This window comes from Aulonocara stuartgranti (assembly GCF_965226115.1).
Source record: "Aulonocara stuartgranti genome assembly, chromosome: 22".
NCBI classification, from domain to species: Eukaryota; Metazoa; Chordata; class Actinopteri; order Cichliformes; family Cichlidae; genus Aulonocara; species Aulonocara stuartgranti.
In genome coordinates, this window is record NC_138957.1 from 29,105,477 (window position 1) to 29,224,334 (window position 118,858).

The window sequence follows — 118,858 nt, forward strand, 5'->3', positions numbered from 1 at the left end:
GTGTGATAGATTGTCTGTGGGTTACGGTATCTAATAGTGACTTTAATAAGTACCTGATCATACGTCATCTGCCATCGGCCAGGACCACACAGGCCCAGCAGTTTGTAGCAGAAGAGTTCACCCAGATGGTTCGCAGATAAGTTGCTCACACATCAGGTCTGCTGGCTTTTGGTTGCTAATTTGCGCTGCAGTCAGCAAAATAATGGTTATTATTTAAATTAGTGCATGGATCACCTGCAGAACGCCCGTACGCACTTCTGGGTGATTGTGCCTAAGTTGCCCCATTTAATATGGCTCAAAGTTTGTTATTGTCCCCACTTTTAAACATAATTTATAGCGCACTGCTCATGCTCCAGAACATGTGAAAATCCCAAAGCTGTTATCAGACAGAAGATCAGCCAAACTAACTGAAATAAGATTCTGGGATTCAGACTAACTCAGACTAACTAGCACTGTTGACCTGTCCCATGTTGAACATCATACTTATCTGGCTCAATACATACATACATGTACTCGTTGGATCATAGCAAAAGCAGGAATATATAAACAGATTTTTCTCATTTCACTCACAAACATGCGAGTCATTACTGAGTCTGTTTCCAGTGTCTTCTTTGTGACTTCAGGAGCATTTTGTGTTGCACGGGTCTCCGGATGAAAAGTAGTCGTACACACTGACCAGAGGAAACATGGTCACAGCTCCCAGCAGAGAGCCCAGCTGCACTACAGCTCCACACCACACGAGGGCGCTGTGGCCTTCATCACGGAGGATCACCCCAATAATCACCTTCACATAGGACAGGGTGAGAATAAAGAGGACCCAGGCCAACACCTGTGGAACAGAAGTAGGTGAGTGCTGCTGTGTTTCTGCTTATCACAAGGTAAAGAAGTGCAACTTGTCTCCCAACAGGAAACACTGTGAATTGTTTGAGTAACAGACGTCTACCAGTGCACTCACAATGATAACACCACCTGAGGTATCATTAACCAGCACTGGGCATGGACTCAGCACTGCCATGATCATAATATAAACTCCAACTCCAGTGCCAATCACTGTGAGGGCTCCCATGAACAGCAGGGATCTGTGAAATGAAACAAATGACATCCCGACTGCAGTTACAGATGCTCTAAGGTTGATATAATGTGGCACAAACATGTGAAGCTGTGGGGGAGGGGCCAGATGAACTATAAAGGAATTTGACATTAGTTGTGCTTAAACAGAGAAAAAGCTAAATAGCATTAGAAAAATATAAAAGTGTCTCCTGTAAGAGGGTTTAAGCAAGTTTTATTCAAACATTTCCATTATTTTTGCATTAAAAACTATGGAGAATATGAAAGAGTCCTGAAGATTTATTATTGTTTTAGCATTTACCTTGTTAAAATTGCCAATGGCACACTTACCTGATTGGTAAGAACATGGCGATGAAGCATGCCAGAGGGTTGGACAACGCAGCTAAACTGGCCGACAGGTGGTAGGCGTTGTTCCCGTACGGCATGCACGAGTAGGACTGCACCGAGGGAAGAACCGTGTTGCTCAGAGCGTTCACCCAGGCCAGAATCCCAAAGATATAAAACACCTCCATCCAGCTGTAAGAGCCGGTGCCAAAGCTGCTTCTGGGCTTCTGGTTTTCTGGTCTGTAAGGATCCATCATTGGCTTCTGCTCGACCAACTCCCTGTTTTTTGTTTTTTGTTTCACTCCGTTGGTGTATATGCTGTTTGGCTGCTCCCTGGCCACAGATGGATGGTAGTTCAGGAGCAGGAAAGCCCCCAGGCACACCAGCATCATGGCACTGAGGAAGAAGAAAAACACCTCAGTCGAGAAGTTTGCAGGCTGATACTGGGCCTGGAGGTTAGAGGTCACAGAACCGTTGGGAATGTTGAGGGTGTAGTTCACAGACTGTGTGCTGTTTATGCAGTGGACGACCCCTGCACCTTGGATCAAAGCCACAAGAGACGGCAGCAGGCCACTCACACCCTCCCCGATGTAGTAGGTGGTCAGATACTGAGACTTGAGACGCATCATGAAGGGCAGGAAGGTGACGGAGGAAGTGCAGTCAACAGCAGCGAGGAAGAAAGTTAAAACAAGGAGAGGCACGCTGCGAGCCACACCTGCTACAACCACAGTCTCCTTCCAGAAGAATCCCAGCAGGAAAGTTGCTACAGTGCCCAGGCCGATGATCACATATATGACAGCTCTCTCGTTCAGGGTGCCTGGTCGGAAACGATGCATCAGAGTGACGAAGAGAGGCCCGATGTTGGCCATCTGGATGATGACTGAGAGGTAGGAGGGCAGGTACCAAGCCTCTGGGATCTGGGGGACAATCAGAGGCAGCTCCACCCACAGACCGTTGATGGAGACCCAGGAGCCCATACCGAACAAACATGCCAACAGGTGAGTGAGAAGGGACATGTTGCTAGGTGGGTTTCTAGAATGAGACAAACAAGATGTTTAAAGTAGACCTTACTTATTTTATTTATAATGAAATCTCATATTTAACAATAAAATTTGATGACTCAGAACATTAGCTGTTGTGTTTCATTCTAGCTTTTTTAACAAATAGACCTCAAATTGCTCTTAAATGTTTTCTGGGTTCAGCATCTAAAATTCTGAAATGTTGTAAGAATATCTGTGATCACTCATATTATAAATGATATAGATACCATATAATGTATATATTGATGATTTACTCTACACAAAGAACATTATTAATGAAAGAAACCCAATAAAATGAGGAAGGAACCTCTCAAAAACTGCAGTTACCGTAGTAAACACCTCAGCCTAGCTCAAAATTGTCCCCATATCCTCTAATGTTAAACTATAGCTCTTATACAGTGTCATGCAGTATTGTGCAAAGGTTTTGCTTGAAAGGATGCACTGATCATCTAATTGCTCTTTGGTACCATAATGCTATTTTGTCTCTGTTGTGTTGTTGATATTTCATAGATTCAAGTAAAGAAATGAGAACAAATGATGTGTTTGCAACAGGCTGCTAGTAACAAAGTGCCTAAAGATACAAGCTAAAATGGTTCTTTGCTAACTTGGCTGTTTTGCAAAGCCAAGTCACTGGTTCATCCTTTGATGTGTGTTTTTTCTTTAATGCATGAATGCATCAAAGGTCTAGGACTGTACTGAAAAACCAGCCAATGTCCAGAGAAACAAACTTTGAAAGACACAGTGATTTTGGCCTCTGTGCCTAATTTTCCTCATCACAACAACTATAACAGTGGCGATTTTTGAATAACCTATTTATTTGGATATTGATGAAGTCTGAAACTGGGACCTTTGCTTTCTTGAACTGGTGTATTGCACTTATTGAGCTGGACCTGTTGAATGTGTTTGTGTCTTTTAGAACATTTTTCATTAAGTTAATATAATATGGAGACAGGTCAGGCCAGGTAGCGAGGAAAAAAAACATTGAAATGTGCAACACAAAAGGATAATACAGGAATGCACAGGTATCAACACACCATAACACAATAAACACAGACAAGCAACATGGGAAAGAGTTCCAGTGTGTACATCTGATCTGGGACCGCTACAATCTTTCGACTGCGCCTCCAGCTGACCCGATGTCCACATCATGGGGGAGGTAAGCGTTGGAGGTGGCGTTGGATCCGGGGTAGAGAGGGTGATGCGTCAGTGAGTGCTTATCAGTATCAGTATATGTATGTGTGTGCGTGTCCATAGTTCAGCTGAGACAGTGTCCTTCGCCCTGCCAGGCTAAGTAAACGGTCTTCCAGCCAACCCATGGTGGCTTTGTAGGGAATGGGAAGGAACAGACTCAACACAGTCGTTATCAGGGAGTTGTTGTTCGGCTCCAGCCTTGAGCTGGCGCCGAAGGGGTAGCCGGGTTATGATGGTAATTGAGAATTTCAAGCTGTTTTTTAACACTCCGACACTGGTCTCTCAGTCTCCCGTTAATAGCTGCGAGCTTCTCCGTGATGTTATTAGCCGTCGATTCTGTGGTCTTGTCACTCTTTTTGCTCACATAGCAGATTCTGAGACCTCACGAGCGCAGCCAACTGATCCGAGGTGTAATCCAGCTCCGCCCAGAGATGTTGTTCTGAGTTGATTCTTTCCTGATGTAATCCAACATACATACGCTCAAAGGTGTTATTCTGAGCATTCACTGCTGTCATAAGCGCCTCCAAGCTCTTAACCATGCTGCCTTCAGTGAGCCCTTTCTGAGAAGTCATACCTGTCGTTCCAATCCCAGCGGGCAGCCTTGGGGGGGTTTGAACAGCCAGTTCCGCTTTCTTAATTCTCCGATAAGCCAGGGCCAAGCCAGCTCCGATCAGCAAGAACCCTGTTATCATGGTTCCGAATAGGTAGATATCTTCAGCGTCCTGGCCGATCCTCTGCCACCCGTCCATCGTGTATCCGGCAGGGAAAGTCCCTCCAGGGCACTCGGGCTCTCCCGAGCCCAGAGTTCTCGTTAAAGGGTGTCAATAGCATTCAGAGACCAGTTGATCAAATCCATAATTCTCTTTTAGGTTTTAGACACAGACTGTGAGAGAGTGTTCCAGGGAAAGTAATACAAAAAAGACACGAGACTAGACAAGGACATAAGAACTAGCAGGAAAGATAAGGAAGAGGAGAAAAGTGCGTCCGCCTCCTCCGAGAGCCAAAGGCTGAAAAATGGTGTATGGTGGGGACAAAAAGTTTAACCATAAAGTATTAAGACTTTATGGTTTGAGGTTCTGATTAGGATCAAACTTGGCAAGCAGTGCTTCCAGTTAAAGTAATGCGTGACCTTTTATGTTTATTTGACTGTTCCGATAGCTCTCATGGAGAAAATACTTTATTGGCTTAGCTGTGTCATTCCATCTGCAAAGAACTGGAAATAATTAAACTGAATAAAACCTTAAGATCCCAGATCTGATAATGTGTCACCATCATGAAGCATCCCAGTAAAGGTCCAGCACTTAACTACTGGGCTAATGTTTACTCCTATTTTAAGGAGCTTATCTTTTCATTGCTTTATTCAGACAGTCACTTCTGTGAGATGGAACAAGTTACATGCAAAATGCAGCGTATAAGAAGATGTTTAAATAGTCTGGCTTCAATCTGCATCAGATATGAAACATACAGCAAACAAAACACGACCACCTACCGCACTGTGATCTATTACATAACCTGAGAAAACATCTGATCAGTGCATTGTTTATTTAAATAGAAACTTCATGCAGTGGAGACACTGATCAAAGAAACTGTAAAATAATAGTTTGAAACCAGTGCTACAAAAGACAGTTCTCCAAGTCCCTGAATTTGTTCCTTTACCTTATGAACACATTATTATTATAAAAAAAAGTCAAATAGTCTCAAAATAAACTATTCTGAATAAATGGCTATGAGCATAATGAAAAAAACAAACTTTTTTTTACAATTTTTAAATACTTTCATCGTTAAACTCAGAATATGCATCGCTGCAGATACTCACATTCAGTTTGGTGGAGTTGTTTGAAAAAATCTGCAGACACAAAGGAAAGGAGAAGCCAAAGTCCTGCTCAATAAACTGTGTGTGTGCGTGTGTGTGTGCCAAAGGATTAAATCCTGCTTGGGGCGAGTGGGTGTGCGAGCATGTAACCAACCATGACACACGTTGGGTTAACTGATCATTGTCCTAACTTTACATATCTTCACTCTCAGGGCTTTTGCATCATCACATGTTAGGATTTCAAGTCACAGCAACTGTTTCTTTTGCCTTGAAGGAATCGTTGAGTCGGCACTCAAGAATCTACAGAATCCATTAATTCTGCTTAAGGGGATCATGGGAGCAGAGGGGGAAATGGGTGTTTACGTGGCTGAGTTACAGAAACTGCATGAAAAACAAGTGCTGTAACTTGCTAATTTTATTCATCAGCTGATTTTCTTACATTAATGTAAAGCCAGGGTTCTCAAAGTGGGGCGCACGAGAAAAAGTTGGCCCATGGCAACACTTTATGTGGTCTTTGGCAAAAGCAAGGGAAGAATGCACTCTACTGTACACTCATTTCATTTATCTACAAGTCATGCATTATAAAGCACTGGAGGATGAGAAGGGAACCTTTAAACCCTGCTTTAAAGGAACGGCTTTACATTTGCACACACCAACCTCTCATCCTTCAGCTGTAAAAACCACAATCTGGCTTTTTTTAGTAGCTTCAGGTTTATTTCACATTTTGAAATGAAATCATTTCAGTGGTTAGTATTGTTACCGTTCTAATTTTTCCCAAGCAGCTGGTGGTGGCGTCAACAGGAGTAGAATTAGATAAATTATTAAAGATGGTCAGACGATAGTTAGAAGCTGCGTGTGAATTAAGTGCGTGACAGGTTCGTGAATTGACACTGGATGGATGTTGTATGTCCAGACCTGGTGGGGAAAAGGGATAATCCCTCCACACCACTGCAGCAGTTTACTGACCAAAGGAGCAAAATGCAACATTGTATAACTGGACACCTGATTTACTGAATTTGACCAACGTACTTTCTTTATTTGGCAAAGTGAATGTGGATAAAAGCTCAAAGCCATCAGCTGTGTGCCTATAAAATATGGAAATAAATTTCAAGTCACTTTAGTATTCTTACATTGTTAAAATAAATCTTTCATTGCAGTTTTCCAGTGTTCTACTTTACAGTCTGTACTGTCTGTTTTCACTACTGTTCTGCAAGTATCTGCGGACAGGATGGCGGCTTCCACAGGCGAGCGCTGCAAATCTGTAGCAGCCAAAGAGGTTACACACCTTTTTCACACACATTTTTCCCTTGGCAACTGGTGATTGTCTCAAATCCTGTGTGACTGAAGCCTAATGTTAGCTACTGTCTCTACAACTATGCCAGATGTGCAAATTATTTTAGAAATGATGTTTATATATGGCACAAAGACATTTAACATTTTAAAAGTTGACTCATTCATGACATATGAGTGTAGATGACTTATGTTTAAAAAAAAAACTCTTTCCAGAACAAACTGCAAGCTCAAAAATACAAAACGCAAAAACCAAACTATCCTCAATACTGATATTTTAAAACAACAAAGAGCAGTTTTACCCATGAACAGTTTTATTCATAACATTGTTATACAAGACAACGTAAAAAGAAGAAAAAAACAAAATAAAACAAAATCCATTTGAAATGACCAAATAACATTTCATTGGTAATAAAACAAAAAGCCCAGTATTACATCGAAATCCTCAAGGCAGCTTAACAGATGTTCTTCCTGTGTAAACAGAAGAGTTTAATAAAGCTGATGCTGGGTAGCAGCATGGTTAGTAAAATTACATTAACTGCATATCAAAGACGCAAAATCATTACTTTAAGGACTTAGAAATAAAATTCCTTGTTCACTGATTAGTGACTGTCAGGCATGTATCGTTCCCTTAAGATAACATCCCAAATGTCAAGTAAACTTAAATCTAAAGAAAACTTTCCATCCATCCATTTCTTCCGCTTATCCAGGGCCAGGTTGCAGAGGCAGCAGCCTAAGCAGAGAAGCCCAGACCTCCCTCTCCCCAGCTGCCGCCTCCATCTTGCCCAGGAGAACACCAAGGTGTTCCCAGTTCAGCCGAGAGATCAAGAACTGAATGGATCTGACTGCAAAAAGTTACTTCGTTATAAATTCTACCATTTTCATGAGGAGCTTAACAGAAAATCATAATCTGTTTTAAAAAAAATCTATTCCTGGCATAAAAAGGAGGTAGCAACACATCTGAATATAAAATAAAACATTAATGCTGCCTTTCTACATTGAAAGAATGTAGTTAGTGAATCATTCGGTTCAGCATCAGTACATGAGGACGAACAAGTTAGCTGTTGTGTCTGAGTGCAAATAACCTTTCACGTGATAGCTGAGATGGGAAAAGTCCATCAGCAGCTCCTCTGCTGCGATAAACAACCTGACCTACAAAGGTTCATTATAAAAAGCACAAAGCACTTTAAAGGTTTTACAGCATCATATGCATTTTACATCCCCTATGGCCAATCCTGCAACACAATGCTCCCATTATTTGGGAATGTTTTTACTTCCACAGACTTGAGACCTCTGAATCAGGAGAGGCTGCCTCATGTGAGACATGATCCTCAAGAAGAAGTAGCTGCAAGAAATACACAATACATCTCTCAGGAACCACAAAAACAGAATTCATTTGGCCATTTCCCATGGGGCAGGAACGAGAGGCGTGTGTGCTTACAGAAAAACTGCACTCATCTCACTCCTGCTAACTGCATTCTTGGACACATTCTTGGCCTCTGGTAAACACGTTGTAGATGTTGACCAGAGGAAACATGACGAGAGCTCCGATAAGAGAGCCGGCTTGGATGGAGATGCCGCACCACAGCAGGGCGGCGTGACCCGCCTCGTGAAGCAACGTACCAATCACCACCTTCAGATAGGAAAAGGCACCAGTGAAAAAAATCCAGGAGATGACCTGTAGGGGGCACAAATGGGCAGGTGAAATCAGTGAAGGATATTATTTAAAAACAGAAGAAAATGTGATGAGACTGAAGGAGTGTGGGCCTCTAAAGATCTGTTGTAACTCATGTGGACTCCTGTCTACAATTCTCACTGCTTATGAAGGCATTTGGATTCATTTTCAGAGGTAAAGTTATACCAATGTACTGTTTTGCTTCATAAAGTACACTGACTGAGGAACTGGGTGCGCGTGAGTGTAATTTACACTCCTATAATCACCGATCGGCATATCGCAACCTGCTCCAGGTATCGTTACTGAGCAAGCAACAAGATTTCACTGATTGTGAGGTTTTATGACACTAACACAGCTAGCAGGCTATATTTAAAGCTCACTATAAAGATGGGCTATTATTCTCAGGAAGCTGTCATTAGTAGACTTCTTAATCATGATTATTAAAGGTCAGAAAAGTATTCAGTACAAGTTCAGGGGTAAAATTTAAAACAATTTTTATACAAGATGCATCACAGCAAAAAATGTGATGACTATATATGGGAAAAATGTTTAAATAAATAAAAACATGCAGAAATGTTAAATATGAAGTGAAAAAAAATCTCTTGGGATTTTTGATTCTTAAACACAAAGACAACTGATCATCCAGTACTAAATAATGCAGGTCTGCAACCAAAAAACTGCATAGGATATGTTGACTGTTTCTTATAGATTTTCACTGAAACCGTGAAAAATCTCTTTAAAATTCCATCACGTCAGTTTTTTAGTTTAATTACCGGTACGTGTACAATTTCCCTTTTCAAACTGAAATCTGGTGTCTTATACTTGAGTCAGAAAAACATATCCAATAATGATTTCTTACAGTAATTTAATATTTCTAAGCGTGAGACTCGAGAGAAATACAAATAGAAAATGTGAGGAATTGAGGGGGGTCAGAAGGAGGGGGAGGGTAGGGTGGGTTTGGCGGTGTGAGGAGCTCAGATGATCACATCCCAACAGGTTTATTTTGTTCATAGTGAAAGGTAAGAAATCTCAGAAAAAGTATGCATGGTTCATTTTAATAAAATATTGATTTTTTTTTTCATCGCTGTTGTGCTTTTTTTTAATGTAAACTCCTCATGTTTTGCAAAACTGTACATGATAGAGGGAAGTGGAAATCATTTTTGGATTCAGCAGCATAACAAACATAAAATTTAACAAAAATATCCCATGAAGCTGAATTTTTTTTTTGCAGACCTGCATAATCAAAGGCTCTATGAAGGCACTCTTTAACCTTAAAATTTCTAGTTCCTAGTTTGCTCTGATTTGGCGCATTGTACATTCACCTAAAAGCGAAAAGATCCTCAGGGAGGAGACACAAATCCCTTTGAGGGTCGAACCAGGAAGGGCTTAATGAGATTCCCTAAAATTACTAGTTTAAATTTGGGAATTCGTTTTCTTTCTTTATATAAAATCAGCTTTATTTTTATTTATCATGCCCATTTAGAAATGTATCCATTGTTGTTATACTATAGATGTTAACTAATTTTATTTAAACATTAAGCTTAAAAATAGTAATTTTGATTCATTTATTTGTTTAAATAAATAAATCAAATTGCTCATGTTTACAGCTCCTAACTGAGAACCACAGGCTACGTAAGGAGCTAAGATGGCCACCACTTCCAGAGGATCATTCCCTTCCCCATCACCCATCCAACATTTGTTGCCTCTATAAACAGCTTTGTTTGCTTGTTATTTCTGGCCTTGGCTTACAGACCAGATTATTTCTGCTGAAATAATAAACACAACATCTACTCTTTGTTCAAAGTTGTTTTTGTGGCTGCGTACGACATTTTCAGGATGTGTCTCAGCCTCCTTGACGGGATGTAACACCCCAGCCCAGAAATATATGAACCCACTCACCACTAAAGCCACACCAGCATGGCTTCCTAGGAGCGGCGGGCAGGGGCTGAGGGCCGCTAACGCCATGAGATAAGCAGCAAATACACCACCCACCAAAGCCAAAAATCCCAGAGGTGTAGAGGATCTGGAAAAGACAAGTTTTCATGAGAAGAAGTCCAAATATAACAATGAAATCTCACAAATAAGTCTTTATTTCTATGTTCTCACCTGAGGACAACGAACATGGCCAGAAAACACGCTACGGGATTCGCTATGTTTCCAAGGACCACAGAGAGGTGGAAGGTCATGGTGCCATAGGGCAGGCAGGAGAAGCTCTGCACAGATGGGAGGACTCCATTGGTGAGGGCGTTAGAGATGGCGAGCAGCACAAGCAGGAAGATGTTTCGTGGTGTCCAAAATGTCTGAGCCGGTGGCTGCTCCTCCACCCGCACCTGCACCTGCTCCTCAGACACTGGCGTCCCTCCGTTGTACAGCCGGTGCGTCTCTTCTTCATCCTTTGCTGCTGCACCACTGTCAGACTCCTGCGGTGGCAGTGGCTGTGAACCCTGCGTTGACTCTGACGGTCTTCGCGTCAAAGCCAGGAAACTCAGAGCAGAGATTGAGAGCATCACAAACAAGAACCAGAAGAAATTCTGGGCGGGAAAGTTCTCTTTCAAATACTCTGGTTGCACTGTGCCGTTCACAGTTTTACACTCCAGCTTGCCAACACCTTGTCCCAACGCCACAATACAAGGGAACAAGGCGCTGAAACCCTGACCAATGAAGAAAGTACGGATATACTGAGGTGGGTACCGGAACATGAAAGGCAGAAAGGTCACGTTGGACGTACAGCAAACAATCGATAACACGAAAGTCAAGACCAGGAACGGTACGGATCTCTGCTCTCCTGCCACCATGACAGTGTGGCACCAGAAGACGGCCAGAAAAGCGGACGCCACCACTGCCAGTATCTGGATGCAGTGGATGGCGAGGCGTTCGTTTAAGCGCCCAGGCGCACAGTGGTGTGTGATGGTCACTGCTATTGGTCCCAGGTTCCCAAATGCTATAAGCACTGAGAGGTAAGCAGGCAGGTTCCAGCCTAAAAGAGAAGCAAAACAAACAAGTTAAAGTAATAAGATCTCAATAAGAACACATTTTTACAATTTTGTTTAATAAATGTGTTTTGATTCTTTCGAATTCATATTTGTGTTCTTTTTAAAAAAAATAAGGATACCACATTATTCTGCTGATCTTAAGGTGCTTTTCCAAAACAATTTTGTGCATGTATGTTTCTATTAAACGATGCTAATCTGTTTTTATTGCATCAAGAGTTATTTTGTTATAGAGTGATGCTGCGACCTACTCCCTGAGTTCACAGTAAGTTCAATATTGTGAGTTTGCTGCCCTCATCAGGCAGTAAACTCTTATCCTTTGGATAACCACAAAGACATTAAATGGATATAAGCAAGAAACCTCTGACCAGTGAAAGTGTAAGTAAGCTGGATATGAGCCAGTCTGACAGAATATTAGCCATTTTCAAACATAAACTGCAACACAGGAAATTTTTAGTTTGTGTTTTTTTGTGTGTTTTCTCAGATTGGCCCTAATATGTGTCAAACAGAGGAATGCATTTAGTGAAAATTTTAGTTGTAGATTTGAGTTTTAGATCAAGATGACACTTAGCCTGTAATAAAGTTTAGTTATATCTAACATGCAGCTGTGTAACATTTATTGAAAACCACGGTTATGTTCATACCTCAGTTTTGACTTTGAGTGGATGAATAATTTAAAAAAATAGCTTAAAAACTAAAACAAACATACACCTGGTCTCTTGATCATGACTGGGTCATAACACCCCTACAAATATGTGATGAACCCACTGAAGTTTTCTCATAAATATCATCCCATGATGAAGCACTTAATTCTGACAGTATATCGTTGGGCTATTATACTGATATTATACATTCACCAATCACTTCAATTGGTACACCATGCAAGTACTGGGTTGGATCCCTTACTGCCCTTAGAATTCATGCATGCTGGAAACATTTCTCAGAGTTTTGGTCCATATTGACATGATGGGATCACACAGATAATGCAGATTTGTCAGCTGCACATCCACGATGAGAATCTCCACCACATCCCAGATGAACTCTATTGCACTGGGATCTGGTGACTGGAGGCCATTAGTGTACAGTGAACTCACTGTCATGTTCAAGTAACCAGTTTGAGATTATTTGAGCACTGTGACATGACACATGACTCATCAGAAGATGGGTAGACTGTGGTCCTAAAGTGATGGACATGGTGAGCAGCAGTACTCAGACTGTGGCATTTAAATGATTCTCAGTTGGTACTAAGAGACCCAAACTTTGCCAAGTAAATATCCCTAACCTTATTACACCAGCAGCCTCATTGATGCAAGGCAGAATGGATCCATGCTTTCATGTTTTTACGCCTAATTGAGACCCTGTCATCTAAATTTTGCAGCAGAAATTGAGACTCATCAGATGAAGAAACATTTTCCAATCTTCTGCTGTCCAGTTTTGGGGGGGGGGTTTAGCCTGTGTGAACTGTAGACTAAGTTTCCTGTTCTTAGACAACAGGACTGTGATCCAATGTTGTTTTGGCTGCTAAGGTTTCAAGTTTGTGCAGCTGCTGAGCTACACAGTGGACAGCTTTTCACTTTTAAATAATTTTCTGGAAACTCCAGAGATGTTCATGGGGAAACTTCCAGTAGATAAGCAGTTTCAATTCAGTGACACCAACAAAGGCACTTAAATCATCTTTTTTCCTTCCATTGTGATTCTCAGTTTGAACTTCAACATCATTTTTGCCATGTTTACATACCTGAATCCAATGAGTTGTTGCTACGTGACTGACAGCTGAACAGGTGTACCTAACAAAGTAACCACTGAGTGTACATAGGTAAATGAGTAAATCTATAGGAAGCATTTGGTTTGCACCAGGCAATGTGGAAAAATAGTAAAGTATGCAAAATTGAAGTAATAAGTAAACAAACATCTAAATATGTACAGCGTGGCTATAGAAAAACAATGGAATAATAAAGGTTACCTTTCAGTCTATCATTATTTTATCATTTACGACAAAGGTATAAAGAAGCAATTTGCTTAAAACATAGTTAAAATGTAAACTGGTATCATCTGTTATAGTTAATTTTCAATTTTGGTGGTGAAAAGTTCCAAAACAAATGAAATTATAGAGACCATGGAGTAAATGTTGGGCTTCAGAAATAATATTGTAAATATATAACACTGAAGCATTTCAGTGTTAATGCAGGAGTTATAACTACATAACATCGGATATAACAGCCTATAAACTATACTGCAGATAATGATGACAGGTTTAGCAGTTTAGTATGTAAAGTCTAAACCTGCACATTAACAACAGCTCAGGAACTAAGTAAGAGCGCCATCTCTTAAAAAACTCGAAAACACAACTACATTTGAACGCTACACCTAACCAATTTTGAATGCATAGACTGATAATGTAACAATAAGGTGGAGCTAGCTGTTATTGTCCACCACCGCCTCCAGAGCCTATATAATAAAACCAATGAACTCAAATAATGTGGAAACACTGTGATACACGCTATGGATTAGTAGGGGAAAGGTCAAAGCGGGGAAGCGTGGGGTTGTTGGAGCTTCCTACAACCTACCTTCGGGCAGCACGCCGACAATCACCGGGAGCTCGACCCACAGACTGTTGACAGAAATCCAGGAACCCATGGCGAACAGAGCCATGAGCCCGTGGCTCACCGCGGCACTGCTCCACCACCCACCGGACATGGTCGCGCTTAGTCCGGCTAATTCAACAGAGAAACGCTAATAAAACGCTTGCCTCAGCTTGTGTCCAGCGTGTTCCTCCATACCTCCCTATCAGTGACTCGAAACAGAGGACGCTTACGCAAAGTTCCGCCCCTTCGGCTGCCTTCGAAACTGTTCGGAACTTTAATAATCGGTTTCAATTTTTTTTATTTCGGCTTTTATGTGCTTCAATTTTGCATTTTTTCTACTTAAGCAAAGCACACATTCCACACTAGGTTCGCTGCAAAGTTGTATCGTGAATTGTAAAGGTGGTTTATGACCTCCAAGTCATTTTTAATTACCGCTCTCTGGTATGCTGCCATTTCCTACAGCACCGCGGGTTTTCCCTATTCTTACAGTGGTTCTCTGACACATACAAGCTCCAAATTTTTTAAAGCAGCGTATAATATAACACGTTTGGACATTAACTCTGTTGGAGCGTTTTCATACTCGATAAGGAATTCTAGACATTCCGACAACCGTGAAGGCACCATCTGCCTTGGAGTTCTCTCGTTTGCGATCCAGCGGGCAACTCACAGACGGCTCATTGTAAACAACTGTTACCTTTAAAATAATTAAAGGGGGGGGGGGGTTGCTTGTTTTTTTGTTTTTGTGGGAAGTTAACACTGATTGTTGCTTAAATTGCGACACTATCGCCCTCTACTTTAACAGCTAATTAGATTCATTTCAGCCAAACAATGGGCTTTGCTGCTCTTCTCTAGCATTTTAATAATTAAAAAAAAAAAGAGAGAAGATCCCAATACTATGACTTTCGATACAGCAATCCCACTGCCACCCTATTTTTGTTTTTTACCTTTGTGTGGTGTTTATTTAGCTTTAAATAATTTAGATTTATTTAACCCTTTATGTTGTTTTGTGTTCTGAGTTTAAGGTTAAAACAATAAACACAATGATTTTCTTTATAGTGAATTCAGAAAATGGATCCAGCAGACCCAAACAATACACAAGGGTTAAAGGACAAGGCGGCGCAAGAGTTTATGATCATGAACTCGTTGACATGATTAACTCAGCTCAACTTGACGCGACTAACTGTCGCTGATTAACTCACTCACACTGAGGCTTGTGATACAAACACAAATGCCCTTCAGATCTGACAAACACGAGGTCACCAACAACAACATCCAGACATTTTGTCGTTTGGTTGATAAATTAAGTAAAATAATTTGACAGTGGTCAATTTCACATCTTTTATGTAAGGATTAGTTACAAACTCATCGACATTATTGCAAAAAAAAAAAAAAAAACTTATAAAAATATCCAGTCTTTCCAACTAATGGCATGTACAAAATAATACATTATGTGATAAGTGTGTTTTTGCTTAGTCCGAAGCCATGCAGTCACATGAGGAAGTCACATGATAAGATTTCATCCTCTTGACCTCTTCTCTAGATATCATACAGTTAAAGCACTCATGTGCCGCTGCTGCTTTGACTCGGACCGGTCGCAGCTTCCGTCGTGTCCTGGAGCACCGGCTTCTTTTTGGTCCTTCTAGGCGCCAAAACGATAGAGTAGCCAGGCTTTACGCGCGGAAGTGCAAGCTTCAGCTTCAGTGCCATTTGTGTGCTGTTGTGGAAAACCATATCCAGGTGAGAGTTTGTGTTGTTCAGAATCATTTTCTGATACACGATCTCGCAGCGCAGCCCCTCCCGTTTCTCAGCTCGGGATTTTCCATCGAAACGCAGCATCATTTTATCGACATCCTGCTGAGTTTTGCATGGCCCTCCGTTTCTATTCACTTGAGCTATTATGTAATCCCTGTCCATGTTCTCCTCTATCTCCTCGTACACCTTTATTGCCTTTTCTATTTTGCTGGCATAACCTTTTCTCATCTGTGGACTGCGGGTTTCTTTTGAGGTCCTCCTTCTAACTTCCAAAATGGAAAAGTCAGAGTCGTCAGAGCTCTCATCAGATGAAGCAGATTGGTATTTGTCTTCTTGGGAGCTGCCTGATGACAAGTTCTCATCTACAGAGTACTTTGTTGACTTCTCAGGCCTTTTCCTCTTGTAGGGGTATGTGTGGCCAAAGGGGTACTCCGCCATCAAAACAGAGAATGTGCAACTGACCAACTGCAAGCTCAAATTGGTGGAAGGAATTTGGGAAAATTTTCCTCCTGGCAGAAAATCCTTGAGGTGTTCTTCAGTGACTGAAGCAATCACCTTTATCGTCCTCTTCAAGCAAGCTCTGATCAGATCTCGATTCGTGTGCCACTGCCCACAGTAGTGAAACACTCCGTCAAAGGTTTTCTCTTGCAGTGGGTACTGCAGAAAGACATCCGTAGCCTCCTCTGGTTCCAGCAGAGTTGAAGGATCTTTGGACCAATCGAGAAATTTTTGGTAGAGATAGAGTAAGTACTGGCTGTAGAGAGCGTACTCTCCTCCACTCTTCAGAAGCTGCCAGTAAGGACCGAGGATTTTGCAGTACACAATTGCCAGAACACATACGAGGCTCTGAATCACAGTGTCGTTCGCATCTGCGGCAACACTCTCCAGAATAATGTTCGGGCATTTATCATTGTTCAGCGACAGCAAATCTGAGAAGAAGAGAGCGATCTCTTTGTGGTGGTGGATAAGACCCGCAGCAGCTTCAAAGTAGGTGTTGAATCTGTTTGAGTGATTTACCGCCAGTCTGGAGGGATTATTCTTTTCCTCACAGAAAGCCACCCAGTACTTCCTGTAGTTTTTCTTCTCGGGGGTGCGAGGGCTCAGGATATCACAAGCCATGTGAATATACCGTGAGGTGGCGCTTTCTGGAAAATTGACAAAGTTCTTGAATTTAGGGAGCTTATCACGGCCTAGTTTCTCTCCCGCTGACTCAATGATCTCCTTTTCAAAGTCAAATATGTGCTGTTCCACTACATCGTGAACATCAACGAGGAAATTGGCATTGTAGTTTAGAAACATGACAGGAGAGACAAGGGAAATGTGTTCATGCATTGCCTCGAGCTTCTTCTCAAACACTGCCATAGCTGGATTGTCTTTGAATGTCAGAGCGTACTGATTTTTAAGGAGATCCAGGGAAACCTGCTTGCACACTTCTGTTTTCCCACTGTACACACTGGACAGTTTATGGACAGTCAGCATTGCGATGTCAAGAACAGTCATAGACTCTGCTGTGTTACCCGAGGTTTCGTCTCCACTGTTGGAAACATCCATATCCTCATAATTTCTATGTACAGCAGCATGATCGTTTTGTCCTCGTATTTCATCTCTGTCCATCTCAGGCTCCTCACTTTCCATGATTTCAAAAATCTCGTCTTCCTCTTTGATTATAACTTTTTCATAATATATGCTCTCATCTCTTCTCATGCGTTTCTTTACAATAAGCTTTGGCTCTTTTATCTGAACCAGTTCAAACGGACTTTGAAGCATATTTTCAACCAATGCATTCCTCCTGTTACTTCTTGTTTCTGAATTGCAGCAAAACGCCTTTAACTTTTTTATTTTGGCTTTGAGGACTTGATATGCCCTTTGAACATTGCCATTCTTACAGTACTGTGAGTTGAAGTTTCTAAGCCAACTTACTAGAACAATTGGGGAGATTTTCTCCCTGCTCACAAAGTTGCTTAGTTCAAGAATCAAGCCGTTTGTGACTTCGATCGACTTTGCCCGATCTGAAAAATCTCTCATTTCCAAAAGATCTTGCCGCTCGACTCCAATGCTATCACATATTGGTCCAACAAAATTAAAATTGACATCTGATTCCAGGAAGACCAGCCTTGCATCATATCCAAGACTCAGTGTTGTGGCAATGCCTCTTCCAATCAAACGGCGAAAATCTGCTGACTGATGTGCGGGGAAGATCCTCTTGAGCCAATCCACAATGGCGATCCACGGAAAATTATTGTCCTCTCTCAAAAGTCCTACTTGGATCATAAATCTGTTCTTGCAGGGGCCCTTTTCAAGCTCTAATTCTTCTCCTGATTGAGGACCAATGAAGTCCGCAACGAGCTTCCAGTAGTATTCATCTCCTGAAAAATAGAAATCAAAGTAATCAGAAATGTAAACCTTTACGAAGAGGTAAGGCTTTTTAAATGAACTGGTATTAGGTAGGGCTGCACGATTTTGCATAAAATGAGAATCACGATTTTTTGGCTTAGAATTGAGATCACGATTCTCTCACGATTTTCTTTTCCAGTATAAATATTTATTGCACTTATTAACTGCACATCAACTTCGTAACAGTTGAGACTGAACATAAAAACAATAAATAAACATAAAAACAACAAATGTCTCACGTTTTGTTGTTGCCGCAAAATGTTGTACTGCTTGAAATTCCGTCTCCACCGTTGCTCGACACTGCGTGTATAGAGCAGGTAGTGCAACAATAGAAAAATAGTTGCGGGACAGCACTGTGTAGCGTTTGTCTAGGGTGTTGATCATTTTCCTAAATCCCTCGTTTTGCACAGTGTTGATGGGAGCCATATCTTTGGTCAGGTGATAAGTGATAGCCTCCGTAATTTCTTTGTGCCTGCGGGAGTTCGACGGGTATAGGGAAGCGCTGTATAAGGTTCCCGTTATTGATGTTTGGGTGGTTGACCGGGACGGATTTTCTCCTGTCACTTTCTCGTCATCCCTGACGTGCTCGCCGTTGTTTTTTTTCCCTGCTAATTTTAGCATCACACGGCACAGCTTCTGTATCACGTGGTATAAGGCTCCGCCCTTGTCATTTGTTGAGCAGGAAGAGTGAGCACTTGTTTTCATACAGATTACGTCCCGGATCAAAATGCGGTACAATCGTCGTCGTCATCTTTTTTTTTTTTTTTAATCGTTGTCATTTGGAAATGAGATCGCACATAAGTATGAATCGAGATCGCGATTTTCTAACGATTAATCGTGCAGCCCTAGTATTAGGCACAGTCACTATGTGAAGGTTTATCAGCAAAAGTGACTTAAATACAAGCTTTACTAAGTAGCTGTTTACTTGCAATGCATTCAGACTTACTTAGATTGGCTTCAGTCACAGCTGCTTTCCCACAAAGAGAAAAATCTTGACCATCCTCCATTGTATGCTGTTTTAAAAGAGACAGAGATGAAATTCTTCAGTCCTCAGTCTACAGAAGACGACGCTTTCAAGACAAAAACTGGATGGATAATGCATGACAAATCAGCATGATTAAGATCTGACAGACCAAACAAAATAACAGTGGACGAGAACGTTTCCCTGCTTTTACAATGACAAATTTGTCCTAAATTTGTATGAAGATGAATGACTGAAACTAAACAGTTAAAACTGTAGCTGATATTTCAAAATGTTATGATCTTAATAATAATTATTTACGTTTTTCTTGCACATTTTTTATCTTCCCCTACTAAAACCCATAAAGAGTAATAGTTCTAATACATCACAGTGAGAAAAAGTGCATCATGGCACAAACAACAAGTAACAACCATTTCCTTATCGCATCATGTCGTTTTATTTTATGTTTTGTATTTTCATAAAATGTCTTGGATCCAGGCCATGTCAAATTTCTCTGAAAAAAAATCACATTAGTGTTAAAAATTTCAGGTCCCTACTGTCATTAGTTTTCATCTTTTCAGAGGGAATTTGAAATTTCACTATCTGGAAAACTACTTGAGCACGGCCCTTCGAATATTTAGGGTACTATGGCTCAACACCACTACCATCATCCATTAAAATGCTTTTTTCAGAAAACTATTATTTCAGAATGGACCTGAAATTTGACATAACTCTAATAAAGATGAAAATATTTGGCCTGAGTTTTTTCAGACAAATGTGAGACTTTGCTTTAAGCATCTGCAAAGAAACAACACTGACACTCTGTATTCCCTAAAAAATAAAACAAGTTGTTTATATTTTATTCTCATTATAATAAAATTTCATGTTACTAAATTGAATCTTTTCAGTTAATCAATCAGACTGATTACTAACAATCTGACTTTCAAAGAAAACACATTAAATTCTTTGTTTTTACAAAATTACATTTTCACACAGAGAAACAGTTTACTTTTCACTTGTAAGAACTGCATATATCAGCAACTACATTTCTAATATGTCTGTATTTTATCAAGCATATGCCCAGTTCATTTGTTCATCTGTGATTCAATCCCCCATCTCTTTGTATGTTGTCTCAACCAGACGTTCCTGTAATTTTTAAAGTGGTTTTCAACACTACCAGGCTTTCTGAAGCTCTTTCAAAGTGTTTCTTTGGACACTGGGAGCGTTTTCATCCATTTCTGTACCACTTTCAGAGTATTTTTGTTTTCAAGCCATTTAGCTTAATTATTGAATTATTTGAGTATAAAAACAAATCTAAGTGAAGCGATGACAGCATGTTTATACATATCAGACTACTTATTAGCAGCCTGTCACAAAACATATTATGTGTTGTCATTTAGTTTTAGTTTGTTTGAGCTTATGAAAAATGACAATGATAGCACAGTCTGACAGACATATAATAGTATTTTTGGATGAACAAGGTGATTCCAAAAGAGCTGTTGTCCAAACATATATGCTGAGATATAGTACATCTCAGCATGGTGTGCGTTGTGTCTTTAATAAATCTGAGGAAGCTGGATCTTGTCAAAACTGATAGAATGCACACAGATTTTTACCACAATGCGATACAATTTGGAAAGCATCTGATTGGCTACAACTTCATTTTTCAGCATGACAATGATCCCTGTCAATGTAGTAAAAGCACACCTGGATAGAAAAGCACACAACTGAACACTATCAGTCACAGGCTGACCTCAACATCACTGAAGCAGTGTGGGATGATATTGGCAGAGAACGGAACAAAGAGCAAGCAACTTCCAAAGAAAACCTTTGAATGCCCTTCAAGAAGCCTGGAGAAGATTTCTTAAAGAAATGACAATAAAGCATGTCTAAAACAATCAAGGCTGCATTGAAGAATATAGATGGTCCTATCAAACATTGACTTTCAAACTTGTTAGAATTGTAGAAACTCAGTTTTTACCTTGTATATTACATTTCCACATATGTTTACATATGTTACAGTGATTTGTTGTACCCATTACCCATTTTTCTAAATATAGCTGGTACTAGTAAAAAATGTAATGTTACAAAACTGTGTGACATATATTCTAACTAGTTAAAATTCCAAAACGACATATTCATAGTTTAATTTTTACTTCTCAAATAACATTTAATGATCTACAGTAAACACTGTTTTCAGGAGCAACTTAAGTGATCATCATAATTATTTTTAACTGATTAAAACTGAATTAAAGAGAACTACAACTAGTCTAAAGTAGGTAACAAACATGTAAATTATAAAATAAAAATATAAAATATAAATGCCTGCAATGGTGTTTGAATACATGTCAGTTATAAGTTTTTGACTAGCTATTAAAGTTATGCAAAGACAAAGTTATTAATAACATGTTGAAAAATAAAAAAGATCTCTGGGTATCTAATTATAGATGTTACTTATCAAAGTGAATTTCTAAAAAGTTGGTCTGTAATTATAACTAGTCAAAATATAGATGAATAAATAAAATTACCATATCTATGGCTGTTAAATACTACAGGGGTGCATGTCATAGCAGATCAAAAGTACAAAACAACAACTAAACATTCTGCAGAAATAATATATTTAAGTGCACTTGTATGACGAACATGTATATCACATACTAATTTATCTTGTGAGAGGGGCTAAGCTATGTAAAGAATCCTTATTGGATACTATGTGTGTTTTATTATCAGTAAACATGCATAATTAATCCCTAACATGTATAAATACATCGAAATATGTGACTATTCCTGTGATTTAATGGCGTTATAAGCAGGTTTTTCGGAAAAAAAGGATTGTAGCTACATCTCTAAGTGAATGCTAATGCTGGACTAAATCTACATGCTAATGCTAGCCTTCTGAGCAACATGCTACTATTAGCACCTACTTTACTAGCACAAAACTAAGCATGCAAAAGTGCAATAATCCGTGATTAATACCTGAGCAGAAAGATGTGCTGGGTTCTGTAGCGTTCCCAAATAATTTGAACTGTATGCGCTGTAAATCTATGATTTAGTAGTACAAGTTCTTACCCAGAAACAAAAATACCAGGTGCCTGGGACACGCTCCCTCTCAGAATACACCATGAAGGGGTGGAGACCGTGCGCTGCAACGATTGGCTGGTTTTACAGAAGGCGGGCATTTGTCGAGGTCTCAACGAATCATTGCTGCGAAACGGCCGTGAAGCCCCACAGAAGAAGAAACTGGGAACGACAGATTTTCAACTTTAACTGTGTTGTTGGTTAACGTGTTATCCTATAGGATGTTAGTTTTCATTGAAAAGACTGCACTTTTATATATTTATTGTTAAATTGCGTGTTTCTATGCAAATAATGATTTTAAATTTTTATTTATTTTTTCATAATGAGTAGGTGGATTTTTTTAAATGCTCTCAGTTTTGTGGGAAATGCAACTCTAAAAGTAAATAAATGATTTAAAGTTTTTTTTTTAAATATATATTTATATTTAGTCTGCGTGGAATTGCAGCTGAATGTGTTATAACGACGGTAATATTTTGTTACTTGAAGACATTTAATAAAGTTTTTTGTTTAAAAAAAAATACCAACAATGCGAAGTGCATTATGGGTCCACTTATTGCAGTTGTCTTCGTGATCTAACGGCAGGTAATGTAAAACAGCAATTTATGAATGTATTGTTTAAAAAGCATTTCTGTTAATAACATTTGTTTAATTATCGACAGGCTCTGATAATGCTTACTGCCGCCGTCGCAATGATTTCCATGCCGTATTTTGTCATATTGTGCTCCAGGGCGATTTGTGGGAACTAGCTCAGTTAACTGGTGTCAGGTAGCGTTAGCTAACTCTCTAAACGATGGCTAGGTAGGTAAGAGCTTAGTAATAATAAAATGTTAATATATTGTGTTTGATCGGCATTTCTCGTGCTTCACATAAAGTCGTCGGTAGAGCCGTTTTCTGTTTGCAAACAATGAACATGCGCGCGCAGTTTTGAAGTGGAAAACGGCTTGTTAGCAAACGTGAGCAACAAATTTCTGTTAATATGGCTCATATCGTTACATAAAACAACAACAAAACTACAAATGCATTCAGTAAAATCCACCTTAGCCTCTTTCAGGATGCAGTTACTGTACCCCACATTGAAACTCCAAACAATAGAAAACAGGGACAAATTAAATAAATTACAGTTCTGCAGCGCAATATTGGATCCTTGGCTTCATGTGGCTGTAACAACTCGGCATTGTTATAGATGTGGTCATCATTGTGATATTTGCAGAGGACAATGTGAGATGTAGTGAAGGTAGGTAGAAGGTGTAAGTGAGTTTGGAGAGGTGGAGCTATGCTCTTAAGAGAAATGAAAGTCAGCAGAAGCTAGACATATCCACGTTTGTGAATGAGATGGAGACTGGTGTGATAGAGAAGTTGCAAGGTATAGAGTTAGTGAAGTTAGTGTTAGTTTAAATACCTGGGGTCAATCATCCTAAGGACAGTGCACAAGAGAGATGAAGAAGATGGAGTGGGTGGAGATGGGGTGATTTGTGACAGAAGCATAGCAGCAAGACTTAAATGGAAGGTTTACAAGATGGTAGTGAGACCTGCTAGGATTTATGGTTTGAAGATGTTGGAGCTGAAGGTGTTAGAGTTGGAAGATTTTCTTTGGAAGGGACTAGGATGGATATCAGAGGGACAGTCATTTGGAGAACACGTTTGATAGGCAAAGCTAAAAATGGTTTGGGCATGTGCAGCGGAGGGATAGTGAATATATTTTACAAGGGATGCTGAATATGGAAATGCCAGACAGGAGGAAGACTGCAGAGGAGATCCATGGATGCATTGAAGGAGGACATACAGAAGGGTGGGTGTGACAGATGATGGTAGGGAGAGGGTGAGATGGAGGCAGATGGAAGCAGGTAAAGAAGGTGACTAACATAAATAGCAACTTTCTAGATGTTTGGTCATACCACAGTAGATTTTTGTATTTATATGTTATCCCAGCTTTAACTATCATATATTGGCTTTGAATATTTCAGCTTGTGTAGAATTAATTAAAAAATCAGAAAAAAAGCCTGTTAATGTTCACTATTCACAATACCACGTTTTGACTTACGGGCCTGTATAACAAACTTTCACTGGCCTCTACAATATTTTTAATGACCCAAAGAAGCCAATTTAATTGTTTTCAATACTGGAAGCTCTATCTTTAATAATGTAGTATAAAATAATAGTAGACTTATATTTTATAAAGTTACATCTCCCAAGTAAATGGTAGCTAAAGCTGTAAAATAATTGTCATGTATAACATTATCTACCCCTCTTTCCCTGCAGGAATCACAGCTGTTAGCCTTCGGCTATAAAATCTGCCTTTTTTTAACGATCATTTCAAACTGAATAAACAGACTGCATACAGACAGCTCTGCTTTATTTAGTCGCACTTTGCAAATACTACCTGCATGAAAAAAAAATACTAATTTGTCGGTTCATTTTTGGCCACTAGTTATTTTGAACCCTGCAGCTGTAATTTGCTTACCCTTTGTTATCAAAATACATCAAACGTCTTAGTTTAAAAACAGATGTCTGTAGTCTAAGTAAAGTTTACAGATGGAGCAGTATGTCACAAAAATGTATCCTCTGCAGAGGAAAACAACACATTTTCACACCAAATCTCTTCCCCCATCTATTGACACACCCAAGCTCGTCAAGAAAAACTTTTATCAACAAACCTGTTCAACTCTGAGCATGCCAACTGTGTAGTTATTCGAACTTTTACTTTAGTGAGATTACCTATTGTGAATAGTTACAAGTGTTCTGTGTATAAAAACTCCTCATTACGTATTTGCAGAAACAGACCTGGTGCAGGGTGTTTTGCATCTGTACAGCTGAGTGGGAATTTTGTGTCTAAATATTGGGAGTTCTGAACAATCAATTCTTAAGCAATCTGATATTTTATGTGCAGTCTACAATATGCAAATAGGGAGGTCAATTTAAAGTCATGTTGATACATCCTTGTTCACTTTATCTAACCATAATTTAGACGTGACTTTTACAGTTTTGTTTTTGTTGCCACTTTTCTCACTTCACTATGTGTGTTTTGTTTTACCCCCAGTGGAGATCAGATTACTCTCACAGACTTATCTTGATCTGCTTCTCATTCCAGACATTACCACCTATGAGACTATCATGCTGATAACTGGTTTTCCTGGATTTAATCTCACTGTAAACTCAAGATAGCAGCAACTATGGATGCATCTGAAGCAGAAGCCTCAACACAGAATCAGGGAAAAGAGGAAGGTGCATCATCAGCTCAAGGAGATGCTGGAGCAAGACCAAAAAAGGCATCTTTGAAAAGAGCTGCAGATGCCAAAGCAAAAAAGAAGCACAAAAAGGCTCGAGTGTCCAGACCTGCCCGGCCTGGTTATACTGTCCATCAAGGGGAAGATATGCTTCTCGTTATATCGAGTTCCACCTCCCAGTATGACGGGTCAGTGTGGACTCTTAAGAAAAAGAAGGGGAGCAAAAAGAAGAAGTTGGCAAAAGGAAAAGGAAAAGCCAGTCAGGTCAAGAAAAAGAAGCCAGTCAATGCCAAGCCCAAACTGGAAAGTAAACCAGTTATAGAAAAAGAAGAAAAAGTCGCAAATTTGTTTATAACTCAGGAAGAAGACGACCACAGATGGGGCCACAGCCTGCCTGAGGAGATGCTAATTAATATTTTTCAGATTGTGGTCATTCAAGAGGGAGCAGTGCCCTTTTTATGCAGGTATTGTGTCGCACATGTGATTTATTTGTAATTAAACCTATGAGATTAAGACTGAAATGGTGCATACACTATTTTAATCAAAATCATTTCATGCAAGTTAATTATCTTTCACTTACTTCAATACCTTGGATATCAATCTCATAACTTAAAGTCTGAATCTCTCTACATAACCTTTATTATTATTATTACTATTATTATTATTAAGACTAAGTTATTTAACTTTATGGATAAACATTAAGAAAACTGATAAAACGCCCTTCAAGGAAATTTCTTTACATGTTTGTTTTGTGCGATTGAACAGTTTAACGCATTCACATTACTATGATAGAACAAGGAGATACTCACATTTAAAAAGCTGTGTTGGATATGCATTTTTCAGCTCTACTTTGGGAAGTAAAAGTCAATGAATCCATCTTCTTCCATTTAATTCAATTCACAAATGATGACTTGTGATGAGGCTGGAGGCTATCCCAGCTGTCATTCATAGGGTCAGAGGCAGGGCACACTCTGGAAGTGTCGATAGTGTGTCACTGGGCTAACATATAGAGACACTCAGTGTGAGGAAGCCAGCATACCGACCCAGAGAACCTTCTTGAGGTCAAGTGACAGTCCTAAGCACCGCACCGTTTAATTCTTCCTGGTGTTTTCGGTGCAGGGTGGGGAGAGTTTGTCGTCTGTGGAACGCCGCTGCCTCCAGTCCGATCCTGTGGCACAGAGTGACTGTCGGTCACTGCTGGATTGCACCAGGGAGGAGCCAACTACCAAAAACTCAGAAGAAGATTAAGGACACTTTGGACTGGCTGGCACACAGCAGGTTTGTACTTTATTTAGCTTTTTGCTTAAGTCTTAATCATGTAAATGAATTCTAAACTGTGTTGTTTTCTAGATTCTCTCAGCTGCGAGACTTTTCTCTGTGTCACTGGACAAAGAACGTTGATTATGCATTAGAGGTAAGTCATCGAGAATTAAACATTATTTGAAAGATCTTCTCATCTGAAATGATTAGTACATTCATACACATACAAATCCACAAACAAGCTCTCCTCACACAAGTTCAAAGAAAAGAACATAAAAATCATTTCTTAATGTATTTTTAAAAATACAGTAATAGTCAAGACTTACGTTTTCTTGGCAACTGTTTTGATAATCATTGATTATTTTTCTTTCTTGGTAATAAGTTGGTTTCAGCTTCTCAAGCTTAGAGAGTGTAAAGTTAAAGAATATTTCTGGTGTTTGTTGGAGGCAATTTGAAGTAACTCCCTTTTATATTTTACAGTGAACATATTGATGAGAACCTGTAGTGAAAAATGAACTAAGATGTCCATCATTAAATATAATCTGATCCCATAAGCCCCATATCCCAATAGGATATTGTTTTTGTCCAGAGAGTATTTTTGATTTTCCAGCATATTGATTACATTACATTAAAAAAACCACACTGGTTGCAAATATTTTCTTCCTAGCCTGACAAGACCAGGCAAAATTTAACAAGCCTGAATACAAAATAAGTCTTAAACTGAGAAACTCCCCTTCACACACTGGTGTTTGTTCATTTTGGATCCTGTTCATACATAAATTACAGTTCACTTAAAAACAATATATAAAGGAATAAATGTTTTATTAAAATTGTGGTTTATCTGTATTATTTAATACTTAGTATGTGGCTTTTTTTGAAATCATCATCAGGTTGTGTCGCAGTACTGCCCTGATCTTTGCTCCCTCAAGCTTTCTTACTGCACAGGAGTGACAGCGGCGGCCTTTCGCTGCCTCGGTCTGCACAGCCGCTTCCTGCACAGCTTAAATCTCCAGTATTCAGAGGTACGTGGACCTGTGTAGAGATTTTCTAATAGAAGCCATGCAAAGATCTTTCACTGTGTAATGAAGTTACACAGTGCAATGAATGTGCAGTTTTACAGTACAGGGAAAGTTTCTCTATGCTTGCTCTAAATTTAAAGTGTAACTTTAAGGGTTTGTCAAGAATTTAATGTTAAGCACTTTAAACAAGATAAGCAGATATTTATGATGAAAAATATCTCAACTGTTTTTACTTGTCTTATATTAACTATATGAGCTTTAAGGGTATTTTCCCAATGCAGATTATCATTTTTTTTATTCATAAGAAACTTCATCCACTTAATATAGGTGATATATCATAAGGAGAGCTTTTTTCATCCAGGCATGATTGCATGTAGAGAATTTGCAGGATAACTTGCTTTTGCTGTAGTTCCAGGTTGAAGGACTCCTTGAGTATCTTGAAAACCATGGGAGCCAGATCAGGCAAATGTTGTTCAGTCATGGACTAAAGAATGACAGACTTCTGGCTGCAATCACTGTAAGACTTTTCTCTCTTTGTTTGTGAAACACGTGCTACACAAAGTCAGTGCTACTGGACAAATGAGCTTAATAAATGCATAGCATTGCTTTTTGTTTTTCCAGCGGGGATGCTGTCCCGATTTGGAGATGCTGGAGGTCAACACCAAGCTTGACAGTAAAGACTGCCAACTTCCTGTTTGCATCCAGGCACTACAGATGGCATGCCCTAAGCTCAAGGTAAAACAAAGGTCTTCTCTGTTTTAGTGTGACTACATTAGCTTTTTTACATTAAAGTTTAAACTCTTAATTAAGAAGATGAAGAAAAGCAGGCGTTTTATTAATTGTTGATTGATTGTTTATTGTTAATATTTAAATTCCAGCTTTTCAAAGACTTTTTGGATCTCTTGGTTCTTGACTGCTGGTTGAAAAAACAAGGTGCATTTGAAATTATCGTTATGAACCCTGGTTTTATATAATTTGATTTTTTTTTTTTTTTTTTTTTTGAAATGCTACAGAACAGTTATTTAAGTGAGCATGTTCTTCACAATTCCTGCTCCACCTTTTATTCTTGGACTCTAGTAGAATGACTTTATTTCATTGACAGTCTAAAGTAGTTCTTATTCCTCTTATACTTGGCTACTGTGCAGCATGTATGTGACAGAAAATAAGGAAACGCCCAAGTAGCACTAAAGCCAGTAGCTGTAATTTCTTATCTACTGGCAGAGTTTGCACTTTGCTAAAGGTTACTTGTTCTCCCGTGACGCTTACGTACTGCTTCCCATCAGACCTTCCGAATGATGAACGTCCAACCTCTTCATAAGGGAATGCGTTTTGGTATCGACCCAACATCAGGCTTCCCATTACTGGAGGAGCTTTGTATCGCAACCACATCGTTTTCCTATTTGACCGACAGAGATTTGAGGGACATTCTCTTCGATTCCCCCAAACTGCGAGTGCTGGACCTGCGAGGCTGTTCTCGAATCACAGCGTCTGGTCTTGCAGATTTACCCTGTCTAGGTATGTTTGTCAGGAAATTAATGCTTTTTGCTTTATGTCACCAATACCGAGCAGCTCAGTTTGGCTTTTTCAGAATGAATCTATGATGACCTGGAAGTCGGAGTCAGGACAGTTTAGTACAGTTTGTACACAAAATGTGTCTGAATTATTTGAAGGCTTCACATTTTAAAACCATTTCAAACATTTATCTGCTTTATTTTACTGTCTTGTATTTGGCAGAGCTTGAATGTTTGTTCTGGGGACAATATTTCAGCAGCCATGTTGGGCTGTCATCGCTTAAGAAAGGACTTCACACGTTGACCCAAAAATGGAGTCGAACTTTGCAACAGCTGGACATTGCACATCAGCTCTTCACTGAGGAAGACTTGGAGTTAGCAATGAGTTACCTTTGTCAAGCTGAGGCAGACACACTGCGCTCACTGAACTTGAGTGGGACCAGAATTACACCACGTGCACTCAGGTAGTTGTTTTGTACTTACCTCAGTAGCGCCGCAAATCCAAAATAACCTCTTTATTAGACAAAGTGCATCCAAAAAGAACTGAGAATTAATCAGTCGTTCCCATTCACGTCTGTGCTTTGTTTTGCAGGCCAGTCATTGGACAAATGACTGCTCTAGACTACCTCAACCTTTCATCCTGCCGCTATCTCCCAAGAGGTGTAAAGAGGATTTATCGTGGCCAAGAAGACATCCAGCAGCTGCTGGACAAATTGGAATAGCTCTCACATTCATGTGGTTCCAGAAATGAGAAACCAAGTTTACAAGGCAGACTTGAATATCTTAATGCAGGCCTCGCTGTGGGTTATATTGTCTAATCGATGTGAATATTTTGCCCTCAGGACTTTTTTGATAGACATTTTTTCTGTCTGTTGTTGGTACGAAATTGACATTTCTGTGTTTGAATGCAAGAAGCAGTAGTTTGCAAACCTGTTACTACCGCATTAATGTCAGGTGGGGGGTTTTGTTTTTTGTTTTGACAATAACCAACACACAATGCGTGACACCTAGTACTGTATATAGATCATTTTATTTGTAAAACTAAATATTCATTTGCGTGTATCTTTTTTTTTTTTAAATGTGATTTCTGATTTTTTTTTTTTGATCAAAAATAAATGTTTAACATGTCACAAGAGAATCAGGGTTGTATTGGTCTTTATTTCCACTAGAGAGTGCTGTCCTGTCAGTATAAATTTACATTTGTCATCTTAAGGGACTGGTCATACTGGATTCATACCTTGCTTGTAGCAACATGTTTAAGAATAGCAAATACATGTAAACACATGAATGGATCTAAGTGCCTATATGATTTTTCCAATAATGTAAACATGGTCAAAGGAGAGTGTTTGATAATAAAAGACACAATATAGTATTCACTTGTTTATTGGGCCAAATAACAGACTAAACAAAAACAAGGGCAAAAAATGTATTTTAAATGTACCCACATTCAATTTTTGCCCAAATTTGAAACAGCACTACCCATTTAGGTTAATTAAACTTGGGTCTGTCTTGACTCAACTACTTCCATGACTGTAAAAGAAACAGAGTCATATGTCCCACAACAACATGAAAAATGGTAAACCATAAAAACAGCATTAAAAATTCAACATTTTAAAAAGCAAAGACATAAAGAGACTTAAGACCTCTTTACTATGTATATTGATTTATATAAAGCCGGGATTTTCAGCTTTACTAGGTGCAAATTAAATGTAAATGCTGAATTTTGGTTACAATAGTGGTTGTAAGCACAGTCTTTGGTTTATGTCTCTCAATTAAAAATGTATTAATTCCATTGTGTATGTCAGTTCTGTGACCACTTTCTACAATAAAAACAATTGTTCCATTTTCTTTGGTAATTATAAATGGGTTTTTTTCTTTAAAAAAAAACATATATGCATTTATTACACTTCCAAAATTGTACAATAAAAGCAAATAGGCAAAGGTCTTTTGTAATCAATCTCCTGGTTCATATTTTAGTAATGATAATATTGCAGTATATTGTCTTCACACGTTAAGTACAACTTCTAAAGTATCTTTTTTTTAGTTCAGAAAGAAGCTTTTTTTTATGCTATATTCAGTTATTAAAGAAGCGAATTGCTGTTCACTTCTGTAGTGGGAATAAACTGAGGCCTGTAATGGGATCTGTAATACACTTCTCAACCAGATGGAGGTATGTGAGGTTCTCCTTAGTGTTGGGGTCAAAGAAGCCCTTGGTGTCATCATCAGGATCCGATAAAATCTGGTTCATTTCTTCATCAAAGTAACCTCTTTCATATGCCACTTGTACAGGCACTCTGTGACTGTGCACTGGGTCAATTATTCCTCCAGTTGCAATTTGAGCTTCAAGGAGACGAATTCCATGATCTTTCACAATGAGATCTTTTTTCAAGGCCTGGAACAAAGAAATTGTTTTTCCAGTGTACGGATCTTTGTATCCTGTCACTGCCTTTTCTGCTGAGATCAGTTTGTTTTTCCACTCTTTCCCAACCACTCTTTGAGCCACAGCTTCCTCTACAGAAAGCTTTTTGTTGTTGACTGGGTCAATGATAAAGCCTGTGGCAGCTTGGGCTTCCAGCAGAACCAGAGATGTACCAGGAGTCAGCAGACCTTTGCTTTTAGCTTCATAGATACTCATTGTCTTTTTGGTGGACTGAAGATAAACTCCTGCAATGCTGTTGGTCCCCTCAAGGTATTTGCGCACTGAATCCATTTCACTTACTTCTGTTACTGTAACTTTTCCAGCGCTAAGATCTTTGTAGAGTTTCTCATCAATGATTTTGGATTTGAGCAGCTCAGTAGCAGAGACATCTTTTCTGATTCCATGGAACTTTTCAACTTCACTAGTTTCTGTAATTGTAGTGGTGATGGTAGTTTTTGTTGTGCTACTGTCTACTTTAGTTTCTGGTGGCTGGGACATGACAATTGAAGAAGATGATGAGGTTGTGTCTTGTGTATGCTGCTCAATGATTGTCAGGATGATTTCTAAAAAGCGCTCTATTGTGATTGATCCAGCCTTGTACTGTTGCACAAGGTCTCTCCGCTTCTCTTCAATTATATATTTGGAGTAGAGTAGATCCCAGAGAGACACTGTTTTTCCTCTGTATTTTCCTCCAGCTCGGGTTGTTGTTGTAGACTTCAGAATACGTTTAGTTGCCTCATCCACAAAGAAGTAAAACTCTCCTTTCTTGACAATGACAAGTAAACTGAGGCCTGTAATGGGATCTGTAATACACCTCTCAACCAGCTGGAAGTATGTGAGGTTCTCCTGAGTGTTGGGGTCAAAGAAGCCCTTGGTGTCATCATCAGGATCCGATAAAATCTGGTTCATTTCTTCATCAAAGTAACCTCTTTCATATGCCACTTGTACAGGCACTCTGTGACTGTGCACTGGATCAATTATTCCTCCAGTTGCAATTTGAGCTTCAAGGAGACGAATTCCATGATCTTTCACAATGAGATCTTTTTTCAAGGCCTGGAACAAAGAAATTGTTTTTCCAGTGTACGGATCTTTGTATCCTGTCACTGCCTTTTCTGCTGAGATCAGTTTTTTTTCCCAGTCTTTCCCAACCACTCCTTGAGCCACAGCTTCCTCTACAGAAAGCTTTTTGTTGTTGACTGGGTCAATGATAAAGCCTGTGGCAGCTTGGGCTTCCAGCAGAACCAGAGATGTACCTGGAGTCAGCAGACCTTTGCTTTTAGCTTCATAGATACTGAGGGTTTCATGGGTGGACTGAAGATAAACTCCTGCAATGCTGTTGGTCCCCTCAAGGTATTTGCGCACTGAATCCATTTCACTTACTTCTGTTACTGTAACTTTTCCAGCGCTAAGATCTTTGTAGAGTTTCTCATCAATGATTTTGGATTTGAGCAGCTCAGTAGCAGAGACATCTTTTCTGATTCCATGGAACTTTTCAACTTCACTAGTTTCTGTAATTGTTGTGGTTACAGTAGTTTTTGTTGTGCTACTGTCTACTTTAGTTTCTGGTGGTTGGGACATGACAATTGAAGAAGATGATGAGGTTGTGTCTTGTGTATGCTGCTCAATGATTGTCAGGATGATTTCCAAAAAGCGCTCTTTTGTGATTGATCCAGCCTTGTACTGTTGCACAAGGTCTCTCCGCTTCTCCTCAGTGATGTATTTGGAGTATAGTAGATCCCAGAGAGACACTGTTTGACCTCTGTATTTTCCTCCAGCTCGGGTTGTTGTTGTAGACTTCAGAATACGTTTAGTTGCCTCGTCCACAAAGAAGTAAAACTCTCCTTTCTTGACAATGACAAGTAAACTGAGGCCTGTAATGGGATCTGTAATACACCTCTCAACTAGATGGAGGTATGTGAGGTTCTCCTTAGTGTTGGGGTCAAAGAAGCCCTTGGTGTCATCATCAGGATCCGATAAAATCTGGTTCATTTCTTCATCAAAGTAACCTCTTTCATATGCCACTTGTACAGGCACTCTGTGACTGTGCACTGGGTCAATTATTCCTCCAGTTGCAATTTGAGCTTCAAGGAGACGAATTCCATGATCTTTCACAATGAGATCTTTTTTCAAGGCCTGGAACAAAGAAATTGTTTTTCCAGTGTACGGATCTTTGTATCCTGTCACTGCCTTTTCTGCTGAGATCAGTTTGTTTTTCCACTCCTTCCCAACCACTCTTTGATCCACAGCTTCCTCTACAGAAAGCTTTTTGTTGTTGACTGGGTCAATGATAAAGCCTGTGGCAGCTTGGGCTTCCAGCAGAACCAGAGATGTACCTGGAGTCAGCAGACCTTTGCTTTTAGCTTCATAGATACTCATTGTCTTTTTGGTGGACTGAAGATAAACTCCTGCAATGCTGTTGGTCCCCTCAAGGTATTTGCGCACTGAATCCATTTCACTTACTTCTGTTACTGTAACTTTTCCAGCGCTAAGATCTTTGTAGAGCTTCTCATCGATGATTTTGGATTTGAGCAGCTCAGTAGCAGAGACATCTTTTCTGATTCCATGGAACTTTTCAACTTCACTAGTTTCTGTAATTGTAGTGGTGATGGTAGTTTTTGTTGTGCTACTGTCTACTTTAGTTTCTGGTGGCTGGGACATGACAATTGAAGAAGATGATGAGGTTGTGTCTTGTGTATGCTGCTCAATGATTGTCAGGATGATTTCTAAAAAGCGCTCTATTGTGATTGATCCAGCCTTGTACTGTTGCACAAGGTCTCTCCGCTTCTCCTCAGTGATGTATTTGGAGTAGAGTAGATCCCAGAGAGTCACAGTTTTTCCTCTGTATTTTCCTCCAGCTCGGGTTGTTGTTGTAGACTTCAGAATACGTTTAGTTGCCTCATCCACAAAGAAGTAAAACTCTCCTTTCTTGACAATGACAAGTAAACTGAGGCCTGTAATGGGATCTGTAATACACCTCTCAACCAGCTGGAGGTATGTGAGGTTCTCCTTAGTGTTGGGGTCAAAGAAGCCCTTGGTGTCATCATCAGGATCCGATAAAATCTGGTTCATTTCTTCATCAAAGTAACCTCTTTCATATGCCACTTGTACAGGCACTCTGTGACTGTGCACTGGGTCAATTATTCCTCCAGTTGCAATTTGAGCTTCAAGGAGACGAATTCCATGATCTTTCACAATGAGATCTTTTTTCAAGGCCTGGAACAAAGAAATTGTTTTTCCAGTGTACGGATCTTTGTATCCTGTCACTGCCTTTTCTGCTGAGATCAGTTTTTTTTCCCAGTCTTTCCCAACCACTCCTTGAGCCACAGCTTCCTCTACAGAAAGCTTTTTGTTGTTGACTGGGTCAATGATAAAGCCTGTGGCAGCTTGGGCTTCCAGCAGAACCAGAGATGTACCTGGAGTCAGCAGACCTTTGCTTTTAGCTTCATAGATACTGAGGGTTTCGTGGGTGGACTGAAGATAAACTCCTGCAATGCTGTTGGTCCCCTCAAGGTATTTGCGCACTGAATCCATTTCACTTACTTCTGTTACTGTAACTTTTCCAGCGCTAAGATCTTTGTAGAGTTTCTCATCAATGATTTTGGATTTGAGCAGCTCAGTAGCAGAGACATCTTTTCTGATTCCATGGAACTTTTCAACTTCACTAGTTTCTGTAATTGTTGTGGTTACAGTAGTTTTTGTTGTGCTACCATCTACTTTAGTTTCTGGTGGTTGGGACATGACAGTTGAAGAAGATGATGAGGTTGTGTCTTGTGTATGCTGCTCAATGATTGTCAGGATGATTTCTAAAAAGCGCTCTATTGTGATTGATCCAGCCTTGTACTGTTGCACAAGGTCTCTCCGCTTCTCCTCAGTGATGTATTTGGAGTATAGTAGATCCCAGAGAGACACTGTTTGACCTCTGTATTTTCCTCCAGCTCGGGTTGTTGTTGTAGACTTCAGAATACGTTTAGTTGCCTCATCCACAAAGAAGTAAAACTCTCCTTTCTTGACAATGACAAGTAAACTGAGGCCTGTAATGGGATCTGTAATACACCTCTCAACTAGATGGAGGTATGTGAGGTTCTCCTTAGTGTTGGGGTCAAAGAAGCCCTTGGTGTCATCATCAGGATCCGATAAAATCTGGTTCATTTCTTCATCAAAGTAACCTCTTTCATATGCCACTTGTACAGGCACTCTGTGACTGTGCACTGGGTCAATTATTCCTCCAGTTGCAATTTGAGCTTCAAGGAGACGAATTCCATGATCTTTCACAATGAGATCTTTTTTCAAGGCCTGGAACAAAGAAATTGTTTTTCCAGTGTACGGATCTTTGTATCCTGTCACTGCCCTTTCTGCTGAGATCAGTTTGTTTTTCCACTCTTTCCCAACCACTCCTTGAGCCACAGCTTCCTCTACAGAAAGCTTTTTGTTGTTGACTGGGTCAATGATAAAGCCTGTGGCAGCTTGGGCTTCCAGCAGAACCAGAGATGTACCTGGAGTCAGCAGACCTTTGCTTTTAGCTTCATAGATACTCATTATCTTTTTGGTGGACTGAAGATAAACTCCTGCAATGCTGTTGGTCCCCTCAAGGTATTTGCGCACTGAATCCATTTCACTTACTTCTGTTACTGTAACTTTTCCAGCGCTAAGATCTTTGTAGAGTTTCTCATCAATGATTTTGGATTTGAGCAGCTCAGTAGCAGAGACATCTTTTCTGATTCCATGGAACTTTTCAACTTCACTAGTTTCTGTAATTGTAGTGGTGATGGTAGTTTTTGTTGTGCTACTGTCTACTTTAGTTTCTGGTGGTTGGGACATGACAATTGAAGAAGATGATGAGGTTGTGTCTTGTGTATGCTGCTCAATGATTGTCAGGATGATTTCCAAAAAGCGCTCTATTGTGATTGATCCACCCTTGTACTGTTGCACAAGGTCTCTCCGCTTCTCTTCAATTATATATTTGGAGTAGAGTAGATCCCAGAGAGACACTGTTTTTCCTCTGTATTTTCCTCCAGCTCGGGTTGTTGTTGTAGACTTCAGAATACGTTTAGTTGCCTCATCCACAAAGAAGTAAAACTCTCCTTTCTTGACAATGACAAGTAAACTGAGGCCTGTAATGGGATCTGTAATACACCTCTCAACCAGCTGGAGGTATGTGAGGTTCTCCTTAGTGTTGGGGTCAAAGAAGCCCTTGGTGTCATCATCAGGATCCGATAAAATCTGGTTCATTTCTTCATCAAAGTAACCTCTTTCATATGCCACTTGTACAGGCACTCTGTGACTGTGCACTGGGTCAATTATTCCTCCAGTTGCAATTTGAGCTTCAAGGAGACGAATTCCATGATCTTTCACAATGAGATCTTTTTTCAAGGCCTGGAACAAAGAAATTGTTTTTCCAGTGTACGGATCTTTGTATCCTGTCACTGCCTTTTCTGCTGAGATCAGTTTTTTTTCCCAGTCTTTCCCAACCACTCCTTGAGCCACAGCTTCCTCTACAGAAAGCTTTTTGTTGTTGACTGGGTCAATGATAAAGCCTGTGGCAGCTTGGGCTTCCAGCAGAACCAGAGATGTACCTGGAGTCAGCAGACCTTTGCTTTTAGCTTCATAGATACTGAGGGTTTCGTGGGTGGACTGAAGATAAACTCCTGCAATGCTGTTGGTCCCCTCAAGGTATTTGCGCACTGAATCCATTTCACTTACTTCTGTTACTGTAACTTTTCCAGCGCTAATGTCTTTGTAGAGTTTCTCATCAATGATTTTGGATTTGAGCAGCTCAGTAGCAGAGACATCTTTTCTGATTCCATGGAACTTTTCAACTTCACTAGTTTCTGTAATTGTAGTGGTGATGGTAGTTTTTGTTGTGCTACCATCTACTTTAGTTTCTGGTGGTTGGGACATGACAATTGAAGAAGATGATGAGGTTGTGTCTTGTGTATGCTGCTCAATGATTGTCAGGATGATTTCTAAAAAGCGCTCTATTGTGATTGATCCAGCCTTGTACTGTTGCACAAGGTCTCTCCGCTTCTCCTCAGTGATGTATTTGGAATAGAGCAGATCCCAGAGAGACACTGTTTGACCTCTGTATTTTCCTCCAGCTCGGGTTGTTGTTGTAGACTTCAGAATACATTTAGTTGCCTCATCCACAAAGAAGTAAAACTCTCCTTTCTTCACAATAGACAGTAAGTTAAGCTCTGTATTTGGGTCTCTGACGCACCTCTCAATCAGCTGGAGATATGTGAGGTTCTCCTGAGTGTTGGGGTCAAAGAAGCCCTTGGTGTCATCATCAGCATCAGATAAAATCTGGTTCATTTCTTCATCAAAGTAACCTCTCTGATATGCCACCTGTATGGGGACTCGATGGCTATGGACTGGATCAATTATGCCTCCAGTTGCAATTTGAGCTTCAAGGAGACGAATTCCATGATCTTTCACAATGAGATCCTTTTTCAAGGCCTGGAACAAAGAAATTGTTTGTCCAGTGTACGGATCTTTGTATCCTGTCACTGCCCTTTCTGCTGAGATCAGTTTTTTTTCCCACTCCTTCCCAACCACTCCTTGAGCCACAGCTTCTTCTACAGAAAGTTTCTTGTTGTTGATTGGGTCAATGATGAAGCCTGTGGCAGCTTGGGCTTCCAGCAGAACCAGAGAGGTACCTGGAGTCAGCAGACCTTTGCTTTTAGCTTCATAGATGCTCATCATCTTTTTTGTTGATTCAACTCTCACACCTGCTATACAGTTTGTTGCTCCAAGATACTTCTGAATATTTTCCATTTTGACAACAGTTTCTTCTGTTACTTCACCTTTTATAATTTGGGTGAAAAGGTCCTTTGAGATGATCTTTGACTCAAATAATTCACTGGCTGAGACTTGTTTTCGTAGTCCTTTGAACTTTCTTTCCTTGGATGATACCTCTGTGACTATAACTGTGAGTATTTCAATCATCTCCTCAATTTTGGTCACTCCTGTCCGGTATTGCTGTATAAGCTGCTCCCTTTTTTGTTCTGATATGTATTCAGATAGCAGCACTTCCCACAGTGTGACCTCCTTGTTTTTAAATTTTCCCACATTCAAGGTCATCATTTTGTTTTTCAAAGCATGCTCGATTTGCTCATCTGTGTGAAATACACGGGCTTTTTCTTCATGCAGCGGTAGGAGAAGTAGCCCAGTTTTATCATCTTTCTCACATCTATTCATGAGCGGACTGTATGACAGTTTTTCTTTGGTATTTGGGTCAAAGAATCCTTTTTCATCATCTGTGGGGTTCAACATAATTTTTTGAGTTTCTTCATCCAGACATCCTTTTTTGATAGCAATATGAATTGGCAGTCTGTGACTTTGATTTGGGTCAATAATTCCTCCTGTTGCTATCTGCACATCAAGTATCCGAAGGCCATAGCTTCTTTCTCTCAGCTTTTTTTGCATGGCTTCAAACAGTGATATTGTCACATCTGTATATGGATCTTTATACCCAGTGACAGCTCGTTCAGCTGAGAGAAGTTGCTCACGTACATCTGGCCCAATCAGTCTTCCTTTTACAGCCTCTTCCACAGCATGGAACTCATTTTTGAGGGGATCAATGATCCATCCTGTTGCAGCTTGAGCTTCAAGTAGTAGAAGTGCAATGCCAGGTGTCAACAGGTCTTCATTTCTTGCTTCATATATGCTCATCACTTTCTGGGATGGATAAACCTTCACTCCAGCAATGCTTCCAGATCCTTTTAGGTATCCTCTCACAGGTTCACTCTGCGCTATTGTTTCTAAATTGAGTTTTCCTTCTTTCACCTGTTTAAATGTTTCTGCATCAATGATTTCAGAATCCAGTAGTTGTTTTGCAGTGACATGCTTTCTCAGACCCATTATCATTTTGGGAGTTTCAGTCTTCTCCAGTTTTTCTATTGTGGTAATCACTAATGTGATTATGGTCTGGGTACTAATCTGCCTTGTTCTGTACTTTTCAATCAGTTCAAGTCGCTGATCCTCAGTAAAGTAGCCAGAATGAATCAAGTCCCATAGAGTAACCGATTTTCCAGAATAGTGTCCTACAGATATGCTGACACTTGTCTTTTCAAACTCTTCCTTAATCTCTGTGTCAGAATATATCTTTTTCTTTGTAGCTGTAGCTTTTGGTGTGTCATTCAGTGGCAGGAGAAACAGTCCAGTTTCCTTGTCTTTCACACATCTCCCCAACATCTCCATGTATGTCAGATTTTCTTTTGTGTTTGGGTCAAAAAAGCCCTTTGTGTCATCACTTGGGTCTGTTAGGATTTGATTAAGTTCTTCATCAAAATATCCCTTCTTGTATGCAACTTCAAGGGGTAAGTGGAGACACTTTAAGGGATCGATGATACCACCTGTAGCAATCTGGGCCTCAAGTAAACGAATGCCATGCTGGTTGACAATAAGATCTTTTTTCAACGCTTGGAAGAGCGAGATCTTCTGACCTGTGTATGGATCTTTGTAACCAGTGACTGCTCTTTCCGCAGACAAAAGTTTTTCATACATCTGAGGACTAATCAACTTTTCTTTGAGAGCTTGTTCAACTGTAAGTTTTTTGTTATTCAGAGGATCAACAACAAATCCTGTAGCTGCTTGTGCTTCAAGGAGGCAAAGGGCAGTCCCAGGTGCAAGAATGCCAATTCTCTGTGCCTCGTGAATGCTTAGTTTTTTATTTGAAGGTTGCAGTATCAACCCAGCTACACAGCTTTTTCCTTGTAGGTAGGCTCTCACACTGTCCATTTTCATCACATCACTGCTTGTCATGTTTCCAGTGATCAAACTGTTGTAGGTGTTTTTATCCACAATTTTAAGATCCAAAAGATCCACAGCAGAGACTTCTCCTCTGAGACCTTCAAACTTCAGTCCTTCTTGCTGTCGTATCTCCTTACTCTCAATGATCTCTACAATGGTCTCAGTTAGTTGCTGAATTGTGATTTTCTTTGACCTGAAGAGCTTGAAAAACTCCTGTCGTTTGTCTTCAGACAGATATTCTGAGTTGATAAGATCCCACAATGTTGTGCGTTTGCCCTTGAACCTACCATACTTTACAGTAACTATTGTTGTTTTAAACAATTCCCTAATGTTGTCATCTATCTTTATTTTGTTGCTCTTGCCTTTGAGAGGTAAGAGGCACAGGCCTGTACTAGGATCTGTTACACATCTGGCCATGAGCTGCAAGTATGTCAGGTTCTCGTGGGTGTTGGGGTCAAAGAATCCCTTGGTGTCATCACTTGGATCATCCAGGATCTGATTCATTTCTTCATTAAAGTACCCCTTCTTATAGGCCACATGGACAGGTATGCGATGGCTGTTCACTGGGTCGATGATCCCACCAGTGGCAATTTGGGCCTCCAGGAGCCTAATGCCATGGTCTTTTAGGATCAGGTCTTTTTGCATTGCTTGGAACAAAGAAATTATTTCTCCAGTGTATGGATCTTTGTATCCAGTAACCGCTTTCTCTGCCGATTGCAGCTTTTGACACACATCAGGCCCCACAATCTTTGCTTTGACAGCATCATCAACTGAAAACTTTCTATTTCCAATAGGGTCAATAATGAACCCTGTTGCTGCCTGTGCCTCCAGTAGAATCAGAGCAGTTCCTGGCATCAGCTTTCCTTTCTGTTTGGCCTGGTAGATGGTCATGATTTGAGAATCAGGAAGCATAATACCTGCGATGCTGTCTTTACCTTTTAAGTACACATTTACATTTTCATCTTCAATGACTTCCTTCACTGACTTCTTTCCCTTCTTCAGGTCCTCTAGGACCTCCTGACTAATGATATCTGCTTCCACAAGCTGCTTGGCTGTAACAGTGTCTCTGATACCTTCAAAGACAACTTGAGTTGTTTTCACTGACTTTTCTATCACTTCCAGAACTGTTGAAATGATCATCTTGATAGTTATCTTCCCCTCTCTGTATTTTCGAAAGATGTCTTGCCTCTGGTTTTCATCAAAATATTCTGACATCAGAAGTTCCCACAGAGATACTGTCATTCCTGTATATTTGCCATATGTCACTTTCACTTTCTCCATCTTGAAGGCTGTTTTAGTTTGGTAGTCAATGAAATCAAAATTTAGCCCATCTGATTTATCACGCAAAGGAAGGAGGCAGAGTCCAGTAGCAGGATCAGTGACACACCTTTCCATCAACTGAAGATAGGTTAGATTTTCTTCTGTGTTTGGATCAAAAAAGCCTTTTGTGTCATCCCCTGAATCCTCCAATATGGCATTCATTTGTTCATCAAAATAACCTCTCTTAAAGGCCACTTCTGTAGGAAGTCTGTGACTGTTGATTGGATCAATTATTCCACCTGTAGCAATTTGTGCTTCAAGTAGGCGGATTCCATGTTGTTTGACGATGAGGTCTTTTGAGAGTGCTTGAAACAGGGATATAGTTTCACTGGTGTATGGGTCTTTGTATCCGGTCACTGCCCGCTCAGCAGAGAGCAGCTTTGCATGATATTCTGGGCCAATAAGTTTGCTTTTGACAGCTTCATCCACAGTGTACTTTTTATTTTCTACAGGATCAATCATGTATCCAGTAGCAGCTTGTGCCTCCAAGAGAACAAGTGATGTCCCAGGCATCAGTATGCCTTGCTTCATGGCTTTATAAATGCTCATTCTCTGATTGGTTGAGAGTATAGCAATGCCTGCAATGCTGCCTTTGCCTTCCAGGTATTCTTTCACTGTTTCAATCAACATCACGTCCTGTGTTGTGGTCTTCCCCTTTTGCAGGTTATCATATGTTTCTTTGTCGATGATCTTTGATTCAAGGAGCTCGGTGGAGGAAATGCCTTTGCGCAGACCTTTGAAGGTGATGCAGACAGGAAGAAGCAACAGGCCTGTATCGGGCTCCACGATGCATTGCTTTTGGAGGCCTCTGTAGTTAAGATTTTGTTGCAAAGTTGGATGATAAAACACTCTGAGCTCTGACATTTGGTCCTTCAGCAAATCTTTTTCATAGTAGCCCTTCTGAATTGCAGAGTCAACTGAAATATTTGTCTTATCGACAGGATCAAACAGGCCTTTTGTGGCTATCTGTGCTTCCAGCAGCCTCAATCCATAATCTTTTGGAACTAAATCTTTTTGCATAGCTTGGAATACAGATATCATTTGGTTGGTGTAGGGGTCTACATACCCAGTGATGGCTTTTTCTGCTTTAAGGAGTTTGTCTTTCATCTCTGATCCAACTATTCCCTTTTTAACAGCATCCTCTACAGGAAGCTTTTGGTTGCTTACTGGATCTACAATACCTACTGTGGCAGCTTGTGCTTCAAGCAGAGCCAGTGCTGTTCCTGGCTTAAGCATACGCTTCTTCATGGCTTCATATATGGTTATCTTTGTCTTTGTCTTTTCCAGAAATATACCAGCCACAGGTTCATGGACTTTTGTGCAGGCATTTTGCTTCACACCGCCGTCCTTAAGGTTGGTGTCCATCTTGACCTAAAGGGCTGTGTTAACACATAAACAGTTACAGAGCTTGTTTTGTATATGGTATTTTATGCATTGTAAGTAATTGTAAAGCACAGCTCTAAGATACATTTGGGCACACTGCAGTTAAACTGCTTATAAAATACACATGTATTGATTTGTATGTTAAAAAAAAAAAACTTGTCAGGTTTTTATACAGTTATTTTTTTATACACAAATTATTCAGACGTTCACCAAATTAGATGCAGTAAGACATTTTGTCGAAAAATTTCTTTTACTACTGCTGTTTTGCGCCATAATGCAATTTCTAACGTTACATGTTTGACAGTGACATTGTTATGTACTAACTGTAAAGCTATTTTCAGCTTTTCCCTTGCCACAAGGGGTCGCCACAGCAGCGAGCACCACAAGATTAATTGGGCAGAGTTTTATGCTGGATGCAACAGTGACCTTTCACTAGTAATAGAGACTAATGTGATAGAGAATATACTCCAGCAAGGTAGAGAAGGTTGTAGAATAGTTTGCAATGACAAATAGTACTGAAGTCTGGTAAAATTAACACATTAGTATCCAGCATAACTCTGAATCGCTTAAATAACTTAATAACTAGTCTGGAGCAATTGAAATTGAAATAGATGGTAATTAGTTTTATTTCTATTAATTGTAGTGTAAGTTTTGGAATATATTATCTTCCAACTGTAATATCAAACCTTTCAATTTCCTTAGGAGTACGTGGACAGCCTTGGACGCTCTCTGTTGTTCCAAAATACAAGATCCAACGCCAGTGGCTTCCTGGTTTTTACGATCTCAGGGCTTTGAAACTCCGTCCCTGGAAAGATAAGGCGGTTGTAATAAGTTTGATCTTAAACTTTGTGTTAATGATTTGATATTGAAATTAGTTTATGACATTTCTCATGAACTTTCTAAATCACATATGGGTAAAATACTCACCATTTCATCACTGACCTATGCAGACTGCATATGAGACAATCCACAGGATGTAGGTAAAATGTTTTTTTTTCCTACTATGTTAGTAATACTTTAATTATAAGTTGTTACCATGACAATTATTCAAGTCTGTATGGCTTGCTTGCAAACAACTACTGTCCATGACTGACCCACCCACCCCATAAAAATAAAGCCTAACTGTACAGTCTGTGTGTATGTGTCTTATAAACCCATGTGGGCAGGTTTCTAATGCATCAATACTCTCTTTTGTTTTTTGTTTTCTAATAGTTTTTCTTATCATTTCATCATGTCCCTGCACAGATTCAACAACAAAAGAAGCTATTAATTACATAATGTGTGAGAACGTCCCCCATTTGCTTTTGGCAATAATAATGGTGTGTCAAAACTGGAACAGCCAGATGCCCTGTTTTGCAACAACATGCAAAGGAAAACCAATAACTGCAAGTACAAGAGTTCATATCTCTTGCAATCCTGTGCACCAAAGTCTAAATCTGCAGAACTTTGTTTTGGGTTCCAGTAGAGATTAAAAGTTTTATAAACTTGTGGCTGAGTTTTGTTTGCTTGTTAGACCCTCATTTTTTATGTCAGCCAGAAAAGTCACAAAAGAGCTAAAGTCACCATGGCATAAAAATATCAGCTTCAAGGTAAAATAATATATAAATGTTTTAAAAAACTGAATCGATTTGCATTCCGGTCCAGTATTATTTAGATTAGAGATTAGATTAGATAAAACTTTATTAATCCCTTTTAAATTTAAAGAATCCCCATTTTACCATTACAAATTCTACAACATAACCCAAATTTATACACATCCACTTGTACTTAGGGTACTAAACTGAAAAACAGGGAATAATAAAAGCAAATGTATAACCTTTAAGCATATTCTTATGTGGTACATGAGATGTTACTGTACTGAAAAAGCTTTACAAAGAGATTTTCAAAAAAATCTCAGTTAATTATTCTCATAGCTAGTAATTACTATTGCATACAAAAATGTAGTGATTTCTATGTATGTGTGGATGTGCAGATGTATGTACAGGTGCATGTTAGCTTCCCATGACCTCATACTGTTTCTGTTTTTTCTTTTTCTTTTTTTATTTTATCTTGTTGCATAAAAATGTTCCTAAACAAATAAAAAGTGTCAAAAAAAAATGTAGTGATTTCACAATTTTCTGAGAACCAGTCTTTCAGCCTTGTGGGGGTTGGTAACTGTCACAAATGATGTCATAACACCTGTGGGAGTCAACACAATAAGGCTCAGAAAAAAAGGGTGTGAACTGAAACTCAGCCAATCTACTCAGAAACATGTTAACTGTTAAGTCACAGATAAAGCTCCACTGTGTATGTGATTATTTTCACTTGTTTACTGTGGTAAAATGTTTGGTTTAGGCTGTGTGAGCTGCTCTACCTGAGAAGTGTATTTAACAGCTGTTATTGATAATGTGGCAAAAAGATGCTCCAAGTAACCAAGATAAGCAGAGTAACACAAACAGCTGTGGATCTGAGGTCTGCTGAACTCTTTATTTGTACAAGAGCAGCAGGTCTGTGGCAGTTCGGTATCTCTACCTGCAAGTGCTCAATTTACATCTTGAGTTCGTCACCCACTTTGTAAATATTTGAATGTTTTTGAAGCTGTCAAGCATTTACTGTACATTTATGGCACCATCTGAATTTGCTTGTCATATCATAAAGGCAAATACATTTCCTGCACAAAGTTAACAAGTTACCTAACTCTGCAAACACAGCTTCACTGTTTACTGGTCTCTCCACTAAATGCCTTTTCCTCAGTGAAGGAAGGCACTGTCCGTTCAATGCAAGAGCAGATATAAAATAAATGACTTTTTAAAAGATTTCGCTTTCTTTTTTGTCTTTATAAGACCTCTAAGCACAACTGAGTGTATATTCAGAGGCCTCTTTATTAGGTATGATCTGCCACGTGTGTATTTCATCATAAAGTTCCATTTTTAGTGACACTGTTGCAAATGTGGAAATAGAATTATCTAGTACTCTTAGTTACAGTTGATCTTAGTCAGACTTGGTTTGCAGAGGTGTTTCTGGGCTTTATTGTTGGCACCAGCATACATGACACACCCCTGAACATACCAGAGTCCAGCAAACAACTCTGGAACCTCAGTGCTAAAAAACATAATTGACTTCACAGCTGTGTGATGGTGTTAAGGAGAACTAATTAGAGGCCTCACTAATGTAGAACTAAAGTTAAAAGAGCATTTAGTTACATTAGACTATACAGTAGTACCATAACAAAGAATCACTTTTGTGAGCTCTGACTTCTGTATTTTCTTGTAAAGTTAAATTATTTACTTTGATTTTAGATGAGGAAAGTCTTAAGAACCACAAGTAACAACTGATATAAAATAGTACCAGTTCAGTAAGAAAGTGGACTATATACTTCCTAAGGAATATATAATCACGTGACATGAACAAGTTATGATAATTCTAACTGTAAATCTTTAGGTTGAGCCAAGGATCTGTCTGGATGACAAGATGTTGGCATTGATAAACAGCTAATCTAGCATGCTTTTGTGGAGAATCAATAGAGCAGTTTTAAGATTGACACTGAACTGCAAATTGCTCACAACTTTCTCTCACTTGTAGCAACAAGCCTAATTACATCCTATGTGCACTTCAGCCATTGTGGTGCATTTTTAATGCCACCCCAGCAATAAAATACAACTTACTGGCTAGGAATGAATGAGGCAATATAGTACCACTGATTCAGGCGTTGCACAACAGTTTTTGTAGCTGTAACTGCGGAAAGTCTTGGAGTCATTGTGTAAATAGATCCCAGGGTGATGTCAGCACAGTGTTTAGACTTGTTGAAAGCCTCATTAGTGACATACGGGTACATTTATTTTACCAGCGGCGGTCAAAGGTGATCAGTGAGGAATGTGCGCATTCCCTTTTATCTGAGGGTGTTGGCTAACAGGACAGGATAGACACACGTTCTGCTTCCTCTCGTTTTACTTTGCCAATGCAGTCTCCACTTTCTCACTCTGAAGAAAATAATTTTCTAAATGTGGTTCCAGTTTTATGTAAACGCAACTCAAGGAAAAAGTTTGTTTTCTTTAGAAAAACCAAAACAAAGACACTGCTGATTTTTACACAACCAAACTAAAAAAAGATTTTAAATAAACTTGCTCTTACCCAAATGTGCTTGGATGATATCCCAGCTCTGCACCGGCGAGCGTTCAGCTTCAGCTGGTATGAAAGATACCACAACCCTGAAGTGCTCCCAGCATCTCAGAGGTATTCACTCCTCAGTGGTCAGATATAAGGCAGGGCCAGCTAAGCCCCTCCCCTGTTGAGGTTCAGCCTCCTCGCCTGGGGGTGTGAGAGTGAGACAGCCGGAGATCCTTTGCACTGAGCTCAGGATGCCAGGAATTCCTGCAGACTTCCTCGGAGCATGTCTATTGTGCTCTAAAACAATAAGGGTGAGCAAATTGATTCTTTCTAAGTGTACAAAAGGTAAGGAGATTTATTAAAGTTATGCATAAGATAAAGTAAGCTTTGTTGACTGTACAAATTCTTAAGAGTCCTGAAGGTTCTTCACAAGGGTTTCATTCACTTTCCTAGTCAATATTTTTTACTTTTCACAATGTGTAAACTGGACTTGGTGCGAAGCTTCCTTATCAAGCCGGCCAGGTTGTGACATGCAGAGCCGGATGCCCTCTGATTACACTGAGCTTTGTCCTTGAATTACAGCTTCCCTCAGGTTTGGCAGGTTTTCAAGTGTGGAAAGAAGAAACCCGACAGGCGTGATTGGCTTTTCTATCTTACTAACAAGAAAAAGTGTGTCACAAAACAGACTGTACGGAAAACACCTGTTGTTTGTTGTAAACCAGATGCAAAGACATTAGTCACATAAAAATGATAACGTCAATATCTTATGACTGACATGTTTGTGGAAACTGTCTGAAAACCTTGTGATAAATCAAATTCCACAGATGTATGTGAGAACATGTTATGGGTAAGTAATTAATGGGTTTGTTTGACAATTTTTACATGCACGCTCCAAAGTTATTTGACAAATTGGCTTGTTTATATTTTAACTATATCTATAATCTAAAATAAAACCCAAATACAAACAGCTTAGCTTCTACAAGAGAACATATTGCATATCCTTTAAACGGACGGAACATTGTGTGCAAAGTTTCGCATGTAATTACCAAGTAATGTCAAATGAGTATATAAGGAAACTGCCATTTGTTTCCATCACCTACGTGTGGATTTTCACACCAAGAACAAACAGACAATGAAGATTAAAGTTAAGTTTTGAGTATTCTTACATTTTTCACTGTTGTTGTCGAGTGGCAAAAGTCAGGTGTGGTGGTCTCAAGTTTCTCAAGAACACAATGTGTCAAAAACATGCAAGTGGCCTTCAAAGATTACAGATGAGAGCACTCCCTCTGCGTGACTTGAAATCTCAGAGATTGACATTATAATTGAGCAAACTAGAATTTCTGCTGTAGGCTAAGAGAGAAATCACTGCATAATAATAGCTTTGCTTTGCTAACATTTGAATTGGCAAAGAATCACAGATATATCAACACAAATATGCAGGAAACTAAGTTGGTGAGCCAAGGACACCCAATTATTAAAAATGTCACTCATAATTAATCAGAACAAGTAACTGAAATTACAAAACAGATTAATTTTACTTTGTTCATGCAACATAATATACGTAAAGGATTCAAAGCAAGTACAAAGTAGTGAATAAAATATCTGAAAAAGCGCAGTGAATTTAACCAAAACTCTACAAATGTTTCTTATGATGTGCCTTTTCAATAGTTTCTGTCACAGACCAAAATATATACTCAATGGCCATTTCATTAGTAACACCTTGCAGTAGCATATGATGTGAATGTGATGTGACTGGTACATGTGTGGTACTTATATGGCTCATCCACCACAGCCCAAAGGTGCTCTACTGGATTGAGATCTGGTGACTGTGGAAACCATTTGAACTCACCATCATGTTCAAGAAACCAGTCTAAGAGCTGAATACTGAATATATTTGTGAGGTTTGCACAATGCTCAGTTGGTACTAAGAGGCTGAAACGGTGCCAAAATATAAGAAAATTTAAAAAATATATGAGAAAGTTTTAGTCAGCTGTTGGTCACTCTTAATCTTTTTATTTTGTTAATTTTATTCATTGTATATCTTATTGTCTAATTTACTCATGTTTTAATATTTAATATATATACTGATTTGTTTTTATCTTCTTTTTCACTTATGTATTTGTTTTATTGTTATTTCAATTTATTTCTTTGTCTGCTTAATGTATGGTTTTAACTGCTATCTCTGTTTTATTATTGGAAAGCACTTTGGTCAACTTTGTTGTTTTTAAAGTGTTATATAAAAAAGTTGGATTGGTTTGGAAAAAGAAAGCAAAACCTGAAAACTACAAAATGAGAACATAAAAAATGCACAGACAGAGAATTCCAGATAAACAAGGATTTAAAGACCCAAACCAAAAACGTCCGGATCCGACACGTGCGAAGGACAATGAGAGGTAAATAAAGTTAAATAATGTGGGAGAGACAGATCTAGTTTAGTTCCAGTGTTGATTTGTGTCAGGTGAATGTGTGAGTAGGCAACTATTTGAAAAAACATGAAAAATATGTCTGTGTTATTTTAACAGCTTATTAATAAATGGACTGACATTTATATGGCACTTTTCTACTCGATGTACTGCTCCAACACTCTTTAACCCTTTTTAACCCATTTGTACTAGCTTGCTTTTCACGGTATACCTGAGCATCTTGTCTAATGGTCACACTCACACTCCGATGGAAACATCGAGGGCAACTTAGGGTTCAGTATCTTAGCCAAAAATATATTGATATGAAGACTGGAGATTTATTCTAACTCCTAAACCACAGCGGCCCTAGGCCCTGGGTTTTCACAAAAAATTTTTTTTCACAGCTCTGCGGACGTGGTGAATTTCGCTTTTATTGTTTACCTGCTAAAATCCTGCAAGCTTCCACTTAAATCCAAAGCATGGGTCTAAGGATGTTGCCAAAAAAGCAGCCAGGTCTTTCTAAGGAAAATTGTAAGGTGTATTTAGTGCACGGTTGTGCATTTAATCTGTTACAGTTGTTTGTGAAATATTATTTAAAGTGTTAATGGGAAATTTCTTATCCATAAGCTCTGAGTTAAGAATAAATACAAAAAAAAAAGGGCTTCAGCACTGTATTTACTGTGTTTATGAATACTTAATCTACAAGTGCAATACTATCTACAGGTGTAAACATATTGACATATGTTTCCAACACTAACTGCTCTAAAGATGTGCATAATTTTCAGCATTTCAGGAGTGAGGAAAAATCCAACATGCAGAGTGGAGGAGCAAAATTTCTGATTGGCAAATGATCCACTCCACCTCATCAACCAAATCCAACCATAGGCAAAAAGTTTTCATGAGCATAGATTTTTTGTTTTAATTGGATGACAGAGAAATTTCACGTTTATTGATTCCCTGGTAAAATCCTGCAACCTTCCACTTAACAGAGTTTTGGTAGAAATGCCGACAGATCAAAAGTACCTTCCATCTCCGACCAGATCAGCTGCGAGGGGGCAACTTCAGCATATTTAATGAAGATGCAACTCTCGCTCTCTTTTTCAGGACAATTTTTTCAATCACAAATTTCAAGCAACAATATAATGATCTACTTACAATATCGAAACTTCAACAGTTTAGTGCAGTGTCAAACGTGCGGCTCACGGGCCGGATATTATTGTATAAGAGATCATTTCATGTATGTCAGTTAATAATGGCTTGTTGGTATGTGGGAGCTTAATCTTCAGCCCTGCTGAAAATCCATGCAGGCAGGAGTGGGACTTTATTTTGATGGGCACACCATCAAAAGGAAAGAAGGGGGCAGATGTTCCAAAGACAGCAGGTGTGCAGGCCAGGTGCACAGAGATAAATGCAAGTGTGTCAGGAAAAAGTGAAAAACGAGCAAAAGCATAAAACGAGTAGCATCTGGCTGCATTTCAATGATATTGGAGACTGGAAAGCTGAGTGAAGAAATCATAAAATTAGGACCTGGCTATAGTGATACCTTTTTATTTTCAGCAATCTAAAAAGGTTTTCATTTTGTCCAGGCCTTAAACCTCATGTGTGTTCTCCCTAGTAATAGCAATTGCATAAATATGAGGCTGAATCTAAGCACTTGACGTAACTTAACTCTGACCATGAAACCACAGCCACTGTGCACCACTCACACACTGTTCTTTACTTTCAATCCATCACAGTACAGCAAACTAACCTGTTTATTTATATGGGAACGTCACACACATGTTTTTAATGTTTAATACAAGACTTTTTTTCTACCTGGTGCATTTCCAGTTACAGGGTTTAGTAACGATTAATTAAGTGTAATCAAGATTATGCAATCAAGGAATATATGACGCAGACCCAAGGATGATATATTGTGCTGAAGTATGTGTAAGTAAATGACTCTTCATCATTAAATATAATTACGACATGCTTTGTTCCATTTTAGTTAGTTTAAAACACCAGTCTGAGCTAAAAATTGGAGCCGTCATTTAAGACTCTATTTTGCCAAAGCTAGAGTTCCTTCTCGGGACCCTCTCCATGTTTTACATCGAAGCTAATCACATAATCCAAAGACCAGCCCGGCCCATGCTTTTGTGGCAGCTAAAGCGACTTGCTCTCCTGTGCCAAATTTGCATTTTTTTACACTTATCAACCATCATCATCATGTTCAGTGTTGCGTGGCAAAACCTGGGTGTGGTGATCACACACCTCTGAAGAAAGGATGTGTGAAAATCATCATGGAGAAGGAACTTTGGTTTAAATACGGGAACACAGCTTTGTATGAATATAAATTAGGCTGATTCATTCTTAAGAGGTCACACTGACAGGCTTTGACTGTGGACTTGAACAGGAGTTAGCATTTCATCTGACACACTGGGACACATGTGGGCAAGCTGAGACTAAGCTGGCATAACGAGTCAATGAAGGAACAGTTGAGATAGAAATGACAACTATGTTTTGTTTGAATTAGTCACTAAAGTTATAAAATAGCCTCACCTAACTTTAACTGCAACCTTATGCAAGATGTGCATGAAATGCATAGTTAGGTTTGGTATCTTAAAAAGTAAAAAGAAGAGGGCAACATTTATTTTTATTTTTTTGTCAATATGTAAAATGAGTAGAGTGATAGTGGATCAGAGGAGGCAGGTGGCTGAAGGAGAGAATTTGGACAAACTGCGTGGTGAGGGTGGGCAGGAGCAGAGTTGCAGACAAATGGCCAGAAAAGGGAGAATGATGGAACAGACTGAATTTAGAAAACTGGGCTGTTGGCTAGGAGAACATGGTAGAATACTGGACACAAACAAACACAAATAAGAGATTTTGGATGAAAATGGTAACGGTAGGAGTGCTGAAGATAAAGCAGTAGCAACACCAAGAGCAACGAAAAAAATAATAATAATAAGAGAACAAATTCCTTGTTAAACTCGTGCAAAAATGTCATTAAAAACTTCCAGAAAAGCTTTTAAAAAAAAAATACTGAATACTAAGAATTATAGTTTGATGTACATTTTCCTGGATACAGGCTAACAGAAAATGAAAATGGTTCTCTTTAAGTATTGCAGTGTTTCAATACTTTGACTTTCAATGAATTAAAACCACATACACACAATGTAATGCTATAACACACATACCACTATACCGACCATAGTGGGCCACCTAGACCAAAAATGCCTGTGGCGCAAATCTCTACATGTCAGGTTTTCTCAAATAATTAGATTTTGACACATTAAATTTATTAGATGAAAAAAATAATCTTACACATTTTCATAACTCCATAAAAGTTGTATGTTTCACATGTGCTGTATAATGAGTAACTGTTTTATAGAAACCATTAAAGAATAAAGCTTTCAAGTTTGCCATGTGACATATCATTTCATGTTAATCGCTTTTTGTTACACCGGTACAGCTTTGTTTCTTAATTGCAAATGTCAGTACCTTGCGAAACACCAAGACACACTTCTACTGAATTGTAAAACACAGATCTGGGCATGTTGGATGGTCCTGAGCCAAAATGAATACACCTGAAGTCCTGTCATGAACATACTACTGTATAGACACTAACAAAGCAAATCTTTTACAGACGTAGACCAATGTCGCTGTTGTTCAACTAAAAGTCATTCTCTCTATTGTGAACAGAGTTCTACATATACGTCACTACTAAATATATTTGTTACTTTGTTCTGTCTGTGTGGAAAAATCCCAGTACATCAGCAGTGTCTGGAATAATCACACCAGCCCCTCTGACATCAACAAACCTGTCGCATTCAGTCATCTTTCTTCCTGATTCTGATCCGTTTGAACACCCTCCCCCCCTCCCCCATGATGGTGCTGCCATGTAAAGGAGCAGATGTTGGGTCTGACCATTACCTGCTCCTCGCAAAGTACCATCTTCGTTTGAAGCGTAGTCAAATACAGCAACAGCGACCACGTCCATTTGTGGTGGAAAGGTGGTGAGCAGTTTAAGATCGAACTCCGTAATCGTCTTGAGGCGCTGGTGGAGGTAGAAGATGCTGAGGAGAAGTGGAACGGACCTGGGTTCTAACTGATGAACGGAAGCATGCCCAACAATGAAAACACTGAAATGGCTTACATGGAATTAGATCGCAGAGTGAAGCGGAGCTGTAGACAGGACAAGCGAGACTGGATAGACCAGAAGTGACATGAAGCGCAAGAAGCAGTTAAGAAAAATGACACGAAGACCCTCTATTGCATCGTCTGTGCACTGGTGTGAAGAGTGGGCAGGCAGTACCTGTCAAAGACAAAAATGGCAAGCCGCTGCTGGCCAAATTGGAACGAGACGCCAGTTGAGTGGACACTTCAAAGAGACCTTGAATCAGTACCCCTCGATAATTCATTTGTCTTCAACACGCCCAACCAAGCCAACGACTTAGACGTGAGGACAGGCGCCATAATCACTGAGGAAACAGCAGCTGCTATCAAATTCCTCAAAAATGGCAAAGTGCCAGGTTTGGACATGGTTTCTGCAGAAATGCTTAAGCACGGCAGACAATGCCTCGTCAATGAAATAACGGACCTTTTCAATTCATGCTGGTCATCGATGCGAGTGCCAGACTGCAGCAACTGGCAAGGAATCACACTCCTTTCTGTTCTGGGCAAAGTGTTGAGCTTTGTCCTCCTCCAAAGACTCCATAAGGCGGTGGATCAGAAACTCCGGGAAGAACAAGCTGGATTTCGCAGTGGCTGGTCATGCATAGAACAGATCTTCATCTTGTGCATCATCATCATCGAACAGAGTTTGGAATACCAACAGTGTCTCTCGATTACTTTCGTCGATTTCACAAAGGGATTTGATGGTGTCCATCGAGATTCCCTCTGGAGCATTGCCCCGTCATATGGCATCCCTGAAAAGTTAGTCAAAATATTTCAAACTCTCTACCTTCAATCCAGTTGCTGCGTCCTTACAGAGGATGGCTACACAGATTTCTTCAACACTAAGACTGGTGTGAGGCAAGGGTGTATCCTCTCTCCCTTCCTCTTCCTTCTTGCCATCGACTTTGTTATGTGGAGTGCCATGGACCAAGACGGCTTTGGGATACCTTGCCATCCACCAAAATACCTGAAGGACCTCAACTTCGCCAAACAACATCGCTTTGTTGGGTGACGATCGGAAAAACATGACTAATATGACATCATGCTTGGAGCAAGAGGCAGCCAAAGTGGGCTTACGGATCAGTGGAAACAAGACAAAGGCCATGAGGACAGGTTAGGTGACGATACAGGACCCCATTACGGCAGGACTGCAACTGCTGGAGCTGCTGGGCAGCATCCTGGCAAGTGATGGAGATGCTGAGCATGACGTTGTGTGTCGAATTGTAAAAGCAGGTACGGTCTTTCAGCGGCTCCGGCGGATCTGGTCAACCCTAAAGATCGAACTTACAAAACAGTTCACTATTCTAAATATTGATAGCCTTAAAATTATGACAGCATCATTCAGAAAACTGAGCGTCTGATGCAAGTGTACAGATGCATGACGAGAGCTCTTAGACTGCCCGTCTTTTAAAAAGCCCACAGTATTTAATTGTTATTTATAGTATTTACAGAATCAAAATCTCATTTCAAACGTCACTTCTGTCTTTCTTTGCTCCCTTATCTGACAAGGAACTCCTTTTTTTGCTCCCCTTTGTTAACAGTCCTGCAGGATATTGCTCAACTTTTTCCTTATGCTTGAAACTAAAGGACAAGGCCAGGAATGTTTCTTCAACAGTGTTTTCATTGTTTGTTCATGTCAGCGCCACACCCAGCTCGTTCTGCTCCAGCAGCCCCCAAATGCTTCTCGTCATTAATACCTGTCCACTTTTGTGCAGAAGGATTCAAAAATAACCCCGACTGTGCTTTTCTTTTGATTATTTCCATTCCGAGAGTTTCCCTTTGCTGATCATGCTTGTATTCAAAAAATATCTCTTATCCAAAACTCACAGTTCTTCACTGGAAAACACTCCTCTGAGCTTAGACCAGAAGATCCCGTTTCAGAAATATTCCACCCCAAAAATCCAAACACACAAGCAGTTATTGAACCATTCCTGAAATCGCACATTTTCTGAGGTCATACCTGATTATAAGAGTGCAGTGGTGTTATCTCTGACTGGAGTTGATGATTGAAATAGTTGAGCATGATTGTTGCAAAAGTTTGGTGGCACCATTCTTTTTGCTGTAGTGAGCTGAGGATGAGAAGTGACAGTGTTCAACACTTTAATTTTTAACTGATGAGCTTTTGCACTCAAAATAAATGCAGGAGAAGCGTTAAGTCTCCAAAAATGTGCAAGTGCTTTCAAAAAGAAAGACTTCTGCCCACACAGACCATCCGTCATATTTATTCTGCAGATTTCTGTGCTGCACATCCATGTGCCTCGTCATGTTCAAGAAACCAGTTTCGATAATTCTCAGCTGGTATAGGTGATCCAACATCACTAACCTAACTGTTAATACAAGGCAAGATCCACTCTTTCATGGAGCGGCCAGCGAGTACTGAGCATGACAGCTGAACTTTGTCACAGAGCTACATTATTAGCCAACGTGTTCTCACACCATGGTGTCACATAACTGGAGCATTGTTAGTTTGTTGCTAAAGGTAAATTTTACCTTCAACGGCAGGATTTTCTATGAGAGATTCCTAGATAAACTTTAAAGTGTGGCATGTTCTGCAACCTACAACGACACTTGAAGGGTTTTATTAGCTCTCGTCTTATCTCAGGAACACCCAGCTCCTCTTCACATACATCAGCTGGCAACAAAACTCCCAACAGCTAGTTGGGCAAATGCTGGGACGTTATGGATATGAAGTGGAAACATATATCATACAAAAATCCTTTACTTTACAGATAACTTTTTCAACATTTTGGGGCAGCAGGATGATAGGAATGTACTGCAGACAGAAAAAGAAATAGTCTGGCACATTAGCCTCTGCATAAGTGTGATTGTTTATTTAAAAAGTAAGACCAAGCAGCAAAAGGTTGGAACAGCTAAGAGGAACATAATCTCTCATATGTCCACAGTTCAGGTTATGTTAAAGGTCTTGGGACACAATATGCTTTTCTTTTTACTTCTTAGTGTTTCTCTTGCAGATCTGACAACTACAATAATGTAGTGTCATGGGTGGTGCCAACAGTCTTATTGTGCAGAGCAAGAAGAGTATCTGTTGACAAACTGCAATCAAGTAAAACTTGAAGTGAATACAGGTAATTACATTTCATGCTTCTTTATACTTAATTTCCAGTGCAAGAGGTATTTTTCAGCCACTGAGCGATGCACAGATCTGCTACTGGCTCACAAATTAAAGATGCTTGCGTAAAATAAATTGTTGTTCTATCTTGAATCATGCTTTAAAAGTTCATCACCTCATTGAAACGCTGCAGGAAACGTAAGTAACGTGTGTCGGAATGATTATGCATAAACTGACTACTCTTTTTAAGTTACTGAAACTCACTTTGAACTTTAGGATTTATTAACACAACTGAATCCTCTCTCACATCTGTACAGAGAAGCGCTCAGATTAATGTGTGCAAAACTTTTAACAATCATCTACGCAGAAGGTCTCCCGACATGAGGCACCCTGTGTCTGGGAAAAAGTGATAATTACTACAACTAATTAATTTTTATCCATCCAGTAAATGTTTGTAGTCATCCTGATCAGGCCACATTCCATTAATAGAAGCACTTAGTGTCAAAGGTCACATACAGCCCAGAGGGTTACTGTCTTCATGGCTGAGCAACCCATGTCAATTTTGAAAGACATTAAATAAAAACTCTGTACAAAATACTTAAACTCTTAGATGTGATTTCTTATTATCATATCCTAAATTACCCACCCGGTGTGGTTTCTTTCCCACGGTTATAATTTGAATTTTACAGGACACCAGTTCTTGTGAAAGTCTTTTGTCAGCAGTGATGAGATGGTATCTGTTATCTCTGAATTTGACACAATCTTTCAAAGCAGCTTAAAAAGTCCCTCCTGGTGGAACACAGCCAAGTGTTAAAGCTCTTATCTCTACATCTGCTTTCACTACAGCAACACATTCTTATTCAGGGTGGAGATTCTGAGGAATAATAAGTCTTTCACTCTTACTGGCAGTGATTCTTGTGTTCACATGCTGTTTGTAGGTTTCTTTTCCAAGTCATTTTTGAGTTGCAGAGGATGCTTTCTGTGATGATGGACGAGATTGTGTTATAAAACATAAACATTTGATTTGGTGTGCAAAAGCTAAAGTCAGTTGTCTGACTAAACAAAGAGCAGAGCGTCTCAGAATAACCGCACAGGTCAGCCTGGACACGGAGGAGGACTGTGCTGTAATATAGTGGCACTCAAAATAGAAATGATTGTGACCTATATCCGAGATAATATTTCTCCCACACTGTGCCATTGCACTACATCTTAGGGTTGTCCTTTCAGCCTTGATTGTAGCCACTGTTTGTGATCTTCGATGTGTTTTTTCCCCTCACTACATCCACCAGAACTCTGCGATTGCTCCTTTTCCTTTTCGTGTTTTTGACCAGTCAGCATTCAGTCTGCTCACAATTCCTTCCACTGTGTATCCAAAGGGCTTGCAAAAAAGCAACAAAAACACTGAAGTGGGGACATAAATCTTCTGTTTATTGCACGAGTTAAAAGAGGTACAAACTCTGCATTAGAACACCGGACTTAAAATCCTTATTTCATGTCATGTTGTTGATGCATTATGTCAGTGTTTTCTTTTTGCTTGCAGTTTGGGGCGGCAAGACAATAAATAAATGGTTTGATTTAGGAAAACATTATGATTTGTTCTCTTAACAATGTCTGAACAACGCTCAATTTTGGAGATCACAAAGCTGCCAAGTTTGGTTAAAACTGAAAACACCACTACACAATTACATGCACTCGCTAAAAGCGCTGCTGAAGATCATTATCTTTAGAACCTATTGTCAGTCACAAGTTCCACAGGCAGAGTTTCTAATTGTTTTTGTTTGGGCGGGTTGAACAGTCATGCAAGAAAATGCACTGTTAGGCATCAGTGCAGACTGTGAAACAGACAGTGTGATGATGTCTGAAAACACAACTGGGGACCTTTAACATACAGCAATCACTTTTACCAGTTAAATAATGCAAGACTAAAACAATGCATGATGCATTGGGTGAATAATGAGTACTTTTGCATTTCTTTAAGTGCATTTTTGCAAACAGAACTAAAGAAAAATATAGACCGAGTGATTTTCCATTGCTGATTTTTGGTTTCAAAAGCTTCACCTCTGCAGTGTGCAGCATAACACTAGCTTAAGCTTTCAATAAAACAAGTTCATCTAAGCTGCTTATGTGTTCACTGTAACTGACGCCAACCTTACATACCTGGATAACTCAGGAGAGTCTGTGAGGTTATGAATTTTCCTCGGGGCTGTGTGTAGGCGGCAACTGGAAAATTTTTACCAACCATTATAAAGTGAATCCTGGAAGCATACTGCGTGATATAAATATCAACCCAGCCTTGGTTTAGCTGTTTTTCTTTTTCAATTTTTAGACTAAAACCTACAAAACATCAGACGTCTCTGATCTTTTTCTATCAAACGTACTGAGTTTTTCACCAGGAATCTGAACATGTTTGAGTTGGAATAATTCAACACAAGATCAAAAGATTCACAGTTGGTGCTTTTTCAGTTACCTGGAGACCCCGCATTGTTGAAAGTAAATACACTTGCTTGTTCTTTGTTGCTGACATTCACTGTCATGTTTAATAATGATAATAATGCATACTTTATTGATCCCCGTGGGGAAATTCCTCTCTGCATTTAACCCATTCACTCGGTGAAGCAGTGGGCAGCCACCGGGCGCCTGGGGAGCAGTGTGTAGGGATCGCACCTCGCTCAGGGGTACCTCAGGGTAGTCGTTCAGTGGATTCGAACCCCCAATCTTCCGATCATGGGGCTAAAGGCATGTGAGGCAAGTTTTATGCTGAAGAAGAATTGCGTGTTGGTAATGTTGACCTAAAGAACCTGTTCTGCAGATCTGCATTCATGCAAGTAATGCTGTTAACTCACTTTATTTAATCTGCAATGACTGATTTCAGTTTGTTTCTTTGTCCTGATGAATTTTTCTTTAAAACCTTTGATCCTTATAATCTCTGACACTTTGTGAACAGTGGAGCAAATCTGAAGTCCAGATGTAAACTCAGATTTTATATTTCAGAACCCTCCCTTAGTTACGCTTCCTGGCTGCTGGGAGCTTCTCGTGTTTATATGGGTTTATACACCACTCTGCATTTAATAATTAGTTACTGTTAACTTTTCCACAGTGTGTCTTTTGTCCCGTCTCCCTCCCCTTACCTCCATCCACTCGTAGCAGCTGCCTGCACCTCCCTCAGCCTGGTTCTGTCTGACATTTCTTCCTGTTAAAAGGGAGTTTTTCTTTCCCACTTTTCTCTCTATTACTGTAGAGTCTTTACCGCAACATAAAACCCTTGGGGTGACTGTCATTGTGATTGGGCACTAAGTAAATAAAATTGAATTTTATTGAGAAGAGAAAAGCAGCACTACCCAAAACTGTTAAAAGCCATGCTTTCAGCCAGGTGATAGGCCTTCTCCCTCCTTAAGAAAGACTACCTTAAAAGAACTCACTGGGCACCTGGATCAGCTTTTACTGGCTATAACGAGCAGCATTAGGTTGGCTTTCATTTGCTATTGTTGGCGTATTTGAAGCACCCCTGTGTGCTTTCCTTATATTTATACATGCAAACAATATCACAGGCGCTCATTGCTCTTATGATGAGTTGCCCTTATAATCCTATTCTCTTAAATACTTGGAGCAGAATCTGTTTTCACCCCCACATGTTTTACACTTCATGCATCTTTATTATTTTATTTAAAATTAAGGCATTCATTAAAAACAAACAATTTATAGAAATTATAATATCCTCCTGAGAACAAGCCTATTCATGTATGTCCTTTGTAATGGACATTTGTTTTTGGTCTGTATCTTTTGACTTATTTGAGCTATCTTACTAAGTCCTGATGTAATAAATAGAGGACACCCAGGGCTTTCCCCACTGACATCCCCCGTGTGTTTGGGTGGCCTCTAATACCGCCAAAGAGGAAGGAAATCACAAAAAAGTTAAGTGGGAAGATTTGCTCCTTTCCTCGGTTCTCAGGAGGTTAGAATAAAAGGGCCGTAAATGAATCCAGTTCTGACTGAAGACCTTCCTGTAAGTCCAAAGGGACAAAACAGGGGAAAAAAAAGGAAGAGGAAAAAACAGCAGGGATGCAAAGAGAAAGAGGAGAAAAGACGAATAAAGAAGAATGTCATCTATTATTTATCTGTATTCTCAGGAATTCAGGCAATCCCCGGCCTCCTGAGTGCTGCACTTAGGGATTTGGCTTAAAGTTGCTCATGCACACATGGATCGTTCTGATGAAAATCTCACCAGTATGGCGAAAGCACAGCACCAAGATGCTAAATAGATCAGCGTGAATGAGTGAAAGGGTCAGTGAATGCCCAGGGACAGCCAAGAGAGCACAAAGTGCTTAATATGTTACTCATTTTAGTACCAGACATGATTTAATGCTGGACCACTGATGTATCTGCCTATTTACAGTGTGCTGTAGCTATGTCAAGACATTTCTCCAGCATTGTTACTTATTCCTATTAAGTGTAATAAACAACACTAATACTTTTGGCTCTTCTTTCAATGTAACACAAAAAATGAGGAAAATGTGGGAGCATTCTTGTTTTTTTGCTGAGTGAAGAGACTCAAACTGTACAGCAGGGCCCTCTACTGGGCCGCAGAGCCACTGCAGGTAGAGTGGTGCATGTTTGGAATTGTTTGGGTAAGTTTGACTTCAAAAACACAGAAAAAAAACTTCCCTTCTTTCTTCACAGTCACTGGATAAAAGCCAGACTTTAGAAAAGTCCGATATCACCCGATGGTTTGGTGAGAACTGCAGTGAATATCTTCAGTTTTCTAATAAACTGCACTGCTGTTCCTGTATTACTACACATCTGCAAAAATGACCCCATGGTCAAAGTATTTTTGACCTTTACAAATCAAATGAATTATATACACTAAAAATAATGTTATTTAATTTGAATAACTCACATATAACTGTTTAATTTGAACAACTGAGCTATAACTTGACTGTGTGGAGTCACTGAAGTCAGTTTGAAACCCCTGGATTAGACTGAAAGTGTATCTGCTCCCCCTTGTGGACAACTTGCAGAATTCAGGGGCTAATTCAAAGTGCTCGGAAACAACAACAAAACAAACAAACAAAAGAAAACAACAACTACCAAACAATATGGCTCAGTTACAAAACAAACTATAATAAAATAAAAATATATATAAAGGAAACGCTACATAGATATGTTGACATATACTTTAATGGAAATTTGAACAACAGTAAATATTTTAAAAAATAAAATAAAATCCTAATAAAACATTTAACAACTGATTTTGAAAATCCAGAAAATAAAACAGATGTGTAACCTATAAATTTTAAACAATTCAACAACAATTCAAGAACCTAAACATGAACTGGAACAAGGGAACAAGAAACACAATAACTTAATAACAGGGAAAACATACATACATATTTTTTTTATGATTCATTCCCCTCATCAACTTGCTGAGCAGCTTCCTGCTCAGTGGCTCTGGGTGCAGGAGGTGGTGGGTGCTGCCGTGACATCAGCTCTTCCTTAAAAGTCTCAGGCAGTGACTGATGGGTAAAGAAGGCTCCCCTGCAAGCCTGACAGAGATACAAGCATATTTATTGCATTACACATCTCTGTCTAAACAATATTAACGAAACATTTCGAAGATCATTGCAGCCATTTTTTTCAGCACATCTTTCATGTAGTGTAGTAGAAACAGTGGCTTACAGCTGGAGGACCAGGCTGTAGTGGGGGAGGGTAAAGGTACCCAACATGTACAGGGGGCAGCCACATTTTGGGCAGGAATTGATGAGATGGAGAGGGATAGCTGCTGGCGTGATAGCCTGGCATGCTAACTGGAAAGTGAACAAGAGGCAGACGTGCCATCTGCCTGAATTCACTGAAAAAAGGTGAATCTGGAAGGAAAGATAAAGCATTATAAGCTACTGTACATTTAAAGACACAACTCTTACTCACTCTCAACACTGAAGACATTTTTAGGTTACTTCTGAGTAAGTCTAAATTTTGAGTTATTAAGTCTATTTATTTTTTTAGGGGTTAACCCAAAACTATGGATCAAGATGAAAATACACTAAAACACACAGAATTTAAAAGATCAGATGAAATGAGAAAAATAAGATATTATTTATTTACCCAGGAAATTCCTAAAAAATAGTGAGAATAGCCCAATAAATACAATAAATATTATAAATAAATAAAATAAATACAAGACAAGACAAAGTAGGTCAGTAATATTTAAAAAAAAATCACACAAAATTAGATGCACAGTGGAAAAGAAAAAAGAGATTCGTTTGCATGGATGTACACCCACATCAATGATTATGCAAATATTAACAAATACAGTTTATGAATGTAGTTTAAACTATTTAATTATATAGTTTATTGTTATATATGATGAAACAATAACACTGAATATTTCATCAAGTGGGTGCACCTCCAGCACAAGTTGTTAAACTTTGTGACAAGAATAATCAGCAAAGACCATAAACAAAATTATCATTAGTATTACTTTTATACTTTAAATAAGTCACAGTAAAATGTCTCACTTTGTATGAATTAGAATATCAGTGCTCCATGAGGTTTAAACCTGCTAACTTCAGCCCCTCTCTGTCCCTCTTAATGTCCTAAAGATATTACATTTGTGAAAAGACAAGTCAAACTATTCTCTCACACTTTTTTCTCTTTTTTTGTGCAGGTATTTAATTCAGAATCATGCATATGTTTTTAATGCATATGTAGATGCATTAAAAACAAATAATAATAATAATTTAAAAAAAAAAACCCAAAACAATCTATCTTTTTTTTCTTTCTTTCTTTATTCAGTAAGTGTTGACATAAAGTTGGAGCGGTCCATTTTAAAAAGGAAATGCTACACAACAACAGTCTAACCCTTTCAGTAATACACTTATCTGCATGACACATTCATTTAGCATTTTCAGAATTCACTAATGTTAGGACCTATTGTCCAGAAGTTCAGCAGAGGCTCTCATCGTTTTAGCATTGTTTTTGCCAGACTGAAGGGTTTTATTACAAAATAGCTTTTACATGATTTGAAAATGTGATTTGATCTGATTAATTGCCTCAAACTTAATTCATTTAAGTCTAATACTTCAGTCTGGCAGCCTGTCATCCTTCATCCATGAACTGAAAAGTTGACAAAAACAAAACTATATTGGGGGTTTTTTTGTTTTTGTTTTTTCCAAAACAATCTATCAACTGAAATCCTATGAAGGACATAAGAATGTCAGATTATTATTTCAAAATTTCAACTTACTAATTCAAATTTCTGTGAAAATAACTACAAATTGAGATAATAACCTTAAAAATTTGAGCTATTAAGCAATTAAGAAATTTTAATAGCGATATAGTAACCGGACAGTTGGCTTAATTCTGCCAGTCAAAAGTTCGTATTTATTGGCGGAAACAAGCTCCCATACATGCTAATACAGGAGAGAGAGAAAGATGTCAGTTGAGTTTTAAATTTTTTGCTAATTTTGCTAATTCGTTTAATTCGCTAATTCGTTGCTTATATTAACGACTTTCCCACTTCACGTTAATCCAGTCCGTTGAGCTCAACGTTTCATATTTCATAATTAACAGTATTAGCTTAGTGAGAGGTGTAAATTTACCACCAGCCGACGGCAGCACATCCCTGCTGTCGCGACAGCCGGACTCGGGCTGTCCTCCCGCCTCAGGCCTACTCCAAGGGTAGGCGGGTGGCGGGCACATCGGTTCAGATGTGGATGGAGCACCCCCATCTGGGTTCGAGGTCCCAAAAGCCTTGTCCCCCTGCGCGTTAACCCTTCTGGCTCCAGGCCGGGTCTCTTTCACGGCTCTTTTCATTTCCCTCTGTAGGGCGGCGATCTTCGTCCTCTCCGTTATCAGGTAGCATTTCCAGCACTGGCACTTCAAGAAAGGGCAGATTTTTGTGTGGCCCTTCTTCGGGACGATAATCCCGTGGTGTCGGCACCGGGCGCATTTTGGCTTCCCTGCGTAGTCGTTTGTCCCTGCTGAGTCTTTAGGTAAAGACATGGACATTTCATTAACCGTGGTGTCCGCACTAAATCAACCAAATGGGCCCACTCGTGTGACCCAACGTGAACTATGTTTAAAAAAAAAAGAGCGAGAGAGAGATACAGAGGAAAAAGTATCAATTTCAAGTCTGGGAAATCTGTCACTCTCATTGTCCCACGGGCAGTGAGCCAATCAAGTGCTGAGTTTCTCAATTTGCCTGACCAATCAAATTTGGCAAGTTGATTGGTCAGAGCAGGCTGCTAATGTCAGGTCACTCTGGGGCAAAAATGTTTCTCATTACATCTTAGAACGAAATGTACATTTTAGATAATTTTTTATAAGTAAAGATAAACCTACAGCAAAATGTCATTTGTACAGTATGTCATTCGTATAATTTCGTTAGTTTGAGAGTAAGTTTTGCAAAACCTCACCAAAACCTTGGACTTTTTTTTAATCCACCCAGTGCAGGTGTCAGCTGCAAAGTTTTTTTTTCCACTGTGCTGTACAGCTATAACACTTGCTTCAGTAACTGGGTCTCTTCTGCTGATTGCAGTGAAACCCTGCGCAATCTTGTATCAGCCTCCATAACAGCGCTATATAAATAAAACTGACAGCAGGTTTTTCCGACTTTCTTTTAAACAATGCATATGATGAAAGCGACATGAGGTAGTTTTGAGAGGCAAAAGATGTGGTGCTGGTTTGCATAAAGCATTTCAAGAACTTGGTGCTTTGAAATTTTTTAAGGATAATTTGGGGAACGAACCAAAGAAACCAAGAAAAAGTGAATAGGCTACGTGCACTTTTATTTAAGGTTTGTTTTTTTTTTTTGCAGTTTTTTCAAGGAGGAGCAAATGAACAGATCCTTGTTATCTTCTAGATAGAAATATGATATATAGCCTACTTATGCAAATTAAATCCTATTTAAGAAATTACTGATTTATAATTGCATTTGGAGCCTCTGAAGGCAGCACAAATGTTTGAGGAGAAACTATAAGATGTTGAAATCAAATAGTTGAACACCTCTTATCTCTTACTGCCCATCAAAAACAAACAAACAAAAAAACATTTAAGCAAATTTTTACACACAATAAATATTTTCAAACACAGCCTGAGGGTTAACATTTAAGACAGAGACAAAAAAATCTAGATCTTTTTTTTTTGAAGAGATACTGTTTGTATGAATTATTTCATTTTCATGTTAATTTCCTGGCTCAGAATTGGTCTTTTTTTCTTTTACTACATTATAATAAAAATGTCCCATAAATTTGAGTACATGAAAAAAAATCTGTTTTTTAAAAAAAGATTACCATGAACAGACCCAAGGGCGTAGATTTGGTTTTGGCATTGGTGGGGACGGATGATTCAACCACCGAACCCTGCCCTGTTTCTTTTTTTCCCCCCTTTTTTGTCTTTGCTTCTTGATAATAAAAAAAAGGAGAAATATACTTGCCTACATGTGCTATTCTACATGCTTTTAAACCATTTAAAATTACAATTCATAGTTTTATATGTGAAATATATAATGTTAAATTGCTTAAGTATTTTAGACTTTAGTTTACTTCAGCCATATTCCATATAAATCAGGTATCATACAAAAATAAAAATAGAGTCATGACAATAAAAGAATATGACTTTAAGAAATTAACAACATTAGTTCAGTTACAGTACACCAACATCTCTGATACATTAGCACTAAGGGAACACTGAATGACCTGCTGGTTTTTGTCCATAAAACTACTCATCTAAGATTACCACAAAGTAAAAGATCTCTCAGCAAAATTATGCAACATTTTAGGCACACTATTGCCCCTATCAACTCAGTGAGCTGGGATTTTTTATTCTAAACATGAACTACTGTTACAGCAACAGACACGGACTGTTGGTGTCCCACACAAAAACTCAATGTCCGCTATGTGAAGGAGCCAAACACATGCCTGCTCCTCTCGTTAACTGAGATAAACTGCTGGCATATTTGTTTTACATCTATACTGTCCAGCTCTCCTGGTGGACATGGCATACAGCAGCATTGTTTAATCTCATTTGAGTCACTGTTGACCTTAGCCATGTTTTTAGTCTTCTGAGAGCACTGAAGCTTCTTCCAGCCTCAGTATATGCGTTTTATCCTCAGATTAAAATTATTACTATGTGCTTGATGTGCCTCACCTTTGGCCCTGGCTCTTCCCCTCTGACTGCACTAGGACATATTGCCACATGATAAAATAACACATTGATTCGTGCCATATAAAAAGTGAGACGTGTCAATTCAGATTCTTTGTCAAATAAACACTAATGAATCAATTTACACCAGCAGCCTAACAATTGTTAATAATTATTTAGTATTAATTAGTATTTAATAAATACTAGTTAATCTACAGCACCAAATCATCAGTCAGTCACCTGTGACCTTGCCTCTTCACCTCTGTCCGAGCTACAACATGGCAGAGCTGCCTGTCACCTGATGAATAACAGTGAGACATTCCAAATACATGCAGCCACACATGTGCTTCAAATACAGTCATGAACCACCAAGTCATCATCCAACTTCACCTGTGATCTTGTATCACCATTGCTCTCTGAGCTTTGTGTTGGTTCTTCTGTCACCTGACAAATAGGACATACATGACAATAAGAATAAAATGTGGAGCTGCTTCAGTGTTTCTGTCAATTTGTGCAGATCTTGACTCATCAGTAATGTTTGTAGGGTGAGTGCATTTTAAAAACAATTTGTGCAAACTGCACTAAAAGGTGGAATATTTGCAAAATCATAACTACCTCATGATATTTTGTCTCAAAAATTAACCCTATGAATATGTCAGTACCACTAGGATGAAATTATTGTGTCACCAACATTTTAACGTTAGACATATAATTTTAACAGCCTCTGTAAACTAATACCCTGACTTGCTCGAGGCTGCCGTTTTCTCTGACAGTTTCAATCAAAATTAGAAATGCTACTGTGGGAGACTGAGATAACTGATAGTGCTGCATGTTGTGCAGTTAGTTTCCAAAACACGTTATTCATGGTTGCATACAGTTTTAGACTGATGTGGGCCAAAGCCTAGCATAGCCTGTAACGTTATTGTGACGGACACATTTTATGAGTGAACTTGACTTTAAGCGACTTACAGGTTTCTTTGAAAAATACTTTCTTATATCCAGGATCTTCCGTTTTCCTGCCGTCCTCCTCACAGCGCAGGTTTGCCGCTGCTAAAACTAAACAGAGCTCCCTGAAAGGCACAGCCAATCACATTGGCCAGATTTGTCACATGACGTAGGACTCCAGTAGAGAACGTAATTTGACTCTTTCTGCACCGCTGGATGGATGAGACGTTGACAGATCGTTTTTTCTTTCTATCGGGTTTGTTTTTCTTTATTCGCAGAGATCAAATTATTGGTGGGGACAATTCAATAATCGCTGGATATTGGTGGGGACACGTCCCTTCCGTCCATGCCAAATCTACACCCTTGAACAGACCCAAAGTCCTGAAATCCCTCAACCTTACCATGATCTGGCAAATCTACCCCCAGCTCAAGAAATGGGAACGCGACAGATCTATATTTTTTTTTTTTAGATCTGAATAGCTCTTTTCCTGCTACTTATTAACAACTGCCTCATTTATTTTTGTTGTAACTAAAGTTTTTTGTTTTATTTACATCACAGAAAAATTAAGCTGTAGCCGAAGGACATCAAACGTGCCTCTGACAAAACAATCCACACATGAGGAAAATTAAATCAAACATACCTTTAACCTTAGATTTAAATCACGGCAGAAGAAGAAAAATTAAATATAGTAAACCTCTCATGTTAGCCCAGCTCCAGATGAGCTCTTATCATCATCAAGTAACTTGACACTGAAACGTTATCACACTACTGGATAATAATGCAATTTTTGTACAAAAGTGTAATTTTGGTATGTTTAATTTTTTCCGGACAATTCCAAAGATTAACCCTCCCTCCCTCTGTAACTGATACACATTTCAATCCAGTTGCAGACTGAGCATATGAATAAAATGTAAATGAATTTGGTTTAAATTATGTATTTCTTTTCTCATAACTTTTTTTAAATTTTATTTCAATCTATAGCTAAGGGGATGAAGTTTTGGCCATCGATGCATTACATCCATGCTGTGGCTGTAGCTCAGGTCGCAGAGCAGGTCAGCCACAAATCAGAAGGTCGTGGTTCAATCCCAGGCTGCCTCCTGGCTGCTTATGCCAAATATCCTTGGGCAAGATACTAAAAAGCTTCTTGGATGAGAGGTGAAACGTCTTCAAGCAACTTAAAGAAGTCCAGATGCTTTTCTTTGCAAGCTCCTTTGACTACGATGACCTGGATGACTGAGAACCAGCAGTGGTCAGAGGGCCCGGTGGCGCCAGTGTCCGGCAGCCTGTCAGTGCACTTTGTAGCTGTGGCTACTTTCTCCACTGTCATATAAAGACTACGAATAAAAATAAAGTTTAATTATAGGATTAAACCCCCAGTAAACTAGTCTATATTGATGTACTTAAAAAAAAAAAATAGACCATGCACCGACATTTTTAATCAGTGAATGTGTTGCTCATAGTTGACTGAAAACTGCTAAATATTCTTCATTGCAATGAATACACTTGAGAAAACATTTCATTTTCCTGTTTATTTACACAGGGTGGGTGTTACATTAAAATTCCTCATCACCATTTTTATTATAAATACACCATTTTAAACAAGGCTTGACGACCCTCAGTAAAATACATCCTTCAAACCTTTCAAAATATAACAAAACAAAACGCTTTAATGGATACAGATGGATTTCATTTTTGCACCTTTTAAATGTTAGTTATTCATGCACGTTTAGAGTATGAAAATAAAATGATACAGATCCATTGTGTTTACAAAGGAGATTTAACTGAAAACAGCTATACGTAGTGTAAAATACAAATACTGGGTCTGGTGCAAAGCTTAAAGGTCTTTCTCAAAGAAATGCTAACTCATGGCTTATAGCAACTGCGCTCTGTATAATCGTCAGTATACTGTACAGACATTATTTGCCTTTGAAGGGGGAAAAATACTTGAAGTATTTGTGACATACTGGAACAGACTGTAAAAAGGCTTACCTGATAACACACTATTTATTAAATTATGGATAGCACTGCTTTTTCAGTCAGTTTACAGCATGAAACGTCTCCTAATACTCATCAACCCAGTAAAGTGTTAAACAGTATTTTGCAGGCACTTACAAAGCATGGTTTAGGCCTTTATTTAAATGAGTTCAAGGTTGGATGCAAGTTTCAAAATGGTCCACTGTTAAAACAAACTGATAAAATATTATATGCGCAAATGTGTTTCAGTGCTGTTGCATAAAATTCTTGATTACAGTGAAGGTGACAGTCCAAATTACACCATGGGTCTCTGGAAGACATCTGAGCAAGGTGAACTGTGAATCAGAAGAATTCAACACAAACATTAGACTTCCCTGAATTACACAATCACAAAATGTAAGTAATCAAATCATAAATGTCTACCTACCTTTTAAAGTGTCCAGAAAGGCTGGAATTTAATTGTGTTGGTCTTGAAGTTTGATGTGTAAAGTCCAGAAGTGTCTGACGGTGTTAATGGTCATATTAAGCTACATTATCGTTTCATTTGTGGGAGCTTGCTCTTGGAAGTCCAGGTTTTAAGACAGACAAATGGGAATGGAGAAGACTTCAGATACGGGTAGAGTCTGTACGGCAGTGTTGCCCAGGAGACAAAAGATCTTGAAGCTTGGCATATCCTTAAAGCGGTTTTATTAATCCTCAGGAGACTCAATATTCTGCTCTGCAGAGTTGCTTTTTATCTTTCTTTAGATAAAATTTTCAGAAATATACACATGTACAGGAATTTGAGTTTTTACATCCAATTTGGTTCTAACAGTTTAAGCTAAGGGTCATGAACACTTTTGGTTACAGTGTAACACGGTATTTCATTTAAGTGTTTTTGGAACAGTAAATGCTTATGATGTTAAACTTAAAAAATATCATGTATACTTGAAACATCTGTGATAGATACTGAAAATAATGAGCGGTTGCTAGCTGCTTACAGTACATAATCAGAAAGTCTGATGAGAAAGCATGAACACTAAATGTAAATGTGACATATACAATAAACAAAATAATTCAATTTGAAAGTTATGTAACAGCCCCATGCAGAGCAGAATAAAGGTAGTCTTTATTCCACTGAGAGTTAGGCATCTGGTGAGCATTGTGGCTTTATAGCACATCCTTCCCTTACAGATCAGTATCTGCGGCCATAGCTTGGGGAACTGTAGGAAGAAGAAGAGAAGGTTGTTGTGAAGCTTGATCCTGTAGCATCCATGCTGCCTCTTCTGGAGCCTGACCTGGAACCAGTTCTAGAGCCAGACCGTGAACCAGAAGCAGAGCCAGACCCACTGATGCTATAGGGACTGTAAAGGCCTTTGCTTGACTGAGATGAGGCTTCAAGTAGTCGCAGACCAGTTCCCTCCTCTGTCATGCTCCTTTCAATTGCATCCTTGTAGGAGATCTTCAGCTTGGTTTTAGGGCACGTGAGGTATTTTGAATATGCACTAACGTCTCGTAACTTCTGTGCAGTGCGTGCATCTAAGGTGCCCTTCCTCACGGCCTCATCTATGGAGACTCTGCCTGTAGCATCCGGTTCAATCAATCCACCGGTGAGATACTGGACCTCTAGGAACCGTTGTCCGGCCTCATAGTACAGCCAGCCTTTCTTTAGAGCTTGGGCTGCTGACATTTTGGTTTTAGTCCTTGGATCTTCAAATCCATTGTACGCCTTCTGAGCTAAACTGATACGGTCCACCATAATTTTATCCACAAGCCCTTTATTCATTGCATCTGCAACTGAGAATTTCTCTCCAGTGTTTGGGTCAAGGATGCCTCCTGTGCAGGCCTGAGCTTCCAGCAGCCTTTGACCTGTTATATTATCAACAAGGTTTCTGTGGATGGCCTCTGTGACAGACACCTTCTCTAATGTCTCTGTGTCTAAAATACCAGCTATAGGGCCAGTTTCCTCTGTTGGGTCAGTCCATGTGGTTGCTGGTGTTTTTATGGAAGGTATTGGGCTCATGGGGTAGGAAGAAGAGGAGCCAAAGGAGGATGAGCGTGATCTGCTTCCGCTCATATTTCCAGATAGCATGTCTGCAAATTCTGTGATGGACAGCATTCCTGATCGATACTGATCCAGGGCCGACTTATCAATCAAGCCCCTTGAGATTGCATCATCGATATCATACTGTCGACCAGACCTCCTATCAATGATCATGGATTTCACAACTCCGTCAGATGAAGTGATAGTAATTTCCTCCCATTCACACTCCTGCTCTGCAAGTTCTAGATAGGTCTGGTGGTCAATAAGTCCTTTCTGATACGCTTCATACACAGACATCTCTTTGCCAGACTCTGGATCGACGATGACAACCCTTCGTTTGCGAACAGAAGATTTGGACGATGTCTTTCTCTCACGCTTCTTTTCTTTCAGTAGCAGAAGAGCAAGGCCGGTCTCTGGGTCTATCATACATCTCTCCATCAGCTGCAGGTAGGTGAGGTTTTCCTCAGTGTTGGGGTCAAAGAAGCCCTTGGTGTCATCAGAAGGGTCAGTGAGGATACCATTCATTTCTTCATCAAAGAGGCCACGTTCATAGGCTGTTTCTACTGGCAATCGGAGACTCTCTTGTGGATCAATTATTCCACCAGTAGCGATCTGAGCCTCCAGCAGACGAATGCCATGGTCTTTCAGAATGAGTCCCTTTTTCATTGCCTGGAAAAGAGAGATAACCTTGCCAGAATAAGGGTCTTTGTAGCCTGTCACAGCTCGCTCAGCTGAGAGGAGTTTGTCTTTAAACTCTGGACCAACAACACCCATTTTAACAGCTTCATTGACATTTAGTTTTAGGTTCTTAATTGGATCAATTACATAACCTGTGGCAGCTTGAGCCTCAAGAAGCTCAAAGGCAGTCCCTGGTCTGATCATGTTTTTCTTCATCGCTTGGTAAATTGATAGACGGTCTTTGCTTGATTCTACAAACACACCAGCAATACAGCTGGTCCCCTCAAGGTACTTCTTCACATCCCTGCTGACCTCCTCCACTGTGATGATCCCCTCAGTGAGATCACTGTATGTCTTTTGGTTGATAATCTGCGAGCGGAGCAGCTCATCCACAGTGATTTGTTTTCTTAGACCCTTAAAGAGAAGCCTTCTGTCTGCCAGTGAAAGCAGCCGCAAACCACTTTCTTTATCCACTCTGCATCTTTTCAGCAGCTGAGCATAGGACTGTTTCTCATCTGTTGTTGGATCAGTATAACCTCGCACATCCGCAGTAGGCTCAGTTATTCTCTCTAGTGTCTCCTTGTTGATGTATCCACGCTGCATGGCAACATCTATGGGGAGATGGAAGTAGTATTCAGGATCCATCAGTCCTCCAGTGGCATTCTGGGCCTCCAAAAGCCTTAAGGCATAATCCTCAGATATGAGGTCTTTTTTCATTGCCTGAAAGAGAGAAATCACTTTTCCAGTGTATGGATCCTTGTAACCTGTAACTGCTCTCTCAGCAGAGAGAAGTTTATCATGGAGTTCAGGACCTACAAGCCCCTTACGTACAGCTTCATCAACTGTTAGAAGTTCGTCTTTAACTGGATCAATCATGAATCCAGTCGCAGCTTGGGCCTCAAGGAGATTCAAAGCAACTTCGGGCTTAATCTTTCCATTCTTCATAGCCTGGTAAATGCTGATCTTGGGAGGACTGTCTGACATAATTCCAGCAATACAACCAGTGCCAAAGAGGTACTGCTTTACTGTTGGCATTTCCATTACTTCCCGAATATTCATCTTTTCTTGTTTCAGAAGGTTGTATGTGTGCAAGTCAATAATTCGGGCATTGTACAGCTCATCAATCGTAACCCTTCTTCTGATTACATCACATGACATACTCTGCTCAGACTTTAGTGTCTCCCTTTGTTCAATTATTTCAATGATGACAATTAGCATTCTTTCTCTTGTGATTTGCCCCAAGCGATACTGCTCCATGAGGCGGCGCCTCTCTTCTGCTGGAAGAAAATTTGAGTTCATGACTTCCCAAATGGTCATACTCTTTCCTGCAAAACTCTTGAGTGGGATGTCAATTTGAGTATTAGCTAGATCTGTTTGGGCTTGCTCCTCTGAGTACTGGTAAGACTTCTCAACAGGAGCAGGAGATTCAACCTCTGACAGGGGGAGGTAGCACAGACCAGTGTTGGGCTCTCTTTTGCATTTCTCCAGCAGCTCCTTGTAGGTCACTCTTCCATTGGTGTTGGGATTAGTGAAGCCCTTAACATCACCTGTGGGTTCACTGAAAGATTTAGCCATTTGTTTGCTGAAGTAGCCACGCTGAATGGCCACATCATTGGGAACACGATGGCTGCTAACTGGATCAATTATCCCTCCAGTGGCAAACTGGGCTTCAAGAAGAGGAATAGCATGCTCCCTCAGTACAAGCTCTTTCTTCATGGCTTGCAACAGAGAAATTTTATTGCCTGTATATGGATCTTTGTATCCTGTCACTGCTTTTTCTGCTGAGAGGAGTTTCTCATGAAGCTCTGGACCAACGACTCCAGCTTTCACAGCATCATCTACAGAGTATTTCAGGTTTTTGACCGGATCTGTTATGAAACCAGTTCCTGCTTGGGCCTCAAGTAATGTGAGCCCAGTGCTCTGTTGCAAAATACCTTTTTTTATTGCTTGATAGATGCTTAACTTTTCATCTGAATCTCCCATTGTGATACCATCAATGCGGTCTGTGCCCCGCAGGTACTTCCGGACTTTATCAGTTTCACTGACTTCTTTGGGTGTCTTTTTACCATTTTGGAGTTGCTCAAATGTAGCCTTATCAATGATGTTGGAATCAAGTAATGAACTGGCAGTGACTGGAGCCCTTAAGCCTTCAAAGCAGGCCTCTTCTTTTGTTTTGTCTTCTTTTTCATCAACCATTGTTATCACAATCTTTATCAGCTTTTCAATTGTCACATAACCCATTCTGTACTGGCGAATAAGTTCTATCCTTTGTTCCTCAGTGATGTATTCAGAGTGTATGATTTCCCAGATTGTGACTTTCCTCCCTTTGAAAGGTCCATACTCCAGTTCCATGGTGGCTTGGTTCAAAGCTTCCTTTGTTTTAGCTTCTGTAATCTGTTTGTCTTCCTTTGGCTTTGGAGCCTTCTTTGAGAGAGAGAGCAATGGAAGTCCAGTTTCTTTGTCTATGACACATTTATTCAAGAGCTGAGCATAAGTTGCATCCTCTTGTGAGTTGGGATCACAGAAGACCTTTGTCTCGTCTGTGTTTGTGTTCAAGGTCTTGCCGATTTCTTCGTCAAAATACCCACGCTTGCAGGCGATTTCATGTGGGATGCGATAGCTTTTAATGGGGTCAATAATTCCACCTGTTGAAAGTTGTGCTTCTAGCAGACGGATGCCATGTTCTCTCTTGATAAGGCCTTTTTTCATGGCTTCAAATAGAGATACATTTTTTCCTGTGTATGGATCTCTGTAGCCACTGATAGCTCTCTCTGCTGACAGAAGACGCTCATGCAGCTCTGGGCCAACAAGACTCGACTTAACAGCTTCATCAACGGGGACTCTTTCATTTTTTACAGGATCAATTATAAACCCTGTTGCTGCTTGAGCTTCAAGAAGATTCAAGGCCGTTTCTGGAGAAAGTAATTCTTTTTTCATAGCTTGATAGAAAGGCATTTTCTCCTTGGTTGGTTCATAGAACAGTCCAGCAATGCTGGGCGTCCCATTCAGTGCCTTCTTCACAGGATCCATCTCAGAGATCTCTTTAACTGTTATCTTTCCATTACTCAACTTGTTGAACACATCTTTGTTTATAACCTTGGACTCTAGCAGTTCATTGGCAGAGACTGGAGCCCTCAAGCCATTGAACACATTTTCCTTGTTCTTCTCCTTGTCTTCCACAACAGTGATGACAATTTTGATGATCTTTTCCACTGTGATCTTGCCAGTCTTGTACTGACGGATCAGCTCTCTTCTTTGTTCTTCTGTGAAGTATTCTGAATTTATGACTTCCCAAATGGTGACAGTTTTTCCTTTGAACTTTCCAAAAGGAACATCAACGTTTGATTTACTGAATATGTCTTTAGTCTCCACATCTGTGTATGTTCTCTCTGTTTGAGCTGCTTTCTCTGTCACTGTTAATATCAGCAGGCCAGTCTCTGCATCCTTGTTGCATTTTTCCAGTAACTGTTTATAAGTGAGTTGCTCCTGTGTGCTTGGGTCAATGAATAACTTGCAGTCATCGCTGGGATCGCTGAGTTTTTTGTTGATATCTGCATCAAACTGACCCTGCTTGTAGGCTGTTTGAAGGGGAACTCTGTGGCTGTTGATGGGGTCAATAATGCCACCAGTTGCAAGCTGTACATCTAGGAATTTGGTGGCCTGATCCTTCTCAATAAGTCCCTTCTTCATGGCCTCAAAAAGAGAGATTTTGGCTCCAGTAAAAGGATCTTTAAAACCAGTGGCTGCCCGCTCTGCAGACAGCATCTTGTCATGAAGTTCAGGGCCAATTAACTCCTCCTTAACAGCCTCATCTACAGACAGAAGCTTGTTTTTCACTGGATCAACAATGAAGCCTGATGCTGCTTGAGCTTCCAGGAGCATTGTAGCAGTGTTTGGAGTAATCTTCTTCTCTGTCATGGCCTGATAGAGACTCATTTTTTCTTTGGAAGGAGTCAGGACGCCTCCAACACAGCTCTCTCCCTTAAGATATGCTTTTAGCTTCTCTGTTTTTCCGAGTTCTTGTACAGAAACTTTGCCCTTTTTCAATTTATCAAATTCCTTCTTGGTCAAGACACCAACTTCATGAAGCCTTTCAGCAGGAACCTTCTCTCTTATTCCGTCAAATGCCAACATTGATTCTCCATCTTTCTTCAGCCCATCCTCAACAGAGCCATTGAAAACTTTCTTTGTTGTTCCTACCATTGTCATAGCAACTAGCTGTTCCTCCGGGACCTCATCGGTCTGAACTTCGATTTCTTTTGTTGTTGATGAACCCTGCTTTGAAGCAACCTCAAGATTCTGAAGTCTCTCTCTGAGCTTTTTGTTCTCCTCTTCCAAAAGTTTTTCTTGTTCAATCCTTTTCTTTTCTAGCACATCCAATTCTCTCTCTCTGTTTTTCATCTCTGCTTCAGCCTCCTTTTGTTTCTTTACAGCTTCATCCATAATGGCCTGAAGTTTCTTCCTTTCCTCGTCCATTAGCTTACGCTGATGTTCTTGTTCATCTTTAAGAGCCTTGGCCTTGTTTACTTCATCCTCAAACTGCTTTTCAAGCTTCTTTTTCTCATCTTCAACAGCCTTTTCTCTCTTCAACAGGACATCCTTCTCAGTGATGAAAGACTGCTGAAGTATAGCTTTCTGCTGCTCAATTTGTGCTTGTTGGGCATTTTCCATCTGTTAAGAAAAATATATTTTTTTAAAATGGCAGTAAACTGTTAGTGAAATATCACTCATCAATAAATGCATCTTAGATATTTGAAGAAATAACTCAGTATATCTATATATTTAAAATATCAATAACACTCATGTCTCTATGAAGCTACGGTTAGCAGTTAGTTAATTTAGCTAGACTGGGTACTGCTAATCTAGCTTTTCCCAATAAAAACAAAATTCAGCCCCTTAAAAAAAACACACACACACATATTGTACTGCTACTATATCCTTCTGTAATGTATTTAAGCATGCTAACACAAACACTCTACTGTCACTTACATGTTTAACAGGACAATATTAACTATAAGCATCTTTAAACTGAATAGCAGTGTTAATACAGGCCACAATACCTCTTTAGATTTCTTCTGAAGCTCCTCTGCATCCTTTTTCAGTTTCTCTTTCTCCGTTTCAAGGTCTGCTAGGGCTTTCTTCAGGTCATCAGCTTCTCTCGTGCTCTGTAGCCTCTGTGTCTCCAACTTCTGCACAACGATTTCTGTCGTTTGTTTTTCAGTCTGTTGGAGACGAGTTTTTGCTTCGTCGGCTTGCTTCTTGAATTTCTTTGCCTCCGTTTCAGCTTTAGCTTGAGCATCGCTGAGCTCTTTCACCTTCACTTTCAGTTTCTCTGCTTCAGCTGCAACTTCAAACTGCCTCTTTCGCTCGGCTTCCAGGGATTTCTGGAAATCCTCTGTCTCCTTATCAAGGCGCTGTTGGATCTGTTGTTTGTCCTCCAAAAGTTTTTTAGCTTTTTCCTGTGCCTGGTCCTTCTGTTTCTGGAGTTCCTCTGCTTCAGCTTTTAGTTTTGTAGCCTCTTGGATGGCCTGCATTTTCTCTTTTAGCATTTTCTCTGCAAGTGCCCTCTGTTCAGCCAAGTCAGATTCAGCAATCTGCCTTTGTCTGGCAGCTTCTTCAGCTTCCACGCTGAGTCTAGCAGCTTCCTCTGCAAGGCTCTTCATTTTCTCTGCTTCCTCTGCAAGTAATTTCTGTGTACTGTCTTTGTCCTTCTTCATCAGGCGCCGGTTTTCTTCCTCAATTTTGAGCTTAAGCTTCAGGAGTTCTTCCATCTGGATCTTGACTTTCGACAACTCATCCTCCACCTGTGCCTTTTGCTTGACAGCGTCATTTACTTCACCTTTAACTCGCTGAAGCTCTTCATCCAACACCTTCTTCTGCTTATCAGTTTCATCCAGCTGAAGTTTAACCAGTGTCAGTTCCTTCTCCACCTGCGACTTCTGTGTAAGTGCTTGTTCTGCCTCTTTTTTGTGCTTGGCCATCTCTGCATCAGCCTGCTGCTTCTGCTTTAGTGCTGCTTGCTCAGCTGCAGCTCGCTTAGAGGCCTCTTCCTCTGCTTCTTTTCTCAGTTTCTCTGCATCCTTCTGAGCTTTGGCCTGTTTAGCGGCTTCTTCTTCTGCAGCTTTCTTCAGCTTTTCAGCTTCTTCTGCTTTTTGGCGGAGCAAGGCAGCCTCTTTCTCAGCTTTCTCTTTGGCTTTCTGAGCAGCTTCTGCAAGTTTCTTAGCATTTTTGAATTCGTCTTTAAGCTTCTCCTGAGCAAGGCTATCTTCTTTATTCTTACTGAGAACATCTTGAGTTTTCTGCTCTGCGGCACTGCATTTTTGTGCTGCCTCTTTGGCTACAATGACCTGCTTTTCTGCCTCTTTCTCAGCTTGCTCTTTCTGCTTATTCGCTTCTTCTGCGTTCTTTTTGAGGCGTTCGACTTCCTCCTGAGCAGCTTTGCATTGACGAGCTGCCTCCTCTTCGGCTGCAGTTATCCTCTTCACCTTCTCCTCAGCCTCTTTCCTCTTCTTCTCTTCCTCTGCAGCAAGCTTTTTTAGTTTGTCTGCCTCTTTTTCAGCCTTAAGTTTGCTCTTCTCAGTCTCATCTGCAAGATACTTCAGTTTCTTTAATTCACCCTCTAGATCTGACTTCTCTTTTGAGGCTTTCTCAAAGTTGATTCTGATGATATGAATCTCCTCTTCGACCACCTTCTTTTGCCTCAAAGTTTCTTCCACAATAGTTTTTTGTCTCACCAGCTCAGAGTCAGATGAGCTCTTAAGGTGTGTGATTTTCTCCTCAATCTCTAGCTTATGCTGAGCAGCTTGGTCCTCCAGCAGCTTTCTTTGATAAGCTTCCTCCTCAGCTTTTCTCTTTAGTCTTTCATTCTCTGCTTCTTTAGCTTTGAGGGCGATTTCCGCTTCAGTCTTTAGCCGAGTTGCCTCATTGATAGCAGACAGTTTTTCCTTAAGGATTTTTTCCGCCTCAGCTCTTTGCTGGGCTGCCTCATCTTCTGCAGTCTGCCTCTGCTTCTTCGCCTCTTCGGCGACTGATCTCAGTCTAGCAGCTTCCTCAGCCAGTTGTTTCATTTTCTGCGCTTCAGACTCAAGAAGCTGTTTGCTCTTTTCTGTGTTTGACAGTGTCACCTTCTCAGCTTCAGTCTTCATCTGTAGCAGAGCGTCCATTTCACTTCTGACTTTAGCCAGTTCGTCTTCGAGCTGTTTTCTCTGTTTTTCTGCAGCATTCACCTCGTTCTTCAAACGCTGGAGCTCACTATCCAACAGACCCCTCTGCTGCTCAGCATGTTCAAAGTCAGCCTTTAAGCGTATGCATTCTTGCTCTGCAGAAAGTTTTTGTTGGGCTATCTGTTCAGCAAATTTCCTCTGTTTTTCCAGCTCCGTTTCTGCATTCTCCTTCTGTTTAAGTGCAGCATCTTCAGCTTTAGCCCTTTTCTTGGCATCTCGCTCTGCTTCAACCTTCTGCCTCTCTGCTTCCTCTTGAGCCTGACTCTTCTTTTGAGCTTCCTCCTCAGCTTGTAGCCTCAAGCGGAGGGCTTCATTGGCTTTCTGTCTCCATGTTTCCAGCTCTTTCTCTGCTTGCTCCCTGGCTTTGTTAGCTTCTTCTTGTTGTTTCCTGAGTTTTTCGGCTTCCTCCTGTAGCTGAAGAACAGTTCCCTGCTCTTTCTTGAGGGATTCTTCCAGTTTTGTTGCCTGTTCATTGAATGACATAGCTTTGGTTTGCAACTGTGTGGCAGCAGACTTCTGTGCCACCTCTTCTACAACTTTAATCTGCCTCAGTTTTTCCTCCTCAGCCTGTTTCATGCGCCTCTCTGCCTCTTCGGCTTGTAGTTTAAATTTCTGCAGGTCATCCAGTGCTTTCTGCTTTTGTTTGGCTGCCTCTTTTTCGGCTTCAGATTTACGCTTTAGCTCATCTTCAGCATTTTTCTTTTTCTGAGTCTCCTCAGTCACCTGTTTGCGAAGCCTTTCCGCCTCGTCTTGAGCAGCCTTCCTGAGCTTCTCAGCTTCAGCAGCTTTGTCTCTGAGCTGCTGTAACTCAGTCTCAGCTGTGCCCTTCTGTTTCATTGTTGCCTCCAACTGAATCCTAATTATGTGGATTTCTTCCTCGATCTTGGTACGACTGATGAGCGCCTCTTCCAGCTGCTGACTCTTGGACTTGATCTCCTGCTCTGACAGACTCTTCAGCTGATGCAGCTCCTGCTGAATGTTTTGCTTCTGTTTTTCAGCATCCACTGCAACGTCTTGTCTCTTATTGGCCTCTTCCTTCATCTTTAACTTCAGCTCCTCGGCCTCTTTCTCTGCTTTGGCCACAGACTTAGCGTGAGCTTCAGCCAACTGTTTCTGCTTATCTAATTCCGCCTGCATCTCTGCCATCCGTTTCCTCTCCGCTTCTTTAACTTTTTCAGAAGCTTTCTGCATTAATAAAAGAGTGAAGGGAGCTGCATGTTAGAGGTTTTACATTATAAAATACAACTATAGGCATAGTTATGGCTAAATATACACAACACAGATTTTTAACTGGAGAGATAATTCTGCATTGGGAAATGCTTTTCACGTTCATTTAACGTATGGCACACAATGTATGACACTTTACTTCACAACACCGGACAACACTACAAGTTGCTTTCATGCATAATCTGTGTAAAAAGTCTGGTAATATTATACGGTCATTATTATTGTGGAGTTGGTAAAAACAACTGCAAATTCTGTTTACAAGTGAACTCATCACAGTGTTAATATTTTGAAGGTGTGGAGGTTTTGTTGCTGGTGTTGTATTTTAGTGAAAAACTTGGATATGTAATCGCTAGAATTTAATTCAGTCACAATTTTATACATTTCTCTCCACCACTCATTGATTTTCTTAACATAAATAGGTTTATTGAAAAGTGTAAAATAATAGGAAAGAAAATAGGCAAATGATAAATAATTAGCAGCATGCAAAAAGTGCCGAGTGCAGATTAAATAATCAAACATATATATTTTTGCAGCAATCGGGATGAAAAGAACATCGAGCGTAGTGATGCAGCAAACACAGCATGACTTCATGTAACATTTAACACAGCAAGCTTGGATTTAAATGCACGTGACACGACACAAATCCAAGATCCCTCAAGTCTGAGATGAGTTCTGTTAGATAAGAAGGTGTTGTTGTGGTGACTGATACCTACAAGGAAGGTTCAACACTTTAGAAACCTGTCACATTGACCTTTAAACTGACGTCTGGTTTGAGAGAGGAGCTGATTTCTTTTGTAATAGAACATAGTTTCCACATTTTATTTGCTAGAGGAAATCATTAGAAGCAATCACTCAACTGTCATTTATCAAGCTCCCTTGTTCATAAGGGGCTGCCACAGCAGCTAGCTCTGCGTGTTTGATTTGGCAGATTTATCGGGCACAACAAGTAGTAAAATAAACAACAACAAAAAAAAAAATTTGACTGGCTTTGCTGCTTGTCTTTCTCTTTAAAACTAATCTTTGAGTTTTGGACGTGTGAAAACACCGCTCCCATTCAGGGATTTTAAAAATCTAAAGGCTAATCAGAATGTGAAATCTTAATTTGCTGTGGTGCTAAACAGTACCGTCAACAATCAGCTACATTATAATTTGATTTATTAAGGCAAGAGAAACAATTATAATAGCTTGCAAATCTCATTAAATGACAATATCTAGACTTCCAAAACCAACATCTTACAGTAAGCTGATGCTCAGCCAGAGAAATTAAAGTTCCTAAGTTATTACTGAACCAAGAACACCGTCAATAATGAAAGATTTCCAAATACGCGTGAACCTTCCCTTCACTACAGACACGAATCTGACGTGAAGACGAATGAAATGGGCTGAGAGGATTGTTTTTAAATACCTGGTGCTTTGGGGTTAATTCATCTCTTAAGCACGTGATTAATACTCATCATGACAAAGCACTGGCGAGCAGGTCAAAGGGATCAAACAAAACAGAAAGTTAGAAAGGAAGAAAAAAGGGCGGGGAGGGGAAGCAAAGGTAAATTTTAAAATAATGCATCTGAGAAGGTAGGAAGCCTGAAGCCTTTAAAATACGAGTGTGGGGGGTTTCAGGAAGAAATGAAGAAGTGATTATCAAATTTAAATTGTTGGAAAAGCAGTTGAGCAGTTTGAAAATGTGACTGAATTCAGGGCCAAATCACAGTCATGTTTACAGATCGTGTGAAATGATTTGGCTAAATACACATAGTGTCGGGGAATGAGAGACATATAGCGTAGTGGGGATGTGATGTGCGGTAACAGTAGGATGAAATTGTTTGCTTCAGCACTGTATGCCTAAAATTATGTCTGCACTCTTGGTAACAGACACACAATTTTGATGCTGTTTGATGGAAAACGATTTGCCATACATTACATTAGTGAGGACTTAACTGCACTGTTGTGTCTACTGAGTGTGCACACTTACCTCTTCTTCCTCCAGGCGGCGCTGTGTGTCTGTGATGAATTTGATGTACTGACTGGTGAGAGTCAACAGCTCACTGTAGCGTGTTCTCAGCGTAACATACTGAAAAAAACAAAGTAAAATTCACTTCACTAAATCGAATGAATGATTATTCTTTTTTTAGTCATATATCCTCATATGCGATGCTCTCCTCTTGACTTTTAATGTGAGGAGAAAGCAGAATGTATTCCCAAAATGCCAAAATGGGCAGAGGTGACAATTTCGGGATAATCATTGAGTTAGTTTCATGTTTAAAGAACAAATATGCCTGATTAACAGTCTTCTTCAACATAATTAAATACAAGCAGCTTATAGATCTTTATTGAAGCTGCATTTAGTTTCCCTTCTGTTAGTTTCCATCATGTTCTGCTGAGATTTGCACAGATTTTTCCTGTTGGCAGCTAAACACAGTGACAGGTTAACCATCATGAAAGCTTCCCCTACTTCCTTCACAGCCAGACTGTTCAAAAACTGTTGGTCCTGCTGTGTCTGACTGTTGAAAGCTAGAGTCAATCAAAACATGTCCCGATATGTTGGACGAGGAATAAGAAATAAACACGCTGTTCAGTCCACATGAAGTGGAACACCTGGTCCACCTACTGCTGGCAGCTCAACAGCTGTGTTTGTAAGGCCTACCTCCTGAATGATGTTATCGGATGCACACTCCATTTTGGGCTTTTTCAGAGGAGATGCTATGGGATCCTGGAGGGCTTTGTAGGTCAAAATCTGGAACTCGTAGTCCTGAAAACAAGAAGGGGGAAAAATTAATGTTAAGTTAAGCAGCAAACTTTTATTTTTTTAAAAGTTGAAAATTTTCAGTATTTACTTTGACAGAGTCGATATAAGCCTTTGCATTTTTCTGGCAATTTTCAACCTCCTCCTTGTTTTTCTCAATTTCTCCCAGGAGTTTCTGTAAATATGATTTAAAACAGAGAATATATCATGATTAGAAACTATTTCAGTGCATACTTCACAAACCAAGCATGATTCACACCAGGGGAGTCAAAAATATAAGTGGAGTGAATTTTTTTATTTTTTTGTGACACCCCAGTGAACACCAGAGGGCATGATGACTCTTCTACGCTTTGCCCCACACAACTTATTCTTTCCCTTTACAATACCTTCTCCTGTGCCAGCTGCTCCCTGAGAGCCTTGCTGTCCCCGATTGGCACAGCCTGAATTTTCTCCTGCCTCTGCTTCGCTTCTTCGAGCCAGCGGATGAGCCACTCGTAACTTTCGCGGTAGGAGTTCATGTTGCGCCCCAGGAGGCCGAGCTCCCGCTGCCTCAGGTCCATCTGTGCAAACACAGCTTGCCACCGCTCCAGGAGGCTTCCGACCAGTTGACGGTAATGCTCCAGATCAGCATCGCGCTCGCTGTGAATCCTCGTCATTTTGTCATTCATAGCCGTCGCCCTCCTAAGCTCGTCCTGCAGGCGGTCGAATATCACCTGGTTGGCCTCTGCTTCGGCACGCATGGACTGCACACAGAAAACAGCAAAATTACCACAAAAATGAAGCAGTCTGACACAGAAACAAACCTGGAAAATGCAGAAACATCTTGATACCTTCAGCTGACTGCGCTGATCCTCCACTTCCTTCTCATCACCAGGAACTTTACTGACGTCGCGCAGACGAGTCTCGTAACTCTTCAGCGTGTCTTCTGCATCTTTAGTGTTTCTGATCACGACATCGATCGTCTTCAGCCTGAAAACAAGATGTTCGCACTTTAGGAACAGCAAAAAAACGCAAACACATAGCTGTGGCTTAAAATCCATCAGCAAGTTCTTGGGAGAATCGCTAAGCCTCACTTGTCCAGGTAGACCGAGGAGAGGCCGTAAACATGATCCATCTTCTTCAGAGTCATGTCCAATTCAGAGCGCAGCATCGGGGCGGAGCTGGACTGCTGAGGAGAAGCCAGAACCTCCTCGGTCTTTTCAGCAATGGAGCTCAAGTCGTTCTTCAAGCCCTCCAGCTCAGACTGCACTTTCTGTTACAAACAAACAGGAAGATAACTTGCTAGACGACCACTTATTGTTTACTCATATTTATTTCTGCATTCATCTTTGTGTTTTGCACCATTTGCTCTGCCGTCTTCAGGGCGCAGGCTTTCAGTGGTTCCTTGTCGACAGGCTGGCGGAGACGCGTCACCGTTCGATTCTCGCAGCCTTCCAGCCTCAGCCGAAGGTCCTTGATCTTCGTCAGGTAGGTTTTGCACACAGTCTCGTCTTGCTCTCCTAGTTGGAACAACACATATTGGATTTTATATGTATTTAAAAGACGACTAAATCTCTTTATATAAGCCATTTTTAGCAATTTAAGAATTTGAACTAACTGTAAGAGGTGCAGTATTAGTTTCAGGATCCTAAAAGTTAAAGCAGTTATTTCACAGAATTGCCTGTGTTTCTCTGGATGGTTAAATTTTTGTTAACCAATTTAATCTCCTAAGAATAAAAAAAAAATTCTGATTTCTCAAAAAATCATAAATCTCATTAAGCTAGATTAGAATTTTCCATGATCTGCAAACTGAATGTACTTCTTCATGCATTAATTGTTCCATGTTGGCTATATTTCATATGTGTTAATTTGATCAATTAAGTGCTTTTTCCATTCGTTGATTAATAGTGGGGATCAGCTGCCATTAAAATCCATGCTCAGAGACAGGAATGCATTGATAAGTGATGTTAGGAGGGATTCCCAGAATCTATGAGGATGATTAAGTTGATTGAGGTGAAGCATGAAATGAAACATGACAGAACAACAGCTCTCAGCCAGTCAAAAGCTCCTAGCGCACATCGGCCACTTTATTGGAAACACCTTACCTGCTCTGGGTGGCACATAGTCTGAAATGTGAATGCAACAGTCAACTTACACACAAATGACTGAAACACAACTCGTGCAAATGAGAAATGATTTAAAAAAAATATGTAAACAGAACACAGACATGAAAATGTTTCAGGAAATGCTGAGGTGATAAAAGAAACTGATGTTTCAGAAAGAAACTGTGCAAACCTTGCTCTGCAGAGCTGACCATTGTGTTGTAGTGCTGGTTGGCTAGGTTGTAGTTGGACTCCACCTGCATACGATCCTCAGCCCCAAACATCTGGGAGTCCTGGCTGTCTCTCAGGAAGTCCTGATAGTGCTGCTCCAGGTTCCTCAGTGCTAGTCGGTACTCCTCCACCCTCAGCGTCTTAAACTACAGTGGTAACAAGGATGGTGGCTGATATCAAACATTATGAAAACAGCAGTTCAATAGAAAGCTGTGTCTGTATGTACAGTACCGAGGAGAGTGCAATTATCAACTATAAACCAAGTAAAAATAATGTTTCATAATGTTTTTGAAGAAAAATCAATTGATCGTAACAACAAATCTGCACATGCATAATCATTACCTATCAATATTTTGGGGGGAAGTTTTTATGAACTGTTTTGACAGCAAATTGATATACTAGAGAATAACTAATGTGTACTGTTCTGTTCAGCAGATCTACTGACAGGATCTTGAGTTAATCTTAATCTGTCTTACCCAGATATCCTTCCACGTATCCTCAGATACCATCTAGACATAGTTCGCACTTCCATTTCTGCATAACATGTGCAGCTGAGTAATCTTTGAAGTTTTGCTGTCTATTATTAGCCCCATTAGAGTTTTTCTGCCTCACAGGCATAAATCTAATGTTATTGCAACATGAGGTAAAATGCACCCCAACAGCAGTCATTTCAGCCCTGCTTTCATTGATACCACCAAAAACTATTTTCCGAAAGGTTTCACATTGTGCTGTTACCATGCTGATGTTCCAGCTTTTAATGATGTGGATGTCTCTCATCAGGTACTGCCAGGACAGCAGGCTCTTCATGTCCACAAACAGCGTCTGCCACATGTTCTGCAGCCTCTGGAGGTTTCCGTCCAGCCTGAAGAACGTGAGGTGGAGGTTAGTCTCCAGCGTGTGCACACACAAACGTGCGCATGCGTTACAAATTCAGCCGGGTGTTCTTTGACTCACCCGGCAACACTGTTCACAGCGTCCCTGTTGGTGGGTGGAATCAGGAAGCAGATAGATGGGACAGACGCCTCGTTGCCTTTATCATTCAGCACCTTCCACTTGTAGGGCTGCGAGTTATTCAGCAGAGCGCATTCATCGCCTCTGTGGACTGTGATCTGGAAGAAGATGAAAACAGCAGCTCATAACTGGCTAGATTTTACTGTATATTTTTTTTAATGTTATGTCCTTTCAGCGTAATAGAAGTGAACCAAAGCAGGACACAAGTTGAAACTCAATTAAGAATTTCACACTCACCATAAACAACTTAGGAAGTCTATGGCTTACCTCCATCTGCTTGAAGTCACAAACAGCCTGGACGGGCAGCTTTCCCTTTATCGGAGTAGCAGGGTTACGTGGTTTCAGCTGGACGATGGTCTTGGCTCTCCGCTTCAGGCCTTCCAGGTGAGTTTTGAACTCATTCAGTTGCTCTTTCTCATCCTGGGAAGAGCACATAAAATTCTCAAACTCTAATTCAATAATTCAAAGACATGCAGCCTAAAACGAAGCTCCCACAAACAGAAGAGTAAATATTTCATGCTGCTTTAACGGTGTGGATTTGTTTGCCAGTTCACAGTTTCTGGATGAGCTTAAAGGAGCAAAACACTGGTGAATAAACCCACAGCTGCATCCTGAAGCAGATCTTCCAGCCGTGTGACCGTGATGGTGCGGTCGCAGGTGTACTTCCTCTTCATAGTGTCTTGGATCTTTTTAATCTTCTCCTCTGCCTCCTTCACGTCAGAGAAGAACTGGATCGAGAGAAAAGTAGACCAATTAAGCTGCAGTGGTTTAAAACACATTAAAAACCTGCAGAAAGGGACAGATTTAGTGACGGCCAGCTAACTCGCCAGACATGCGGAGAGCAGTCTTTAAGTGTGGATACCTTGTCATGCTGATAATCATACCTGATAGTAGGCAGTGTTTTCTTTCAGGTGAGTTTCAATGCAGCAGCACAGCTGGAGGATCCAACTCCACTGAGTCTGCAGGGCTCCAGTGAAGGCCTGAGGAAGAGGAAGGATGGAAGGGGAGAGAAGAAAAAGCACATATGAGAAGAAAATAATAATTTATATTTAAAGTTCAACAACATGTGCTCAGCGTCCCACCTCGATGGTCTTCTTGGCTGGGTGTCCGTCCCTCAGCAGTTTGTCTCCTGTGGTCTGGACACCGTTCACTTTCTTCTCCCGGAGCTCCAACTCTCTCATCAAACCCTGCTCCACAGAAACGACAACCAATCATATCAGTACCATCGTCATAACAAGAAATGAGAAACCCACAAGAACATCTCAGTATTACTGTACCGAGTAGTTTTCTTTCTTGGCTGCCATGTTGGTGTTTCGCTCGCTCCAGTCGTAGTTCACCTCCTCTTCCTCTTTCTCATTCAGCCACATCAGCTCTTTGGTTGCTGCAGTGACAAAGGCATGAAGCTGGTCCATGTAGCGCAGGCGAGCCTTTGAGGAGTTCTACAGTAATGGTGACACATTAGGAAACATTTTTGCAGGGTTAGGAAGAAAACTGGATGGTATTTAAAACATCAAGGAAAATTTTCAGGGTGTTTCTGAACTTCAATGAAAACAGCTGTCGAGTTTGACCTCTCTACAAGACAACAGTGTTTTTTGATTTTAGCGACTCGTTCGTATTTACCAGGAGCTTGCCGTATTGTAGCTCCAGTTTTCCCAGATAGTCACGGTAAGCAGCTTTGCTGGCAGGTGAAATCTGACTCTGGAACAGATGAGAGACGCCGTAGAAAGAGATCATTAAGAAGAACTACTGATGAGAGTTCAGTCTGTTCAACAATTTCCACAGAAAGTCCACATTTCAGTTCATAACTACCCAACACGTTTTTTGCTTGTCATTGCTGGTGTCTCATTTATGAAACATAAGGCTTCCAGGTTAAATCCACCTCTTTGCAAAATCTCATTCTTTTACACAAATTGCCGGAAAAATCCAGGATGTGTGCAGCGATTCAGAGGTGGACACTAAGCTAACGCTCTACTGCCAAATACCAATTTTCCTCCTGAGATTAAATCTCTCTCTGCCTCATCTACAACACTGTCGCAGATACTTGGTGCCAACATACCTCATCAGCCTTGGCTCTGTCTATCTTGGAGCGGAACTCCTCCACACACTGATGGAGGCCTCGTTGGCTGCCCAGCTGGGACTCCACGCTGGGAAGGTCCGAGCCCCACTGCCCTTCGTCCACCCGTCGCTGGTTTTCCTCCACCCAGCTCAGCAGATCCTGGATGTAGCGCAGCGTGACTTCATCCAGCTCGGGCCGCACCCTCACGGGGGCCTGCTGCAGGACCTGGGCGCTGTGGACCTGGGTCGTGTGGACTTGGGTCATGGGGATCTGCGTCATGGGGATTTGTGTGATGGTCACACCTGACTTGAGGCGCAGATTGTACTCGCTACGGAGGTTTACAAGCCGCTCATGGAGGCGATAAACTCTAAAGACAGAAACATGTGATGAAAAAAACGTTCATCGATTTAAAATGTAAAGTTCTAAGATTCACTAGTTTGACATCTAAAGTAATTAGAAAGGAAAAAAATTACTAATTAAATTGATTAAATCCCATGATGTCTGTAGAGCTTGATTTCTTTTGTACCTGCGATACATTTGTTCAGCTTGAAGGTGGCGTCCATCTTTTAGCAGCTGAACGTCATTGAAGAGGAGGCGGATCATCCCTTCTGCTTTTTCCAGATCTGCCTCCATCTCTGCTGTGTGCTTTGCAGGTTTCCCTGAGCTCATCAGCCTCACATCCTTCAACAGACAAGTTTTCACATCTCTTTATTTTACTGCAAATAATTTGCACAAAGATGCTTTTATTGGCTGTCCTTAAGAGTTTGTGTCTCACCGTCTGCAGCAGAGTCTCCACCTGGTTGAGCTGCTCCTCGCACACCCCTGACTCCATCTGGACCTTGCTGACAACCCTCTGAAGTCGCTCCAGCCTGCAGGGAAGATGAAAGGTCAGAGGTCAGAAAAGAATTCAAACAGTGCAAACTGACAAGCAGGGATTTCCCTACAGGATACTTTCTCTTCTTTCTCAAAAGTAAAAATGTTAATAATAATTTAAAAAAGAAAAACTTTGAAAGGATATATTAAAGCACTCACTCCGTCTTCTGGCGGAATAAATACTTTAACGCATATCCCTGATGCATGAAAGCCATGTTGTTGCTCCTTTTTGAGCTGTGTGTGCCCAGCAATGCAGAGATGATCTGAAACAACTAAACTAGAAGCTGTGCCCTCCCTTCCTTGTGATTAGACAACTTTATGAGAGACTATTTAGTCTAAGGCTATTGCCATGGAGACGACACAGCCATCATGTGTTTGCCCTAATATGATCTGTACTTACTAATCCACAAAGCCGACTCAGTTTAATTTTATTGCCAAAGTGGACGTTATCATTAGGAGATGAGTCATGCTCGTGGTCAAACTGGAACAGTTTCCTCATGCTTTGTGGTTTTGCTGCCGTTTTGTGCTTTGGCAACACAGCGCATGTGATGAGGTTTGGATAACAGCCTGGTTACCTCTCAAATTCAGTCCTGAGGAGACGCTCCCTCTCCAGGATGGCGACATGCAGACGACCCCATTCCTTCTCCACATCTAAAGGGTGATAACCTGGCGGCACTTTGACCTGACCAGCCTGAACCGCACCCTGCGAAAGATAACAAACAACATACAAAAAAACATAAGATAATATCTGTGATCATTTAAGGCCTCAAATTCTGCTCAGTCTCAGATTATTTATCTTAAGCGATAATTCTGTGCTCCAGGGAAAAAATAAACATTTATAAAACTGGGTCTAATTTATTGATGGTGGGAAGATTTTCCTTAAAAGATTTTCAGACTGAAGGGGTACGCTCAGTGGGCCGTGGACATAGCAGTATTTGGAAAGATGTCCTTTAATTTATGTATTTTTTTAGTGACTTTTGTAAGCGTGGAAAAACAGGTGGGATTTTAGTTTATTACTGCAAATAAATGGACACTATTTTCTATTTGTTTTGCACTTTGCTTTTGCAAATCTATCTTCTTTTTATCTGTCGTTTACAAATACAGAAATTTATTTGGAACCAAGACTATTTGTTATGTGCTGCGGTTTGGTGGGATAACTATTTAAAATATTAGCCTTTCATCCCTTCATATTTTTTGTGACTGCTGATTTTTGTTCTGCTGGGAAATCTCACCTCAAAAGACTTGAAGATGTGTTTGGAGCGGTTCTTGTCTGCCTCTTTGGCAGGAAGCTCCGTTTCCTTGAACTTCAGAAACTGACGCCAAAGAACCTGCAGATGATAAACGTAAATAACAAAAGAACAAAAAACACGTTGATCGTCAGCTACTTGATCTGTGTCACACTGATTCTTTCAGATTGTAGGACGCGATCTAGTCACCTCAATCTCTTCGTAGCTGGTGGGGAACTTCCTCTCCTCAAAAACGAGGATGTGGTGTCTGATCCACTGCAGCAGCATGGTGACCAGCTCATAGTACTCCTGCCAACGCAGCTCCAGCTCCTGAAGCACAGATGTTCAAAATAATTACATGCTGATGTTTTCCAGATTGTCCACATGTGATTTCTTTTGTGCTAAATTTCTCAGGCTGCAACTTCAAAATTAACAGGATGATCATTTCTATGTATTTTACATATAATAATAATAATAATAATAATAATAAGTAAATGCAAGCTTATAATGACTATAATGCAAGCTCAGGGCATTTAAATAAGAATAACTCTTAATATTGCATTTATATTTTGCATTCTACTGCTGCAGATAAAAGGCGGCACCCGAGATGTTGCCTCTGCTGCTGAATAATTAATCAGTGATGACAAAAAGGTGGGCTCACATTGGCTTTGACACCATCCTGGACGTCTGGTACCCTGGGCATGGCATCATACAGAGAGGACACATATGTGATGATGGATTTCTCATCTGGATGGGGCACATCGACATCTGTACAGAGCAACAAAGACGGAAAAAAACTGTCATGTTTCAGGGAAATGAAAAAGATGGATGAGTGGTGACTTGAAGTTCCTTAGCTACCAACTTGAATACCAAGTCTATTTGTGGGACCTCTGAAATATTAAAACACAAAAACACTCACTCATGTATTCGTTCCTGTTTTGCAGCATATAAATATCAAACTATTAACAGCTAATACGTAGATTTCCACTCGTACAGCAGTGCAGGCAGGAGAATTAAAGGAAAGGGAAAACGCTTTGCCTACAATTAAAAGTGACTAAACTCATGCTTAAGTGTTCCCTAAACTAAATGTTTGAGGGTGACTGTGCTCACCTTCGGGGTCCAGCAGTCTGGTGACACCCAGCTCTCTCTCTGCCACGCTGAAGGCCTGCTCCAGGTTCTGCTGGTTGGACTGTCGGTACACTTGACTCATATCGATCAGAGAGGGTCTGCAGGCAGTAATCAGCCAGGAAGAACAGTGAGCGGAATCAGAGCAATACACTTTATTACTGCTGATCCAGATTTGATTTAAATGATAGATGACGGCAAGAAAACATGAGGTTAATTAACAAGGTTGGGCTTAATCTGAGTGTTAAATTATAAAAAATGCCCTAAAATGTGCAAAAAATATCGGTTTTCAGTATAAATATCAGCAAAAATGCTTCTGAAAACTATTTAATAATCCCATTTTTTTCATGAAAACACTAATTGATAAATAATCTCTGAAGCTCTATTGACAGGTTAAAATGATACAAGTTACATATTTCATGAGTCAAGTTGCTGGAGGCTAGCTGGTCACGTCTAGTATCTCTATTACAATATGAAGGGCAGGCAAAGACAAGACTTGCTACCACAATGAAGATTAAAATTAAACAACACAGACAGTTTTTTTTCTCTGTGCACTTTGCCAGGAAGTTTACCGCAATGTAATAACATGCGGGAACAAGCTCAGAGCATCTTAAGGGATCAAAATCCAATAAACTTCAGAGAGAAAGGTTGCATAAGGACACAGAATATCCAGTAAATTCTCCATACACTTCCACAACTCTCTGTATGTAGTACTCCTTTTGGGGTTCTCTGTCACCATAGCGCGCCTGTCTGTAGGAGTGTCTTTCTCTGCTCAGGTGCATGACGTGACGCTCTGATCCTAGCTCCTGCTCCTCGCTCTGGGAGCCTCGACTGGGGCGGGCACATAAGCTGTGCGAGCTTTGACCCGAGTCAAATGAGCTCTCGGTGGGAACATCCTCACAGAACATGATCACCCGCTCATCCAGGTCACTGAGGGAGCCCAACGTGCTGCTGGAGGCGCTGTTCAGACGCCTCTTCGAGCGGAACTTTCTCTTCAGGCTGTGCATCGTAGTAAGAGCCAAGTTTCCAAGCTTTGATTTTGCAAAAGCAGAAGCTAATTAAAAAAAACCCCAAAACGTGACGCAATGGAAACCAGTTAGAAATTCCAGTCTTGCCGCTTCCTGCTGGGATCCAAATAGTTATTGTCCGTTTTCTTATTTTGTTTTTTTAGAGTCCTCACTGCAGTCCTCAGCACATCCTTCTCTTCCTCTACCAAGAAAGAAACTGTGGCAGAGGAGTTCGAGTGCTAGCGTTTTGCTGTAACCTGCCAAGCCTCCACCTCCAGGGCAGCCCTTTTTTCCTCAATTTAATATGATACACCCGTTCTGTCTCTTATTTCACAGAATAATGCCAGCTCAAGTCGACTTTCTAATAGTGTGCTGTTTTGTCTGCCATGTGCTGCAGGAGCTGGAGGTTTGTGCAAACAGAATCAAAGTGGCACTCCACCCAAAGTACATGTTTCGAGCGTATAGTCACCTCCTTTGGGTTTGATGGGTGGCTGTTAAACACCAGTTTCCTTACTGACAAGGACAACGGCAGCTGTAGTACACTTAAAGTCACGACACTTCTTATAGTGACAGTTTTGAACAGCAGCAAATGGTTTATTTTGTTCTATTTTTTACTCATACATACAACAAAATAAAGCATTTCCATCCGAATTACTTTCTATTTAACCTTATTTTGATGAACCAGAGATTGTTTGGGACATGTTGAACAGCAGAAAATCTGATTAAGCTTCTTTGGAAGTTATGTTACATCCAATAAAAACTCCTGCAAGCCACATGGTCAATTATATCCTTTTATATACGTCTTTTCTACTCTTATAGAAACTTAAATAGCTTTGCACAAACTGACCACAGATGGTTTTTAAAGCATCCTTTTATGCCGTACAGTACAGCGTCTGACACATTTTAGCCTAAACTACCTTATTTAAAAGCTGTTTATTGTGCCTGAAAGTAAAATTTAGTGCTTTTAAAAGCATTTACTGTGCAAGTGTTAATTACTGTATTTAATCACCAACTGTTAAGGTATCTGTCAACACAAATTCTTCAGTTGTGACTCAAGCACAAGCAGCATGTGCAAAACGATGCACAAAAAAAGGAAAAAGAAAAGTAAAGATATCATAACAGAATATCTGAAGAGACAGTTTATTACTGCTTCAGTTATTGTACCTCCTTCACAGCAAGGCACGCACAGGTGGACTTAATAAGAGCTCACAAGTTAAATTAAGTGTCCCAGTAAATCATAGCATTAAAGACGCAAACAAAAATACATAATTTAACTAATGAAATTATACTAATAAAGTTACAGTTTGCTGAAAATCTATGCATTTAGATGTAACTCATAAATGTTAAATACTGGAGTTTAAGGAAATGTTTTTAGTTACAAAATATCTGAATTCAGAATGAATGAATGAAGTCTCCCTTGACTTTTCTCTTAATGTTTGATTTATAGTAAGTGTTCCATATTTGTGTCCTGACAAGTCCAACACTGCACGAATGCCAAATTCAAATATGAATTTAGGATTGCTGCCTGGATCTATGCCGATAAATAAAGGAAGAAACAACAACGTGAAATATGCAAAAGGTTAAACGTGTAAAATTCCTGCCTGCGGTGTTACAAGATCCCCAAGTCCAGGCAAGTCTTTCCAACTAGAAAATGTGTCTGTGACGCTTGAAAAACACCTCTGTGCTACAAATGGCCATGATTTCTATTCACGCAAGGCCGAGTTAAAATCAAAACACCTCACTGAGGATGCTGCTCACCTGTGTTTGTGTATGATGGCGTTGAACAGCTTGCCATCCCTCCAGCTGCCGGTGAAGTTGTCGCAGCGCAGGCCCTGGTATCCCTCCACCATCCTCTGAGACCACAGCAGCAGCTTCTCTTTGGCCGTCATGTCGTCCGACTGACCGTTCACCTGAATATCTGAGATCTGTAGGGCAAGACGGGCAAACAGTCAGTCATACGAACTACAGAGATCTCCTTTCATATCAGTTAGACTTGTGTTACTGTGCTCACAGCTCGTCTGTGGCTTTTCTAGACAACTTTCTCCCATTCAGTTCTTGCACAAAGGTGGTATTAGCTAGTACACTACCATTTTTTTCCTGTTCTTGTTTCCTTTAAAGAAAGCGGCAGAGATGCAACACTATATAATAGGAATTTTAAAAGGTGATATTTATTAAGAGGTCTTCTTTTCCTGGAAGACCTGGAGGTGGTGGCTGATGACATTTACTCTAATGTCTCTGCTTAGACTTCTTTGCTTACAACCCGAACACGGAGAAAGCGGCAGAAAATGGATGGATGGGATGATTATTATTTTTCAACTTGTCTTGAGTTTCACATTTAAAGATTAACTGAGACTGAAATGCTAATTGGAGGGCAGAGTAAAACTTTTCCTGCTCATTTCTTCCAGATTTGAGATGAGTCACATTTTAAACCTCAAATGTTACACGGCACTTTTGCTCGGAGAGCTCCTGACATCCATTAAGCTCGCTTTTTGGAGGATGCTTTTTAATTACACGAGCAGAAAACAGTAATTTTAGAGCGAAATTGTTTATGAGCAACTGAGTTGATGATCTTCTAAAGTTACAGTGTTGTTGTGCCAAACAAAACTTTACAATAAATGTCTCAGTAGCTGTAAACGAAAGTTGGACCGTGCAGCAGAAACACCACAGGAAACGTCTTTTTTTAAGAGCTGCGAGGCTAAGCTATGAGTCACACGAGCATGCTACCAACGTTTCCCACAGCAAAATGGTTGATCTTCATAAAAGAAGAGAAAGGACAGAATAGACCACTTTTTAGAGTTTCAGCTTTTGAATTCCTGGACATGAATTTTACTGCTCACATTTTAAAGCTGTTTGACGGAGTGTGACCATTAGCATGAATCCATCACCCAGAAGTTTCCCAGTGTGGTACAAATGGTGCTTTTGAATGTTTTTGGTATTTGTTTGCCTGGTTCACGTACCAGATGGGCGGAGGTCTCGCCTAAACTACGCACATGCTGTAACAATTAAAGGAAATCTTTTGGAAAACTCTTTTTGCCTCTTTTCTCAATGCAGAAAAAACAACCTGCTGCACGATTTAACAAAACATCAGCAAGTTTTTGTTGTCTCTGTATTAGAACCTTCTGACTTTTAACAACAATAAGACCCAGAAAACATTCAAGAGTATGATGAGTCTACTATATTTTAGTTGCTGGTGATGCATTAAGCTTTAAGTGATCAGGTGGAATCATATGTGCAATTCTGATATTTTCAATAGTAAACATGTACATGCCATGGATTTGTCAATCTAATGTTAGTTTTATGGATTCATTTGTCATCATGGAGATGTAGGCTTTTTTAAACGATTTTATTGTAATTGTTGGTAATTATTCAACTAGGAATCTTGTTCTGACTATTTTTCAGATGTTTCTGTATTTTTAAATATTTTGACTTATTCTGTACATATTATTTAAAATATTTATGACAATTTGATCAACATCAAATTAAAGTAAAAGTATTACGGAGTCGCCAGTTCATTCATATTCATACATAAAAATGCTTGAAAATCATAATGCCGTTACAACAATTTCAGGATATCATAAAGTAAGCGTTCCTGCAGGACCTCGCTTGGTCGTTTTAGTCGCTAGAATCATTTGGTTGTTTTAGGGTTAAGTGACTTCCATCGCTCTAAAATTTCATGGTGTGTAAGTGGAACGAGCGCAGCTTCGCCACCACAATCCGTTTCCAGTGTTTTGGGGAAGGCTGATGAGTCACAGCAGAAGTAATAATTTTACTTACATTTTTTTGACAGGAAAGGGTGGAGAATGGAAAAAGAAGGCATTTCTTCCTTATGTTATTTTTCCTTGACGAGGGAAGCCCCTGTGCTACAACGTGGGCACAAAATGACTCAGACAGCGGGTGGAAACCGGACCTCCACCCTCGCTGCCTCTCGTTTTAAAACGTTCCCCTTTCTCTGTCACGAAGCCGGACCATTATTTTTTTTATTAATAGACAAATCACCTGTGTGCATTAGTCAGCTGTGAGCTGCACCTGGGGAGCTCAGAGGAAATTCACCATTGTTTTTAATAACAGCATGTGCTGAAAAAAATTCTGGATTTGTTTTGATGAAATAATGTCTGCTAGATGACTTTTTTGCTTTACTGCTTTACAGCAAAGAGAATATTCAACCTTTTATGCACTGATTAGCAGTGAGTGACCATTTCTGTTTTCCCCACTGCAAAGCTTCTGAGGAAGGCCTGAGCTTCCACGTCTCCTGCCAGCTTTCCCATGGGAATCACTGAGTCATACTGAGGGACACAGAGACTGATCCCACATGCACATCTCAACATCACAGTCATTACAGCATCAAAGAAAGTACTCCCACTCTTTTCTCCCAGATGAGGAAGACATCTGCCTGCCGACTGATTCTTCCAATGTGGCGTGTGTTGCTATAGGCAGTATAAGCAATTTTATACTGTTTATGTTATGAAATAGGAAGTTAAACCTTTATATTTAGTTTGGTGGAAACCTATATAGCTATAAAAATGCATCTGAAATTCACAGGCATGTGACAATCCATCTTCTGCCAAACGTCTAATAACAGAAAACAGAAGCAAAATAATTACAATGAAGTATAAAACGCATGTTACTCATCCAGTGGAATAATCAGATCTATTAAGTGTGCAGTTTAAAAGTAAAACACATCATAGCTGAGGAGATACGACTCAGCTGTCCCATCAGGCATCAGTCAGTTCATGCTGAATACATGCTGAGAACTCGGAGTTTGAGCAGAGCCAGGGCACTTACAAAATCCTGACTGTAAAGCTACAGAACAGTGAAACACCATCAATACAAACAATCAGCTTCTTTATAACAGCTAAGCCAGGAAACTCGACCCAACTGTATTTATGCACAAATGCAAGAGTACAGATAAGGTTTGTCTGCTGCTTTGCTTTGCTACTCGTGCTAAAAAAATCGAGAAAGTTTTGAACTAAAGTGTTCGAGTGCTGTTACAGAGACAAGCCATATTAAAATAGCCTTAGATAACAGGAAGGCTTCTTTGTGCAGTTCATCACTGAAATAGGAGAAGCTAATAGTAAGTGTGGTCTCTAATCCCATTGTTGGTTATTAGCCAAATTAATTATAGGTAGCTAGCATAGACATGCTAACAGCTAATCAGTTGCTGGTCGCTGTCGACAGTCGTGCTGATAATGATAAATCATTAATACCTTTCCAAAGAACAGTTAAGTGCAATTATTCAGGAATTTGAGTGAAAACATCATTGCTAATAATTATCATTAAGTCCTTTAACCACTGCATTTATGGTATCATGGCAACCTCAGCATGAAGTAGCATGTTTGTTCAGACCTGCTGTGGAATGAGTCAGAGCTGTGGTTTGTAAATAAAGTTTTAATAAGGAACAAAAAAAAACTTAATTTTGGGATAATAATTACCTTTACCCATTTATCTAATTTATGTTTTTTAATTAGATTTGGCCTGTGATTCTATAGGTGTCTCTTGTGTTCCATATACAGTAAAAACTGCAGTTCTCTCTACATTCATTGAGTAAAGGTTGCTTTGTTAACGTGAGATTGCCCAGAAGCATTATCATAGTGACTGCCAATTGCTTCTAGATTAGCTTTACTGCCATACAGTAATTTACAGCAAAATGACTTATGAGTGTCCTACATTACCTGGAAGTGAAGGATGATGGTCCATATCAAGCCAAGGGTCAGCTTGGGGTTTCCATCTGCAATGTCATCATTCCTGATGTTGACCAGTTTGACCTGAAAGGGTGTGGATACAAATATTTTTACTGTGCTGAATACTAAGTAAAATAAAAGATAATATGAAACTGTTATTTTTCTTAACTACCTGTCTGTGTTTGAGAAAGTCCAGGGCGATCTGGACATTCTGCAGCTTGTGGAAGCGCATACGGCCTTTCTCCCGAGGCTGTAAGAGACCAGATGAGACCAAACATGAAGTGAAGGGAGCACTTTAGGTCAGCAAACAGCAAAGCCCCATGACTGAGGAACAGGTGTTTCAGGCTCCAGTAACACAAAGATCCATTCTCTACTGTACATATTTTCACAGTCATGGACTCGAAAACTTAAATTTAAAAGAAAGCAAATTTGAAGTGTGATTCAAATTCTGCGTGTTTGTGATCAAAGCGTTCAGAGCTGACCCTACAAGACCCTGAAGTGCATCAGAGATCCAGCCAAGATGTCTGCAGGTGAAAGCATGATAATGAATGATAAACATTCTCAGTGATTCTCCCAATCATCAGTCACAACTCTTCTTTTTTTTCCAAGACCTTTCAAACACTGCTCCCTGGATAATGGATTATTACACTTTGCCCCGAGTCAACTGATGACTGATAAATGTTGCTTTTCTGTTTTTAGCTGCAGTGCAATCCAATCAAGCAGATTCCATAAGGTTCAAGAACTCTTAAGCCTTAGAAATTATAGGAGTGGCGATCCTGACATGCACTCGTGCTCCAAGTTCTAAGCTGCAGAATTAGGTTGTAGTGACTTTGATTTCACTACAGTGTAAGAAACCACCATTTGAAACTGATAATAAAATAAACAGTTATTAAAAGGACAAGGACAATCAACTACAAATAAGTATTATAACAGAAGATAGAAATTCATACTCTCTATCCTGGAAATCTCCCAAGTCAATCAACCTTTATATAACAGGAATGTCTAGCAATGTTTTCAAAATCAATCCTCATTGCACAAGCACATGCTATGACTGCTGCTGGTATATTCAGCCATTTTCCATTGATATAATTGTCTTTGGATCTGAGACCAGACATGACATGAAAAGTCTAAACATACTGACACACTGAGGTCTTTGGGGAAACTGCTGATGCACAAATACGAGCAGTCATAATGTGGTTTCCATGGTGAAGTGATCTAAAAGTGGCATCCATCCTGGAAGTGATCCAGAGGTGCACCAGGAGAAGATCTTGAAGGTGAGACTTGACAAATTAAATCAGGCATGTTTCTTAATTTTTATGGGTGGAGTCTTTGCACTTTTTATGATACAGCCCTTTAACGAGGTAAGGACATAAAGCTACATTAAGAACAAAAACAGTATATTTTTCTAGTTTATTCTTTTCTATTCTTAAAGAAAGCTAACTTTAATGTTTACTTACGAAAACGCTAAAATAATTACTACAAATATTCTGAATAAAGCCACCAATTTAACCACATGTTTCCTATCATGGCTCCTGAACCTGCCAACTCACTGACAAAATGAAAGAGGACAATGTTGACACAGAAAGGGACAATACACAGGGAGTGTGACCATCATCATGCACGACCCAGCAGCCACCTGGGGTGGTGACACATGCTACGCCCGCGGAGGCGGCCAGCCACAGTCCAGGCGCCACTCACCAACCGCACGTTCCTCACAACGTCACGTTCCCTCGGCTACCACAGCAAGAGCATCGCAAGAGAGGAAGGCAGAGGCAAAGGGGGAAAGGTCAGGGCAAAGGTCAGCAAACAGGAATTAGACAAAGGAAAAACCAGGGATCAAACAAGTCAGTGCAGAGAGGTTAAACGATGGAAGCAAAGAATGAAATTAGTGTTTTAAGGTTACATCACCAGAAGGTGTGTTCCCAAAAAGACTAGTGCTAAGCTAAGTAAAGTAAAAGAGTGTGCACAGCCTCAGCATGTACTGAAATGTCCAAAAATCTCTAAAGAATTAAAGTCAACACATGCAGAAGTGGAAAGAAGAAATCCAGAGTAATATCTGCCTTATAAACATTTAAAGCGGTTGAATTAACAATGAGTAGACTGGACAGTAGAACAAAGATTACAGCAAATAGGGCAGTAGAGCTGGGATGATAAGAAATGCCTAGACAAGACAAGGGGGTTACAGAAGAAGCACAAATTCTAATATCGGAAGTGAAATACCACCAAAAGCTTACCAGAGTCTCTCCAGAGAGCACCTCCAACAGGGAGATGAGGTTGTGTCCATCTCTGAGGTCCTCGTACAGGTCAGTGATGTGTCGCTGGGCCTGGAAAGAAAGGAAAGAAACCAGTTTTATCAGTATTGATGCATACAGGGACATTATTTTTTCATTCAGACTCCCATGATGTCAGCACCAGTGCTGAATCACTGCACACGACACAAACAGTTGCTGAGAGTTCCTCACAGTTGACAACGGAAAACAAAATGTAACTTTATAACTCACAAATCTCATCTACAAACAAATTAAGATAAAAAGAAAAACGTGAACACACAACAGTGGGGGGACTGCTTTTACCCTCTGCCTTCTGCAGAAGCAATTTGCTCTGGCTTTTTAAGGATTTCACCCCTTTTATTACCTGCCACAGTAATAAAAGGGGTGCTCCTTACTATTATTTGTAGTTACACTTTTGAGCTGTTGTAGCCAAAGAACATGCAGACACATGCTGCACTGCAGAAAATGCTCCAAAAGTAGACAGAAAAGAGCTGAAGTCAGCGAGGGGAAGGATCAGAGGTTAGCAGTAAAAGAGGGTGGATGAAAGGGAGAGAGGGCAAGGGAGGGTAAAAATGTCAACACAAACATGCAGGGAGGAACAAATGTGTGTGTGTCCACGCAGCTCTCTGCTCACAGACAGCACCTACCTCTGCCTTCCAGTGCTGGTGGGAAAGAACAGGAGGACAGGGTGAAGGATGGAAAGAAGAAACAGTTTGATGTGAGAAGATGTAAAACATAAAAGGACAGTGGGAACAGCGAGACAGATGGTGTGATTTGATGGATAAACAAGGACAGTCAGCTGCTTTCCGTTTCAAATTCTTTAATTTGATTCCTTCTATCCCTCAAACTAAAGAAACATGTGCATGTCGCTGTATTAATTTTATTATATGTACTTTATGATCTGCACTGGTTTCAGTGGGATTGACCCAGCTAAAAAGGATTTATAAAACACAGAACAGCATCTGTTTTTCATTCCTCACAATCTGAAGTGAAGTGTAAAACAAGCTACAGTAGATAGCATTTATCAGACAGCTGACCGTGAGACTTACAGGCCTCATAGTTTAATCTCATGACTCTGTTGTGACCATGAGTCCAAAGTGACTCGAGGGCCAGACTGCCTGAAGTCTTTTGGACCTAAATCAGAGGGATTACCCGAGAAATAAACAGTGACTATGGACAAAGCCTGGGAGTCATCTCGGACGGAGCCCGGTATCACAGGATACACATGGACGTCAGCAGACATTCTTTAACACGTTTCACTTCCCGTGTTAAAACAAGGATTCATCAACATGAAAGTGTTGTAGAGACGCAACAAGGTCCAGCTGACACCGCCCAGATAGGACTGTTTTTTTTTTCTTTCCCTAATCGATGGTTCAATTTTAAATTAAATATTAAAAATAACTTGTTTAATATAACCTGATCAAAAGCAACTTTCTTCTGTTAGGCTGCTCTTTGCAAACAGAAGGTGTGAGCCTCAGGTGGGCGGGGCCTCAGGCACACGGATGATCATATAAGGATAGGAGCTCTTATTAACATCAAAAGGAGCCAAGAGCAGAAAAATGCTTAAAGCTGAGTGTTTACAGCAGTCTTGGGTCTGAGCTTTTGACTCACGCTGACTTCATTATTTAAATCTTTGGCCACGTTTATACTTCAGCTATTTAAAAAATAATTATGAGACAGAACCAATCTGCTTATAGAAATATAACACCTGCTAATACTAGAAACCTGAGATTCCAACATACAAAGTTAGCGTTTTATTTCTTTATTATTTTCCTGTTGTCATAGCAACATGACAAGTTTTTTTGTTTTTTTAAAGGATTCTTTTAAGAAATCCCTGCCTTCTCCACTTATGAGTAACACAGTGACTCATAAAATGACTCAAATGTAAACATTTCCTGTCTTATGTCATAGATGTGAAAATTCAATTTGGACTTTCCTTAGGTTTTGGATGGTCGCTCGGAATAAACTAACGAACTAAAGGCACCCATGAAATCATTTCATTACAAGTAATCATTACGTTTTAAGGCAGCAAAAATACATTTTAAATTATTCTTATTTCTAATTACTACATAAAAATTACGAACCAGTAGCTCATTAGTTCAAAATGTTCTTACATTTTACTGAGACAGACTCCCTCCACATTTTAAAAAAACTTTCATTTTGGAGTTTGTGGTTAAGGATGGATCAGGTGACCCTGAGCCATCCCTTATTGATGCTGCTCTAGGCTTAGGCTGCAAGTGGACTTCCCATGATGCACTGAGCATTTCTGTCAAGGTTTTTATCTACCACTGCTGCCTCGCATTAGACTGTGTCTTCTCTCACTTTCAGTGTGTGTTTTTTCGTATCTTTCTAAGCTCTCCTTTTTCTTTTCCGTCACAGCAGATGGCTGCTCCTCCCAGAACCTGGCTCTGCACTGTTCTTTCCTTCCCACATCACTTAGTGCTGCTCATAGGGGCCTTCTCTAGGTTTTCTCCATTACTTTCCAGCATAACACGCCTAGAGACGTTGTTGTGATTTGGCTAAATCTAAATTGAAGTGAACTGAAACTCAGGGCTCCTATATCTTGCTAATCACTTGATTATCCTCTGAATTACACAGAGAACCACAAGTTCCCAGAACTGAAAATATCTATTAGATATTAAATCACTCATTTTGTCAGACCATCGGTGCAAAACTAAGATATGTTAAATTTATGTTGACTGTAAAATTTATGGGCAGCAAATCAGATTTAAGAAGCTGAAACCAGTTATTATCTTGGTGTTATGCTTAATAAATCAGTTTAATTATTGCTATTATGAAAGCTGTTTTAGTCGGGATAATCTGCTAAGTGATAGCTACCAAAAATATTTCTTACTGTAACAGGACTTTGCTCCTCACCTAGTTAGAAGCATTTCCTTTTAAGGGTAAGGGTCAGAACATTTGTTGAGTGTTGTTTCAGACGTATTTAACACTGATCGCCTCACACTGAATCAAATACTAATTCAACGTGGAGTCCTGGAGTTTCCTGTCCCCCTGCACAGTCCTGATGAGCCGCCCCGACCATCTGGATTCCAGATGCGTAACCTGACCGAGCCCAGGCAACGATACCGCTCTTCCCGAGCGCCAAGCTAAAGTGAGGCCAGGTGCGTGTGACTCACCCCCTCACATGCATACAGTTAACGGAAAGAGCGCGGTTGCTATTGTATCTGTTGTTCACCTTTTCCAAAGCTTTTAAAAGGAGGTGTGGAGAATCTAAATCTGATTTAGTTTCAGATTCTCTTCCAGTTTTATCTTCAGGTAATGTTTCCCAGCAGTGAGATCAGATAGCGCCGCATCTCCTAAGAAAACGTTTTTGTGTAATTTAAGTTATTAAAACCAGATGGGATATGAAAGAAAGTCCAGCTTTTTGGTGTTATTTGAGGACAGCAGGAGACCTTTTTACCTACCATGGAGAATTACAGTTGAGTTATAAACTCCACATGACGTAAACTTAACATTTTAATAGGCTTTTGGAGATTTTTAATCTATCTGCAGTGAAATGTATGTATTTTCATGGGTGAGGGTTGTTTGAAGCAGAACTTACCTTCACAAGGTGCTTGTTGACCCATTTTGTGAAGGTCTTTTTCTGAACTCTGTCCCGTTCATCTGTGGAAACACAGCAAATATACACTCTGTTTAATTTATGGTGTTAATTTAAGGGATTTTGCATTTTTAACAACTATCACTAATCATGTATTACAAACTCAGTGGTCCAGACTTACGGAAACAAACCATAAGCACAATTATTAAAAACCCCCAAAAAGAAATCTTGTATTTGGCTTTTCCAAAACAAACTACTTTACGACTGTCTAACCTGCCAGCAGACAGGAGGAGTCATTCTTTTTTGCATGCTAGCTTAATGGCAGATAATCACTTTAAATACCATACTCATCAAAGGCTAGTTTCCTTGAATAACTCACAGACACGGGAACTACATCCATATCAAGCTTGAGAAGTCTGAAACAATGATTCCCAAACTTTTTGGGCTGTGACTTTTGCACAGAAGTACATGCATTGCCCACCATCTACATACAGCCAACCCCCGGGCCACGGACCGGTACCGGTCAGTGAGTCGTTTGGTACCGGGCCGCGAGTCTTGAGGCTCAGGGGTGAAATTCATGGTTTTCAGAGGTTTTATTGTTAACTCGGTAGTTGTGCGTCTTATTTTGAAAGAAATATTTACGCATTACCATAGTGACCAGAGAGCATGTTACTCTCAATGTTGTTGCCACTTTTCAGGAGGACGTTGCTAATAAAGTTACACAATTACACAGTGAATTCGCGTTTATTATTATGTTTACAAAACACCACAGTTTTTGTCTTGGTCGTATGATTTTATTTTGTTGTATTTATCCGCGACACCTTAAAGGCCGGTCTGTGGCACAAAAAAGGTTGGGGACCGCTGATCTAACCCATAGGCCTGGATACATGATGGCCGAAACTAAATATAATTTGTGTTTATTGAGCCTAAACCGCCTTTATGGCCCTGCTTCAGATTAAAACCTCCAGCAAAACGCTTTCAAATCTTTTTTATCTGTTTTTGCATCCCAGAGTCACAAACAGTGTGAGACATATTTGTTTTGCCCAGGGACAGAACAAAAAGTCACATGTGACTTTGACTCAGACACGGACATCTGATGCCCAATAGGGACAGCACATTACAGAAGACTTACTGCAGCAAAACAAAGAATTCCCTGCTTATCAGGGGAACACTGAATAGATTATCTCTGTCATCATCTGGAGCAGCATCTCAGCTGGAACATGTTTCAGCCTGCAATGCTGTAGTCGTTTCATAATCAGATTATTCCCAACAAGCCTATCATATACTAGTAGGTATCAAACATATAATATGCAATGCTTTTCCTAAATTTTGCCATCTAAGCAGCCACTTGAAGAGATAACCATCAAACGTACACTTCACCTCTTCGGTGCAGCGCTTCAGTTGGCGATGAGGGTGCTTGTCAAATACAGAGCAGTTCACCAAAACAAATGTTTAATGTTCAAATGTTTTTTTCCTCATCAGTGACATGCTGTAAAGAAGTTGATAGTATTATCTGCTCTGTGATCAAAGCTAACAGAAGTGATCAGATGAAGAGGGAACCAAAGAAGAGGACATCCCGTGGCACCAACGCCCAAATCACGGTGGCTTTATGTCCATGACTCACAGGCACACTCACGCACGAGGCGGTCTCAACAGAGAAGTGAAATAAACCTCAAAAGCAGACAGATGAGTTCTGCTTTTTCACTGGTTTTGATTTCGGGCTTTTCATATATGGCTTTGCAAACACGTTGGACACGTGTTACGAAACATAAAAGATGCGTTTCTGCACAAATGAAATGTAGCAGCTCGGGATACTTCTGTTTCTCAGGTCGGCTGAAAGGAGCACTAAAAATTCCTAAAATAACCAGGCTGAATACATCACACTGAAACACAAGATCTACTGATCTCTCTGACAAATAATGCGTTTTCTTGGCTGAGTTTTGTAGCCTGAGGCTGCAGATTTAGCCCAGATTTATATGTTCACCTTGTGACAAAAAAAGGTGCAAGATATTAGATCACCTGAAAAACAGTGTGCATGGATGAGTCACATTGCCAAATCCTGCAACTGGGATGTTGAATGTTATTACACGGACTTGTTGCAATGCTCAAAATAGGGTGCTCTCTTTCTTCTAAAGAATTTCAGTGGCTCTGTCACTTCAAACGTCTTTTTAACAGGCTACATTTTATCTGTGCTGCAAAACCTCAAATTAGGATTTCACATTAAAGCAAAACAGATTTCTTCTGTCTGACAGGAACGTTCACCAGTAAAAATAAAAAAGGAAAAGATGTGACACAAAAAGGGGTGTGGCCCATCTGTTAAAAGAGAGGCTCCGGACTTGACTCTTTGCAAATTCAGACATCCAGACACAACTTTTGGACTTTTACGTAATACACGAAACAACAAAGCCAAGCCAAGAGCTAATATACAGACTGAACCATTTTCAAACCAAAGAATGCAACTGCAGAAAAACACAAAGCTCAAAAATGCAGCACTGCTGGAATAAACTCTACCTTTTCTGTGGTCCATGGCCCTGAGCACCCCCTGGTAGTAGGACTCCTCTACGAACACCCCATCACTACCCATACTATCAGAGGAGTAGGCTCTGAATCTCTGCTCCATCGCAATGCTGCCAGCTATCAAAACCACACGGAAGCCTCTGCAGGTTCAGAGGCGATGATGTTGTGTACTTCTACTTTTTCTTATTGCCTGAAACACTGCTTCTCACTGAGGGCTCCTGGAGTTAAGTGGGAGTGTTCAAGCCACCGATTCAGTTCCTGAACTTGCTCCCTTTCTTCTCCCTATCTCCATTTGCTGTCTCTGACATTCAACGCCACATTTTTTTTTCACCACCTCTTGCAAAATGCCTGCCTGCAGGCAGCAATGTCAGAGACATTCACCACAGAGAGGTCTGCAGGGAAGATTCTCCTCCTGGTTCAGCCCTGTTATCTACACCCAGACCCCACCCATGAAAAAACCCTCACACAGCACCCACCCAAACCAGAGCTCAGACCTCAATTTACATTATTCTTTGCACTTTTAATTTTATTTTCTGTTTAATTTGAGGATTAAAAAAAAAACAGTTTAGAATCCCACTCATCTTGTAGCTACAGCTAACTATTGCACTAAGATTCATTTTCAAAGATTCATTTTCACAAAGACCCCACAGATCACTAATCCAGAACAGGAGACATTCCCTCATTTAGACTAAGCTGTACAGAAACGGACCACTGAAGCTTGTTAACCCCAACTGAACTCCACTGCTCAAGCTAGCGGTGCCTCTGACCAACCAGCGTGTGGTCAGAGGCAGAGTGGCGGGACATACCACAACGCCACAAAGCATCAATGGAAAAACTTGTCCCGAGCACACAGCCGAAGCCAGGAGGCATCAGAAAGAACGTCCTCAGCTATTTCCCCAAACAGTACAATCACAAGAAAACCTCGAGCATGAAAGCTCTTCCACCATCAGGAGATAATTAAGGAATAAAAGGCACTGAGGGAGCCGTCTTCGGGATACAATTCAGCACCAGAAAGAATAATGAGAACAAACTGCAGGACTTCAGTTTTATTTGAAGCATTTGATTTAGACTATTTTCCCTTGGATGGACCTCCAATACCCTGTCGTGCCAGTTCAATACCACAAACCAAAAAAAAAAAAAAAAAGAGGGTGTGGGATGGAGGGGGTGGACAAGCATCAGACAGTAGAAAATTATCCGAGACACAAAGCAGCTATTGTGGCTCCGCATGGATAGACTGAACAGTGTGTGCACATGACAACAATCATTTGCATCTTCTTCATGCAAATAACTTCTGTCAAACATCCCTGAAAAACTGGGTGCAGAATTTGTTTTTCCATTTGGTTCCAGGTGATCACAAATAGCACCTCCACACTAAAATACCTTCAACACCTTTCACCCTGCAAAACACCAATTTTACGTGCAGTTACCGACATAACACTGTAAAGAAAAGGAATTTTTTTGGATGCCTATAAAGGGAGGTGACTTGTTGGGACCTGAGGCATGAAAGCTTCCTTGACTGCACCTTCAGACTTTAAACAGACCCTGAACGCCAACGGGCTACAAACAAAAGCAAAGACTCTAGGCAGAAACGCTAAAATTAGCTAAACATAATTTGTGCAAAATGGCTTTTGATCGACACACTAAAATCTAAAATCTGTGGATTATAGTTTTCAATTTCAAATGCAAAGAGTATTTGTCTGCAGGCTTAAGAACTGAAAACCGCAAGTAATCACTTCCAGTTTCCAAACTTGCTAAACTGTATTTGTTTTAAGACATGAAAGCACTGGAAGCTAAATTTGTGCTTCTTTGAACAAATCCTGGTGTAATCAAACTCGGCATTGAATTAACTAGATTTATTCATTTAAAGCTCAGTTTGCTAAAATGCTTTAAAGGTGGCAAAGAGATTTAAGCGCTTTTTTGCACCTCAATTCTAAGACTGCAAAACAGTTGTCTTATCCAGTATCTAAATGACGCTCTGGTGCACACAGTGCAGCATTGTGTGGATATTCCTCCTTTCCCTGTCCTTGATAACACACAGCGATAATCCTGAGCAGTGAGAGCTGATAGGAGTTTTAAGGTGACAGCTCAGCGTGTTAAGTCTGTAAATTCCTGCTGAGGGCGAGCCGACCCTCCTCACAGACAGGGGGAGGCGCCTCTCTCCTAAAAGAATTTTAAAAATAAAATAAAAAACACACCCCTATTTGTGTTTTTTGCAAGAGACAGCACGCGATGTCAGTCCCACTGAGGACAGGAATGTTAATCAACACCTTGTATCATCTGGTTCGCAGGTCCTGTTAGGGTTCATGATGGTATGAATGCTGGATGACTTGCGAAGAAACTCTGCCAAAGCCCCAGGGCATGGTGGGGCAGATCCAACCCGGAGCTGACAATGACAAGTGCACGAAAACATGCACATGTCAGAGAAGACGACCGGGTAGTGTCTGCTATTATACCTGAACGGTATAATGAATTCCTTTTAAAAAGCAAACACAGCTGGAAAAATAACTTAATAACCCCAAAGGCGACACAGGAATATGTCCTGACCACCACTGCAATTTAGAGCTGCATTTAAACTTGCTCGTATTATGTTTCAGCATCACTTTTGCAATATCAGCATCACTTGCAAGCACTTTGTGCACAAAAACATGCGTAATCAGCCACACATGGTGTTTACAATCTTGTGGTTACGAACAGATGAGAACTGGATAATTGTTGGATTTATGATCTTCATATGTGAAAACTGCTGCTCAGCACAGTTTGTCTCCCCCTTCTGGTCGAAAGGCTACAACACAAAACATGGGAAGCTGAATATTTAAAGCCATAATCCATTTTAATGTCACAACAACTAGTAGCTCCAATCATCCCTGTGTGCTCCTAAAGAGACCTGAGACTACTGGTAAGAAAGCTCAAGGTCACTTGGGGCCCTGCAGTGTTTACATATGTCAGTGGGCAAATGATTTTTGTGTGTGGGAAAAGTGTGTTGTGTACATGGTTGCCGTGACAACATAGTAAAAACACACAGAAGCTGAGAGTCCATCAGAACACCATTTTGGCCCAGAACATCTGGGGAAACACCCGAGTGCAGGGGGAAAGTGGATTTCTGCTTAGAACTGAAAATGCCAAAGTCCACAAAACACATGACACATTCACAGGGCGTTATCAGAGGGTAAACACAAACACCAAGTACAGTTTCCATTCCTGTAGAATATTCAGGGTGAGCCGGAGAGTGACAAATTAACTGTGTACTGAGTCACTCAGTCGCTTTTATATTCAAACGTCAAGACAAATGATCGAGTCAAGAAGCTGCATACAAGGACATGAAGTAACCTCGTTATCGTAAAATCAACTTTTCTCAGATAACAGACCTCTGCCCAGTGCAGACATTTGAAAAGAGCCAAACGTGAGACATTTAAAGGGCTTAAAAATTAAAGATTTAAGAAGCTGGAAGCTGACAGGGTTTTTAGTTATTTTTACCTAAAAATGCTTAAATAAACGATTTAGTATCCAAAATTAACTTTCTGTTGACGAACTGATTTACAGTTTATCATCTGCTCAGTGGGAAAATAATTAATTATCAGACTTTCATCACTGATGTTACTAATAAACAACATTCTCCAAGTTTTGAATTCTATATATGTCTAAAATACCATTGATATATTTACTGAATTTGAATAGGGACGCAGATATAAGCAGTGTTGCCTGTACACAGCAGCAAACAGGATGGTATTGACCATGGCACAAGCCAGTGTTTATCTGTTGTGTCACATCGATTTTGTGGTGCCTGAATGAAGACTTTAAAGCTGATTATCTCAAGCTGAGGTTTGTTTTCTAAATGCGGGAAATAAATCACAATAAAAACGAAATAATTAAAAAATAGTTTTAAGCATCTCTAATTTCAATCATCTAGTTCTGGACGTCCACTGTTTTGGCCCTCAGGGCTTGCTGTATCATGGGTGGAGGAACGGAAAAGGTTAACATTACCACCATCAGCACCCCAGCAGCCCCTCCCAAGCAGAGCCTCCTCCTATTACAGTCACTGAGCGATGGATAGAGCGGCGCAGTGATCGGACCTACCTGCGCAACACATTCGGCTGTACAGATGAGACCCCACTTCGCTGCAGTTCATTTCATGGATGTAATTAGTCCGTCGATAAAGAAATCCCCGCTCCAGCCCGCCGTACCAGGACGGCCGGGCAGCCTGCGCCGTATCGTCCACTTCGGCCATCCCGGTTTGTTTGTGCCGCGCGTAAACGCGGAGCGCGCTGGACTTTCTCGAAAACGCCCCCCTCACTCGTGGGTTTCTCGCGTGTGTAGTACCAGCCCTCCAAACTTCGCTCTGTACTCTATGAGAGCCACATGGAGGAGAAAAAACAGGGTCGAGTCAGATTGCAGACTCTTTGTCACAAGCCCAACCCACTCGTTTTGTTTAGCGAGAAGAAGTGGCGAGCTGCCGGCTGCTCCATCCTCCTCCGATCCGTCAGACGACTTGTGCCATTGAGACGCGCCGCGGAGAGACACTGCACACCGCGTCCTTATTTTAACACGCGTGATAACTGTACCTTTCACAAGATTGCATAACATACACCCCCGACAGCCCCATAAATGCAAAGCAGAAACAGGAATGACTTCTGGGAAGGCGCGAAACTTGCAGGCGGTGACAGACGGTTCTGTGCATTGTCTCGCAGTGACTGTTCACAGGAGGGCAGAGCGCACATTACCCCCGGTAATAAATCATCACATTCCCTTCACATCCATAACAGCTGTGCCTCGTAAATATCCCCGACACAGGAGGCTCATTTTCTCTCCGTTTTTGCGCAACTTTAAGAAATACTTCACATAACTGAAAAGGTGCTGGCTCCTCGTTAATCCGCTTGTGACAGAATCCAACTGCCATGACCATGAATTAATTTATGAAGAAGTTATATTTCTTTTAATTGGGGGCGGGTTAAGGTACAATCTGGTAACAAAACTTCTGATTAAGCAATAAAATAATACCAGTAGTAACTCACGGGATTAACTAGTGATGTGTCTAAAACAAAGTTTTAAACTGTTTCTTTAGGCACTTTGTTACTAGCAGCCTGAGTGAGTTCCCATTTCTTTACAGTAATCTATGGAAAATACCAAAGACAACACGTTGACAGGTGTGAAATAGATGCATCTGGACTTCAATTGATGCAACTATTGTTCAGTGAAGCTCATCAGAAATGTTCTCAGTGAATGGTGGCTGTCAGGAAGCCATTCTTAAGGAAGGTGGGGAAAGGCTGAGATATGTCAAATTATTATTTCTAAATTATTTTTATTATGATTAAATTACTCAAGAACCAGACTGAAAATCAGTGGCAACAGGTCTTGAAGACGTCAGGAGAGCAGTGCAACAGTGTCTGTTGTAAAACTGTAAAACATGGCGGAGGCTCTGACATGGTTAGGTGGTGTTGTGTGGTGTTGGGGATCTTTTCGAAACTGACAGAATTATGAATGCAGAAAAAGAATGAATGCAGTACAATCCGGAAAGCATCTGATTGGCTGTGGCTTCGTTTTTCATTAATAACGATGATGCCAATACGGCAACAGCCTAGATAGAAAAAACAGTCGAGGACAGAGATGAGGATAAGAACCAAGGCCCTCCCTCAGCGCAGACACACGCTGTACTGTATGCTGTGTATGACAGTCAATGAACCCAGCTACTATTGAGGTTTACCACTAATGTGTTTTATGTTAGGCTGGGTATTGTGAAGGGCATGTAGGGACACGCTGGGTGTGCATTGTTTATTGTTTTTGTGTCCTTTAGTAACAGAATGTTTTCTCGTTTTTCAGTTATTGCCCAGCGGGGCGTCCTCCCTCCTCAGTCTGTTATTACCACCACAGTGAAAGGAGACAGGAAAGTGAGTCACGGCTGAACACCACGAGACCAAATCTGAAACCGATCCTACGCTGTGCTGTCTGTGGCGCGCGGTTTAGCAGACACGGCTGCCAGTCTGAGTCTGCCATTAATACTGTTGCAGATTTGGGTGTGGTTTCCTAAATGGATTAGACAATATTGTTAAGGACTTTTATTGTGATGGGAATGCAGTATCCTAATCTTGAGAGTCTTAAAAAGACCTTTGCACAAAACAATTAGAGGAAATCTCAAAGTTAAAAAAAAAAAAACGCAGTCAAAAATAACAGGGAAGGGCATTAAATGATCATAAAGAACAGATCAAAATGAGCAGGAGCCTCTAATGAAGCAGGACTTAGATTCTTCTAACGTCCCGAGGATCTAAATGATCGTTTGTTATGACTGTATCCAGGATACGCAGGCCACCGTCCTCAGTGTCGAGTTTACTACCATTAGTCAGTCACCATCTGTGGCACGGAGCTTTTTTTAAACCTGGCTCTGGGTAAAGTCCCTTTTACCTACTTCCACCTTCCCCCTGTGTCAAAGGCACCTTGGTGTTCCAGCAAACTACAGTTCAACTTACACAAGTGGACTCGGGTTGTGTCCTTAAATCGAAATGTTTGACTTGAATGACTGAATCTGTAATGTAAACAATGAACAGACAGCCTGATATTGATCTTGCCGCCGCCAGAAATATGCTATAAAGAGGGAATACGATCACACCTGATGTGCAGCTCTTACGGTCTGCACTGCGGCAAGAACAGAGCTGAAAGCAGATTTCCCCAAATGCAAAGCACCTTGATATCGACAGGAGCTAGTGATGATACATGGCCTAGTTTTGCAATGCAGTGTTGGCACACGATTTACCAGTCAAACGGCACTTCCTGGCAACCTTTGATCGCGGCTTCAGTTGCGTGCAATTTACAGACCACACGCATTCGAGTCACGCAGACAGAGGGAGAGGAGGATACATGTGTTGTTAATTTCTCCTGTTTTGCTTATGTTCTGATCATATTTTGGATATTAAGTCTCTGGACAGGGACTTTTCCTTTTTGGGGAAAGACTTTTCAGAATTCTTTGAAAATCATTCATCTGCTCACAACAATGTGAGGAATGTTGTGAAAACTGCTCTTATCTACTCAAGGCGTGTCTTGCTCCACCCAACTACAACCTGATTGTGTAGTTTACAGCTGAGAGCACTGGTCAGATAATAGTACAGTAGTGCTCTAATTTAGCTTTAACAGCCAACTATTTCAAAATGTTAGTTTTGTTTTTTAAAACGTATTTAGGTGAGAGAGATTTCATGTAAAGGCTATTTTATGTGCAAATAGATTATCCAGTAAATGTGCACGGTTGTTTTAAAGTGCCAAACAGGTTTCCCATTTGAAAGACAAAACAAAATAAAAAAACAAAACAACAATTGTTCTCTCTTTTACCTGCAGACTGTCAGTCAAAAATTCTTTAAAGCACCTCAGGGTGTGTCACCTGCAGGGGTGTGTCTGACAACCACCACAGTGTTAAGCTGTGTCAACAATAACGTGGGCCTTCCTGAGGAGTGTGTCATGACATTAAAGAGTATGCAACCAACCTTCAGGCTGCATAGTTTAGTTGAACATCGTGTAACTCTTCTATGCTTGCTGGTTAACAAAAGGATATGGTTAACCTAACAACGCCAGTGTGCCAAGATGAAACAGGTTGAACCAGCATTTTAACAATACAGCAGCCTCCACAACTGGGGTAGGTCTGTAAAGTGGAGAGATTAAAGTTATATCCAGTCACTTTAAGAGAGCTGCACACATAGATCTTTAGCCAGATCTTAACAAAGATGGAAAAAAAAATGATGGAATAGTTTTCAGAAGGGAAAAACTGCAACTTAGGAGCAAAGCTGAAGCTGAGGAGTGCCCGTCAGAGCTCTGACTAAGCCGAAACCCCATTCTCCACAAGAATACTCCAGCTCTTCGGACGTCATCACCTTCCAGCCAGCATTTACAGGGTTAATCGCAACATCTCCATAGCACAGGAAACCGAGATGTGTGAGGGGAAAAAAAGGAGGGGGGGCAGTGAGGAAGACAGAGAGAGGAGCGTGTGCTGCAAAAACACAGAGGACGAGAGAGAGTAGAGACGACAGAACAGGACTGCCGGCAACAAACTGTTTGCAAAGGAAAATCTTTGATCTGCCGATCTCGCCGTCAGCTCTCCCTGCGCAAGCCTTGAAGCGATGAGTTTTTCAAGCTTTTCTTACCTTGCTTCTTGCGTACTCTCCACTGCCAGAAAACGATCAAGGTAACGATGTGGCCCACAGCCACAAGGGCTGGGAACACATTTCCAGGGGGGCTTGCCGGCATCGGGCCTGGTACAAAGTGGAGAGTCCCAGGCTCTGAAAGGTGGGAGGGTTGGGGAGGGTAGCGGCGGGGGGGGGAGTTGGAAGGTAAGGTGGAGGGGGGGAGTAAAGGGGAGGAGTAGGGGAGCGTCTAGGGGTGTGGTGTCACCCCGGACTTTAAAACGAGCGCTGCAGCTAAGTTGTCCGCGACTTTTACAAGACACGAGTGAAAGAGCACACCTCGCTCTGCTCTGTGACTCAGTCCTCTGGCAGAAGTGGCTGATCTCTCTCACTCCGGCACTCTTTCCCTCCCCCTTTTTCCTCTGCACTTTTACAATTCCTCTCTCTGTTTCTCATATATTCACGTTTAAGTTGCACTTCTTTTAAAAGTAAAAGCTGTAACTCTGGCAGCACGAGGAGCTCTGACGCTGTTAAAAATAAGTTTTGTCCTCTTTGTCCACAGATCAAGTAACTCCACTGGTTTTGCCCTACAGAAACTTGCTCTCTGCTTTCCTTGCCAGCTGCAGACTATCTGCAGGAGTTAATAATATATGAGGCTGTTTTGTGTGACGAGCACACACACAGAGCACGCTCAGTCGGGTCAGCCTTGATAAGAGGCAAACTAAGAGACATCCACTGTGAGCTGGAGTCAAAGTTTCCAACTGATTCACTCCATAAGTTTTCTTTTACCGACTGAAGCCCATTTTCCATCGCGGTTTACGAGTCACAGACAGTCGCAGGCCAACCCCTTCCGCCTTTTCCAAATATTTATACTGAAGCCATGCCTCCCAATTTTATTTTCCCTCATCACATAATCATCCGCTCCCTATCAATTCATTCTCCTTATGTAACTTCACAATTTTCCCGTAATTCTAATAGTTTCCTTATGCTTGGACAGCCCAACCAGTGTGTATAAGCTTCCCAGAGCCTGATTAAACTGGATCCTGTTTTACAACCAACCGTTTCAGCATCTCTGAACTGCCAGCTGCATTGTTAGCTCTAAATCCTAAAGTGTTTTTCATTTTTCTCCATCTTACCCTGGCTCTGTTGTTAAAACAGAGAAAAGCCTCGAGGGAAGATGTCCTCTGGAACCAGACTGCATGCCTTTTAAGGACGCCGCTTTAAGCGCAATCATTTTCAAACCTGTCAATCACCTTTATTAAAACAGTTCTATGTCACTAAATGATCACAATGAAATTCCTCTGTGGGAGCTTCTCCTCACCAGCCTAACTCGAAACACAGAGTTGTGAAACACTAACTGCACCTGCAGAAATATGCACACATCACCTGTTTGCATCACTGTTTAAAAAAATAAAATATTGCTTGAGGCAAAACAGCATCGCTGCCAAGGTCTCTGTTGTCAGAACAAATGAAAAGAACATAAGCTGTGGTGCAGAAACCCAACACCAAGACGAGTGTCACCCTCGCACATTTACAGCGACGCCACACACCAACAGCCACCATAGAGAAAGCAAAAATAGTCGAGACGGCCTCGACCTCGTGCTGTCTTTAGCGTGAGCACTGTGTCATGCTATATAAAGAAGGGAATACAGAATAGTCTTACACAATATAGTTTGCACTAAATTTAAAACAAAAAAAAAGAAGCTATGTTTAGGCACAAAGACCAGAAGCAAAAGTGTAGAAGAAAAAGTGGGCGTTGTTAGTCTAAAGTGCTGGCAGTTGATTTGGGGAGAGACCTTATATGATCCTTGTTTGAAAATGTCAACCAAATCCCCAAAGCCTTAGAAACTGGCACTGCAATTTGGCAATTAGTTACAGTGAGGATTGAGCAAAGGGAATAAATCCAGGGGAGCAGTAGAGACGTCTGGAATAAATTCATTTCACCACTCCCTCATGGGAGGAGCCAGCCCACTCCCCCTCTTCTCACATGGTATGCACTCGCTCAATGATTCCCATATTGTGATACACATTCTACATACTCCCGCGAAAGCAACATAGCCAAAATCCACAAAGTTACACATTTAATTAATTCAGAAGTTCTTAGAATTTCACTTAAAAAGCCTCCGATATTAATGCCCAACTTTCACATAACAGCGTAGGTAAGACTAGCAAAGCAATGTGAGGAATGTGAGAGATGTTTTTAATCTAAAGTACTGATACTGGGAGTGGCAGTGTCCTCAGATGGCAAGCATAATTCAAGAAATTAACCTCAGCATAGTTTATTCTTGATCTGGTATCTTTAAGTTCACTGATAAAGAGTCTAAAAAAAGATTCCGGTAAAAATAAAACCTACCGTTGGGAGGTCCTGGGCAGAAGCAACAGCACAACTCCATCTTCTCTCAGCGTCTTCACAACTTTTAGAGAAAATGCAGAACTGCCAAGGAGTCAGAGCTGACCTCATGACATTATGTTCTGATAAAAACGAGGGGGGGGGGCGTGCAGAAAAAACACCCAAAAAAAAGGAAAGAGTGAGAGCGAGAGAGAAAAGCGGAGGCACAGCTGGGAAGTACAAACTACACAGCGTTGCGAGTTTGATTTAATTTGTGAGGCTTTCCTCAGTGGAAACAGCATCTCATGCGTGGTGGCTTCTGCGAGCGCCGCTGGATGGAATCCATGTGCAAGGCTTCAGAGAGACTCCCAGGGACACATTCACATTTTTTCTTACAGGATTTAGACAAAGAACGGAAAACGTGACTTTTGCCAGCTATAACAAAGGCGGCTCTGTGAAAGCCGTTAAAAAAAAGATTTATTGGAAACAGTGCAATTATGCAGCCGTATCCACAGGATGTGCATCACTCTACGCTACTATAGCTCGGCTTTGTTTTAAAGTCACAGATGGAACATTTTAATCTGATCACACAAAAACTACACAGGTCGGACATATTAGCTCAGTTCTTGGACAATATTTTCACACTTATCATGTAGTTGTGTAGAATTGCGATATAAGATGTTGTTCGTATACTATTTAAAGTTCTGCCCAACTGACAAAGTCAATGAAATAAATGTTCATGATACATCAGATATAAATAACACAAAAAGTTTGAAGTGTCACAACAAAAATGTCAAAAAAAAATCCCCAGCTCTCATTTTTGCTCTTTTTGTGGCTTAAATATAATTAAAAGTTGACTATCTTTAATTCTAAGCTGCTTTTAAAACAACATTTTCACCTTTTCTGAACTTTTTTTGGTTGATTAATGTGGCCTAAAACTAATCAATAAAGATATGGATCATTAGTTACAGCCCAACAGACAAAGAATGCAAAAGTGCATCTTAAGATATGTTATCTATTCAGTTGCCCATTACTCCCGAGCCCTGCCTGGTCTGCCTCTTTTTCACTGTGACCATTTTGTGCAGAGGAGAGAGGT

The 118,858-nt window shown here is 40.3% G+C and overlaps 6 protein-coding genes across 14 annotated transcripts; 1 reads left to right on the forward strand and 5 right to left on the reverse strand.

Moving 5' to 3' along the window:
* Nucleotides 1-619: 619 nt before the first annotated feature.
* Nucleotides 620-14,411, reverse strand: slc52a2 (solute carrier family 52 member 2; the record flags this gene model as incomplete). The annotated part of the gene is made up of 9 exons (XM_082521925.1): nt 13,959-14,411; nt 10,508-11,378; nt 10,301-10,424; nt 8,196-8,404; nt 8,011-8,071; nt 7,769-7,878; nt 1,399-2,424; nt 956-1,079; nt 620-829 (listed from the first exon to the last, which is right to left on the reverse strand). The coding sequence occupies exons 1-9, from the start codon at nt 14,086-14,088 to the stop codon at nt 620-622; spliced, it is 2,865 nt and encodes a 954-aa protein (XP_082378051.1). The 5' UTR covers nt 14,089-14,411.
* An 81-nt stretch (nt 14,412-14,492) lies between these two features.
* LOC309698764 (uncharacterized protein) lies at nt 14,493-22,243 on the reverse strand. Of its 2 annotated transcripts, none has more exons than XM_082521438.1 (3): nt 22,153-22,243; nt 19,069-19,135; nt 14,493-18,094 (listed from the first exon to the last, which is right to left on the reverse strand). In XM_082521438.1, exons 1-3 carry the CDS (start codon nt 22,204-22,206, stop codon nt 15,537-15,539), a joined length of 2,679 nt encoding a protein of 892 aa, XP_082377564.1. In that variant the 5' UTR covers nt 22,207-22,243; the 3' UTR covers nt 14,493-15,536. The 2 variants fall into 2 exon arrangements, with proteins under 2 accessions (XP_082377564.1, XP_082377565.1); XM_082521439.1 differs by having other exon boundaries at nt 22,060-22,218.
* A 277-nt stretch (nt 22,244-22,520) lies between these two features.
* On the forward strand, nt 22,521-30,547 carry fbxl6 (F-box and leucine-rich repeat protein 6). Of its 3 annotated transcripts, none has more exons than XM_082521096.1 (10): nt 22,521-22,743; nt 25,250-25,849; nt 26,505-26,663; nt 26,736-26,799; nt 27,536-27,667; nt 28,074-28,181; nt 28,286-28,399; nt 28,948-29,179; nt 29,399-29,639; nt 29,768-30,547. In XM_082521096.1, exons 2-10 carry the CDS (start codon nt 25,332-25,334, stop codon nt 29,895-29,897), a joined length of 1,698 nt encoding a protein of 565 aa, XP_082377222.1. In that variant the 5' UTR covers nt 22,521-22,743; nt 25,250-25,331; the 3' UTR covers nt 29,898-30,547. The 3 variants fall into 3 exon arrangements, with proteins under 3 accessions (XP_082377222.1, XP_082377224.1, XP_082377223.1); XM_082521098.1 differs by lacking the exon at nt 22,521-22,743 and adding an exon at nt 22,769-22,959; XM_082521097.1 differs by lacking the exon at nt 22,521-22,743 and adding an exon at nt 23,283-23,950.
* eppk1 (epiplakin 1) lies at nt 30,543-47,247 on the reverse strand. Its single transcript, XM_082521095.1, has 3 exons — nt 47,156-47,247; nt 43,732-43,850; nt 30,543-43,041 (listed from the first exon to the last, which is right to left on the reverse strand). The coding sequence occupies exon 3, from the start codon at nt 43,025-43,027 to the stop codon at nt 31,277-31,279; it is 11,751 nt and encodes a 3,916-aa protein (XP_082377221.1). The 5' UTR covers nt 43,028-43,041; nt 43,732-43,850; nt 47,156-47,247; the 3' UTR covers nt 30,543-31,276.
* Nucleotides 47,248-61,914: 14,667 nt separating this feature from the next.
* Nucleotides 61,915-67,942, reverse strand: LOC309698573 (uncharacterized protein). Of its 2 annotated transcripts, XR_014274132.1 has the most exons (4): nt 67,862-67,942; nt 67,283-67,336; nt 62,429-62,616; nt 61,915-62,295 (listed from the first exon to the last, which is right to left on the reverse strand). XR_014274132.1 is itself a non-coding variant. In XM_082521099.1 (3 exons), exons 1-3 carry the CDS (start codon nt 64,757-64,759, stop codon nt 62,149-62,151), a joined length of 744 nt encoding a protein of 247 aa, XP_082377225.1. In that variant the 5' UTR covers nt 64,760-65,213; the 3' UTR covers nt 61,915-62,148. The 2 variants fall into 2 exon arrangements, 1 of the variants encoding a protein (XP_082377225.1); XM_082521099.1 differs by lacking the exons at nt 67,283-67,336; nt 67,862-67,942 and adding an exon at nt 64,351-65,213.
* A 1,410-nt stretch (nt 67,943-69,352) lies between these two features.
* Nucleotides 69,353-117,936, reverse strand: pleca (plectin a). 5 transcript variants are annotated; one of them, XM_082521094.1, is made up of 34 exons: nt 117,787-117,936; nt 104,824-104,885; nt 101,226-101,315; nt 99,164-99,241; nt 98,983-99,075; nt 95,072-95,238; nt 92,292-92,407; nt 91,843-91,949; nt 91,392-91,511; nt 91,188-91,283; nt 90,531-90,658; nt 89,858-89,951; nt 89,609-89,763; nt 89,083-89,449; nt 88,647-88,724; nt 88,304-88,465; nt 88,109-88,213; nt 87,911-88,006; nt 87,629-87,754; nt 87,294-87,446; nt 86,970-87,124; nt 86,751-86,877; nt 85,978-86,161; nt 85,788-85,808; nt 85,045-85,202; nt 84,777-84,955; nt 84,534-84,672; nt 84,090-84,446; nt 83,795-83,878; nt 83,605-83,709; nt 82,933-83,031; nt 77,574-80,921; nt 70,240-77,184; nt 69,353-70,147 (listed from the first exon to the last, which is right to left on the reverse strand). In XM_082521094.1, exons 1-33 carry the CDS (start codon nt 117,824-117,826, stop codon nt 70,987-70,989), a joined length of 13,587 nt encoding a protein of 4,528 aa, XP_082377220.1. In that variant the 5' UTR covers nt 117,827-117,936; the 3' UTR covers nt 69,353-70,147; nt 70,240-70,986. The 5 variants fall into 5 exon arrangements, with proteins under 5 accessions (XP_082377220.1, XP_082377218.1, XP_082377216.1 ...); XM_082521092.1 differs by lacking the exon at nt 117,787-117,936 and adding an exon at nt 115,455-115,572; XM_082521090.1 differs by lacking the exon at nt 117,787-117,936 and adding an exon at nt 111,412-111,954.
* Between the last annotated feature and the right edge of the window lie 922 nt (nt 117,937-118,858).

Coding starts and splice junctions, on each gene's coding strand:
- fbxl6 (XM_082521096.1), top strand. CDS start 25,332: ATGGATGCATCTGAAGCAGAAGCCTCAACACAGAATCAGGGAAAAGAG. Junction 26,664..26,735: donor GACTGGCTGGCACACAGCAG/GTTTGTACTTTA, acceptor GTTGTTTTCTAG/ATTCTCTCAGCTGCGAGACT. Junction 28,182..28,285: donor GACTTCTGGCTGCAATCACT/GTAAGACTTTTC, acceptor TTGTTTTTCCAG/CGGGGATGCTGTCCCGATTT.
- LOC309698764 (XM_082521438.1), bottom strand. CDS start 22,206: ATGGTGTATTCTGAGAGGGAGCGTGTCCCAGGCACCTGGTATTTTTGT. Junction 19,136..22,152: donor CCTGGTATTTTTGTTTCTGG/GTAAGAACTTGT, acceptor CTTTTAAAACAG/CATACAATGGAGGATGGTCA. Junction 18,095..19,068: donor TGTGACTGAAGCCAATCTAA/GTAAGTCTGAAT, acceptor TCTATTTTTCAG/GAGATGAATACTACTGGAAG.
- LOC309698573 (XM_082521099.1), bottom strand. CDS start 64,759: ATGTCCATGTCTTTACCTAAAGACTCAGCAGGGACAAACGACTACGCA. Junction 62,617..64,350: donor TGTGCTGCCGTCGGCTGGTG/GTAAATTTACAC, acceptor CTTTCCTTCCAG/ATTCACCTTTTTTCAGTGAA. Junction 62,296..62,428: donor TACAGCCTGGTCCTCCAGCT/GTAAGCCACTGT, acceptor TATCTCTGTCAG/GCTTGCAGGGGAGCCTTCTT.
- eppk1 (XM_082521095.1), bottom strand. CDS start 43,027: ATGGACACCAACCTTAAGGACGGCGGTGTGAAGCAAAATGCCTGCACA.
- pleca (XM_082521090.1), bottom strand. CDS start 111,562: ATGGCCGAAGTGGACGATACGGCGCAGGCTGCCCGGCCGTCCTGGTAC. Junction 89,764..89,857: donor TGGAGACTCTGCTGCAGACG/GTGAGACACAAA, acceptor TGTCTGTTGAAG/GATGTGAGGCTGATGAGCTC. Junction 86,162..86,750: donor AAAGCTGGAACATCAGCATG/GTAACAGCACAA, acceptor TTACCACTGTAG/TTTAAGACGCTGAGGGTGGA.